This window comes from Pseudorca crassidens, chromosome 7 (genome assembly GCF_039906515.1).
Source record: "Pseudorca crassidens isolate mPseCra1 chromosome 7, mPseCra1.hap1, whole genome shotgun sequence".
Taxonomy (NCBI): Eukaryota; Metazoa; Chordata; class Mammalia; order Artiodactyla; family Delphinidae; genus Pseudorca; species Pseudorca crassidens.
In genome coordinates this window covers 1382148-1504043 of record NC_090302.1, presented here as the reverse complement: position 1 = coordinate 1504043, position 121896 = coordinate 1382148, and the positions used below count along the sequence as shown (strand labels likewise).

Genomic DNA, 121896 nt, shown 5'->3' with positions numbered 1-121896 from the left:
GGGGAGAGGTCGGGCGTCCCCACTCAGCACCCCTGATGACCGACCTGCCAGGCAGTCCTCCCAGGGGCCCTTGGGGCGGGCAGCAGCCTCAGTGTAGGTGAAAGCCCAGCGGCCCGTGGCCGTGAGCCCGTGCCCCCCACTCCCCCGCAGGGCGCAAAGTGTGGTCTGTGGGTGTTTGTACGGCAGGCCTGTTCCAGGCCAGGCGCTCTGCTCAGCCCCTGACGCACACCCTCAGTCCTGGGCGCTGAGGCTGGGGGCGTGGGAATGGGCCTGCCCAGCTCATCCTGGCGAGAGGGGGCAGCCTCTGTGAGACGGGGCTGGCTGAGTGGTCTAGGCAAAAAGCATGTCAGAGCCTCAGAGGTGGGAAGAGCCGGCAGGATGGGCTTCCGGAGGATGGAGTGGCTGGAGAGGAAGGGGTGGGGGTCAGTTCCTTGAGGAGAAACAGGTCCCGAGGCGCAGATAGCTGTGCCTTAGAGTTTCTTCCGTGGCACCTGGGCATCGGGCCCCGGTGTGTGGGGGCCCCTGTCGGGGTGCATCCAGGTGGGTTGCTGGTGTGTGGCCAGGCTGCAGGTGAGGAGAGGGAGGCCCCTCAATGAGGGTGCAGCCAAGGGGCATAAGGCCAACACCACTAGAGCCATCCTGGGCCCCCGGAGGGCCTTGCAGGAGGACGTCCACATCCAGGCCAAGCCCTGAGCCAGCCAGGCTTGGTAAATGTCATCACCATCAGTGGCACTGTAGCCTGAGCATGGCACTGTCCCCTCCAGCGTCTGCAAACATGCCTGGCCCCTAGGAGGTCTCAGAGAACTTTCTGTTTTAAATCACTGAGCCAAGTACTGAGCATATAAGGTGAGTAGCAACAGGGGTGAAGCAGAAAACACAGGAAGATGCCGATCGCATGCGAGCCGCGGGCAAATGTGCGCTGTGTCCTCCTCAGCTGCAGCGAGGCCCTGGAAAACCTGGGAGCCGTCCTTCCCAGAGCAGCACACAGCCGTTTGCTGGGCCCCCGGCACGCACCAGGCACCGGGAGGAGCCGAGGCTGCGGCCGTGGAACAGACAGGCGCGGCTCCTGTCCCTGGGGGAGCAGGACGCTGGGCAGCAGCGGATGTGCCCAGTGCGGCCTGGGTCCCACCTGCTGGGGGGCGGGGACAGGCAGGGATGGGAAAGGAGGAGCACTTGTGGCTGACGCGAAGACAAACTTCTGGAGTGGCAGGGGGTGGACCCCAGAGAGCAGGCAGCGGCCCGGGAGCCGCTGGGCGTGCCCCCATCGCGTGGGGCTCCGTGGGCGCCGAGAGGGGACTTACACTTGACTTTTGGAAGCAAGGAAGCTCTCAGGGGCTTTTCAGCAGCCAGGAGTGATGTCACCGGTTTAGCCTGCCCCGGGCTGTCCGGCAGGGCACTAGCCAGAGTCAGGAGCCCAGGAGGTGGCCCTGGGTCCCCCAGGGGAGTGGCAAGGCTGCTGGGGCCAGGCTGGTGGGGAGAGCCAAGCCCCGGATGACCCCCGAGGGCAGGACGTGGCTCTCTGGCTGCCAGCTGCATCCGCAGCCCCTGGCACGGCACACGCTCCACACACATCAAGGGAACAAACAAGGCGGGAGTCCTGAGCCTCGGTGGTGACCTCAGTTACAGGTGTGGACTTGGGGGCCTGCTGGGACCGCGGACTGGGAATTGGAAAGGGCCTAGGGTGGAGCTTGGAAGAACCCCCACACCTGCAGATTGCCGAGTGGCCGACTGGCTGCAGCGTTAACTCCCGGCAGGGTGACTTTGGCACTTCCGTCCCTGAGCATAGCTTTCCCTGTCTGAATGGTGAGGGGCTGAGCCAGGTAGCGTCTCCAGGCCCTCCGGGTCCTCCCAGGGGAGGTGACCCCTGAGGTGGCTGTAAGGACACTGACAGGGGAGTCGCACGCTCTGGCTCAAGTGGGTGAACTCAGGGAAGTCACCTACCTCTTTGAGCCTCAGCTTCCTCATCTGTAGAAAGGGACAACAGCACTGTCACGGACGATGGACCCAAGCATTAGGTGAGGTGCAGACGTAAACTATAAACAGCGGAGCCTCACCTGGCCTCGCCTGGCCCGCTGGAAGTCCCCACGCGGACCACCCGCTTGCCAAAGGGGACACTGGTGGGGCGCTGCCAGCAGGGGGCGGCAGAGAGCCGCCTCCGTGTAGGCAGCCTGGCCCTGGCAAGCCTCTGCCCTGCTGGCGGCTTCTCCCAGGACCGCTGGGTCTCTGGGCACCGGTGCAGCCAGAGGAAAACCTTTGGCTCCCTGCAGCACCCCCAGACTGCAGCCCTCTCTGGGGGGTTGTTCATTTCCGGACCCCAGAGGGTGGTGGGGTCTGCGGAGCACAGTAGGTGCTCCGTAAATCCTCCCAGAGTCGAGCTTAATGGAAAAACAGAAGATGTGGATTTCCCGAGCGCCGTGCTCAGTGATTTAATCCGCACAGCTACGGGGGCTGGGGGCCTCAGCATCATCCCTCACCCACTAGGTCGCTGGTCGCTGGGGAGGCCCTGAGCCAGGGGTGGCCAGGTGCGGGGGTGGGGGAATGGCGCTTCAGGGCAGTGTCCTCTTTCTTTCATTTTACAGGTAAGGAAATGGCTGGTGAGGAATAAGTAACCTACTTACGGTCACACATTTTTCTTCTTCTTTTTTGTAAATGTTATTTATTTATTTGTTTATTTTTGGCTGCGTTGAGTCGTCGTTGCTGTGCGCGGGCTTCCTCTGGTTGCGGCGAGCGGGGGCTACTTTTTGTTGTGGTGCGCAGGCTTCTCATCGCGGTGGCTTCTCTTGTGCTTCTAGAGCACGGGCTCTAGGCGCTTCAGTAGCTGTGGCACGTGGGCTCAGTAGTTGTGGCGCACGGGCTTAGTTGCTCCGCGGCATGTGGGATCTTCCCGGACCAGGGCTTGAACCCGTGTCCCCTGCATTGGCAGGAGGATTCTCAACCACTGCGCCACCAGGGAAGTCTCAACGTCACCCACTTTTCTGAGGCTCGTTTTGGTTTTGTTCGTTTGTCTTGTTTTTGGTGCAGCCTGCGGGATCTTAGTTCACCGACCAAGGACTGAACCCACGACGTTGGCAGTGAAAGCGTGGAGTCCTAACCACTGGACCACCAGGGAAGTCCCAAGACTTGTTTTTTAAATTGAAGAGATGCCAAAACAGGGTGACAAAAGCTCTGGTACAGGCACACCTCGCTGTATCGTGCTTCACAGATACTGCGTTTTCTTACAAGTTGAAGGTCTGTGGCAACCCTGCGTCAAGCACGTCTATGGGCACCGTTTTTCCAATAGCGTTTCCTCGCTTCCTGTCTCTGTGTCACATTGTGGTAATTCTCGCGATATTTCAAACGTTTTCTTTCTTATTATACTCGTTACAGTGTCTGTGTTCAGTAATCTTTGATGTTATGACTCACTGAAAGCTCAGAGGACGCTTAGCATGCTTTAGCAATAAAGTATTTTTTAATTAAGGTATGTACATTGATTTTTAGACATAAGGCTATTGCACACCTAATAGACTACAGTCTAGCGTAAACATAACTTCTACACGCACTGGGAAACCAAAACATTCCTGTGACTTCCTTCAGTGTGATACTCAGTTCATTGCAGGAGTCTGGAACCGAACCCGCAATGTCTCTGAGGTGTGTCTGTACGGAGATTTACAGTGAATATCGTGAATCCATACACAACTACAGACTCATAATAAGTATTGATGACGCATCACTGTGTGATTCAGGAAGGGCCACACATTCGACGGTGTGTGAAAAAGGAAACAATGTAACTCTGAGGCCCTTCGCACGCAGCATCTGTTGTGTTACACAGAAATAACGTTTCTGGAGATCAGACTGTCACCTCGTCGAGCCTGGGTTTTTCCGTCCTGAACGGGGATGGTCGCGTGTCCCGAAAGAGGCTGCTGCCTGGCTCGAGCGAGCACACGCTTCCCCGGGGCGGCGCAGGGAACGCAGCTGTAGAACTCGGTGCCATTTCTGAGTCCTTACCTCGTGCCAGGAGCTTTACGGCGGCGACCTGACAGGTCCTGGCCCCACCACAAGCCCAGGAGGTTGGCTCAGAGCAGTTCCCACGTTACCCCTGAGACACAGTCTCGGAGACAAGTCACCTGCCTGCGGGTCAACAGCTGCGACCGGGAAGGTGGAGACACAAGGGACACAGATCGGGAAGCGCGGCGGCAACCAGTGTGGCTTCCTGAATCATCCTGAAGATGGAGTCACTAGGAGCAGCATGTCCTGACCCGTGTCCAGCCCGTGTCGCCCCTTCATCTGTGATGGGTGAGTCCGTTTGGGAACCAGTGCGCATACGCTCCCTCCTGGCGATGCACTGTCCACACCATCATTTCAAAGCCTAAGAGGTCCTGCAGGAAAGGATACTCTGATCCAAAACCCGTCAAACACCCTTCGGGACACAGTGCTTCTGGGTCTCCGTTTGCCCTGGGGTCAATCTGGACCACATTGTTTAGGTTTCTGAATGAAATACTTCAACAGAATAATCCTTTGCTCTTATGCCCGGGGCCCCATCACAAGCGGTGAGTGTAGGAAGCTCTCCACCGCCTGCCGCTGACGGCTGTGCCCCACTCCAGCGGTGTGGTTTCTGGATCGGGCTGGCCCACAAAGGACTTGTCGTCGGCCCGCGACGGAATAGGAAGGCGCCGCAGAGTGGACGTCAGCTCCGCGGCTAAGGGCCGTCTCACTGCGGACATTCTCTGGAAGCGAGCCTTTCTTAGCGAAGAGAGCCAGTGCGGCCCAAGGCCCCCAAGCAGCGCGGAGGCCGGAGACGCTCTGCTCACTTCTTGGTGTGGAGGAGCCCTGCCTGTCTGTTTGTCTGTGGGCCCTAATGCTGCCCCTCCTCGCCCACGGGTCCCGTCTCTGCTCTGGCCAGAGGGGTGCAGAGCCTCCTTTGGGGCTCACTCGGGGACAAGGTGGAGCAGACCCCAGGCCAGTGATGGGCCTCGGGCTTTCCTGCAGGGCTGAGAGGTGCCGAGAGGCCGCCGTGACGGTCTAAATCTGTGTCCTCCGACGTGGTGTCCGTGCGCACGTGTGCGGGTCAGGCGCCTGGGGCTGCGGCCAGTCCAAACTGAGGTGCGCTGCAAGCCTGGGACGCACGCGGGCTTTCAAAGACGCAGTCCCCCTCCTACCCCCCAAAAAGCATGAAGACATCCCATTAACTGCTTGTGTCGATGACAGGCTGAGGTGGTAATAGTTTGGATCTACTGGTTAACTAAATTGTATTAAAATAAACTTCACCTGTTTCTTTTCATGTTTCCTGTGGCAGCTAAAGTCTTTGAAGCGCACGTGTGGCTGGCGTTACCTTTCTGTTGGACCGCGCTGCTCTGAACCACCCTGGATGCTTTGAGGAAGGTCCCCCCGCAACGGCCCCTGACCACAAGCAGTCAGGAGGGAAGGAAGCATCAGGAGGTGGATCGGGATTGGCGGCTCTGTGTCAACCTCGTGTGTTTTGCATGTTGAAAAGTGCAAGTCTCCAGGTCCCTGGGGAGTGACGAGCTGAGGAGGGGGAGGGAACCAGGGCGGCACCAGGGCCAGCTGGCTGGGGCTGCTGGGGATGTGGACATGCGCGTGGCACCTGAGAGGTGTGCTCTGTTAGTCAGCTAGGGCTGCCAGGACAAGTACCACAGGGAATTCCCTGGCAGTCCAGGGCTTAGGACTCAGCCCTTTCACTGCCGGGACCAAGGTTCAATCCCTGGTCGGGGAACTAATATCCCGCAAGTGCACAACGGGGTCCAGAACCAGAAAGGTACCACAGGCCAGTGGCTTAACAGAAATTCATCTCTCACGGTTCCGAGGGCTGAAGGCCGAGATCCAGGTGTTGGCGAGGTTGACTTCCTGAGGCCTCTTTCCTGGGCTGGGAGGCGGTCGCCCTCTCCCTGGGTCTTCCATCCTCCCTCTGGGCGTGTCTGTGTCTTGACCGCCTCTTCGTGCGAGGACACCAGTCACAGTGGCTTAGGGCCACCCTAACGACCTCACTTTGCCTTAATTACCGAGGCTTTAAAGACCCACCTCCAAGCACAGCCACGTTCTGAGGTCCGGGGAGCCAGGCCTTCGACATGTGACTTCTGGGAGGACAGAGTTCAGCCCAGGACAGACCCCCAAGCCAGGGGTGTCTTGGGTGAGCTTAGCCCCAAGGGAGGGGCTGTGTCCTCCCTGGGAGGTGCATGGTGGCCAGGCGGGGGTCTTTCAAAGGCGGGGCCGGCAGAGCAGGCCGAGTCGGGCTGTACGTCCAGGATGAGAATGGCGAGTTGGAGGGAGGCGAGTCGGCAGGGCAGCCGGGGCAGCGGGAGCAGGTTCAGGTCCCAGTGGGACAAACGGGTGGGTTGCTCACACCCTCTCAGCATCCGGTGGGCACCCTGGGGCCTGCAGAACCTCCGCCAGTGCCTCCGAGCCTGGGGGCGGCTGAGGGCTGAGCTCCTGAGGGTCAGGGGAGGTTCGGGCGGTGGGGGGGGGAGGGCAGAGCCCTTGCTCTGTGGCTGCAGCTGCCCCTCCCCCCAGGACCTTGCCAGCAAAGCGGTGGGCAGGGCCAGGTTCCAGGCACGGCACCCTGCTCCTTGCTGCTGAGGGCCCCAAAGATTTGGGTAGCAGAGAGGCGCTCCTCATGACCCCTGGGTCCCCTGAGGCCCGTCCTGCTGCATCTGTGGGAATCCCACAGCCCCAGTGAACTTCTTGGGAGTTCAAACACTGCTGGGAGTTCTTTCTTTTAAAAAAATAATTGATTGAGGTATAACTGATAGAACATAAAATTAATCATTTTACAGCAAATTCAATGGCACTTAATACGTTAAAAATGTGCAACCACCACCTCTATCAAGTTCCAAAGCGTCTCATCGCCCAGCGTAACGCCCCAGCCCCACTGGGCAGTCGCTTCCCATCCCCCCCGCCCTCAGCCCTGGGAACCGCTCATCTGCGTGCTGCCCCTGTGGGTTTACCTGGTCTGCACTTTACACACAAATGCAGGCGTACAGTGTGTGACCTCTAGCGTCTGGCTTCTTTTTTTTTGCGCTACGCGGGCCTCTCACTGCTGTGGCCCCTCCCGTAGCGGAGCACAGGCTCTGGACGCGCAGGCTCAGCGGCCATGGCTCACGGGCCCAGCCGCTCCGCGGCATGTGGGATCTTCCCGGACCGGGGCACGAACCCGCGTGCCCTGCATCGGCAGGCGGACTCTCAACCACTGCGCCACCAGGGAAGCCCGCGTCTGGCTTCTTTTGCTTAGCATGATGTTTCTGAGTTTCAGCTGTGCTGTAGCAGGTGTCGGTAGCTTCGTTCTTCTTCATGGCTGAATAATATTCCACCATATGTGTATTTAGTCTGGGTTCTCCAGAGAAACAGAGCCAACAGGATGTATCAATACATAAAGAAATTGATTACAAAGAATTGACTCACACGATTATGGGGGCTCCAAAGTCCCCAGATCTGTGGTCAGCAGCTCGAGACCGGGGTGCTGATGCTTTGGTGCAAATCCAAAGGCAGGAAGAGACTGACGTCCCAGCTCACGTGGTTGGCAGGAGGACGTCCCCCTTACCCAACCTTTTCGTTCTATTCAAGTCTTCACCTGATTGGGTGAGACCCACCCGCATGGGCGGGGGGGTGGTGTCTGCTTTACTCAGCCCACAGATTCCAATGCTAATCTCATCCAGAAACACCCTCACGTTTGGCCAAATGGCCCCCCAGCCAAGCTGACGCATATGATGAACCACCACAGCGCGGGCCACTGCACTTGGCTCATCCACTTGGCAGCAGACGGGCATTTGGGCTGTTCCTACCTCTTGGCTGCTGTGAGCACGTCTGTGGACGCACTTGTGCGAGTCTGCTTTCACTTTTCTCAAGTGTACACCTAGGAGTGTAATTTTGTGGTGTGGGTGTTCTTTGGGCAGAATTCAGGCTGAGTACCGCCCCCCAAAGATGGAAATTCAGCCATTTGCCACATCCCACTTCCCAGAACCTCCTGTCCCAGGAACGAAGCATCCGAACTCAGTGAGGAAATCCTGGTTCACCTTTGTGCCTGAATAGGCCAGGCCCAGGGGCAGGCGGCACTTTGCAGTGGAAGGGGGTCACCGGACTCTCTGTTATTCTGGTTTGGACACGGGTTCGATCCCTGGTCCGGGAAGATCCCACATGCCGCGGAGCAACTGAGCCCGTGCGCCACAACTACTGAGCCTGCGCTCTAGAGCCCGCGAGCCACAACGACTGAAGCCCACGTGCCTAGAGCCCGTGCTCCGCAGCAAGAGAAGCCACCGTGATGAGAAGCCTGCGCACCGCAACGAAGAGTAGCCCCCACTCTCCACAACTAGAGAAAGCCTGCGTGCAGCAACAAAGACCCAACACAGCCAAAAAATAGTTTAAAAAAATTTTTTTTAAATTAAAAAAACAAAATCTGGTTTGAAGCCACTGGCCTGGGGGCAGGGCCAGGTAGAGAAGAGGCAGGCGGGGCCAGGTGAGAGGAGGGGCACAGGCAGGAGGGACGGGGAGAGGCCCACGTGGGCGTCTGGTGGCCCAACTCAGGCTCCCTGAGCCAATGGCTCTGCCCAGCCTGCACCCCTTGGGGTCACCCCCGTGGTGCCCCTGCTCGGATATTCCTGTGGCTTCCTCTGACCTCACACTAGGGTCTGGACTCCTTCCCGTGGCCTCCCGGCCCCTCCCTCTTTCCTGCAGCGGCCCCCGGGCCGTGGTCCCCAGGCTGCTCAGTGGTGCCTCGCCCTCCATGGCCCAGACAGATGCGAGAACCCGGAGCCTGGTGGTGTCAGGCTGTATGTGCCCGGCTCCCTGCGGGGTGTCTGCCTCCCCATGGTAGACAGGGACACTGGACACCTTCCGAGCAGACAGAGTGACGCCGGTGCCCACGGGCCAGGGCTGGGTGGTCTCACCACCGCTCTCCCATCGGGAGGTACTTCGGAGAGGACTGCCCTGCTGTTCCCCGCTCTCAGAAAGCAAGCCAGCACCACAGCCGAGCTTAGCAAAATCTGGACAACCATCAGGATCATTTTTATTGCAAATCAGACAAAAAAGATGAAAAAAAAGACATCATTTTCATCACCTGCAGTTTCGCATGTAGATAACTTTTAAAAAGTTTCCTTTTCATGTAAACTGCACTCTATTTTATGAAACACAGTAAGAAGCAACACCTTAGGAAGTGTCTGGTCATGCCCACTAGGGGTGGCCCAACACTGTGCCCGGCGAGGCCCGAGCAGCTGCCCGAGCGCAGTGGGCGGCAGGACCCTCCCTGGCTTTGCTCTCAGGAGCTACGGTTCAGCAGCTGCAGGTCAGGTCGTGGGGCCTGGGTTCTGACATCCCTTACCAACATGACCCCTGACAGATTTGTTCCATCAGATTTCTTAAACAAACTCCCCCATTTAGAAATGTATTTACAGACATTTACTCTGCCACAGGCTTATACTTGATAATGTAAGAATCTGCTCCCTCCCCCGGGCGCACGCCCCCCCTCCCCAAACCGGGAGGGGTGGCCCGCAAGCAGGCTCCCGGCGTCCCAAGCGCCCCACTGAGCCGCGCCGGGCCCCGGCACGAGGGTCTCTGAGCAGTGAGGCTGCACACAACCATGTTTTTCCGAGTCTCCTATAAAGACAGGGCCCATCAGCGCTCGGGCCCCGGGAGCACCAATCCATCTTCTGCTGAACCTGGGAGACGCAGTTCAAGTTGAGACGCCTCCGACGGGGTGGCCCAGGCAGTGTCTCTCCCCAGAAAGGGGTAGGCCTCCCCAGCGTGGGGTCCCAGGTGGGTACCACACCTCTGACTTCTCACTCCGCACGATGCTTAAGTATCAGTGGGGGCGGGGGTGGTGGTGCCTGGGAGCCTCCAGAAAGAACAAGAACTCACAAGACCAATGAACAACTACGTAATACTGAACCCGAAACAAAGATTCATGATTGGTACCATGAAACGTACCCTTGGTATACCCCAAGAACACGTTTTTAAAAGCGTGTTTTAAAAAAGTCATTTAAAAGAACACCAAAACACATAAACCACATCATTCCACATGCTCCTTCCCTATTTTAGAAGCCAATTAACCCATGTGCGTAAGGAGTAAAGGGTCTGCTTTTCTCTCTCTAGATGCATCTTCTCGCAAAACGCAGGTGGTCCTGGGAGCGGGGGTCGGGGGAGTGGTCCCGCTTTGGAGGAGGGGTGAGGGGGCTGTCTGGGGAAACGGGCAGCAGGCCCGGGCACCCCGGGAGCTTTCTGAACAATGCTGGCTCGAAAACCTCCCTTCTCTGACATTTCTTTTCGGATTAAAAAAAAAAAAAAAAAAAAGGAAATCAATAAATAAATGGCATTTGGAAATCATGAATCTTTGTTTATATTTTACAAACACCTGGGAATCTTCATCCTAAGCAGGGAAATCACGATAGAGAACTAGTTTATTTTCTTGGAGCAGATAGAAGTTGCTACCTGGTGATATACAAAACAGTACATATAAATAAAAAGACAGTGTTTCCAGGTAAAATAAAAGTACATAAATAAATACTAAAAAAAAAAAAAATTAAAAATTCTTGTCCTCTTATTTTGTATAAAGACTCATGTTTTGAAAAAAGCTCCTTTGGTCGGCCCCGACATCCACGGAGCGCACGCGAACGTCCAGCAGGGCTTGGGAAAGGAAGCACGGGTCCCTGGGGGCAGCCGGCTGTTTACTTAAAGGCCTCAGGAACGTGGGCGATCTGGGACGGCACGCTGGTGGGCGGGCTGGAGATGCCCTCGGACCAGTCGGAGATGTTGGAGTGCGGCGACGAGCTGGACCACTGGTCGGGGGACTCCGGGGACGGGGTGAGGAAGGGGTGCTCGGGCACCTGCAGCTGGTGGCTGGGGGTGTTGTCCACGGGGGAGGAGTAGCTGTGCTGGGAGGGGGGCGTCAGGAACTGGGCGGTGGTCATGGGCGGGGCCAGCGCGGCCGGCAGCGACGTGGGCAGGACCTGGCTGTCCTGCGGCAAGACGGTGTGCGCCGCCAGGCTGCCGGGGCCCAGGGGCTGCACGTCCGCCTGGCTCAGCTCCCCCGCCAGGAAGCTCCGGGCCATGTGGCCGCTGGTGGCCGAGCCCACGCCGAGGTGCGGCTGCGGTGCCTGCGGCTGCATGTTCGGCGGCTGCATCTGTAAGTTCTGCTGTTGCGGCTGAGGCTGCACCAGGTGAGGCTGGGCGGCCAGCCGCGCGCTGGGCAGCGCCTGGTAGCTCATCATCTGGGACAGGGCGGTGGCCGACAGGCCGCCGTGCAGCGGGCCCACCATGCCGTGCTGGAGGGCGGGGGCCTGCGTGCTCAGGGTGCCCGGCGCCACGCTCCCTCGCAGCGGGTTGTACTGGTTCGGCACCAGGCCATTCTGCAGCCGGGACAGCCACTCGCACTGGCCGTTCAAGCCTGCGGCCCCACCCACGGTGAAATTCACGGCCCCACCGCAGCTCCCGCTGCCACCAGCACCCAGGACCGTGCTGGTGCCGGAAGCCACGGGAAGGTGGGAGAGGCGTGGCGGCCCCGCCTCGAAGGCCAGCCGGCCACCCCCACTCAGCGCCGCCATCTCGGGCTTGGCCGCCACGCTCAGGTGGCTGACGCCCAGGTGGGCCTCGGGCATCCCGGGCAGGTGGTTGAGGGGCATAGAGGGAGACTGCTGGAAAGGGGAGGGCAGGAGGGGCGGGGAGGCCACATCCGACAGGTAGCCGTGGGGGGACTCCAGGGAGTCCACGGGCGACAGCGCGCTCGAGCTGTCCAGCAAGCAGCCCCTGCCGTCCTGGGACTTCTTCCTCCGCGCCCTGAGGTCCTTGGGCTCCTTGCCGCCGCAGGCCAGGCCCTTGGTGCTGGGCTTGCGGGCCTTCTTGCCCTGCACGGCGGGCTTGAGGTTGCCCAGGTAGCCGCTGGGAGAGCAGAGCGGGGGCGACAGGGTGGGCGCGCCGTGCAGCGGGGGGCTGCGCACCAGGCTGTACTCGTCCAGTAGCCGCACGATGTCGTGGTGCATGCGCTCCTGCGCGATGTCGCGGGGCAGGCGGTCCATGTGGTCCGTGATGTCCCGGTTGGCGAAATGGTCCAGCAGCACCTTGGCCGTCTCGTAGCTGCCCTCCCGGGCGGCCAGGAACAAAGGCGTCTCCTCCTGGGGGAATGGACGGGGGCAGGTGAGGAGGTCACCTGTCACCAGAGGGACCGGCGGTCTGGCCCCTCCTCCCGGACACGGGGCGGGGGGGCAGCTCATCTCGACCCTCCCCAGCATGCTACCTTTAACTGGCCTGTTAAGTGTTAACAAAAAAGGCCTTAAATACATCTTCTGAGACCCACCCAGAGGCGGTCTGTGGGATCCTAAACTCTAAATCAGTAAAGCTTCACCCTTCCGGGGGTCATGGGCCCCGCAGGAAATCTAACAGATTGTGGCCCGTCCTCCCTCCAAACCTGCACAGACGCAAACCCTGCCACAATTTCAGGGGCTTGGGGATGTCTAAAGCGCATCCGTGGGCACCACGCGGTCCCCCAGGGACCCTGACATCTTAGCTCTGTCCCTGGGTCTTGGCTTTCTCATCTGTACGGCGGACATGCCGCATGTGCCCCCGAGGCTGCTGTGCGCGTGTGGGGTGAGGCCTGATGGTGCCGGCCTGGTACACGCAGGCCTCGGCCACGGCCGCCGCCACGCCACGGCAGTCCCTTCGGCCAGCCCCTCCGTCTCCGAGGCTGAGTCTCCCCAACGGGAGGTTGGATCACGTCTCCGCCCCACCGCGGACTCAGGAGCTCCTGGGCCCAACACTGCCCCCTGTGCCCCTCCCCCAGGACAGTCTGAAATGCAACCAGGGGTCAGTGAAGTATGGGGTGGGGCTGGACACACAGAGGAGCCCAGCGACAAGTTCCGGAGACGTGGGGTCAGACTGGGCTGGGGGCTGGGGAGGAAGGAAAGCGCCTCCTTGGCCTCGGGGCCCAGACTGTGGCAACGCTGAGGGAGACGGGGTGGCCCAGACTGTGGCAACGCTGAGGGAGACGAGGCGGCACAGACTGTGGCAACAACGCTGAGGGAGACGGGGGGCGGCCCAGACTGTGGCAACGCTGAGGGAGACGGGGCGGCACAGACTGTGGCAACGCTGAGGGAGACGGGGCGGCCCAGGCGCAGAGCCCCCCACGCCCACCAGCCTCTTGACTCAGCGTGTACCATGTGCGTCCCCCCACCCCGCCCAGGGACAGCCAAGGACAGGGCTGAGGTCCAGGTCACAGTGACAGAGAGCGGAGAGCGGCAGCCGGTTACTCGCTAGCGGGGAACGCACGCCCTGCGCTTGCGAGGGGACCCGTAACTACGGCAGGAAGGAGGGAGGGAGAGCCAACGACACACAGGCACTCGCTGAGGGGTCCCCATCTGTGCGCCAGGGGGTCCTCCTGGGACTTTACAGGTTAGGGAGCTGAGGCCCAGGAGCTGAAGTCACTGGCTTGGGGCCCCCGTCGGAAGAGAGTGGCGTCGGGGCCGTGACCCGCCAGCCGGCGCACCTTGTTGCTCTGCATGTCCTTGTTGGCCCCGTTCTTCAGGAGCACGACGGCCGCCTCCACGTTGTTCACCGCGGCGGCCCAGTGCAGGGCGGACTTGCCTGCGAGGGGAAGCAGAGGGCGGGTTAGGGAGCAGCAGGTGAACGCGGGCACCCCCGCGGGCCGGGCGCAGCCGGCTCACCCAGGTCGTCCACGGCGTTGACGTCGGCGTGGGAGTTGATGAGGTCCTCCAACATGCCCTCGACGGCCAGGCGGGCGGCCAGGATCAGTGGCGTGGTGCCGTCGTGCATGCGGGCGTCCAGGTCCGTGGCTCGGTTCCGGATGAGGATCTAGGCGACAGGGAGGGTCTCAGGCTCGGCCAGTGTGAGCGCCAGGCGCCCACCTGGGACAAATGCTTGGGATCCGATCCCTGACGTGGAAGCAGCCCCTCCTGGGGTCTAAGTGGCCCCATGGAGTTGGGGCATGGGGGAGCCACCGGCCGCCGCTAGAGGGGCCGGGGCCAGAGCACCCGCGAGAAGGACGGTCACTGTTTGCTGGTGGGTTAACGGAGCTGGGGACCACGCCGTGCGCGGGGCGGGCCTAGCTCCTGTGAAACAAGCGCCCATGGGAATTTATGTCTCTAAGCGCCAGAGAGGCTGCCAGAGCGAACTCGCCAGGGCCTGCCTCCAGGAGCTCATTTAAATCGTCCTTGATCTCTTACTTCCGTAGAAAGACAGCACGTCAAAAATTACTAAATTAAAACCCCGGTCTGCGCCCTGTTTACCTGCCCGTCTGTGCAGAGCACCACGGCCCAGGGCCTGGTTGGTCTGCGGCAGGGGGACCGGCCGGCGGCTTTCAAAGCACCCTGTGCCAGGGACACTCCCCAGAGGCCCAGGTACCCAAGTCCCTAATCCACCCCGGTCCCGAGCCCCCGGTTTGCAGGCAGCAAACAGCAGCCTCTAGCCCTTCTCCCCACCACCAGAGGCAACGCCTCCAGCCCAGGCGGGAGGGGCAGACGCAGGGGACGGAGCCTGTCTTGGGTGAAGGCGAGGAGGCCCTGCTTCCTGCGGGTCCCCACGGCCTCCTGCTAGACCGCGGCTAGCCGGGCCCCCCCGCGAGGACGACACGGGGCTTTGATGCCCTCCCCGGCCTCGGGCCCCCTTCAGGGTGCAAAGGCTCGAGGTGGGGAAGCGGGGGAGACGCCAGCTGCCCCTGCTCTGGCCACGCTTGGAATGAGGGCTCCGGGGCCCGGCCACGAGGAGGGAAGGCGGGCGCAAGCTAGCAGAAGGGCGCGGGCACGGCTGCCCACCTGAAAGACACCCTGCGCGTCGGCAGCCACGGCCGCGTGCAGCGGGGTGCGTCCCATGTTGTCTTGGATGTTGGCGTCAGCGCCGGCCTCCAGCAGGCGCTTGGCCGCGTCGGAGCGCGAGTAGCGGGCAGCCAGGTGCAGGGCGGTCTCGCCGGTGCGGTCCGTCTGGCTGTGCAGGCTGGCGCCCTGGTAGATGAAGTCCGAGATGACGGCGGGTGCGTCCTCCTCCTCCTCGCTCTTGCCCGTCTCTAGGCCCCCTCCGCTGCAGGAGGCTATCATGAGGGGCGTGAAGCCGTCTGCAGGGGCGGGACAGGGGCGGGGCAGGGGCGGGGCCTGGTCAGGAAGGCCGGCCCCCAGCAGCCGCTCGGGGACTGCGGACGCGCGGCCCACGGAGGCCATCCTGCCTGGGGCCAACGCAGCCCATGCAAGCTCCCCGAGGGCAGAGGCAAGTCCAGCTCCAACGGGCTGGTGGGCGACAGAGACGCCCGCCGCTCTGCCTCCGGACCTGCCCGAGACCTTCACCAACAGCCCACCCAGGAGAGAGACCACGTAAGAAATGGGTGGTTAGGAAACCAACACCTTGGATGTCTCAAAAGAAGCGTTTCGGATCAAGAAATGAACTCGGAGGGCAGAGTGAGTTTTGAGACCGTCGCCCCGAGCGGGGAGCCGGCGAGGAGGCTGAGCGACTCCCCAGGGTCCCCACCGCCTCCCAGGTCTCATCCCCCCAAGCTGAGCTTCCAGGTACTGACCCCGAGGGTTCAGGGGAGGGGGGCAGGCGGGTCACGAGGTCAGGCAAGAGCAGGCTGCCCGCAGCGGCTAGGTGCCCCAGGGTGGAGCCCCGGAGGGTGGTGCGGGGGGCCGGCGGCACCTACCCGGCCCGCGGACATTGACGTCCATGCAGTCGGTGTCGGCCTCGCCCTGGGGCGGCGTGGGGGCCATGGCGGACACGCGGAGGTCAGCCGCGTCCAGGTGCTGCTGGGTCCACTGCCGGTGGTCTGTCTGGTCATCCAGGTCAGGAAGGACCACGGGCTCCTCGAACTAAGGAACAGGGTCGAACGGAGGGCCACGTCCAAAGGGGCCGGGAGGGGGGAAGGGCGGGGGCTAGGGCCCTGGGGCACCAACTCACCCGGAACTTCTTGGCTTCCAGGCCCTCGTCGCCCCACTCGCTCTGGTTGTCGTCCACGAGGGCGCCGTCCGAGGCGTTCTTCAGGGGCCTGGGGGTGAGGGGGTGGGGAGGCGGGACTGAGCGGGGCTCCCGGGAGACCCCCGGGGCCCCGCCCGCGCCTGGCATCCGAGGTGGGGCCCGTGGGTCCACAGGGGGCGGCCCCGCCTCCCGCCAAGTCCCCCAGATGCCGCGGCCACGTCCACTAACTTGAGGCCCACGGAGTCCTCGCCGAGGGGCTCCCGCCGCTTCTTCTTGCTGGCCTCCGACACCTTGAAGCCCTCGGGGAACCAGAGCTGGCCATGCTGCCGCCGGCGCTTCCGCGACAGCAGCACCCCGCAGCCCACAAAGAAGAGCAGCACGAAGGCCACCACGGCCACGTACATGAAGTGCAGCGGCGCGGGCGGGGGCGGCTCCACCGTCTCACCTGCGGGCATCAGGCTGAGCTACCAGGCAGGCTGGCGGCCGGGGGCAGCGCACTGGCTCCGCGGCCGGGCGCCTCCTCGCCTACTCTCCTCCATCCCGCCCCCCAAAATAAGGTCATTTTCTACGCGATTAATCAGAATTGCAAACTATCGCTAAATTCTCTCCTGCACCAGCCGGCTATCTGGAGACGGCTTTTACTTTTTTCTCCTTTAAGGGAGAAGGATTAGCCAACTTCAAATCACTGCACTTGCATTGAGCTGTTAAGACAAAGGATTTAGGGGGATTTTCGAGATACAAACTTCAACACTTCACATGACACCGATCAATTCTTTTCTCTCTCTCTCCTTTTTTTTTAAAAAAAAACCTGTAATGATTTTGAAATAATACCCAACAAAGAAAAATCAGGAGGAAGGGGTGGGGCGAGAAAAAGGCTCCCACTTTCTGGGATGTGCTGGTTCCCCTGGGCCAGCCTCGCTGACAGCTGTCACTGTGGGGAGGGAGAGCGTGCGGGGCGGAAAACGCCAGCAGACACTCCCGAAACTCTGGATGGCGTGACACCCCCGTGGGTGGCAAATGGCACGAAGAACGTGAGCACCTGGGAGGGGAACTGGGAGACAGCCCCTCCCCGGCGGACCCCTCCCAGTACACGCAAAAGCTCCCGAGGGAGTGTGGCTGGGCGAGCAGGGCGGGCCACTCACTCTGCACGGCCTCGATCTTGTAGGGGATATTGAGGCTGCCCAGCGAGGCGAGCGCGCCCAGGAAGGCGGCCACGTCCGTGGCGCTCTGGAAGCACTGCGAGGACGACTGGACGCACTGCCGGTTGTCGATCTCCAGGTAGACGATGGACCTGGGGGCGCACCGGGGTCGGGGGGCTCGGACGCCAGCCTCCTCCCTGCGCCCACCCAGCCCACTGCTTCCAGGGACCAGCTCTGGCCCCTGTGGCCTCACCCTGATGGGCGGGGGCAGAGGCACTCCCAGAACCCAAGGGGGCAGCCTGGGGCGGCGGGGAGCTGGGTCTGGACAGGAACAACCCTGGAGGTGGCCGGCGCCCCTGCCGGCCCATGTCAGCCCCAGCAGGGCACGCATGGCTGCTGGTCACAGACACTCCTCTGAGAGCTCCCGCCCCACCCCGGCCCCGGGGCTCCCTTGAGTGCCACGAGCATCCCTGTTCCTCATCTTGGAAGGGAAGAGATGTCAAGAAGCTGATCCTCCCCTGGAGCTGACCCCAGGCTCCAGGGCCTGGGCCATGGGGTGAAGAGCCCCCGGGGGAACGCTGTCTCCGCCCCTCACCCCTCACAGGCCCCATAAGTCCTGGGCCTCTTTCACCACGTAGTGGGAAGAGCGCTGACGCTCGGGGGGCGGGGGGGCCCCGCGGGAGCGCACTCACCCGCGGATGTCCATGGGGTCCAGCTCCCTGCGCCGGCGCTCACCCCCGCTGCCCGGGAGCAGCGAGGCCCCGCCGTCCACAGAGCGTCTGATGGGGTGCTTGTGCAGCTCCTCCTCGCGGCCGTAGTAGGGAAAGATCATCTGCTGGCCGCTGGCGTCGCGCTTGAAGACCACGTTCGTGTGCAGCAGGCGGCTGAGCTCGCGCAGGAAGTGCAGCGAGTGGTTGCGCAGCTGCTCAGGCGGCATCAGCACCACCAGCACCAGCGTGCCGGCCGCCAGCCGCTCGGGCACGTGCTCCGCGCAGTCCAGCCCGTCCCACTCGCACTCGGCGCTGTTGCAGCCCTGGTCGCAGTGCCCGTCCCTGAAGTGGTCCTTGCAGTACTGGTCGTACAGGGGGCTGTGGGCACGAGGCACGCTCAGGGCTCCCTCCACGCCGGGCCCCCGGGGACCCTCGGCCGGCACCTGCCCTCCCGCCGCCCTGCCCTCGAGCTCGGGGTCCTTCCTCCGCCCACGGCCCTTGCCCTCTCCTGGCCCGTGAGCGGACGGCTCCCTCGTGCTGCCCCGTGAGCCCCGGGGCCCCCGCGGTGCAGAGCGGCCGTCCCCGTGGGCCTTACTTGCACTGGCCTTCTGCACGCTGGCAGTCGAAGCCGTCGAAGAGGCAGCCGGCCGAGTTGCACTGGCTGTCGCAGCGGCCGTTGCTGAAGTACTTCCAGCACTGCAGGGACTGAGTGCAGTTCTGCCAGGGGTCGTTGAAGTTGAGGGAGCAGTCGCCGCCGTCCCAGCCGCAGGCGTGGTTGTTGCACTGAAGGCTGCAGACCTTGTTGCCGGCCTCCTCGCGGCAGCCGGGGAGCTCGCAGGCCTCCTCAATCTGCGGCGGGGGGATGTCGAGGCCCACGCCGCCGCCGAAGCTGTAGTCCAGGATGTGGCACAGGAGCCCGTTGAACTTGGCGGGGCACAGGCAGCGGTAGAATGGGCTCTCGGACGTGGGCTCGCAGCTGCCCTGGTTGTAGCAGGGGTTGCCACCCATGCAGGGGCTGCTGACAGGGAACTGGCACTCGGGGCCGGTGAAGGGGCCCAGGCACAGGCAGGTGGGGCTGCGCGGGCCCGAGATGCAGGTGCCGCCGTTGAGGCATCGCAGGCTGCCGCAGCTGCGTGCGTCGTTCTCACACGTGGCACCCTCGAAGCCCTGCCGGGAGGGGGCCACACAGGGGGTGTCGGGGTGGGCCGGCTCCCCAGACACCCAGGGACCCGCCCAGGCCTGACCTTGCCTCTGCATCCCCCCATCCCCCTTTCCCCGGGCAGCCGGACCCTTTAAAGAAAGTCAACATAAAACGCTCGGGGGTTCCCAGGGGTTGGGAGTGAGGGAAGAGGGAGCACAGATGGGGGAGCGTGGGGCAGTTTTAGGGCAACGGCAAACCCACGTGACCCTGCAACAGTGGACACGTGACACTACACGTGTGTCAGACCCAAACACCACAGGAGAGCAGACCTGACTTAACGGCGTATCAGTGTTGATCATTTAACAATGTATTAATGCTGGTGGCAAGTGGTAACAATGTTCCACGTGAGGGCAAATTGCCAACAACTGGGAAACTAGGTGTGTAGAGGGAGGGGTGCGTGGGGACCCTCCTTCTGCATGATTTTTCTATAAAAGTGCTCTAAACGTAAAGTTTATTGACACAAAGCACACGGTCTCGAGGGGAACAAGGAGGTTGGGGTCCAGACACTCAAGCCACCCATTGTCCTCCGGCACGTGTGCGGGATGGGGGGAGGCGGGGTTCTCTGGCCACCTCAGTATCCCAGGTGCGCCAAGCGGGCGCGTCCTCCTGTCACCTTCAGACCAGGGAGCCCTCCTGGCCGCGCAGGGCCCTTCCCACCACCTGCCCGGCTGTACCTACCGCTGGGCATTTGCAGATGAACCCGCGGGCGGTGTTGGAGGCCACGGCACAGCTGCCCCCGTTCTTGCAGGGCCTGTCCTTGCAGCCGTTGATGACCGACTCACAGCGGCGCCCTGTGGACGACAGCAGGTGTGAGGGGCTGACCCCCACCCCGGCACCGCTCCCTGCCCCCGGCCGGCGGCACCCACCGGTGTGGCCGGCGCGGCACTCGCAATGGAAGGCGTTGACGCGCTGCACGCAGTTCTGGGTGCCGCGGGCGTCGCAGGGGTTGGACAGGCACTCGTTGACATCACCCTCACAGCGCTCGCCCACGAAGCCGGGCGGGCAGGTGCAGCTGTAGCCGCCCACCTGGTCCACGCAGGTGCCGTTGTTAAAGCACCTGGGGCCCCGGGACACGGGATCGATGGGGGGGTTGCAGTCGTCCACGTTGATCTCGCAGTGCACGCCTGCAGGCCCAGGCACCGTCAAACCCCGTGCGGCAGGTCCTCCCACAGGTGCGCCCCTCGGCCAGCGGTCAGGACCAGGGAGCCTGGACGCCCAGGCAATGGACGCCGGCCGCCGGCCCGCACGCTCCCTCCCCGGGTGTGGCCCTGCCTACCCTGCGTGCCCCGGGGGCAGGAGCATTTGTAGGTGTTGGTGAGGTCGATGCAGGTGCCCCCATTCCGGCACGGCTGGGACAGACACTCGTTGACCTCCTCGGAGCAGTTCACCCCGTGGTAGCCAGCCACGCACTGCAGGGGGACAGCGAAGGGGCGGGCCCGGGCTCAGTGCGCCCCCCACTCCCTGTGCAGGCTGACGGGGCCCATGAGCTGCCCTCTTGCCCAGCGAAGCTGGGGGCTCCCCCCACTTGGCGGACCCAGAGGGAGACCCTGGGAAGGGCCCCAGGAAGCTGCAGTTTACTGGCCAAGGTGGGTGTTAGACCCGGTTCCCTAGCATAGAGGTGGGGGCCTTGGGGCAAATCTGGGGGAGGGGAAACCCCGTCCCATTTCCTCTTCCAGGTGCCCCCCCGCAGAGGACAACTCCTCCAGGCAGTCTTTCCTGATTACCGAGCCCTCCCTTAATAAGACTGAAAGTTGTACACGTCTGTGGGCTTGGTCTTCCCTGCTGCACCGGCTCCCAGCCCAGGGCCCAGCCCTCGCCGACACTCATACCAGACACGCGCACCCTCACCAGGGACGGGTCCCCACCTCGCAGGAGTAGCCACCAGGGTAGTCGGTGCAAGTGGCCCCGTTCTGGCAGGGGCTGGGCGAGCACTCGTCCACCTGGTCCTCGCAGTAGCTGCCCGTGTAGCCCGCCTGGCAGTGGCAGTGGTGCGTGTTGCCCACATTCATGCAGAGCCCTCCGTTCCGGCACAGGTGGGTAACATTGATGCCTGCAGGGGACGAGGTGGACGGAGCGTGAGGCCTGGGCTCTCCTCCGGACAGCAAACCTCCTGACCTCAGAGGACAGACGCCCGGTGGTTGTGGGGAAGCCCGGGCCAGGTCGGGACACGGCCGGTTACCTTGCTGCCATGCGGCCACCTCACAGGAGACGCTGGGCACGTCGCAGTAGAGGCCAGTCCAGCCACTGTGGCACTCGCAGCGGTACAAGGCGTTGGTCTGCCAGCACCTGCCGCCATTCTTGCAGGGCGAGGAGTCACACCAGCGCACGAGGTTCTAGGGACGGCAGTGGGCAGCCTCGCTCACATGCCCCCACCCGTCAACTCCCAAGGGGCCCATCCCACCTGACAGGGGAACACACATGCGCCAGAGAACCTCTCACCCGAGGTGGCTCGTGACCCCATCCTATGGAAATTGACCCCGAGGCCCATGGGCCCCCCTGCTCAGGAACCGCCAGGGGCTGGGGTGCGGGTCTCTCTCTTGTCCTGGGCCCTCGGTGAATCCGGACCACCAGCTGTCTTTCCTTTTTTTGGGGGGGGGAGGCGGCACGCCACGCACCTTACGGGATCTTAGTTCCCCGACCGGGGACTGAACTCGCGCCCTTTGCAGTGAAAGTGCGGAGTCCTAACCACTGGACAGCCAGGGAATTCCCAGCTGCTTTTTCTTGAAGGAAGATTTTTCTTAAAAAGTAAACAGCTCTTTTGCAACTGACGTTTTCTTGTTTGTTTGTTTGTTTGTTTTTGCGGTACGCGGGCCTCTCCCGTGGCGGAGCACAGGCTCGGGACGCACAGGCTCAGCAGCCATGGCTCACGGGCCTAGCCGCTCCGCGGCACGTGGGATCTTCCCGGACCAGGGCACAAACCCGCGTCCCCTGCATCGGCAGGCGGACTCTCAACCACTGCGCCACCAGGGAAGCCCGCAACTGACGTTTTATGTGAAAATCTTCAATGAACGTAAACCTTCAATACCTTTACGTATTTCCTATGGAAACACTGGCTTTTAGCTGTCTTCCCCCAGATCAGTGGTCCTCGTTCTTGCTCCGTAAACCTCTCCTACCTGAGTTCAAGTTCACCTCTGACTCCTTATCTGGCAGCTAAGCCCAGGGCTGGGCCCCAGGCTGGCAGCCCAGATCTCCAGGAGCACCCCCGCCCCCTGAGCCTCGTACCCCAGGGTGGTGAAGCCAGCTGGAGTTGAGGCGAGGGGGACTCAGTGGTGCGGCCGTGACGCTGAGTGGTGGGCACCCCTGCGGCCCTGACTCACCTGGCAGTTGAGGCCAGTGTAGCCCTGCGGGCAGGTGCACTTGTAGGTGCCGTAGCTGTCGTGGCAGGTGCCACCGTGCAGGCAGGGCCGCGAGTCGCACTCATTGACGTCGTGCTGACAGTAGCTGCCCGTGAAGCCTGGCGGACACAGGCAGGTAAACGAGTTGATGCCGTCCACGCAGGTACCGCCGTTGAAGCAGGAACTGGAGGTGGGTGGGCAGCAGGGGGGGGCGGTGGTGAGCGGGGGTGGGGGCAGCGGGACCCTGCCGAAGCAGGTACCTCCACGCTGGCGTCTCCCCCTCGAATCAGTGTGGCCGAAGGGGTCTGAGTGCTGGGACAGGCCAGGAACAGCCTCCCTGAGGTCAGCCAACAGGAGTCCCAGGAGGTCGCCAACTCAGGACCAGGGACCTCAGATTCTCACACCACGTCACACTCCCTTCCTTTGCCTCCTTACAACTCACGCTGAGGAACTTCATTACACACGTGGTATACAGCGGTTAAGATAAAAAAGGCAGGAAACAGAATCGCACAGACAACACGGGAGACAGTTATGTCAGAAACCAGGAATGAGCTTCAACACTGAGCCTCCTGGCAGCCAAGGCAAATAAGGAAACTAGATGGGTTACAAGGTCCTTGGTCTGATAGAAGGAGGAACGCCAGTTCTTCAGGATAAACCACCAGGGCTCCTGCTTCTAAGTCACACGGGCCAATGGGCAATAGCTCCTTTAGGAGGAACAGCACCTGAGTCAACCCGACTGGCACTGTGTGCCCACCTGGCAGACACCTGCTCGGTGCGCAGGTTGCCAGACACTGCGTGGCCCTGCGGCCCATCTGCCTCCCCACGCCAGCCCAAGGCCCGGGACCGCCCTGCACGGCGCCCATGCCGGTGGCCGTGGCCCCCACGCACCTCTCCGTGCAGTCAGGCGTGTTGTTCTCACAGTGGATCCCACTGAAGCCCGCGGGGCAGGTGCAGGTGTAGCTGTCCACGCAGTCGGTGCAGTTGGCGCCATTGCGGCAGGGGTTGCTGGCGCACTCGTTGATGTCCTCCTCGCAGAAGGCGCCCTGGAAGCCGGGCAGGCAGTCGCAGAAGGCCGTGTTGATGCCGTCTGTGCAGGAGCCCCCGTTGTGGCACGGGTCTGGGAGGGGAAGGGAAGGCAGGCCTGATGGGCGGGCACCACCCCCGCTGCCAGGGCAACGGAAGCTGCGGGGACCCCGGCACTGCCCCCACGGTGTCCGGCCAGGAGCCCCTGACCCGGCAGGCTGCATCACGGGCTTGGGGTCTACACCCCTCCCCGTGTTCCCGGTCCCCAGGCCACAAGGGCGGGAAGAACGCCCGGGCTTAACAGTGACACCAAGCAAGGCTGAAGTCAGTCTTCCCTGCTCGCCAGTGACGCCAGATGACATACTCGGCTTCTCCGGACGCCAAGGTCATGTGAACCAGGGGTCTGAGAGCCCCGCTCCTCAGGGCGCCACGCCGGGCCCGGGCAGGCAAGGCCCTGGGGGCGGAGCCCTGGAGTCCGGTGGGGAGATGCTAGGACGGGCTTGAAGCCTGGCAACCTGGCTCCAGAGCCTCCAGAACCACGTGGGAACACCTCGCTGGCCAACGGCGGCCACCCCCCAGCACTTCCTCCAGCCCCTGACCGGGGCACCCTCCTGGAGGGTCCAGCTGGCCAGCGCCAACCCTGCACCGGGTGCTGCCCCGTCCACTCTCCCAGCCGACCCCGACGAGCTCCCTGCCCTGAGCCCCCTGGGGAAACAGGTCTGAGCATCTCGGAGGTGGACGGAGCTGGCCGGCCACTCACTGGGCCGGCAGTCATCGACGTCCGTCTCGCAGTTGCGGCCCGTGTAGCCGGCCTGGCAGTGGCAGCGGTAGCCGCCGTTGGTGTTCTGGCAGGAGGCTCCGGCGCGGCACGGGCTCTTCACGCACTCGTTGATGTCAATCTCGCAGGTCTGCCCTGGGGGAGGGGGAGAGGGAGCCGTTAGCTCAGCCCCTGCCCCCCAGGAGCGGGGCCTCCGCAGCCGCGGGGTGGTCCTCTGGGGGCGTCCCGGGAAGGAGGGGCTCTCCGACTTGCTGTCCCCCAGCGTGGGGCCGAGCCGGATGCAGACGTCCAAGGCTGGGAGGGCTCTGCAGCCCGCTGGCTCCTCTCCAAGGACGGGGAGCTCACTACCTCTTGCTCTACAGATGCCCAAGCTCCCCGGAACCCCCACCCTCCCTGTCCCAGCGCCTCCTGGGCTCGCTGGCTCACCCTGCCAGCCCACGGGGCAGGCGCAGGAGAAGCTCTCGTAGTCCTTGGACTCCTTGCACTCGCCACCGTTTCTGCAGGGCCCGGGGGCACATGGCGCCAGCACCACCTCGCACGTGGCTCCTGAGGGGAAGAGGCGCAGGCGGGGAGCCCCGGCCCGGAGGGTCAACGCCCCACGGCACCGTCGGGCAGAGACCGCTGCGGCCACCACTGCGGGTGGCTCTACCACCAAAGCACGTTTGGCTGCCCCGCAGTGGGGCATACGGTGCGGCACTAGAACCCCCGTGAGCGCCTGGTTGAGTCAGGACCCGAACACGGCCCAGATGACCCCCTGCCCCGCGACAGGCTGTGGGGCACGGCCTGGGCCTCAGCCCACCCAAAGCACCAGCAGCAAGGGCTGGGCTGGGACTGATGCCCCCCCAGCGTCACAGGGGCCCTGGACCTGCTCCCAGCCTCACGCCCCCTCCTCGCCTCCTGGTAGCTGAGGGCCCTGCACTGAGCCGGCGGCCTGGGAGCTAATCCAGGGGCTCTGTGTCAAGGGCAGCGAGTGCCCAACGCAGGAGGCCACTGAACAAAGGCTGTGACAACAGGGGACGAGCCCTCGCTGCCGGGGACGTGCCAGCCCCAGCCCCGAGCACGGGCTACTTATCAGGGGAGCGGTGGGTGAGGTGTCAGGACCCCGGGACGGGGATGGGAGTCTGGCTAGACCCCCCATGCGCACCGGGTGACTTTTCCTCCCTGAAAGCCCTATGCAGGGCTTCCTGTTTACAGCCCACGGGACTGAGTCCTGAGGCCGCGAGGAAGCGTTATCTTCCCCGTGGTCCATTATCTCCCCGGCCCGCGGGTGTGATTGTCCAGGGCCTTTCTTTCTATCGGTTTCCACAGCGACCCGGGCAGGCAGGAAATTAGCTAGAGTTTCCGACAATTGTGCAGAGGGAAGCAGGAAGCGGGCAGACGGGAAGCAGGTCAGCACAGGCCGGCTCCTCCCCGCCGGCCCGCCGGCCCCGATGTCAACGTGTCCGAAAGGGACTCGGGTGCGCCCTGGGCGCGGAAGCCCCTGGGCGGCCACCAGGGGAGAGTTTCCTCACCGGTGCGAGAGAGAAAGTCCAGCTCCCCAGCTTTGGTGAAAGAAAACACTGCTCTGGCCATGGGCCGCCCGATGTCATGAGAACCACAGCCATGGGCCCCACCCCGCCCGCCGGGGCCCTCTCAGGACCGCTGGGGGCCACAACCGTCCCCAGTGGCAGCCCCCTCTGCCCATTCCCCGTGGGGCTGGTGGCCCTAGTCGTTGTGGACTTTTATTTTCTAACACTTGGCAAATCTCTTCTAAGGAGGGGACCATATCTCGCGATCCCCTTGGCCAGGCCAGTGGCGGAGGCTGAGACGCCCGGGGACGCGTCTCCCGCCGCTCTCAGCGGAAACAGAAGGCTCCTTGTTCCCCCACACAAAGAGGGCCCGCCATCAAAGGAATCCCTCAGGCCCGGCCAGCGGATGCGGAGGGCGGCCTGGCCGCCAGGGGCCCAAGGCAGCATGGACATTGGGCCGTGGAGGCCAACAGCCCAGGCCCAGCTCCCAGCTCTGCCACCAAGGGGCCACCTCACCAGATAAAATACTTGGGACCTACTTATACTAAAGCTTCCTCCCAGGCACCCGGTACTTTGTGGGCTCATCTGGCAATGACACCTGCCGGGCGAGGCCCTAATGTGGCCAGGCCCAAGTACAGAGCAGAGCCTTCGAGATGCCCACCGAGCAATGCAGACAAGGCCAGCCCCGGAAGCCACTGCGTACCCCTGGGGCACCGCTCCGTGGGTGGCCCAGGCCCCGCCCCCGCCCCAGGCCCCGCCCTCACCTGCGTAGGGCAGGAGGCAGTTGCACTTGTACCCAGCCACGTCATCGATACACGTGCCCTGGTTCAGACACGGGTTGGACGCACACTCGTTGATGTTGGTCTGGCAGTTGGGGCCTGGAGAGGGAGGGACAGCAGTCAGTGTGGCCATCACCCTGGGTGCTGTGGCCAGGTCCCACCTAGTGTGGAGGAAGGGCCCTGCGCTGAGCCTGGGGCCTGGAGTCAACCCCAGCAGGTCTGCACGCCCACCCCCCCCCACCCTGGGAGGGAGCCGCCACGGGTCGCGGTGGCTGGACCTGTGTCCTGGCTCCGCGCTGCCGTCCTGGGGGGCCCGCTCTGCACCAGGAGCCCCGCCCCACTCACCACTGAAGCCTTCCCGGCACGCGCACACATAGCCGCTGGTCATGTCCTTGCAGGTGCCGCCGTTGACACAGGGGTTCGACTCACACTCGTTGTTGTTGATGTCACAGTTTGCCCCACTCCACCCGGGGTCACAGTCACACTTGTACCTGCAGAGGTGACCACACAGCAGCTCAGGTGTGGCCCAAGAGGGGAGGGCCTAGGCTGGGGGCACTCCCCGCTCTGCCACCTTCCTATGATCTGACTGGACAGAGGCGCTGGTCCGCTCTGACCCTCGGAGTCCTTTAAACACCTTTAAATAGCCCACCTTGCCCAAAAAGGTGGTGAGGGTTTGTTAAACTAGATTGGGGACAGTGCCCAGTTCAGGGCAGTGGTCAGAAAGCCCTCCACCATTCACTCGCTGTGTGGCCCTGAACAGTGTGCTTACCCTCTCTGTGCCAAATGGGGGCATGGGGTCCCTGCCCATGTCAATGGCCCCATCTAGACAGAGCAGTGTCAGGCACATAACGGGTGTCAGAAACTAAAAGTAAGCTTCTCTACACTCTAATATTGACGCCACATACGTAGGGGGTTTCCCACGCCACGCAATCCTCCAGCTCTGGGGACACCAGCTGAGTATCCCACAGTTCACTTCTGGCACTAACTACCTGGGGTCAGCGCAGACCCCACAGACAGGGCTCGGTCCCACAAGACCGGCCCCAAGTCAGACAGTAACCTGAAGCGCCAGGTTGTCACCGGTACTTCTGAGCGAACAGCTACGAATCAGACGCCTTCCTTGTGGCCAGAATGGCTCACAAACTCAGGAAAACAGTTTACTTACAAGATTAGTGGTCTATTATAAAAGGTGAAACTCAGGAACAGCCCGATGGAAGAGGTGCACAGGGCCAGGTACAGGGAGGGGCTCAGAGCTGCGCCCGCCACCCCTGCACCTGTTCACCGACACGGAAGCTCTCTGAACTCCTGCACTTTGCATTTTTATGGAGGGCTCCTCACACAGGCGTGACCCATTTAGATCACTGGCTGTTGGTGATTACACCCTGCAGCCCCTCTCCCCTCCTTGGAGGTCCGGGTGGGATCCAACGCCCTCATCACACAGTTCCCCGGCACCCAGCCTCGTCCTCAGGTGTGCTTGAAAGGGGCTTTGACAAATAACAAGACACTCCTTCCACTTTTATAGATCTGAGTGATCTCAGGAACCAGGACAAAGCCCAGAGCAATCATCTCATCATGCCGCGATGTCACAGAAACCCTGCCTGCGGCCACGGCACATGTGTTTCCCGAGCGCACACGGAGCCCAGGGCAGCGCTGGGCACAGGCCAGGAGCTGAGCGAGTGCCCGATGGCACATTTCCGGGCACCAACGGCAGATCCGTTCTTGAGGGGCACCCACCCACTCAGCCCGGGGCCCACCGCCGGCCAGGCCGGGGCTTCGCGACGGCCCCTCCCTGGCCCGCCAGCCGCCAGTCCCCGAGCAGGCCGCCTCCCTGGGGCAGGGCCCCCGAGGATGCAGAGTGTGGGGCGGCCCCGTACCCGTTGAGGCTGTCCCGGCAGGCCCCATGGATGCAGGGGTTGCTGCTGCACTCGTTGACCTCGGACAGGCAGGTGGGGTCGTGGTAGCCCTCGGGGCAGCGGCAGGTGAAGCCGTTGACGCCGTCCTCGCAGGTGCCGCCGTTGTGACAGGGGTTGTCCGCGCACTCATCGATGTTGATGTGGCACACGCTCCCTGCGGGGGGGGACGGGGCGGCGGCTCAGACACTCACGCCCACCCCCCCGGAGGGAGAGTGGGTCCCAGCCCTCGGGGCCTCAGTCTCCCCCTCCGTGAAACCCCTCCCCAGGTCCTTCCGAGGCACAAACGCCCACCCACACGAACTCCCCTCCCCGGGCCCGGGGCCGAGCTGGCCGGTGAGGCCTGAGGTTCAGGACACCCTGGACACCCTCAGGGCAGAGGGCCGTGGAGGGCAGCACGTGTGCCGGGAGCCGGCTCTGCTCTGGGCCTGCTGGGCCGGCTTTGACCAGGAACGAGAGCCTCAGGGATGCCCGTCCGGTGCCGGCCGGAGCCCCGATCCTTCCGTGGTCTCTGCCACCGTTGCCAAAGCTGGTGGTCTGACAGCTGGGCCCTGGGCGGTGGGCGGCCTACACCATCCTGCCCCCACGGTCCCCAGACCTGGCCCATCCCGGAGACCCTGAGGTGCGAGCACAGCCTGGGCCCCCGAGGCGAGGCCGTGACGAGGGCCGGGGGGACACAGCCCTGCGGGTCCCCGAGCGGCTCACCCGTGTAGCCCGGCTCACACACACACTCGTAGCCGTCAATCTTGTCCAGACATGTGCCCGAGTCACAGGGGTTGCTGGCACAGTCGTCCAGGTTGATCTCACAGTTGGGGCCTGGCGGTGGGAGGCAAGAGGTGGTCAGTTCCTGCCCCGCCCCCAGCCCCCCAGGCACAGCCCCGGCCAGGCACCTGTGGTCCCCTTGAGGCAGAAGCAGAGGTAGGCATTGTCGCGGTCCTGGCAGGTGCCCCCGTGGCGGCAGGGCTGGCTGTGGCATTCATTGATGTTGGTCTCGCAGTGGTGGCCCGTGTAGCCCGGCCGGCACAGGCAGGTGAAGGTGGCAACGCCGTCCTTGCAGGACCCGTAGTGACAGGGGTCGGGGTCGCACTCGTCAATGTCCACCTCACAGTGGGGCCCTGTGTAGCCTGCAGGGCGGGGGCTGAGAAGCTAAGTGGGGCTGCTCCCCGGGCACGCGGCCGTCCCATCCCAGGACGCCACCAGCCAACCCAGGGTCACTTGCGCTCCCGCCGGGGGAGACCGGGGATGTCTGGGGACGTCCCCCACTGCCCGGGTCAAAGCCTCACCTTGCTCTTGGCCCCTGGACCAGAGGCCCCAGAATGAGGGGTCACCTTCCCAGCCTCAGCTCCCGGCTGTTCCCCTTCCCTGGACCCTACACGCCTGCTTTCCCTCCCCCCGCTCAGCCTGGCAGGCGGGCGGCCCCGCACCTTCTGTGCACACGCAGGTGTAGGTGTTGGGCCCGTCCAGGCACTTGGCGCCATTCCTGCAGGGCGTGCTCGCACACTCGTCCACGTCGTACTGACACAGGTGCCCGGTGAAGCCTGCAGCCGGGAGAGGGACGGCGGGCAGACACGACGGGCGCAGCGGCCCCACAGCCAGCCAAGGGCAGGGAGTGCCTGGGAGGGCCCCTTGAGAGTGCTTTGGCCGGGGCTGGGCCAACCCCCCATTCTCTTCTCGGCCCCTTTCAGCTCCTGCCTTTCGGGTCACACGCCTCCCGCTCCCTCATACAGGGGCCTCTGCCCCAGACTGACTCCGGTTGCTATGGCTACAGCCTCGTCGGGCTGAGAATCAGGTTCCCGGCTCGGTGTCTAGAGCAGCTGATTTGCATCTTGGGAGATCCAAGGCTCTGACCCACGACACCTCCCCGGGCCCGGCGTCCCCCAGCCCCCAGCCCTCCCCTGGGACAGACTCGGGCCCCCAAAGGCTCCTTAGGCCCTCCTGGGCATCATGTCCACCGCAGGCTGGTGGAGACGGGTGGCCAGGGCAGGCTAGACCTCCTCCTGTCGAGGTCCCTCAGGGGTCGGCGAGCACACTGCTGCTCCCAGGGACCCGCCAGCAGGAAGGAGGGTCTCTGGGTCCCGGGCTCCGCAGCAAGGTCGGGGGCCAGGACCCCCTGCCCAACCCAGCCTTGCCCATTGGGGGAAGCCTGAAAATACCCCACCCGCTCCCAAGGTGAAAGTCGGCCGTCTCCCACCCAGCCCCTGGGGGACCCAACCCGGCAGCCCTCAGGGACAGCGGGGTGCTCCCGCGCGGAGGGCGCGGCTGGGGCCGGCCTCACCTGTGGGACACTCGCACACGAACTCGTTGATCTTGTCTAGGCAGCGGCCGTTCTGGAGGCAGGGGCTGCTGGCACACTCGTCCGTGTTCACCTCGCAGTGCACGCCCTCGTAGCCTGGGGGAGGGGGCGGTCAAGGGGTGCAGGGGACCGTGACCCACCTGGGCGGCCCTCACCACAGCTGAGGGCTCGGGATGCCCCCCCCACACCTGCTCCCCGGGGCTGACCCAGCTGCCCGGCTCTGGCCTCCTCTCCGCTGTGCCCCACGGGCCTGGCTCGGTCTCCCCAGATACCCGCTGGGGCCGTGGCCTGGGTAAGCAGGGAGGCCGGGGGGGCAGAGGAGATGCGGCCGGGGTGCTCGCTGGGGTCCGTCGGCCTTGACACGGCTTCCCCACCCCCGCCTGTCAGGCGGCGCCCTGACGTTCGGGCGGGAGGCTGGCCGCGTACCGGGCATGCAGATGCACTGGAACTCCCCAATCTGGTCCAGGCAGGTGGCGTCGTTCTGACACGGGTTCGACACGCACTCATTGACGTCGATCTCGCAGCGTGGGCCGGTGTAGCCCTGCAGACACTGGCACTCGAAGGAGCCCAGCGTGTTGATGCACTTGCCCGCGTGCTCACAGGGGTTGGCGCCTGGGGGTGGGCGGGCACGGCGCAGTGAGGGGCTGCTCCGGGAGCCCTGGCCTCCAGAACCTCCCCCATCAGACTATTTCCACCAGGTTCCCAGCGCCCTGGCTGCCCCCTTGGCCGCCCGTACCCAGCGAGCACTCGTCCACGTCCTGGCTGCAGGCCGGCCCCGTGTAGCCCGAGGGGCAGGTGCAGATGGCCTTGCCGTTGACGGGGTTGGTGTCGCAGTTGGAGCCCTCGTTGCAGGGGTTGCTGATGCAGGCGTCGTTGAGGTGGCACAGCAGGCCTGGACACGGGCGGCGGGGGTCAGCCGAGGCGCTGCCCCCGGCCTGGGGACGCGGGCTGCCCACAGCCGCGGTCCACCCCCGCCTAGCTACCCAGGGAGGGCCCCCCCGCACTGTGCCGCTGCTAGTGACCCTGTGGAGCGTCCCATGACGCCCGAGTCACTCCAGGAGGTTCGCTGCCAGCAGCCCTGACGGCAGGCAACGCCCCAGCCCCGCCAGCCCCTTCACCCCAGAAAGGCCCCTTTTGGGGTCACCCTCACGGGCCCCGCAAAGCTGCAATCCGTGTGTCTGCGCAAGGCCACGGACGCGAGCCCTGACCCGAGGGGGCCCACCGCCGGGCGAGGGCAGCGAGAACCCGCCTCGTCGGCGCTCACCCGTGCGGCCGTGGGGACACTCGCAGTAGAAGGAGGCCACGCGGTCGTGGCAGGTGGCACCGTGGAAGCAGGAGGCACTGGCGCAGTCATCGATGTTCTCGCTGCAGTCCTCGCCTGTCCAGCCGTTGACACACACGCAGTTGTAGCCGCCGTGGGCATTGTGGCAGGTCCCGCCGTTCTGGCAGGCGTTAGGCATGAGCTGGCACTCGTCCACATCCTCGGTGCAGTGCTGACCTGCGGGGGCCGGGACTGTCGGGCCAGGCGGCGCCTCCAGACCCTCCCCCTCGGGGCGCAGGGCCCCCTCCACCAGGAAGCCTTCCCTCATGACTCCTCCACCTGCCGCCAGCCTGAATCACTCCTTCCCCTGCACCCCTGGCGCCAGAGGGGGCTCTCATCTGGCTGCTGTGCGGGCACAGGTGCACTGGGGTCCACGCTCATCTGTGGGCGGGGCCGGCGTCCTACCGGCCAGCGTCCCCATGTCCTGCCCAGCAGCTGGGCTCAAACTGGGGACCTGATTCTGGCTCAGGGCTGTCCGGGGCCAGGCTGCAAATGGCCCGCACAGACCAGCTGCTGCCACATCTGTGCTGGCTGCTGGGGCGGAAGCCTGGGAGCCCGGCGGCGGGGCAGCCCCTGGTCACTCCGGAATCCCTGCCGGCCTGGACCAGGTTCTCGGCCCCCCTCTGGCCCGCCACGTGCATGTGCTCCAGCAGTGGTGGTGCCCACCCAGGCCTCCCCGTGCATGCACCTGTCCACTCCGGGGGGCAGCGGCAGTTGTAAGTGTTCACGCCATCCACGCAGGCGCCTCCGTTCTTGCAGTTGTTTCCCGGACAGTCGTCAATGTTTGCCTCGCAGTTCTGGCCGGTGAAGCCTGTGTGGCAGGGGGGAGCCGGGGGCCCGGTCAAGCCTCCCCACGGGGCTGGGCAGCGCGCGTCCCGGCCCTCACCTTCCCTGCCACGCTCAACCTGGCCTCTGGCACCTTCCTGGCTGCACCCACGACACCCTACTCTGGACAGAGAGCTGTCCCTCCATGGCCTACCCTGTGATGCCCGCTGCCTCACAACCCTCGGGGGTCCACGCCCCACCCTTCCCACTCCTGTGACCGGGACAGGCGACACACTCCTCTCTAAGGAATCATTCTGTAAAGAGCCGGCTGAACAGACAGGGACTCGGGATTACAGGGTTCTAGAGGTTCTGCTGTAAAAGACGTTCTGTGTAGTGGCTCCAGCAACTGGGCGCCGTCTGCTGGCTCGCCCCACGCTGGGGGTTCTCTGCAACACCCCCGTGTGTGGCCACAGACACCCCGCCTTGCAGGGGCTGCACTGGGCCCGGGGGCGCCCCAAGCAGGGCCCACATCCTCCCCCAGCCTGGGCCCGCCTCTGCAGCACCAACTCCGTGGCCAGCCAGTTAGCTATTAATCCATTCAACTCCCGCTGGTTCAATAATCAACCCAGAAAGGGGCGTCTGGCAATAGCCCAACCTGCAGCCAGTTACTGATTAATGCTCCTCCCGGGGTGCCTTTGGACTCCCTCCAGCCCCTCCCTCTGAGGCCCCCGCACGGGAGCCCGGAGCCCTCACTCCAGACCCCCTTGTATGCGGTGGGCCGGAAGCGCTGCTTCTCCCTGGCCTTGGAGGGTGAGTTCTAAAGCGGGCTGGGTCTCACCTCACCCCCCCCAGGTGGGGCCACACCTGCCCCAGGTGTGCAGCATCCGCTGGCTGGCCCCCCACTCCGCCCACCTCCACAGCCCTGCTTGACCCACGTGGCTAGACACAAGGTCCCAGGCCTGGGGTCCCACAACCACCAAGAAGGCATTTGAACCCAGAACCGGGAGGCACGCCTGGCCCAGCCCCCTGTGGACAGCTGAGCAGCCCAGCCGGGCGGCCAGCAGCGCCGCGGCAGGCAGGCGGCGAGGGGAGCGCCACTGACACGCAGGAAGTGCATGCGCCCGGCGTCTGCACGCAGAGGCGGCCGCTGCAGTGACAAGGCCCGGGGCTCATGGACGGTGGGCGGGCAGAGCACTTCCTCTTTGCAGGGGCCGAGCTGGGCTGTGGCAGCATGGGGGCTGGGGCGACCCTCGGCTCACCCCTGGGTCCGCCAGACCCCGGGCTCCCCTCCAGCACCCAAACCTCATCCCGCCCCCCTCCTGAAACACCCTTCCCTTCCTCGTTCCTGCCTAACCGCCTAACCGCCAGTGCGCAGACGACAGACGAGAGCTCTTCAAACCTCTTTGTCGTTACCAGTATTTTTAGATCACTGGCAGCAAAACTGACTCAGATGAAAACTACAGTGGCAAGTGTGGGACACACAACAGGGACAGTGGAGCTGCTGGGGGGTGGGGGGCTGTGCCCGCCACTGTCGCTCCACTGGTGGGAGACCAGGGGGGCCAGGAGGAAGGGCCACCACTGGGGCAAGTGACGCGTAAGCCCCAGCCCCACCTCGGGGACACAGGGGAAGCCCGGGGGCCGCACGAGGGAGGGTGCTCCCTGCTGCCGTGGAGAGTTCTATAACGTGCACGTGGTCCCAGGGAGCTCAAGATTCGGGGGTTCCTGAGTGGCCTGGAGAAGGCTGGCGGCAGGGGAGGAGCATCGGGGGTCATGGGCCCAGCCGTCTGGTCACAGCGGACCCGTCCGCGGGCAGAAGTGGGTGGGCAGGTGCCTAATGGGTGGCCCCCATTCCAGCCCCGCCCCTACACCACACCCAAGGCTGCCTTCCAATCGCCCACGCCCAGTGGACGTCCAACCCCAGGCCCAGCCGGCCCCCGCTCCAGCCCTGTGCTCCCTCCGCCCTGGGCACCCCCCGCCCTCCCACCAGGCAGGGGGAGCACGGCCACCCCCAGCAGGGGGCAGCGAGCGGTACCTGGCAGGCAGGCGCATTCGTGGGCGGTGTCCCCCGTGGGGCGGCAGGTGCCCCCGTTCTGGCAGGGGGAGGGGCTGCAGGGCACGTAGGGCAGCTCGCAGTGGGGGCCGGTGTGGGTGGCGCGGCAGGCGCAGCGGTAGGAGCCGACCTCATTGTGGCAGGTGCCACCGTGGTGGCAGAGCCCGGGGTTCTGGCTGCACTCGTTGACGTCCTGCCTGCAGGTGGGGCCGTGGAAGCCGGGTGGGCAGCCGCAGATGTACGAGGCCTCGAAGGGCAGGCACTGGCCCCCGTTAGCACAGGGGTTGGAGGCGCAGGGGTCCGCCTGCTGGCATGTTTTCCCTGGCGGGGGAGGGGCGAAGGGGGTCAGCCGGCCTCTCTGCTCCCCGCGCCAGGCTGTCCCAAGAGCCAGGGGCGGCCTCCAGGCACCACGGAGGTGCCCGCCGGGGATGGGCCCCACGCGTCGGCTCCTGACACCTCAGGACCCCGACAGCTTAGGGGCTGAGTGACCGTCGCAGGATGCACGGCGGCAGGCGCCCCTCCAGAGCCCGTGTTCTTAAACTCTGGTGCCCGCAGTGACGTCACGGCTCCTGAAGGGGGGCCTGCACTCCTGGCAGGAGGGAGGTGGGAGTGTCCCCTTTGCTCACAGAGGCGGGCAGGGGTGGGGCCCTCCAGGGCTGGAGAGGGGCGTGGGGACCCTCCGGGGGGGGGCTCTGCGCCACTTCTGGATCACGGACCCCAACGGCCGAGCAGAGCCCTCCCCAGCCACACAGACGGGCCGGCAACTGCTGTGCGGGCAGCTGGGGGAGGGCCGGGGCCTGCCCACCCCTCGCGAGCGCCACAGCCGCGTCTCCCGCCGGCGTCCTCACCTGACCAGCCCGGGGGGCAGAGGCACTTGTACTCGGTGAGAGTCAGCAAGTCGCAGGTGCCGCCGTTGAGGCAGGGGCTGGCGAGGCAGGCATGGTCGCGGGGCGTCAGGCACAGCGGCCCCGAGAGGCCCAGGCGGCAGCGGCAGGCGTAGTCCACAAGGCCGTCGCGCTCCACCGTGTGGCACGTCCCACCGTTCTTGCAGGGGGCGCTGAGGCAGGGGTTGGGCGCCTGGCATCGCTGGCCCGCAAAGGCTCCGCTGCAGCTGCGGCAGACACACCGGGGCGGTGAGTACCCGCTCCCCAGCCACCGCCCGCCACCAGCCCCGGCGTCGGTGGGGCCCCACCCCGGGCAGCGGGCACAGCCGGGTGAGGCCCCGTGAGGAGAGAGGGGAAGTTCTGGGACCAGAGGGGGCGGGGGTTGCCCAATATCACCAGTGTGCCTAACGCCACTGAACTGTACGCTTTTAAGTGGTTAATTTTATATTAAGTGAATTTCACCTCCATAAAGAAAAGTGATTATGTTAATTGGAGAAACTAGAGACAGAGTGTTCGGTGGGTGCCGGCATAGGTTTCAGAACTCACGGGGGCACCTGTCTGCGCCCTGGCAAGCCACCGAGAAGGGGACCACACGGGCAGACACGGCCATTCTCCGCCGAGGGGAGCAGCGCGCTGTAAGATCTTTAGTTTCGGGGGGCTGTCTGCTTTCTCTCCTCTTTAGCTTTTCGGTAACGAACGTGCGCTATTTGGCTAATAAAAGAGTTCACAGCCTTTTTTCTTTCAACATCAATAGGATAGCAAACGCGGAAACGACTGCCAACACGACGTGGCCTGGCTTCCCGTTTTCTTCGCGACCTGGAGTTCTTTGTCAGGGGTCTGATGCGTTGGGGGCCGTGCTGGTCAGCACCCATCCCCACCCACACATAGCACCCAGACACGGCTTTTCCCTTGTGCGGGGGTCAAGGCTTCACGACAGATGTCCACGCAACGCCAGCCAGGAGCAGAGGCACCTGCTGCCCGGCTGGAGAAGCCGGGGTCCAGGAGGACCACCGCTCTGGCAGGCCGGCACGCTCCCCGGGTACTCACTGCCCAGGCTGTGACTGGGGCAGGGGAGGCAGGTTGCCGCCCTCCTGGTGCCAGGCCTGGGGCCACGCGTTCCCTGCAGGGAAGGGCTCAGCGCCTGCCATCCCCACCCCAGGGCCCCCCTTGGCCCCCTGTCGCCTCGGCTTCTGGGGGCTAGGCCATAAACTGCCCTGCGAGGTCACCTCGCGGCCTTGCACTCGAGGAAAAATCTCAGGAAAGGCTCTGGGACCAGCCAGGCATCACTCTTCCCAGCGGCAACGCCCCCAGCCTGCAGCAGCCTGAGAAGGCGGCCCCAACGCTGGGCCCACAGCTCTGGGCACCTGTGGGCGGAGCCTCCTCCCGCCTGGCGGGGCAGCAGGGGGTGCTGCCAGGAGTCTGGGCTCCCCTGGATGAAGAGAGGGCCCTCCTGAGCCCGGACCGTCCCACTTTCCAGAGCCCACCAGAACCCCTGCCCCCGACAAATGCCAGCCCCCGCCTCCCTCCCCACCTGCCTGCCCCGGGGGCTAAAAGCAAAGTCGCACAGGGAAGAAGGGGAGGGGCGGCCCCTGGAGAGGCCCTTCCCCAGGGCTGGCGGTGGCGGGTTTCGGCGGCCGGGGTCTGTGCGTTTCTCAGCAGCTGGGCTGCTCCCCTGTCCCCGTGGCCTGGGAGGCATCTGTCTCCCTGAAGCCTTTTATCTGTGGCTGTGGCTTGGGTAGGGCCGGCGGGGAGGAGGCGAAATGGCCACTCCGGCCCACCATCTGCTGCCAGAAGCCGAAAGTCCCAAACCAACTGGCTTAAAGAAAACCAGCTGCCCTCTGGGAGGGGTCCGGGGGAGGTAACTCAGGCCCGAGCCAGCCCGCTCAGGCAGCGGGGGGTGGCTGGCTCCTCGCGAGGGGCACAGACCCCAGCACGCGGCCCCCGTGCCGCTGGCGCCCTGGCACCTTGGCTCCTGCAAGGCCACACCCCAGAGCCTGGGGAAGGCGGTGTGACCCCCACTGTGCGTGGATCCAGTTACAGCCCGCCTGGTTCCGGCCCGAGTGGCACTGGGAACCCAGAGCCCCGGGGCTGGGAGGGGGGAGACCCAGGAGGCAGCACCTCCGCCACCTCTCAATGCCCTCCATTGTCAGGCGGGAGCTGGCCGCGGCTCCCACTTGGAGAAAAGGCCCTTTTTTCTTCCCCAGCTACTGACGGAGCAGGCAGGCGGTGGGTGCTGCACTGAGGGTGCCTGGTCATCGAAGCGGGATGGGAGCCAGTCCTGTCCACGCCTCCCTCTCGCCTCTGGGCCCTGCCCCCACCCCGCCAGCTCCAAGGGGAGGGAAGCCCACCCGCACGGGCGAGATGAGGCGGGCCCGCCCCACGGCTTTCAGGGGAATCCACACGAGGCCGCCCGGCACCGTCCTTCTCGTAGGCGAGGCCTCCATCATTGGTCCCGGGGGTGGGGGCGGGCACCCCGGGGCCTGCCACCACTAGAGCAGTGCCCTGCTCAGCCGTGTTCCCAAGTGGACCAGAAGGGCCCACTCGGAGGCACAACCCCACACCCTCCAGCCATGGGGCAGTGTGCCCCCGAACCAGCCCCCCTCCGTCCCAGCCTGAGTGGGGAGCCTAACGTGGAGGACTGTGGGAGAATCCGCCTGGACTGGGGGCATCCCGGCCAGTAAGGCTGTATCATGCTGGGCCGGCAAGAGGGAAAACGCACCCAGTAAATCAGGCGTCGGCAGCGCGGACAAAGGGCGGCTGGGGAGCAGGTGCGCCTGTGGCTGGGTACGCGGGCAGCAGCTGCTGTCGGCCGGGCGCGGCGGCCGCCAACCCAGTGGGCGGGGCAGGAGCCAGGGAGGCCCCTCTGTGGGGGAAGGCGGCAGCTGAGGGGCCCATTGTCCTCCCCACTCCCGCCCAGGCCTGGTGGACGCTGCCGTGAAGGCATGCTGCCCATCCGGGCCGGCTCCGGGGCTGGGCCCAGGCCTGGCCACCGTCCACCAGCACCCCAGCCAGGGGATGGGCAGGGCCAGAGGGAGGGGCAGCCTCCGGGGGTGGGACTGCCGAGGCAGGTGCTTCGTGGGGTGTGAGGTACGACCAGGGTCTGGCCAGGAGCCTCGGCTGGGAGGGAGGAAGCCCTGAGCCAGGCGGGCAGGGTCTGGGCCTGGGGGGTGGTGGGGGGTGGCAGAGCAGCTTTCAGCCAGTCCCGGAGGCCGCTCCCCAGCGCCCTCCCCCCCCCGAGTCCTGTCCCTGCTCTGGCCAGCCTCCAGCCATGCCCCCTCTGTCCCCTGGACCTGTCTGCACCTCTCTCCTACCCTGGCTGCAGTGCTGGGCTTCCTGGGGAGGCCCCCACGGCACCGACCCGTCCCTAAGGAGGCGGAAGGCCCGTGAGGCTGCTCAGACACGGGCGAGGCCACCAGCCCAGCGAGCAAGGCCCTCTCGGCCATTCTGTCCCCGACACCTGTCCTGGCAGGTCAGTGTAAGTGCCCGGCGGGGACAGGTGCCCGGGCTCGGAGAGGGAGGTCACACCCAACACCTGCCGTGCGATTCCAGGCCAGGGGCCGTCGGGGGCCGTGTGGAGAACCTGAGACAGGGGCGGGGGGGGGCACGAGCCTCCTGCAGACGGGATAGGACCCACCCCTGGCAGCCGGGGCCCACGATGGCTCCCCGTTCCTTGCTCCCCTCCGGAAGGAGGTCACCCCAGCACCTGCCCCTCCGCTGGCCTTCTCTCCCACCCACACACAACCTGGCCATCTGGCCGGGGTGACCTGTCCTGGCCCCACCTGGCCAGCGGCAGGTGAGTGACAGGTGGGGCTGAAGCCCCCAGGAGAGGGGCTGCAGAGGGGCCGGCTCCCCCCACAGCGGCTCTGCCCGCACCCACCCCCACCCCCACCCCCGGAGGAGCGCCCAATGGCCGCGGTCCCGCCGGCCTGGAGCTCTGTGTCCACTGTGCTGCTCGGCCCTCCCTGCCACACCCCACCAGCCAGCCCGCTCCATAGAAATGCAACCCCAGAAAGAAACATCCCGACGCAGATGTTGCCTCGACCTTTCACCCTTTCACCCGGGACTAATTCTAAATTGTGCTGTTTTCCTTTCTAAGTTAAGCAGGCCATCTGCTGCCCCCAGGGGACAGATGACAGCTCCCTCCTCCCCTCAGTTCCAAGGGGGAGGGACTCAGTACTGAGGAGGGATTTACTCAGTTCTGCCCTCAAGGAGTTTACGGTCCAGTGGGGCAGAGCCAGGGGTGAGCACGGGCCCTGCACCCTGGCCGGGACGGGAGGTGGGGGGGGGGGGCAGGGGATCAGTGATGTGCCGCTGCCCTCCTTCCTTCTGCAGGAGGGACAGAGGTGCCCCAGGGAGGGCCATCCTGGGGGCTCCCCCAATGGGTGGGTGAGACACAGTTCGGTCAAAGGGACTTTGGGGGCCGAGAAGGGCCTCCTTCCGCTCTGCCAGCCCCGGCTCTGCGGTGTGCCCCGCCTGCCCGGGCCTCGGCTTCCTGTGAGTGCGGGCAGGGGGTCGAGGGGACTGCGTGGGCTCACAGAAGGCCCCACGCAGAGGCAACCTGGCCATGTGGGCAGAGGAGACTCTCGCTCTAGCCAGCACTAATGGATTTGATCTGCACGCAATTCACCGATGTGTCTCTGGGAACATGTTCGCTGCACCAAGGGAGGTGCGCCTGTTTAAGGAAAGCCGTGAGGGACACAAGGGCTCCCCAGGCAGAGAGGGCCCCCCCCCACCCCACGCTGCCTGGGGGCCGGGGTGTGCAGGACAAGCTTGTAACCCCGGCCGGAGGCCACATCTGCAGGGCCCGGAGCCTGCACCCCAAAGGTGGGCAGGGGCCGTGCCACCCAACACAGAAAGGGACAGCTCTGCAGGTCCCTGGGCCCTGGCCCCCCAGGCAGGCAGCCTGCATCCCGAGCCCCAGGGGGAAGGAGCCCCCGGCTGATTGCAGCCATCCTGTTCTCACCTGGCTCCACCTGGCTCTGGAGTAGCAGGGAAGGCAGACTCCCCGTGCCCGCCCCTGGGACAGCCCCTCCACCAGCGTCCGTTCCAGCCCATCTTCCCGCCACCTCCGAAGTCCAAAGTTTCCTCTGGCCGCAGAGGGCAGCGTGGTTACTCACAGCAACAAAGGTGTGTGTGGGGGTGTTACCCTTCCCAAACACCCGCCCCCAAGCTGGGGGCCACCAAGCCGCCTGCTCCCAGGGAGGCCGAGTCAGGACCTGGGGTCCCGTCCCCAAGTTGTGGGTCCCACAGCCGAAGGCCCCTCCCACCCCATAGCCTGGCCCAGCTCTGCCTGCAGGGGGTTCCGGCCGAGAAGCCCTTTCCCCACACCAGCACAGCCTCCTCTCACAGGCTTTCTGCCCAGGAGCCTCCAACCCACAGTGTCACCAGGGCCCCTGATGACGGGGGCCAGGGAGCATGGGTGGCTCATCTTGGTACCCGCACTCCTCCCCAGAGGTGGTCCATGGCACTGAACAAAGAGCACTAAGGCCCTCCACCAGGCAGGCAGGCCCGCTCACCCCCGGGCAGCTTGGCCGGGAGGTTCTGAGACCCCTGTCCCAGCCCAGGCGACTGGGGCCACCTGCAGACTGAACAGGGAGACTGAAGCCAGGAGAGAGCAGGACGGGGGGGGGCTCCAGACTCTGGGTCCCCAGCTCCTCCCCCAGAGGGGGCGGGGCCAAGGAGCCCAACTGTGTTCCTGGCCAAGGTGTGGGGGGGCGGTCCTGGGCTCCTTTGGGCAGAGGCCAGTCCAAGGCCCCCCATATCCCAGTCGAGGGGTCACACCTTCCAGGAGGCACCAGCTGCTAATGGATGACGTGCTCACGGCAGGTGTGGGTGCGTGCTTGGTGACACCTGCTGGCCACCCCCACTGCGCCCACGCGGGGTCCTGGGGTCCTTCCTCACTGGGAAGAGCCAGGACAGCTCAGCTCTGGGGAACAGAGCCCCCCGGGGAGACATGAGAGCCAGGGTGCGAGGGTGCCCGGTGACTCCGACGGCCCCTTGCCCTCAGCTCCCCAAAGCCCCCAGGACGAAGAGCCACAGCAGGCAACGTCCCAGGTTTCTTTCAAGCCTGCAGGGTCCTCTGTCCAGATACCGGTCTGAGGGGCAGGCTGGGTCCCAGCTGTGACTCTGCTGTGCCCGAGGGCCCCCTGGAAGATGGGCCTCTGCACTCCCCTCATCTCTGCCCCCTTCTGCATCAGGGCACGGCTCAGGTGGGGTGTGCCGGGTCCCTGGAAGATGGCCCTCTGCTCTCCCCTCATCTCTGCCCCCTCCTGCATCAGGGCACGGCTCAGGTGGGGTGTGCCGGGTCCCTGGAAGATGACCCTCTGCACTCCCCTCATCTCTGCCCCCTTCTGCATCAGGGCACGGCTCAGGTGGGGTGTGCCGGGTCAGCCCGGAGCGTGGTCGGCCCTCCATGGGTCTGGAGGCTACAGTGTGGGAGTGCTGCCCCCTTGCCCGACCTGCCGCCCCACTGCCCCAGGAAGTGGCTGCAGGGGGGCCCACCAGAGCTGGCAGAGCTGTGGTCTCCCTCCAGCCTGTGCAGCCGCTGGGCTGGGGCAGCTCAGAGCTGCGTGGGGCGGGGTGGGGGGGTCCCTGCCCTGGCTCCCAGGGCGTCGGGAAGGAGGAGAAGGGCAGTCAGGGCTGCAGAGGGATGGGGCACCCTGGAAAGGGACCAGCCAGGTCTGATGCAGACAGACCCCAACCCCGAACAACAGTGGTCCCCAGCCCGGAGTGGCAGCAGCAGCCGAGGAGGAGACCTGGCCCCGGGGTGGGGCGGGGTGTGGAGCGCACTGGGCCCCAGCAGCTGCTCCCAGCACTCTCCGCTCTTTGTCTAGAATCTTTCTCCCAAGTTGCATCTCTGGATGGTTTAAAATACGCTGGAAATAGGAAGTGCTGGAGCACGGGGAAACCCTTTGTGTGTGGGACGGAAGCCACCTTTCCCACTGCAGGGAAAACAATGCCTGCCCGTGGCTCAGGGCCCCCCGCGGCGCTCAGAGCTGCCCCACCCTTGACGTGGGAAGTGGCTTGCCCGTCTGAAGGGACGGAAGGGCCGGTGCAGAGGTCTAGCGGCTTCCCGGAGATGGCCCAGCTGCAGCGGGCAGAGGCAACCCAGACCCACCCATGGGGCAGGGACGGCCGCTGCTTGGCCAGCCCCCCCCCCACCCCAGACACTGTAAAAGGCACAGCCAACGGGGCCAGGGTGTCCCGGGAACGGGCTGTCCCGAGAGAGCCCCGGGGGCTGTTGGGCGTGTGAGAAAAGCCTGCTGCCCCCCACGCCCGCACTCTGCTGGGGGAATTTACCAACCACCCCCAAAAGATGGAGTCTGAAGCTGGAGAAAGGCTGGAATGGGCGTCCTTCCCTGGGCTCACCCCAACGGCCCCGAGACCCACGTGGACGAGCCTGCCGCCCCCACTGCCAGGGATCCCCACAGCTGCCGGGGGCCTCTGCTCCCAAGCAGGACGGAGCCAGACCTGCGTCCCCAGACGCTCGGATGCAATGAAGGGGTGGACGCGCGCACAGCCTGGCGCCACGGGGAGGGCTTAATCCAAAACGCGATGAATTAAGTCAGCAACTGCAGACCGAGCTCCGCACCAAAGCCAGAAACCAGTCTGCAACTTCCCGCCTCTGCTCTCAGGAGCAGATGCCGTCCCAGAGGTTCGGGAAGAGGGAAGGGTGGCCCGGCGGCGCTCCTGTCCTCTCCCACTGACCAGGGCAGACGCTGGGGGCAGCCCCGCTTGTGTCCAGCGTCTGGTCGAGAATGCAGGGGGAGGACACCAAGGACCCCCTGACATGGGTCCCAGAATGAAGACACTGTGGACAGCACCCCCCCGCACTCCCGGACCTACTTGGACTCTGCCAGCTGTATCTCATCTTACTCTTGAAACAGCCCTGCAAGGACACACCGGGCCCATTTTACAGATGAGCAAAGCAGGGCTCAGCCAGCTTATGCCCACGGCACCACCTGGATTTGAATGCAGTTCTTAACCTCTCCTGCCCCCAAGGGTGGCCCGACGCCGGCCACCAGGGCGCAGTCAGAGCACAGCCGCCCCCCTAGAGGCAGCTAAAGGGCCAGAAGGAGATCCCTGGGCAGGGAAGGAATGTGTGGGTCCCCTGCGCCCCAGCTGTCCCCCGCCCCCTGCCCCCAGCAGCCTGGATTTCTTGCCTGACCGCCTGCTCTCCCCAGACCGGGAGGGCCGGAGCAGACAATGCATTCTTACAACCCCACAAGATCAGCTGAAACTCAAAACCCCAGATTGGGGGGGGATGTCTGGGTGAGAAGCCTGGGAATTGGGGAGCTCCCAGCCGGTGGGTGGGACCGCTCTGGGCCCCAGCTCCCCCGCAACCCTTCCAGGCAGCAGGAGGGCCCCACCAGTACCGGACACCTGTCACCACCCTCACCCACAGTGCCTGCGTGGCCTTCCTTCCTGTCTTGTCTGGCTCTGGGGACGGAGGGGACGGAGGCCACAGCCAGCCATCCCCAGGCCAGGCCGAGGGAGAGCCGGCCCCTGACTAAGCCGCAGCACAGGGCGCAGGCTTCCGTGGGATCCCAGGGCCCACGACCAGCGCCCCTCTCTCTGGACCCTCCTCCCAGCTCAGGCAGGCCACCTGCCCACCGCCACCCACCCCACCCAAGGCAGACCACCAGGCTCCCGTGCCCCCTCCCCAGGCTTGCACACGGGTCCATGGTACCCCTGGCCATCCACTTATAGCCCTTGCTCTCACCCCAGGCCCAGCACAGTCCCCAAGGCACCGGGGGGCACAGGAAACACCAGAAGATAGAATCCTGCCAGCTGCACCCAGGCCTGCACTGTCACACCCTGGGGCCACCCGGGCATCCTGGGCCAGTTGGTATGGGTCTAGGGCCGTCTGGGGGGCTCTTCCCCGTGCGGAAAGCAGTAGGTTCTTGGGTGGGGCATGCCCTTCTGCCCAAATCCTGAGCTCGGCTAGTCTCTGGGAGAGCTTTCTGGACGAGGCCTCGGAGTGTTAGGAACGAGCTCCAGTGTGGAGTAAAGCTAAGTCGACGTGTCCCATTGGGATCGATCCACGGGGCCACCACGTGGGGCCGACCTGCGATACTTCTCATAGGGGGGCTCAGAGAGGTGAGTGAGCAGCCCAAGGTCACACAGCCCAGCACAGTTCTCATAGGGGAGCTCAGAGAGGTCAGTGAGCAGCCCAAGGTCACACAGCCCAGCACAGGCCGCGCTACGGACGTGGCCGCACCATCCCAGCCCGGCCAGGCGGGAGCAGCGTGCTGAGACGGGGGAAGCCCAGTGCTGGGCAACCGGCTCAGACTGAGCCTCCCTGTGTCTTGCAAGCCGGGCCTTCCCGAAACCTGGATCTGCCCACCTGCCTCCACTCCCTGCTCCGCGCCCACGGCTCCAGCCCTCAACCAGGCGCGCACACCACATACCTGCCGAGTGCCCATGCTGGAGGCACTTGGACCCAAGTGCCCTGGGCCCTGGACCACCCGGGGGGAGGCCACCATGACCTGGGCCCCTGCCATGGTGGGTGCCGGGACACACAGCCCTGCCAGACATCCTGACCCCGGAGGAGGAAGTGAGGGGAGCCCCGCCCTTTGGGGCCGCCCCTTAGGAGCCGGTACCGGCCTGGGGAGCGGGGTAATGAGACCCTCGGCTGACCCAGAAGGCCCAGAGGTAGTCACCTCCCCCAGCCCTCTGGATGGACGGGAGACGGAGGCCCCAAGGGGCGGAAGTGTGGCCAGGCCCCCGCCTGTCCCCGCCTTAGCCCGGCCTTTAGCTCAGCATCGCTCTTACTGAAAAGCTCTCAGGGAAAAACACGCATACTCAAAACTCTGGCTTCTCCCCCAAACCTCTCATTTCCAGTAACCGTGCAGTTTCCGCTTATCAACAACCGAAACAGAGAGGAAATGGTGGGAGGCAGGTCCCCGTGCCCCAGGCCCTGCTGCTGGGGTGCTGACAGATCTTCCCAGAGGCTGCCGCCCACCTCCTCGCACACGCGTTCCCCGTGGGCCCTCGACGATCTGCCGGGGCGGCCAGGGTCCAGGGCAGCGCCACGACCTCCCGGCAGCTTCTGGGGCCCAGCAGGCTGGCCGATGCTGAAACGGGGCCGGGGGCCTCCCCGGGGCTCGGCAGAGGGGCCGCCCTCGGCTGTGACGCGTGCTGGCCCATGATCTTGGGGTGAAGGAGGCGGGAGGCCGGGAGGGATCCCCGGAGAAGGGGACGGCCCCGGGCCCGAGCGGCACCTTGGCACCAGGCCCAGAGCCGGGGCTCTTCCCAGCCTCCAGCTGTCTGTCCCCCATCCAGCGTGTATCAGACCCTCAGCCCCTCTCCCAGGCCCACCGCCCTCACACTAAGGGCCATGTGACGACGCGGGACCCGCCTGCACGAGCCCTCGGCTGGGCTGGGTGAGGCTGGCCTTTCGTGCCACCTGTGCGGCGAGAGTTTGTTCAGCAAATCACAGTGTCAACAGAGGGACGAGGGACCGTTTACCCAGCTGAGAAGAGCAACCAATTCAAGCCCTTCAGAGACACACGACTGACACCCAGCCCGGTGACAGACGGAGCAGGCGGGACGAGCGGGGACGAGGCTCCCACCTCACGGAGCCAGGCCAGGCTGCGCGCGGCGGGGTCACAACGCGGCCGTTTCTTTGGCGAAAGTCCCGACAACAGAGCTGGGCCTGGGCCTGGCCTACTGCCGCTGAAAGCGGCTCCCACCCGGCACCCACCTGTCCCCGGGCAGCCGTGGGGTGAGAGTGGGCTCTGTGCACCCGGCACCCGCCCCGCAAGGACTCCCAGGTGAAGGCTAGCGGGGGCTGGCCGCCCGAGCGACTCTCAGGGCTGGGAACCGCCGTGTAGGCGTTGGAGGTGAGGCCTCCCCAGGGCATCCCCCGCCCCCATCGAGGCTCGCTGGGAGCCAGGACCCCAGGCACTCCTTCCAGGAAACCGTGAGGGCCCCAGAGGGCCGCCGCCATCGCTCAGGCGGAGAGAGGCTCCAGGTCAGACCTCCGAAGACGGCCCCCAGCCCCAGCCCAGGAGAGCCCAAGACCCCCCAGTGCAGCACGTGGCAGGGAGTCCCGGGAGGCCTGAGCCGCAGAGTGGGGCGCGCTGCCTGGAAGGAGAGGCCGGGCCCTCTGGAGGTGTCCACACCCCACCTGATGGGTGCCCACTCAAGGCAGCAGCTCGGTGTCAGGAAGGGAGCGGGGAGCAGGCAGTGCTTGACCTCATACACTCCACAGTGTGGACGACGGGATGATGACCCCTGCCCCCAAGCCTGGGGGAGTGGACGGCGAGGTCGAGGGCCCCCTTTCCCAGAATGCTCCCATCGCAGGGGCAGAGGGTGCGGGGCGGGAGGAGACCCTCAGAAGAAGGGACCACTCAGTGGTGAAACCCTGGGCAGGGGTCCTGTTCCCGTAGCTCCATGCGTCCCAGAGATGCACAGAGAGCTACCCCCACCTGTGACGCGGGGACCAGCTCGACCCTCCCCACTGGGATGATGCCAACACCGTAGGAGGGCCACTTTCTCAAGGGCCTGCGGGCCCCTCTGGTGCCCTGGAGGAAACACGGAGCCTCCCTGAGCCCCGAGGGCCACTTGGAGGGGACCCATCTGTGGCTAAGAGCGAAGGGCCAGACCCCTGGCCCTCTCTCCTCTCACACAAGGCTGAGTGCCTCCTGCTAGGGGTACACCCAGTAACTCTGAGCGGACCCTGAGGGTCCAGGAAAGGATGTGCTCCCACCCCAGGGAGAGGCCGCGAAGCAGGCAGATGACGTGGGCAGGGGCCGAGGGTCTCACATCCAAAGCCTTACTGCCCGCCGCTGCCCCTAGCTGCTTCTCCTGCCTGCGGCTGCACTGCCTGCTGACCTGTCCCAGCCCATCTGCCCGCTGTCTCCGCGGTGGGCTCACTCCAAGGCCGCGGCAGGCCTGGGGCACCCGGGTGGGCTGTGCCCACAGCACTGGCCTCGCACCACAGGCAGTTAAGGCGTCTGCCCGGAAGTCTGGCTCCGAAACAACGAGCCTCCTTCTCCTGCAGAGGCCGGGCCTGCGTCTGCCTTGCCCGCCCAGCCCCAGCCCCAGCACCTAGTATGTGCTCAATAAAAGTCCGCTTTCCCCTCGCATTCCTGACGCTGATGCCGGGCAGGTGGGGCGCTGGCCCTGGAGCCCTGGTGCCCCTCCTCTGGGCCCGCTGGTGCTCAGCCGGCGCCAGCCAAGGCCCAGCGGCAGAAGCCGAGGCCGCAAGCTGACGTGGAGCCCTGAGCAGGCTGGCACCGCGGGCACGCTGGGCCATCCTAACGAATACACCCAATACGTGCCGGGCCCCACTCGAGGGGCTCCGCGGCTGCCAGGCGGGCGGCCACACAGGCACGGAAATGAGCACCAACTCCTCCAAGAAGCCTTCCGCACGTCCACCACCCCCAACACCCACCCCCTCTGGACTTCTGTCCAAGACCACATACGGACTAGGATGCTGGTGCCACCGCCAGCCAGTCCCTGACAGTCTCAGGCAGGTCAAGTCCAGCGCCCAGAGGAGCGAGGCATGGACATGCACACTGAGTGAACGAAGACAGGTAAGAGAGAGGAGAGGCATGGTTCCACGCGTGTGAAACGTCCAGAACAGGTAACGCCAGAGACAGACAGCAGACGAGTGCCCGCCAGGGGCTGGCGGGGAGGAGAAGGGCGAGTGCCTGTTTAATGGGCAAGGGATTTTGTGCCGGGTGACGAAAAAGCTCTGGAACTAGATACGGGCGATGGGTCCACAACCTTGTGAATGTACTGAACGCCACTGAAATGTACACTTTAACCAGCTAAAATCACAAAACTTAGGATGTGTGCAACTGACCACCTAAAAGCAAATATCGATCCCCCCAATCTAGTCGTCAGCTCCCCGTGCTCTCAGAGAGCAGAGTCGGGGAGGGCGGCAAGGCCTTGGAAGGAGATGCCGGGGGAGAAGCCAACAGAAGCCACTCTGGCAAAGGGCCTTCCTCTGCCCGCCAGCCCCTCCTCTGCAGTACCTGTCAATCACTGCTCCCTCTCTAGTGGGTGTGTCCCCAGCCCAGCGGGCCAGGCGGTAAGGACACCAGGGCCCAGAGCTGGCCCCAGACCAGCAGAAGCTGCCCAGCTGCACAGCCAGGTCTGACTCCTGGGCACCTCTCCACGCCACCTCTCCACCTCTCTCCCACCACGCTGCTGCCCACTGCCACCATCCGGGCATCTACAGGCACATCCCAGGGTCCTGCGGGGATGCAGTTGGAAGGGAGCTCCAGGGGCCACCTAACCCCACACCCTCACGTACAGAGGAGGAACCTGGGGCCCAGAAAGGAGACGCGAGTCCGAAGGGGCACAGCAAACCAGAGCCAGCTGGCTCTGTATCTGCTAGGTCGTCTGCGGCGGGGCACGAGGCGGGGCCCACCAGAGACAGCCCCGCCGGGAGCTTCGGGACCGTCAAACACATCCTGACCCACAGTCATGATGCCCCGGAGCCAGCCACTCATTAAAGCCTCCGGAAAGAGTCTGAAAAGTTCTGGATATGCCCGTACACGAAGGCAGAAGCTGATGCAAGCTGGCCTCACATCCCCACCCCCTTTCCCAGCCTCTCCATCTCTCAGCCTCAGCTTTCCCCACCTGGGGAAACTGGGGGTTTAGAGGAAAGCAGAGCTGGCCACCACCCCAAGGGGGCACGAGCCTGGAGAGGAAAAGTCTGCCGGGGGTTTTCTGGGGCCGGATAAAAGCAGCTGCCTGTGTGTGGAGGCCTCGTCATTACATTCTTGAGGAAAGCGATCAGGACGCTCAATCCGCTCTGCAGAGCCACATCCTTTCACTATTTATAGACAAGATACGAAGCAGGAAAGGTGCCCTCCCCACCCCAGGAGGGTGCAGCCCTCAGCCCAGCCCGGCACTGCCCAGTGGACCCCACCTGCCAGCGACAGCCATGGCCACCCATCAGGGTCACAGTCAATGAGGAAGACAGCCAGTCCCAGCTCTCCTGGGACCTCCGGACCGCCACCCAGCACTCGGGGAGTGGAGCCGTGACGCCCTCCGGACCTGCCCCCCCGGCCCTCCACTCCAGCTTCCCGGGGTCCCAGCACGCAGCCCACGCCCCCCGCCAGCCAGACCCCACTCAGCTGTCCTGATGAAGAGCTTCTCCATCAGCTATCTGCCCTGCCCCACTCTCTTCCAGCCGAGGGCACAGTTTTCCTTTTTTCTCTTTGTTAAAACACGTCACTATTATTTTCTCAATGGGAAAAACGTTGGCTGCTGTACAGAGGCAGGGCCAGGCCCCAGAAGGCACCTTCCTGCAGAGATCGCGTGTCCCTGGATGTCCCTGTGCAGTCAGAGGCAGGAGGTGAAGCTTTCTAGCTGACGCTGTGCGTTTACCGTGTGTTTTTCTAACCCTGCGTCCTTGGAGCCCGGGCTCTGCCTCCTACAGAGGAAGTCCTGTACAGACCTTGTTTGCTCTCAGCCTAGGAGCGAGGATGAGAATTAACCTGTTCCCCCCACCCCCACCCCACGCCTCGCCCAAGGCTCGCAGGTGACTCACTGGAAACAGACGGACCAGGTGACAGAGACGCAGAACGTTCCATCCCTCTGCAGCCGGGCAGCCGAGTCACTTCCACCCGACCCTCTGAACCTCCTCTTTTAAGGGAAGTTGCCGTCCCCGCCCTGCTTCCTCACAGAAGGGCCAGCGAGGGCCCGGGGCAGTGCAGGCAGGATGCGGCAGTGGTTAGGAACACACGCTCTGGAGAAAGAGCTAGGGCTGGGCTCCACTCTGCACTGTGTGATGCTGGGGCCGAGGGCCACCTGCTCTGTGCTCCGTTACATGCCTGATCCCACGGTTACGGGGTTGCTCCGAGCCCCACCCACCGTGCTCGCCTCCACCTGACACGTCACGTGTCATGCTGCCTCTCCTGCCCCCACACCGGAAAGTGGACTCCATGAGGGCAGGGGCCGTGTCTGCCCTGAGCCCATGGCGCCCAAGTCCAGAACAGAGCCCAGCACGCGACAGGCGCGCAGAACCGCAGAAGCGAACGAGGAAGAGACGCTGATAGGAGCCATCGCAGGCGAGGAAGTCTCCGCATTGGCCAGCGCCTCCCAGGCAGCACGCCGCTCGCGCCCAGCAGGCCGCACCTCTCGGGCTCTCTGAGTTAACTCGCTAGCCAACTAAACACCCTCAAATGAGGATCCTGAAACCAGCAGCATCAACTCAAAAGGAGAAGACAGGGAGGAAACGGACCCTGGCCCGGTGCCTGCTGCGTGCCCCTCTTACGCAACCTTATGCATCACTGAGAGATCAATCGTGGGTCAGCCCTGAATGACAGACTGGGCGGGGGAGGGGGGGGAGATCTGGATTCAGGGACCCGATGACCTGAGGTCACGAAGCCACTGGGCGGCAAAGCCAGGCCTCAAATACAGGATCGGCCAAAGCTGAGGGCCGCCACACGCTGGCTGGCCGGACTTCCCTCCCAGGTACTCTGGGTGCGACGACGGTGCACCCCACTTCTGCAATCACCTGGAAGACGTCCCGGTAAAATTCTGACTTTCTCGCAGGCAGGGGGAGCATCTGAGCCATCCTGGGGCCTCAGCTCCCAGCCCAGCACCGGGCAGCACCCCCCCACCAACAAGCCTTTCAGACGGAAAACGCACGCTCACCCCACAGATGGCAGCCCCCAGAGGCCTTCCCACACTGCCACCCCAATCAAAAGGAAAGAGGGGGAGCCCACTTCGGTATCTCCTCAGCACTGATGGGGCGGCACGGAGGCTGGAGATGCACAGGGGGTCGCAAAGACCCGCCTCAGCCTGCCCCCCGGGCCACCAGCCTCCCCCGGCGGCCCCCGGGCCACCACACACAGCCAACGTCCAGAGACAGCACTCCGCCCATGGGGACACGCAGCCTTCCCGCCGCGGCCACTGGCCAGCCGGGCATGGGCTCTCTGTGACCTCCCGGAGGGCCTTCACACCAACACGAACCTCTTTTTCCCACCCTGAGCCCTGCAGACACCTGACTGGCAGCTTCGGGGGAAGGTTCCTTCTCTTTGGGGTGGAAACAGATGAGTCACCTGCTATTAACGCGCCTGGCACAATGACACCACCGTTTCCCACGCCCTGGCCATGCGGGAGCCAGCAAGTCAACAAGAAAGTCTAGGAACTTTCTGAGGGTCCTGCTGGATGCCGCCAAGCTGGAACTCACAGCCAGGTCAGCAGGGCCCCAGAAGCCTGCACCCGGACACCTCTGAGGAGACAAAGTGGCTCCTCCTCGGCTAGGAGAGCAGGGCCTCCCCCATGAGCAGACCTCCCGGGGCCTCCGCGCAACGGTGGGTGATGGGCAAGAGCGGGAAGGCACAGGCCCCGGGGTGGCCGCAGCGCCCCCCAAACTGCCCAGTGAGCCTGGACCCATGCCTCTGCAGAGCCGGGACCGGCCAGCCGGTCGCAGCTCTGATACCCTTGCCTCCCACCCGGGATGCCCAGTGGTGCGGCCTCCGAGGACGGCGCTTCCGTTCATCTTCCAAGTGGCTCTGTGGGGTGTGCACAATGGGGTCTCTGTGTGCCGAGCCCGGCCGGGTGCCAGGCCAGACAGGCAGGCTTCCCGCCAAGGGGGGGGCGGGGCGCCGGGCCCAAGGGAGGAGAAAGGCCGGTACCACAGCCCTGGTCCCTGGCCGTCTTGGGGGGCAGGACTCCCAAAGTGCCCAGGCTTGGAGAGTGGGAGAGCACACCCCCATCCCCTGAGGCCAGCGAGTAAGCCGCCGCAGCACGTACCCCAAGGCACCCCCTTCCCCGCCCAGGCAACACGCGGCTGGAGCTTTGGCCCCGGGAGGCCCCGGGCTGTCCGGGCTCCCCGATCAGACAAGAAGAGACTGCTCCCACTTTCCTCAGCACAGCACTGCCCCCCACCCTCCCAAAGCCCTCTGCAGAGACGCGGAGGCTGCCCCCCGCCCCTACACAGGAGCTCGAGCTCGAGGGGCGGCAGGGAAGGAGTCTGCATTCTGGGAAGCCACGCATAATTAATCACCCAGCATTAATCCACCTCCCCAACAATAGGCACTGCACTTCCACTGAATCCCAGCTGTCGGTCTCTGAATGAAAGGAAACAAGATTTAGGGCATCAAGCGTCGGTGAGGCTTCTGCAGGAGAAAAAGGCCCCAAAAAGCAAAAAAAAAAAAAAAAAGTAGTGTGCATTCATTAGCGTCTGACAAAGACACAATGCACTTTGTCCATTAAACTGCTCACAGACCTGCTTAATTGGCTTCAGTCTGGGGAGGGTAGGAGGCAGTGGAAGGAGGGGCTGCTTGCCCACTGGCTGGGCAGCAGCGAGCCCGGGCTGGGGGTTGTCAAGGGAATGGGTCCTCAGCAGTTGGAATGAGGGCGCGCCACTTCGGCAGCCTGGGGAGGGGGGCGTTTCTCCAGCCAGCAAGCACCTCCTCATTATTCCCATCAGGGACGAACTCAAGTTGAAGGGCATCAGCCACAGCAGAAAAACTTCCCTAAGGCTGACTGGTACTCAGAGGCAGGCGGCCAGGCAGGAGATTCTAACCAGATTACCCGACCACAGACCTCAGTTCACAGCTGAGGACCCAAGGCTGGGAAGGTGAAGGGCCAGCCGGTTAGGAGGCCAGAGCTGCAGATGCCAGGACAGAAACCAAGTTTCTGGCAGACACTCCCACCCCCACCCCCAACGGAGGGGGGCACAGCCAACCAGACGAGTTCCAACTTCCCTTCCCCAACCCCACCTGAGGCCAGAGAGAAGAGGCCGGGAAGGCAGAGGGCTGGGAAGGTGGGTTTGGCTTTGAAATTGTCAGTTTCTTGCTGAGGCATCACCTGCCCAGGAGGCGCTCACCTGCCCAGAAGAGGTACCCCCCGGTTGGCAGGGCGGTTGGCAGGGCGGTGAGGGCTGGGCCTCTCTACAGATGCTCCAGCGCCTCCCCGGCAGGTCAAATTATTTCTCAGGGACTCCGGAAAGAAATGGGGTACCAGCGATCCCCACCTAGCTCCCCGGGAGCCTGAGGTGGCCCAAAAGGGAGCGCTCCAGCCTCTACGGGCCGGGCCAGCTCCACACGCAGCATAATTGCTGGTGATTAGGTAATTGCCAGACTTTGTCCAATAAAACTAGCACGTGACCGCGCCCAGCCTCTGGGCCGCCTCCAGAAGACAATGGCCCAGTGTTCTGTCCCTGCTGGCCCGCTGCAGGAGGCCGGGGCTCTGCTCCCAACAAAGCAACAGGTCCCTGCAGGGGCGCATACTCACACACAGGCCTCGGTGCCGTTGGGGAACACTTCACACTTCCCGCCATTCAAGCAGGTCTCGCTGGGCTGGGAACATCGCAGGCCTGGGGGAGGCAAAGGGAGACGTCAGCCTGGCCAGCACCCCAAGGGGCACTGCCCACCCCTCATCTCCTGTCATGCGGTTGCTGGGGGCCCCAGGAAGCCTGGCGTGAACCCCAAGGGGATTTAACATTCCGCCCAGAGTTCTGGGGTCAGCGATGGAGGGAGGGGGAGCCCATTGATGGGGGGCAGGTGGCTAGGTCATGCTCAAAGTGGAGGCGGGGTGGCCTGAGACGCCTCGGGGACAGCAGTGGAGGAAAGCTGGGATGACCCCGGGCCACGCTCCCGAAGTTCTCACTCCCCACCCCATCTTCACTGGGGACCCTGGCTGGGCTGAGGCCCCCATCCAACCACCAGGATTGTCTTGCTGTTCAAACAAGTTCTTCGAGGGGGCGGCGCTGAGTGGGGGGTGGGCAGCCCTGGCCACACTCAGCTCCTCCGCTCGTGGGAAAATGCGACAGCTGCAAGGCCCGCTGCCCCTCCCGCCAACAAAGCGCCGGCCGGAGGAATCAGAGCGGCCCATTGTCGCGCCAGGGCCGCCTCCTGGGGCACCGGGACTGCACCCCAGGGACCGGGCCGCGCCTCCACGCCTCCACCGACACCCAATACCAGCTCCCCAGGGCGGGCATCTTCAGTGGCAGCCCCCCCACACACACCCCCAGGGGAGGGGGATGAAGATGCTCCATTTGGAAGGAACTCGACCCCATTCCCTGGAAGGGGTCAACCAGTCAAGCTCCCGCCTCTTCCTCTTCCCAGGGCTACGTAATGAAGCCCCCCACGGGGGCCGGGGCGGGGTGTGACACCGAACCCTAACTTCAGGAACCGGGGAGCTAATGCTCCCTCCAACTTTTAGCGGAAGAGAAGAATTAATCACCATCCGATTCCTCGGAGATCCTCTTGACGTGAAGTGGAGAGAGGAATGACCGCCCCCCCCCACACGCCGCCCCCCCCCCCGCAAGGTTTCCAAACTTGAACTCCACAAAGTGAAAGTCCCATCAGTAGCAGCTGTCTTCCGCACACACGCCCCCCTCCCCAAACTGTGAGCCGGGATGGGGGCAGCGACCCGGCGTGGGGAGGGGACACCGCGGGCGGGGCGGCCAGGAGCCCGGGGTCGCCTGGGTCCGCGCCCCTCGCCCCGGCCCTGCGCAAACTCTCTTACTCGGGAAGGAGGCCGGGCCCGCCGGGCCCGCCCAACTCCCCTCTGCCCACCACGCCCGGCGGCCGGGTCCGGCAGTGCGGCTCCGTAAAGACCAGCGCGGCGCCCCGGACCCCACGCTCCACGCTCCACGCCCCAACATCCGCCCCCGGCGCCGGCAAGAGGCGAAGAAAAAAGATAAATGGCCCCAAGGCAACAGGAAACCAAAACCGACTCGATTCAAACCGAAAAGTAGTAGGCAGCTCGTCCGCCCGCCCCGGCGGCGAGCCCCACGCGCGGCTGGCGAAGGACGAGCCCAGGACTGGGTCTCCCGGGCCCCCAGAGGCCCACGCCCGGCTTCAAACCCAGCCCCAAACTCGGTTCCAGGAGCAAGCCGCGTGAGTCCGCCCCGATGGGGCAGGCGGAGCAGGGGAGGGTCAGTCCTTCTCCCCGAGCCCGGGACTCCGGCCCCTACCCTGCCCCAGGTCGCCCGGTCCCCCCTCCCCACCCTGGCCGCCCGCTCCCAGCCACCCGGGGCGCGCGCCTAGGGCGCTGCCAAAAGTTTCCGAAGGCGCGGAAAGTTGCGGGCTCGCGGCGGGCGGTCGCCTACCTCGTGCGGCGAGCGCGGGCAGCAGCGCCAGGCAGAGCAGGGGCGCCAGGAGAGGCGGCATGCCTGCCCGCCGGCTGCCCGCTGCGCCCGGTGGCGGCCTCCTGCGCCCGGCCGGCGGGTCTCGGGCGCACACGCGCGCTCCGGACTGTCCCACGGGCGGAGGCGGTCCGCTACTGCCCTCTCCTTCCTGGCTGGAGGGCGACGCTGCGCTCTCGCGACCTCGCCGGCCCGTCTCCGCGCCCGCGATCGTTCCTCCGCTGTGCCCGCGCCCCGCGCCCCGCACCCCGCACCCCTGCGCTCCCTCCCACGGCCGAGGCACTAGTGAGGCGCTGGGCCGCCGTGCGCTCCGCCCCCGCCCCGCCGGCCCCGCCCCCGGGTCCCGCCCCCGCCGATCCCTCCGCAGCCGTCGCCCCCTCGCTGGCCGCGCCCCTCCGCGCGCCTGGACCAGCCCTGCACCTCCTTGGGGTGGGGCGCGCGTCCCGAACCCGGGTCCTCCGGGGTTGGGGGCCGCGGCGGTGCGGAGCGGGGTTGGGGCCCGGCCCTAGGGACTACTTCTCGTTCGAAAGTTTTCGGAGGCCAAAAGTTTGGTCCGTGGCTGCGGAAGGATCCGCTCTGTCCTCAGCCGTGCTCGGCGACAATTGACAACGATTTACATCTCAATAGCGGAGGAGGCGCGGGGCGAGTGGGGAAAGGGGAGCCTGCGGGAGGCCTTGCCCCGCGAGGAGCTGGGCCCCGGCAGGTGGGGAGGAGCTGCCGAAGCCCCGTTTGGGGGACTCTGGGAGGCGAGCTCTGGGAGAAGTCGCGCCCTGGGCAGTCCTGGGTGCACCCCTGGCCCGGGGCTCCAATCTTAGGAGCCCGTGGTCGCAACTTTAAGCCTCTGAGAGATCGAGCCCAGACACCCGTGGCTGTGAAGGTCGGGGCACTTGACCCTGAGGGATGGTGGTACCAGGGCCGCAGCCTCTGCAAAGGGGGCTCTGGGTGCCCCCAAGGAGGCATCCTGGGGCCAATGCCTGACGCCTGGCCAGACGGATTGCGCACCAGCTCCCCCAGGAGGGACCCACCTCTAGACGCCCCTTGGTCACTGTCCTACCCCTTCTTGGGCGCCTCCAGCCTAAGGAGCCCGGCAAAGCACCCGTGGGCCGAGCAGACCTGGTGCTAGCGCTCACGCAGCCCTGGGCCCCTCCCACATGCTCCTTCCAGATGATGTATTCCTGCACCACGATGCCAGATTTGGACATCCTGTGCCAGCCCGGGTTAAGTGCTGGGCGTCCAAAATGCCTACCATAGACCCTACTAAACCAAAGTTTACAGCCTCGCACTGGGTACGGGCACCACCCTGTGGTGGGGGTGGGGGTGGGGGCTTCCTGGAGTAGGTGATACCAAAGGGGAGCCTTAAAGGCTGAGAGGGACCTAGCAAGGCAAAGGGTCCGGGGCAGGAGAGCCCTCAGGAATGCAGAAATCCCAGAGGCTGGCTGAGGAGCAGCCCTTGCCAGGGAGGCCCAGAGAGGTGGGCAGAGTGGGGTTGCCAGGTCGTGGGCAGATCGCACACCTGACCCCAGCCCGCCTTTCTCGGCACACCTGTTGCGGGGCACTGGTGGCAGCTGGGCTGCTGCTGGGAGCACAGGAGGGACAGCCGGTCCAGGCCCCCGGGCAGCTGCCACTGGAGCCACCCTGGCCTGCCGCCTCCCAGAAGCTGGGCGCTTCTCAGAGCCTGGGGTAACTTCTCTTGGGGTCAGTGCCCAGGAGAGGAGGCGTCTGGAGACAGCAGAGATGTTTATAGAATGGCAGCCAGGAAGCCTGGAGGAGCAGATTTTCCGTAGAAGGAAGAGGGGGGTTGCGAAGTCCCTCCATACCTCCCTCCAGCTCGCAGTCTCAGGGCTCTGCACACCACAGCCCCTTCGTCTCCCGGGGATGGACTGAGGACCTCCGGCCAGGCACTCCCCCGGGGCCATTGCCTGTGTGCCCTCCATCAGAGCTAGCATCTCTGCTGATAGGCCCCAGGCCGAAAGTGAAGGCCCACCAGCCCTGGCTTGGGAGCAAGTTCTCAGCTTTCCATCAAGGGACAGCCCTGGCGGAGGGCGCTGGGGAGGCGGGGAGTATTACCTGGGTCTGCCTGGCTGTGCCCAGTACCCTGGGCCTCTGCCCAGGAGCTGGGTGCTCTCATTAGCCCGTGGTACAGACAGCGCAGCTAGGCCCCCCAAGCTTCTAAGCCCTGTGCCACCTGCTTCCTGGGATATCCCATGGGCGACTCGGGCCCCCGAGGAGACCCTGGGAAAGCCAGAAGTGCCTGGGGCTGGGGAGGGGCTTGTGTGAGGCCAAGGACAGGGCCTGGGCTGGGCGTCCCTCCCCTCCAGGCCCTGGCAGGTGGGCACGGAGCTTTTTCATTCACAAATTCACCAATCAGGCCGGGGATTTCTGGCCTCCCCTTCTCCTCTCTTTATCAAGCTTCCCAGGCCAGGGGGTTTGAGGGAGGAGAGGACTGGGGCGTCCCCACGGCCTAGATCCTGGAGACCTTCTCTCAGGATGGGCAGCCTAGGGGCAGCCCTGGTTGGGGTATGTTGGGGAAGATAAGGAGAAACAGGGAGGGGAGGGGAATTTGGGGTGCTGGCCGGTTCCAGAGCCCAGTGCAAGGGTGGGGCCTGGGATGGGCAGAAGTTGAATCAGGGTACGGCAATGGGACACCACTTTGGGCTTCCTGGCTGGCTTATGTTGGGCGCTGGGGCCAGGTTCTCAGGGAAGTCCCTTGCACAGGCGCTGAAGGAAGAGCCCCCAAGCGGTCTGAAGAACCTGGGACCAGTGGCGGTGAGGCTGCAGGCCCGGCTCCCAGAGGTGAGTGTCCAGCGGCCACGTTCTTCTCCAGGGTCCAGCTTGCCGGCCCCGAGGGGGAGAAGGCCCTCACGCGCTACACCCGAGGCTGAGCTGGGTCAGTTCCCCTGTCTCTTGCCTCCAGAGATGCCATCGTCAGGATGGGCTGAGCTGACGGTGGCCCATTCCTGCCCCGCAGAGAAAACCCACCCAAGCCCCCTCCTGCAGGGGGTCCAGCATGACTCGGCCTGCTTGGTGGGTGGGGGGAGCATGTTTAAAGCCGCCCCCGATTCTGAGGCACAGCCGGGCTGAGACTCCTGGTCCTGGGGCCCCAGCTCCTCTCTTTCCTACAATGGCTGTTCCTAGCACTTCAGATGCGCCCCTGTGACCCCCGCAGCCCGGGGGTCAGGGTAGCGTCATGCACGTGACTTTTCCGAGACGCTGTGACAGGACTGGTTCTGGGTCACCCAGGTCCCCGCCTGGCTCTGCAGCAGGCAGATGGGCTCCGGAAGCCTGTGGTGTGGCAGGCTGTCTGTGACCACGACAGGGCCGCTCCCGCCCTGCCCTCATGTGCTGCTAACAGCTTGGTGTGGGTGATGGCGGCCCTGAGGCAGAGGAGACAGGGTGTCGGGAGGCGGGGTGAGGGCTCGGGGGCGGGCCTGAGAGTGGGGGGCCTGTGACGGGCACACCGGCCTGACCGGATGGGGGTCATACCAGCCAGGGCAGCTGTGGGGCGATTCCAGAACACCAGGGGTAGGGCTTGTCCACCTTTGGAAGTTAATTGTCAAACGTATCTGAACTGCTTGCAAAGAGAGAGCCCGGGGGCCTGAGACGTGTCCAGCCTCCTACCCCACCACAGCCAGGCCCAGGCCCGGCACCGGACTCTGTGACCAGCAGGCCCACTGAGGGACCATCCCTGCTCCCTGGGCTCAGTCTCCTCCACTATCAAGAGATTTCCGAAGTCCTGTCTACGTTTTTCTACTTGAAACCAAGCCAGAACACTTCCAGAGGTTTGAGCGTTTTTCCCGGACATGGTTTCAGTGGCTGTGTGGCGTGGCTTCAGGTGGACGGGCCAGGGCTGGCTCCCCAGCCCCCTGTGCTGGACCCCGGGCTGGGCGCCCCTGTGTGCTTGCGTGTGGAAGCTCCGCTGGTTCCTGGACCTTCTTTCCCAAGGTTGGATTCAGGCCGACATTGGAGGACTTCCCTTTATCCTGAGAAGGGAAGGGGCGGGCTGGGGTCTACAGTTTGCTTCCTGCCCGCCCTCGCCCCCCCAAGCAGGGATCCACTGTCGCCCAGGCCCGGATGTGCACCCACCTGTCTGTGTTGGGAGTGGGCCGGTTGGGGCCACTGCAGGTGCTGGCGTTTCCCCTGGGCCAGCTTTGCCAGGCCTGATGGGGGAGGCCCCCTGCAGTGGGTCAGTGCCCCGCTCTGCTGTCTGCGTGTCGTGTCCTCTGCTGAAATGACCCCACCCTCATCGGCCTTCACCTCCTCCAGGAAGGTGTCACAGAGCCCCTGGGCCTCCCAACTACTGCACCATCGTACGGTATTCCTTGGGGGGTGCGGTCCCGGATGTAAGGACTTGTCACTGTGTGTCCTGCCCCTTCCAACAGATGCAGACGGACCAAGACAGCTCCATAACGCGGGACCCTGCACCAGGCCCTGCCCTGCTGAGGGTCCTGTCCACCTGCCGCCCACAGGGGTCACTCCTTGGAAGCCCCAAGGCCTCTCGGCAGCTCAGGGCCAGGAAGCAGGTTGGCCGTGAGCCGCCCTGCTGCCCACGAAGCCCAGGAAGGAAGGTCAGCATCTCAGAGGCAGGCACAGAGCCTGGGAGCGTGTTGCCCGGGCAAGTCCCCTGACAGGTAGCTGCCGCCCTGAGCAGGTGAGCCGATGCGGCCCAGCTGGTGTGGGCTCCGAGGGCCGCGGGACTGGCCCTGGTCCTTGTCATTTGAGGAATGGGCTGTGGGGCAGCCAGAGGAGCACAGGCCCTGGCAGAGACCACCTGCTTCTCCCCAGGAGCCCCTGGACTAACTGCTCAGGGCACTGGCCCCAACGGCAGGGGGCCCTGGGCCTGGTCTCCCAAGCTCTGAGAAGGAGGGGCCTGCCTGGACCTCTCCAGGCCCCCCGACCCCCTCCGCTGCCCACAGAGCCTGGGCGGAACTGGGCCTGGGGTTGGATCACTCAGGGTTCGGTGGCCCACCTCTGGGTGCCCCTGGGGGACAGCCGGCCTCAGAGGAGGAGGAGCCTGCCCAGACTCCAGGGCACTCCAGGCTGGGCCTGCTGAAACCAAGGAGGGACCCCAGTGGGGCGGGGCTGGGCTTGAGCTGACCTCTCCTGGCAGGGGCTGGCAGAGGGGCTGCGGCAGGGACGCTGTCACCCTGCCCACTTTATGCACACTGATGCTCTGGGGGGACTGTGGAGCCCAGCCCGGTCTAGGTCTCCCCCTCCCACCCCCGGGGATCCTGGGACCCCTGCAGAGCCGGCTGGGAGTGGGGCTGGCCCTGCTGGCTGCAGCTCAGAACTTTCTCCAAAGAGAAAGGGCCCCGAGGGGGGCAGTGGGGGGGGGGGGCGGTGGGAACTGCTTGGCCCCATCCCTCAAGCTTCAGTAGGAGCCTCTGCAGACCTGAGTCACTCACCCAGGGAAGAGCCGGCCAGGCTCCTTCCTCCCCCCACTTCCCTCTCCCCTTCCTTCCTTCTTTCTTTCCTTTTCCTTCCTTCCGTCTGTCATCCCTCCCTCCCTCCTCCCTCCCTCCCTCCCTCCTTCCCTTTCTTCCTTTCCGGGGTTAAAAATAGCTGGAAATTACCTTCTAAAAAAAGTCCATTTTTATTTTTACAGGGAAGGTATAGGCTTCTCACAGCAAACTCTTTCTGCCCCAGCGGGAATTGCTGGAAGGAAGCCAGGAGTCCCCTCAGACCGTTTGTCCCCCGCACTCTCTGCACCACGCCCCCATCCCCACCGGCTGCCCTGTCCCCCAGGCGGGCCTTCGAGGGGACCCTCAGCCCCTCAGCAAGTTTCTCAGGGCCGCCTGGGTTTCCTCCCATTTGCTCCAGACACATTTAAACATGTCTAGGGCTTCCCCCTCCCCCATACTCCCCCCAGCGGCCCCTGTTACAAAGAAAATGGGCCTGGAAATCAGGGTTTGGGTTACAGGGAGCACGGGGAATCGCGTTCCCGAGGTAAACGGAGCACAGGCATTAGCAGGTACGGCACATCTGTGAGTTATTTTCACGTCTCCAGGGGGAAGGGAAAAAACCCCAACAATCCTTAAGTAAGACCAGAATTCTTCTATATTTCTGCCTTGACAGCTAAGGAAAAAATTGCCAAAAACCAGAGGCGCTGCAGAGTGTTGGCGTGGGAATGTTGGTTTAGTCAGACTTGCTCTGGGCCCTTGAAGTGAAAACAGGCACTTTGGTGGCAAACGCCAGCGGCCGAGCCTGCGACTGGCGCTTCTGCCGTCCAGGGGGGCTTCTGCAACCCCCTCTCGCGCCCCTTTTTCCTCGGCCTTTCCAGCCTCCTTATCTTCACAATCAGCATCTCGTGGGTAAACATCCATTGCAATAATTCTCAAAAATCAGCAAGGAGAGCCGTCTTTCACGTGGCCCCGGCTGGAGAGGGGACCGCTCAGCCGTCGGAGCCCGCCCCAGGGGCCTGCAGCCGCTGGAGGGTCTTCGCACAGCGTAAATCAGACCGACTATCGCTCAGGCACAGGGAGGATAAACACGCTTCAGCACTGTGGGAACCAGCAGGCCGTGATGGGATTAGCTTGCAGGTTCCCAGGGGCGCGCGGCCTTTGGGGGGGCCGCCGCCCCTCCTCACCTCCATGCGGGACCTGCCGGGGTGTCTGCTGTGCGCTGAGCATCTGCGTGGGCACCCATGAGGCCGGGGTGAGGGGCCTCATGGGTTTTTTCCCTCTTTGGTTCCCACGCACCTCGTGGAAGGAAAGCTGGTTCCCATGCCTGTGGGCAGGGCTGAGAAGGGGCGACAGGGGCCCAGGGCTCTGCTAGTGCCGGGGGAGTGTGGGGGAAGTTCTCCCTCGGCCACCCCCCTGCTGTGCAGGGCACTGGGGGAGAGGGGCGCCTCCCCCCCTCCCTGGGGACCCTGACTCGCGGGCGGGTCCGTCCTCCCTTCCCCAGAGCTGGGGGTCCTGAGTATGCTTGGACTAACGTCTGTTCCTCACTTAGAACAGCAAGGCTTGGGGTAAATTCAAGCGGAGAAACGTGCCGCAAAGCAGACGCCATCTGTGTGGAGACCCCCGTGCTCTGCCCCCCGCAGCCTGGGAGCCTGGCAAAGCTGGGGGCGGGGAGAGGCCTTATCACTCCGACGCCCGACCCCGGCGACTGCAGGGGGCCGGCGGGTCCCAGAGGACCTGAGGCGGTGTGCCGTCCATCCATCCGTCCATCTGTCTGTCCCTGTGCCTGGGCCCCTCACCGGGCCGGGGCTGCAACCCCCAGGCAGCAGTTACGCACCGGTGTCAGTGCTAGGAGGCCACCTGAGCCCCGACCTCTTCCACGGGCTGGGCCTGGCCCGCGGCCCAGCTGACCCCCAGCTGAGAAATGGACTGGCGCCCGGACCACAGGGGTGCCATGGCAGGGGGTTAAGCCGGGGTGTGAGAAGATCTCTGGCTCTGCGTCGAGCAGGACGGGTGCCCCGGCCAGGGAGGCGAGAGGGCCTTTCGTGGACTCAGAGGACATCGCTCCTTCCCGGTTGTGTGACGGGGCTGGCGGGAGGCGAGCGCTGGGTGCCGCTGGGCGAGGTCCGCTCAGGAGGCTTCTCTGAGGAGGCGACGGGGGGGTGGGTGGAGGCAGAGACCCCAGGAAGTGAGGGACGTCTGGGCAGAGTGGCCCCAGCACACCCAGCTCTGCTCCCACGGGGACCGGCCACGGGGGCCAAGGGCTCGCTTGTGCCTTTAGCCTGGCGGCCCACGGTGGGCCTTTGGAATAAAATCGGACAAGTCCGACATCGTCCACCGGCCCAGTCTCCCTCACTGTGCCCGGCTCTGCCCGCTGGGAGCAGCTCCTCGTTTGTCACTTGCCACTCGTGGGTGTTATGAGCTGAACTGTGTCCCCCAAAGATGCATCGGGTAGTTTCCTCCTGGAACCCATGGATGTGACCTTACTTGGAAATAGGGTTTTTGCAGATGTGATCAAGTTAAAATGAGGTCCGACTGGAGTATGGTGGGCTCCCATCCAGTGACTGGGGTCCTGAGAAGAGGGAATTTTGGACCTGGGCGCAGGCGCCGTGAAGACAGACGCAGAGGTCAGGGTGATGCAGCCACAAGCCCAGGAACACCAAGGACTGCCAGCCTCCGGCAGGAGCTGGAGAGGCAGGAAGGACCCTCTCCTAGAGCCTCCGACACCTCGATCTCGGACTTCTGGCCAGGAGACTAACACGAGGGGGTTTAACTCAGAGAAAAATGGTTTTTGAACTTCACAACCTTTGCGCTAGGCTGTGTGAAGTTGGCAAAAGGGGGGATGGCGGCGAGGTGAGTGGGGGCGTCTCGGGGTCCCGCTTCCTCGGGAAGGAGCGTGGGAGGTTTGCCGCACCTGCCTCCACGCCCACTGGCGGCACATGGGTACATCGGGTCCCTCTTTAGCTGAAACAACATGATGAGAGGCCTTGCTGTCTGTTAGACTGTGGAGTGGGACTCCGCTTGTCACAGCTGGCGGGGAGAGCACCGCTCTGGTGCCCCCCACCCCGGCTTTCTGGTGGCTAAAGGGCTCTGCTCTGTGCCCACTGGTCCACGGCGCCGGGCCTATCCCTCCTCAGGCCGGGAGATGACCCGCCGCCTCCGCAGGGTGCGAACACTCTGCTAAAATGCGACAACGACGCTGAGACCTGAACTTGCTCTGGCCCCAGACGCAGACTCCGACTGGCAAACTGTGCTGTGTTTGCACCACTGCGTACATCCAAGCCCGTGGGCTCAGCGTTTCCGAGGAGAGGACAAAACAACCCACAGGGATTAGTGTGGGTTACAAACATCCCAAGTTGGCTTTAAAGTGGAAACTAAATCAGGGTGGGTTCACGTTCCCCGTGACTCAGGTGAAAAGTGAGGACGGAGCATTTCTCTCGGCCCCTCTGAGGCCTTTCTTCTGGGCGTTTCTTCCCAAGGGAGCCGGCTGAGGGGTCCTCAAGGGAGCCGTGCTTCCTGTTTCTGCAGAACGAGGAAAACGGTTGCTTCTCAAATCTTCTGGGCCTTGCTTGGGTCCCCGTGCGGCTGACATCGGTCCCTGCGTGCGACTCCTCCATTTAACTGAAGGTGCGGTAAGGGAGCCGGGTGCGCGGGGCACACAGCCTGCTCTCCTGAGACCCAGTGTCCCAGCCCGACGAGCGGGGACTGACACCACATCTTGGCCTTTTCTCAGTCAGTTCATCTTCTCGTGCAAAAGTGGGCGATTTTGGTTCCAAAGGAGACTCTAGACCGCAAGGAGGCAGCCCCCGTGGAGTGGCCCAGCCCCTGCTCGCAGACCCCGCAGGGGGGCAGGGGTGGCTCGTCTGGGAGGTTCTGGAAGAAGGGGCCCTCCTCCCCTGCCACGCACGGCCCAGAAAGGCACCAGCTCCAAGGACATGTGCAGGACTCCAGGAGACAGAGGGACAGGTCTGAGATTTGGACCAGCGTCCCACTGGGAGGTTGTAGGGACCAGTGCCCGTCTCCCCGAGGCCTTTGTCAACGCCCCACACCACTGATTTCCGCCCTCCACCCCCTCACATGCTGCTCAGTCCTGAACTGGGCCCTGGGGTGATGGACACCCCTGGCCTGTGTCCCGAGAGGTCCCCCAAGAAGGGAGGTGCTGTGAGATTCGGGGAGGCCAGTCTCTGCTGGAGCTGCACCCGGGGGGGGGGGCAGCTTTCCCATCCCACGCCCAGCGGGAGGCCCCATTTCCTTGGAGCCCAGAGCCAGAAAACGGCTTCGCTCCGTGGACCCCTTCCAACGGGACCGACCCAGCCCCCTGGGGACCCTCGTCCAGACACGGCAGGGTCAGGAGGGCGGTGACCCTGAGAGCCACACAGGCCGGGGCCGGGCACCCAGGGACCTGGAGGGGCACAGCCGGGGGGAGGCCCAGGGAGGGCCAGGTCTTCTGACCCGGCACCCTCCTCTTGGTCACAGCTGAGCCGGCGGCCTCTGAGCTTCCCAAGAGGGGAAACCAAGGCAGAGAAGCCGGGGGCTGGGGCCACTGTTGTAGGCGGGTCGCGGGTGGCCTGGGCCTCTCTGCCTCCGTGGCAAAGCAACATTTTTTTTTTCACTTCGAGGCCAATGGGGGAAAAGCAAAATATTTGTGTTTACTGGTTATATCTTTTCACACAAGTGAAAATGCCTCATCCCCCACCCCGTCACAAAAATTCAGACATTGCGGGCAGCCCCAGCAGAGGTCGCGGGTTTGTTTTGTTTTTGTTTTGTTTTGTTTCTTTAATTTGGACTGAAGTATAGCTGATTTACGATGTTGGAAGCCGTGTTTTAAATGCGTCTGGCGGCTTCTTTCCGCCTTCGTTGGAGTCCACAGCGTGGACTGTTTTGGGGTGGAGGCCCCTCCACTCTTGGGGTTCCCCTCCTGGGAGCCTCTGCAGCCCTGCACCCCGACCTCTGGGCCCGCCCTTATGGTTAGGCGTCGTGGTTATTTTCACGAGTCTTCACCCACTGGATCGGGATCTGCTCCTGAGGACAGGGCTTGGGTGGGACCGTTTGCCTGGGGTCCACAGAGCCTGACGCAGTGTAGTCACCCGGAGCGCCAGTCCTATGAGCGCGTATAAACTGGGGACTTCTGAGCCAGCGCAGGGCAGTCCCCACCTCCCACCCCGTGGTCCGCTCTCTGGCACCTTACCTGTGGTCACACCCCTGTAGCCCAGGTCCTCTGCATCTCAAGGTCAGGAAAGCTCTGGGTTCTGGGCGGGCTGGATGGAACAGGGAACTAAAAACCACGACGAGCTGTGTCCCAAAGTCCTTGAGTCTCTTGGGGACATCCTGTGACCCAGCTGTGGGGGAGGGCCCTGTGGCCTGGCTGTGGCCATGGTCAGAGTCCCTATGGCCAGGGTGAGTGAGGGCACACGTTGGGGAGCGGTGCTGTTTTCCTTGGACGGTGGAGCTCATCTGAGACACCATGCCCTCGGGGGCTGGCCCAAGACACATTGCTTCCTTCCTCAGTGGAGGCTATCGTGGGCTGGAGGGGACCCCGAGGCCCATGTTCCCCAGGCCCTTCCCTGGACCTTGGGTGTTCTATTCCAGCATCTCCCGGGCAACCTGGCATCCCAGGAGCTGAGGGAAGACTCCTGAGAGCCTCCCCCGAGGTGCCGTGGGGTGCCGGGAGCAGAGGCAGTGGGGCATTCTCCAGGCCAAAGCCCACTGTAGCTGTGCTGTTGCACGAGTGTGTGTGTTCATATTTAAAAAGTGAGTTTAGGGACTTTCCTGGTGGCGCAGAGCAACTAAGCCCATGCACCTCAACTACTGAGCCTGCGCTCTAGAGCCCACGAGCCACAACTACCGAAGCCCGCCCGCCTAGAGCCTGTGCTCCGCAACAAGAGAAGCCACCGCGATGAGAAGCCCGCGCACTGCAACGAAGAGTAGCGCCCGCTCGCTGCAACTAGAGAAAGCCCGCACGCAGCAACGAAGACCCAACGCAGCCAAATTAATAAATAAATTTGAAAAATAATAAAAGTAATTGAGCGTACGTTTGTTTTAGAATTCAGGCGCGCCTCGTTTTATCGCGCTTCTCAGATGTTGCATTTTTTACACGTTGAATGTTTGTGGCTGCCCTGCATTGAGCAGGTCTATCTGAGCCATTTTTCCGACAGCATTTGCTCACTTCCTGCCTCTGTGTCACATCTTGGTAATTCTCGAAATATTCAAGCTTTTTCTTTTATTTATTTATTTTGGCTGCGTTTGGTCTCCGTTGCTGCGCGCGGGCTTTCTCTAGTTGCAGCGACTCTTGGTTGCGGTGCGCGGGCTTCTCATTGCGGTGGCTTCTCTTGTTGCGGAGCACAGGCCCTAGGCGCCCGGGCTCCGTAGTTGTGGCGCACAGGCTTAGCTGCTCCGTGACATGTGGGATCTTCCCGGACCAGGGCTCGAACCCGTGTCCCCTGCACTGGCAGGCGGATTCTTAACCACTGCGCCATCAGGGAAGCCCTCAAACTTTTTCATCATTATTGCATTTGTTATAGTGACTGTGGTCAGTGATCTTTGATGTTACTACTACAACTCCTGCGTTTTTTAGCAATAAAGTATTTTTTAATTAAGTTCTGTACATGGTTTATTTTTAGGCATAATGCTAGTACGCGCTTAATAGACTACATTATAGTGTAAACATGACTTTTAGTTGCACCGGGACCAAAAAATCCGTGTGACTGGCTTTACCGCGGTCCTTCTTTTATTGTGATACTCGCTTTATTGCCGGATCTGGAACTGAACCCACAGCCTCACCAATACGTTCCCGTTGCCCCTAAGTGAGACCCTGCTCAGAATAAAAAGGCTGGGTTTTGTCCCGTGGGTTTTGGCTCTTCTTGTGCCCGACAAGTGCCCCAGTTCAAGAAGCGTCACCTCAAACGTCAGCCCCCAATAGGAGGAACACGGGGTGGGCGGGCCCTGGCACCGGGGTGATGACTGACTTCTGTACTCCCAAGGGTTCCAGGATCGCTCCTAAAGCCCGCGGGAGAGCTTGCGGGTTGCATCTTAGACTTTGGGGTCAGGACCCCCGATCCACATCTCTTGGCCACAGTCTAGCAAGCTAGGCAGGCTTACGCAGGTGGCTTTCCTGCTCTGAGCCCCTCCTCATCTGGAGGATGGACTCACCTCTGGCCTTGTGAGGGCACGAAGTGGGCTAAGTGGACGCTCAGTGCTTCTGGGTCTGGCTCATGGTCAGCACTTTCGGTGGACAGCTGTGGTTTGGAAACCTACTGTTCCCCTAAACATCGGCCTGTGTGCTTGGACTTCTGGGTCCACGGGTGGGCACACGCAGAGTCCCTCTTCCACAGGAGGTGCTGAGCAGGGGGCACCTGAGCCACCTCTGCCACTCTGTGGGGAGTGGAACCCCAGGAGCCCAGAGACAGACAGAGACAAAGTCTAGATGGCACTGCTGGAGCCCCTGGATCCAGCCATACCTGAAGCTGTTGGGGGTTTTTGCTTGTTTGTTTGTTTTTGTTTTTTGGCCGTGCTGCGCGGCTTGTGGGATCTTACTTCCGTGACCAGGGGTTGAACCTGGGCCCGTGGCAGTGAGAGCGCAGAGTCCTAACCACTGGACCGCCAGGGAATTCCCTACCTGAAGCTGTTCTTAATAACCCCGTTTATCCTTCCAGGGCTTTACTGTCCAAAAAGCAACTAAATATTCATCTTTGCCTTTTACCTCCAGCGACCCTGCTGGAGGCTGGGCAAGGCTATCCTGCCCGCAAGACCGTTGGGACACTGAGGTCTGCAAGAAAAGGCCAGCATTCAGGATGGCACAAGGCTTTGGAAGCAGAACCAGGATGAGAGTCCAGGCCTGTCTCCCTCCTCAGACCCCTCCAGGAGCCCCCTGGCTGGGCAAGCTCTGCCTGCCTGTGGGGCTGCTGTGAGAATGACCATCAGGGCTTCCTGAGCTGACCTGGTACCCTGCCAGAGCTGGGAGGCCTGGATGTCAAACTACAGCCAGAAACCCTCCCAAGGCCCACCCAGCGCCGCCCACCGCCCTCACCCCCGTCCCCTCCGGTCTCTGGACCACGGCCAAGTCAGCCTGAGAGGCCCCTGTGGTCAGCGACCTCAGGGCTTGGAGCAGACCCCTTGGCTCGCCGCCTGTCACAGCAGACAGTGAATCCACCCACTTCCTTCCCAGGTCGCCCGGGCCGGCCGGGGCTGCACCCTCCCTTCAGTCCTGGCTGCCAGAGCCCCCTTCCCTCCCGGGCCCAGCAGTGGGCACCCTCCCTTCAGCCCGGGCCCTTCATCCGCCCCTGTGCCCACTTCCCTCTTCAACCCTGGCCCGGCAGCTTGTGGAGGGGAGGGTGTTGGCTGCACTCGGGAAGCGTCCTGACCCTGATGTCTTCCCTCATGCCGAGCTGTGCCCGCTGCCGCCTTCATCCCAGGGCCGAGCAGGTGTTTCCGCACCCAGGCGCTCAGAGAACCTCCGAGCCTCGCGGCGGGAATTAGAGGCCCCCAGAGGCCCCACGGCTTGGCCACGGTTTCTGTTGACTCTTAGGAGAAGTTCCCATCCTCCTCGGCAGGAGCTGGTCCCCCAGCAACCAGCCAGCCCAGCCTGGCCCTCGCTGGGCAAGTCTCATTTCTGTCCTAAGATCACGAGGGGCCCGTGTCCAGGTGGGAGCCGTGGGGCTGGGTTCTCCCCTGGCTCATGGGTCCTGACTCTTCCTCAGGCAGGTCCCGCTCTCCTGCATCAACTTTCCCATCTGTAAAGTGGGGCCAACAACCCCCCCCAGAGAGAGCCACAGTGAGACATGGGGAGGGGGGGTGTAGCGGGGTGGCCAGCGGCTCAGACGCAGTGCCAAAGATGCCAGACCGAGAAGGTGGGGCGTCTTCTGGGCCTCACCTGGGAGGGGTGCCCTGCTCCTGGGCCCCAGCCCCACCTGGCACTCGGATCTTCAGCCAGCTGTCCACAGGGGGTCTTTTGGGCCCCTGACCCCAGCGTCCTGGCCTGCCCCAGGAAGGCCAGACCACCGGGGACAGGAAATGTTCCCCTGGGGACTGTCCCCTCCCTCACCTGATGGTAGCAGGCCAGGTTTGTGAGCATGGACAAGTCACCTCACTTTTCTGAGCCTTAGTTTTCTCCTCTGGAAAATGGGAATATTTCTACTTACCCTATTCACCCCATGGGATTGGCCAAAGGTTGGAAAAGGTAAAACGGGGGGCGAAAATGCTGGAAGAATTGGGTAGAGTTTGGACTCCTCCAGCCAGGTCACCTGCCTGGCCCTGGACCACATGCCACCTTGGGATGCATCAGTCCGAAAGTGTGTCGGGCGTTTGACCATCCACAAAGCGAGGCTGACACTTCACAGTTTGTCTACACTATCGCATGGGACCCTTCCCCGTGGCACCCTGGTCTCTCCAACACTAGGGCCCCCTCCCCCCAACACCGTCCCCCAGGCTGGGCTCTTCTTGGAGTTTAGAAGGTGGGGGTCGCCGCCCTGCTCCCAACCAAACTGACCACTTGGAAGTGTGTTTGTTGGGATGGGGTGGGCCTGAGGCTCTGAGGCTCTGGGTTGGGTTCACACTTGGAGAACCTACTTCAGCAAGCCCCCCACGGCCCCGGCGCTGGGTTTGGGCCTTCAGGGGTCACAGCCTCGCAGGCCATGGGCAGCCAGACGGCCCATCACAGCTCCAGGGCCCTGAGCCTGCAGCAGGGCCCTCCTCTGCTGGGTGGGACAGTGTGGCCTGGTATCAGCCTGGCTGCCCGGGACCTGGGGGCCTGAGGCCGAAAATGGAATTGAAAAGTCCTTTCGGGAACCAGCCCCAGAGGAGAGGGGCTGGGTCAAGGACAGTCTCTGGGGTGCAGGAAACAAGAATATCCATGGGGGCTGGAAGCCCGGCGAGAAAGGGAAGGGCTGGGTCATAGGGCTTCACAAAATATTTGAAATAGGCAGGAAGTGATGACTTCTTAATGTCTACACCCCTCACTCCCACCGCCAGCTGCCGAGCCAGCTCTGAGGCCACCAGGGTCCCCAGTCGGAATTTCAGGGAGCCCACAGCGTGGGCTGAGCTTGGTGCCCACCCGACGCCCATGATGAAGCCCAGGCTCCTCTCCCAGCCCTCCGGGATGTGCAGCTGAGCGGACGGTTCCGGGGGCGACCCGGCCCCAGAGGATGGCTCAGCACAGGGTCCCGTCTCAGTGCCAGACGGAGTCCCGGATTTATTCTGATGTCAGTGTGCAGCGACAGGCATCAAATGTTCATATTTTTGACCCAGTAATTCTCCATCTGGGAATTTAACCTGAGGAATAATGTGAAACCCAGAAAACTGGCTGCTTGGAGACTTCTCTGGCTACAGCCAGAGCCTGGAAGCAGCCCAGACGTGCGGGGAGGCTGACCAAGAAACCCATCCATGTCTGTCTAATCGAATAATGTGCAGCCGTTAGAAGTCATGCCTGTGGAAAGTTCCAGCAACGTGGGAAATGCTTCCTGTGCGATGGGGGGTGGAAGAGGCGGTAGGCAGCATCTCCGGGCCATGCGGAGCGAAGCCTTGAATTTCAAGTGTCCTCCGTATCCGCCCTGGTTCCGCGTGGTGGGAAACAGTGGTTTAGGTGCCTGCCATGTTCTGCTCTGGTCCGTGGTCCACGGTGAGGACCTTCTTACAAAACCCTGGACTCGGAGACCTTCCACCTGGGCCCCCAGGGGCTGGGATCCCAGGGTCTGCCTTCAGGTCAGGAGGTGCAGGGAGGTCTCCAGAGGGGACTTGAGACGGAGGGTGCACGTGGCCTCCTTACGGGGGTTGGGGCGACAAGGACGTGAGCCCTGAGGGCTAGTGGGTCCCAGGGAGCACAGGACCCCGCGGCTGGGCCTGCCAGGGTCAGGAGGCGGCCCTCGGCAACTCTGGCCTTGGTACAGTGAGCACCGCTCTCCTCTCGCCTCCGCAGGCGGCTGGCATGGGCCCAGGGGCTGGGCTCCGGGGCCGGCCGGGGTTAGGTTGGGGGCTCTTGCTTGGAAGACCATGGACAGCAGCAGCCCACGTTCATCCCAGCGGGCACCACTTTTACTTTCTCTAATGTGTTACCCGACCGTCCTCTGAGGAAGGCCCATGTAAAAGTGGGGAAACTGAGTCACGTGGTTGGGGGTGGGGGAAGGCAGGGTGGGATTGGGTCCGATCACCCTGGCAGTGGCCACAGCATTTCTCCGCGGTTCCCAGGACACCCTGGAGTCTGATGCATGACTTTGAGCTTCTGGTTTTCCTGGGGGAGAGGGTCTGAGCCTTCACCAAGCTCCCCAAGTCCCCATGCCGTGCAGAGGGGAAAAGCCAGGGAGCTGGTCCGGGCTGGCCAGGGAGGAGCCTGCCACAGTCTCCCGCCATCTGGCTGGCGCTGGGCCGCACAGCTCTCCCCAGAATACTTTCCGTTCTTTCTACTTAAGACCTAATTTCAGGGGTGACCCAGGAGAAAAACGGGGAGGCCAGCAGGCTGGGAAAGGCCACGCACCCATGGTGACCGAGGCACCCCTGCGTGGCACGGCAGCTTTCTCACCATTAATCATCTCGGTGCTCACACAAGACACAAGTAATTACCAGGCTGAGTGAGGGTGTCGATCTCTCTCGCTGCCGCTGCGGGGAGCGCGGGGCTGGGCTGGGCCCAGGCTGGCCTCCCGTGGGCACCCGGGGCTCCCTCATTCCCTCCAACCCCCGATGGGGAGCCAGCCCCAGGGACGTGCAGGGAAGCCCCGGCCTGACTTCAGACCGTCCTGCTCTCGCCTCCTGGCCTTTGCCCCCGGCTCCCTCTGCCAGCGCACCCTCCCCACCCCCTCCCTGTTCCTACAAGCACAGCCCAGGGCCTAGCCTCTGGGAGCAACACCAGCCCGCTAACCTCCCCGGGCTCAGTCTTCTCACCTGGAAATAGGGGCAGCGCTACCTTCCTCCTGGGCCGTGAGGTGACAGGAGCGGCTCCGTGGGCTTTCTGGGGACCTCGTGGGGACAGGCTGAGCTTTGCCCTCGGCACGAATGAAGGAAGGAGGGGAACGCAGTCCTGACACGTCTACACGCGATGTGCTCAGTGAGGAAAACAAGACAGGAAGGGCACGTGCTACAGGCCACCGTTGATGCGAAGTGCTCACGAGAGGTAACTGCAGCAGGTAGAGAGAGCAGCGGCCTCCAGGGCTGCAGGCCGGCACGGGGGTGACCGCCGACAGGGAGGGACCTCCTCTGGGGGTGCCGAGGAGGCTCTGGAGCTGGACAGTGGTGACGGTTGCTCACCACAGAGGATGTATGAAATGCCACTGAACGGGTCACCTTAAAGTGGCTCCTTCTACGTTATGTGAATTTCATCTCAAGAGAAAAAACCAAAGCATGAACGGGTGCAGGTGCCCTCCCCAGGGAGCCGCCTACCCTCCCCAGGTAGCCGCCTACCCCCGCATGACTCTGGCCCTGGAGGTGAGCGCTGGCACTGTCCCCTCCCAGGTGATTAAGCTGAGCCCAAGGAGGGAGGTGACTTGGTCAAGGGCACACGTGGTGGGTGGGGTTGGACCCAGCTCCCTAGCTGCAGAGTGGACACACAGGAGGCCCTCCGACCCGGTTTCCCCCTCTTAAGCCCAGGCCTCGGGTGAGGGGCAAGGTGAGGTCTGGTTCTGGGGCCGAGAGTCTGTATTCCCCAAGGGCGTCCTTGGAGTCAGGAAAAGGCTGGACCAGGCTTGGGGGGCAGGCGGGCGGCCCTTTTGTGGGCCACACTCTCGACTCCGTCTGGTCCGCCGTCCCGCCCACATCCGGGGCCACTGGCCGGAGTCTGGGCCTGACCCTGCGTGTAAACAGCTCCCGCCCCTGCCCTTCCTGTCCCTCCGGCCCCTCGCCCCAAGCCAGGCCTCCCCTTCAGCCAGGGCCCAGGGGCTGAACCCGGGCCCCATGCCAGGGCCCAGAGCCGGGATCGCTGCCTGGCAGGCCCGCCTGGCACTCGGACCCTACGTGAAACGGGGTGACAGGCCCCCCAGCACCGCTGCCCAGGGTGGGGCCCACCTTAGCCCCTGGGAAGGGATGGTGGTGCCCTCTCCCTGCCCTCACCCGGTGTCCCGGCCACTCGCTGGAGGCCGGGTGGATCTGTTGATTACAACCCCCGAGATGCAGGCGGGGGGCCCTTCCCTCCTCCGCGTGCACCCCCACCCTGACTCTGCCTCTCACAGCCTGTCCTCAAGGCTCCCGCTCAGACTCCGGGCCGCCTCTTCAAGGGACCCCCGCCCAACCCCTGGCCCTTCCTCCCCAAGGCGCATCTTCCTCCTCCCACCTGTCAGGGCAGCCCCACCGCCACTGTGTCCTCTGGGCTCCCGCTTCACGGCAGGCAGGGGCTCCTAGGGCAGGGAGGAGTTGACTTGCACTCTCCAGGTACCCAGCTAGGTCTCCGTGACTGTCCCAAGCTCTGCGTGTGTGTGTTTGCACATGAGTGTGTGCATGCGTGCACGGGTGTGTATGCGTGTGTGCACGCACGTGCCGGGGTGGGGCCCGGTACAGGTTCTCAGCCTCGCTGGGCCGCTGACGTCTGCTGCTGGGGAGATCCCCGGGCCGGGAAGGAGGAGAGGCCTTTCTCCCGCAGCGAGGCCCGGCTTCCCGAGTGTTGGCAGTGGGCACGCAGGCTCACCTGGGCCCCTGGCCGGGGTCAGGACCCCTGTATGGCCGGGAGAGGCTCTTCCGATGAGGCGGTTTCTCGGGTCTGCAGGTGGACAGGCTCGCTCCTTGCTGCCGGCCGTCAGCCCAGCCCCTCCAGCCCTAGCTCGCTGATGCATGCCCCAGGTTTGGCCCGCACCGCGAGCCCCCCAGATGCCCCTAGACTGCCCAGACCTTCAGACCCCCGTTTCCATTCCTGGCCTCGTTGTCCCTCCTCTTCTCTGTCCTCTGTCCTCCCCCAGAAGTTCCTGAGCCCACCCTGCCCATCGCTCCCTCCCTCCATCCACGTCCCTGGCAAGCCTCTGCCACTCCCAGAGCCTTTTCCTCAGCCTCACGGTGAGAACTTGGCCCTACCAGCATTGGGGACGCCGGCCCACTTGCCTTTGGCCATGTTCCCACTCCCAGTGCTGCCTCCACCAGGGAGCCCTCCTGGCTTGTTCCAATGCCAACAGGAGCCCCCTCAGCCAACTCCATGGAGCCAGTCAGAGCCGCAGTGAGCCCTGGCCGGTGAGGTCAGTGGCCATCCCCATTTGACAGACGGGAAACTGCGGCTGGGAGCAGGGAGCAGCTGGCCAAAGACCACACAGCACATGTGTGGCTGAGCGGGGCCACGTCCCCTTGGAACAGGTGAGAATGTCCGTCCCTCCCTGTCAAGTCCCCAGGGGAGCCATGGGACGGCAGTGCCTCCCACTGAAAAGGGACGGAGGGGCTGCCCTTCCCCAAGCTTTGGCCTCCCAGGAGCCCAGCCTGATCCGTCTCCTGCCCCAGCTGGCCTGCTGCCTGTCGGCGTCCCTTGCCAGGGCCGTGGATGCCAGGACAGGGCTGGCAGGGCCCTGCCACACCCCAGGCTCTCTATGGCATCCACTGACCACCTGCTTCCGGGGTGGCACGTCCCTCGGCTGGGGCAGAGAGGGGACAGGCCGCCACACGCTGGGCCTCCCGCTGCCCCTCTGGCCTCATTTCCCCTCAAGGCAGCCCCCCTTCCCTCGTCCTCCTCAGCTCCCCTGCCCCCCGTGACCCACCTGATCACCGATGTCACCGACAGCCCTCCCCGCACCTGGTCACACCCCAGGCCTGTTCCCACCTCCTGGCCTTTGCCCTTGGCTCCCTTTGCCAGGTGCACCCTCCCCTGTCCCCCGCTCCCCCTTCTCCAGAGGGCACAGCACAGGACCTCTGTCTCTGGGAGCGACGCCAATCAGACCTGCCATGATTTCTGGGGAGCTGATACTGGGCAACCTCTCTGATACTTACCAACCCACTCACTTCCCGCTCCCTGGGAGACACCATCCCTACTGCCTCCCCCATTTCACAGAGAGCGGGCAGGGGTAACTTCTGAGCTGCTGGCCATCACCCCAGATCTGCAGGGGGCACTCCACCGCAGCATCCGGGACCCCACACGGCCCACAGCAGCCCCTCATGCTCCTGCATGGCCCAGAGCCTGTCAGAAAAGGGCCCTCTCCCTTCTCACAGACTCAGCGGATTTCCTTCCCTCTTTCCTTCCCTTCCGCCCCATCTCCCCTTCCCACCTTGGGCTGAGACCATTTTACTGCTGAGACCACTAAGGTCAACAGGGAGGCTGCAGGGTTGCTGGTAGTTGTGGCTGCCCAGGTGAATGGCGTACCCTGGTGTTGTGCAGTGCACAACCTGAACCACCGTGCTTGGCAGCCCGTGGTCACTCCCACCTGGTGCCTCAACCTGGCCAATCTCTCCCTGTCCACCCTCTGCCTGACAGGCATGAGTGACAGGAAGACTCGGAAGCTTGACAAGGACGTGCCTGGCTGCCGAGTGCTGGGACCGCGGCCTCTTGGTGGCTCAGGGAGCATTCCTGGGATGCTTGTGCCCCATTCAGCAGCCAAGGCACTTGCTATGCAAACACTCAGGGCCCCACACACAATGGTTCCCGCCAGCCTGGCTGGCCAGCCAGACCCCCTGCTCCACCTCCTCCCTACACCATTGTCCTTCCCTCTGGAGAGGGGCGGTGTGGCGAGCGCTGGAAGGGGGACCTGGGCCCGGTCCCTTTCTCCAAGGCCGGAAGGGGCTTCTGGGGTGGCTGGGAATGCAGGGGAGGATGAATGGCCATGCAAATGAGATGCTGATGAACCTGGGCCAGGATTCCCCAGCAATTGAGTCCTGGGAGCTGCCCCACCCCAGCCCGAGGGAAGGGCTCACCCGCCCCGCCCCTGCCCCATCTGTGGGCTCAACTTCCAGCCCCTCCACTGGAAATTCCTTGGGTGGAGAGGGCGGCTCATCGGCCTCCCGCCTTGGCCTTACACATTCTCTTCCTTCTGTCTGGGACCCCAGCCTGGTGGGCGCCCCTCCTCGGGGTCTGGCCTTCCACAGCGCGGCCCATGCCACAGGGGGTTGTCACTGCCCACCTGCAGTGGCGCTCCGGCACCCCGGCTGAGGTCTGAGTTGCAGAGGAAAGGGCCTGCTTGGTCAGGACTGAGTTCTGGGGCCAGCAGCCATGTTTGATGAATGAATGAGCAACCTAGTCAGCCTTCCACACCTCCTCTCACGCACCCGGAGTCCCGACCCAGACCTGGAAGAGGGGGCCAGGCTTTGACAGGGCCCCAGCTCCTCATTCACTCCTCATGCCCTGCTGTTGCCGACACTTCCCTCTGCACTCGCGTTCCCAACGGGAACCCATTCGCCTGCTTCTGAAATCAACAAGGATCCAAAGAGCGCACTGAGGATAGATTTCCACACCCATCCCGGCTCTCAGCCCATCCTGAGCAGCAGGTGTCGTGCCTGCGGGTCCTTCCTTAGACCAGATTCTGCAGGCACGTCGAGCGCACATCCCTCTGCCAGCCTGCTCTGTTCCTTGACACAGTTGGGAACCCATTCCGCACACCGCTGGGCAGCACTGTTCACATACGACACGCAGAAATGGCCCCTTATTAAAACTTGAAGGCCTTCTTCCTTACTCTTTTCTTTGTCCATCGAATATTCTGCCATATGGTTTCTACAGTCCACGGATGGGCATTTAGGGTTTAATTCTGGACAGCTCAGGAACCATGACCTTGTACCTGACTGAGATCACTGAGAGCAGGATGCCTTCCTAGAGGTGGGACCACTGGGTCAAAGGATGTGCGTTCGTAATTCTGAGAGAGTTTGCCAAACGGCCCCCTGCTGTGATTGTAGCCATTTCCAATAATTTACAGTAATATGTGCGAGTCCCTGTATCCTCACTGCACTGCCAACAGTGTGTCATCAGAGGCTCTGCCAGTCTGATAGGTACACATGCCATCGGTGCATCTGTAATTTGCATTTCTCTCACCAAGAGTGAGGCCAAGCACCTTTCATCTGTTCATGAGCCATTTGCTTTTCCTTTCATGGGAACTCTCTGTTCATATCCTTTGCTTTTTCATTTTTTTCCCATACTGCATTGGTGACCGTTTTATTGATTTGTTGGAGAACTTTACATATAAGATAAATGATCCCTTTGTGTGACAGAGCTTGCAGGTCTTTTCCCCACGTGGCTCTGGGTGGTTTTTGCTATGTAGAAATTTTATTTCATGTATTTGAATTGATCAAAACACTTCTTTGTGTAAATTTGGTTTTTGTATTTTATGTCATGCTTAGGAAGTTCTCACCTCAAATTTATAAAGAAATTTCTACTGTTTCTTTCTAGGCCTTTGTGGTTTTATTTTTCACCTTGAAATCTCTGACCCATCTGGAATTTATTTTGGTACGAGGTGTGAGATATAGCTCCAACCTTATTCTCTCTTTAGTCTTTCCAGATGGCTTCCCAGGTATGGGTGGGTCTTTGAACCATCCATCTTTCCTCACTGATTTGAAATTCTGTCTTTGTCACATGCTAAATTCTTTTACGTGTTTGACTCTGCTTTGGGGCTCTATTCTGTTCCATTAATCTACCTGTTTATTCTTGCACTAGTATCACACTGTTTTAATTATTGTAGCTCTAGAACTGTTTTGATACTTGGTGGGGCGAGTTTCCTCTTCTTACACTGACAGAGATTACAAGAGCCCACACCAACATCCATGACCTTCTCCCTTCCTCCTTTGTAACCTGGTTTTATCTGAGGCAGAAAAGCACTAAGAACCTGCGTCTGCCAGCTTCAATGCAGAGAAGTGTGGCTACACGACTAGGTTCTAGACAGTGAGAGGGAAGTAGAAGTGAGGTTTAGTGCTTCCAAGGACTTTCCCTGTAAAGGAGGGTGTGAATGCTTCTCCTCCCTTTCTCCTCCCAGCTGCCTGGAATATGAGGTGATGGCTGGAACTCCAGCAGCCATCTTGCACCACTGGGCTAACTTGGAAAGGAAATCACACAACAGAAGGGCAGGGTGGAGAGATGGAAGGCTCCTGAGTCCTGAATACCATGGAGCCACCGCAGCCCTGTACTGCTTGCCTCACTCAAGGCTCCTTTTACGGGAGAGAGAAATAAACACTCATCAGAATAAGCCTCTGAATTTGGGTCTCTGTCATAGTAACCAAACCTAATTCTTATTGAAACATATTTGTTCTTTTTCAGAATTTTCTTGGCTGTTTTTGCTTGTTTGGTTTTCTACATGAACCTTAGAATTAGTTTGTTTAATTTAAAAATAAATCTTACTGGTTTTTAAAAAGAGAAATATCATTATATTTATGGATTTATTAAGGAGAATTGATGTCTTTATGGTATTTTTATATTTTAAAAGTTAGGCCTTTCCATTAGTTTAAATATTCCTTTACATCCCTCAGTTGCATTTAAAATCTTTCTTAATATGGATCTGGAATATTTCTTATTGATTTCCAAATACTTTCTAATTTTACAACAATCATATAGGGGATCCTTCTTTCATATATTGCCCAGTGGGTTAGTATTTGTACATATGAAGGGTACTGAGAGTCCTGTATTTATTTTGCTCCCAGCCACCATAAGGAATTCTTTTATTGTTTGAAACCTTTCCGTTTTTTAGATATTTAATAAAATTGTCTGCAAACAATGATACTTTTATTTCCTCTTTTTCCTGTAGTTAAAACTTTATTTCTTTCTCTTATCTAACTGCACTGGCCAGAACAGTGTTAGCTACTGGTGGACCCCATTGTCCTATTCCTGACTTTAATAGATATGCTTCTAGAATTTTCACGTTAAGCAAGATGTTGGTTTGGGGTTAAGACAGATATTTTATCAAGTTAAGAAAATATTTATCTAGTCATATTTTATTATGATTGTTTAAGAATCTAGATATTGTTGAATTTTGTCAACTGCCTTTTTGGACATCAGTGGAGATGAATTTCTTTTTTCTTTTGAGCTATTCAAAGGTAAAGTACAATCATATAATGTGGAGTGCAAAAAGCAAATAGATGGTGTGCTCAAATGAGGTAATTTCAGGAGATTTAGTAAAGGGACTATTTACAGAGGTGGGGGCAATGATTAGGGAAACAGCAAGGGGTCCTGCAGCCTGAGGGCCATATGAGCTCCAGCTTTTAGGGCAGGGACAGGTGAGTACGGGAACCTGCAGAGAGGTAGCCTGGCAGGCACCGTGACCCTCGGTGGAGGGATGAGCCACCGCAGAGGGGGAGACAGCAAAGCCGAGATCCTCACCCACCCTCGTCCCTCTCCCAGGCCCGCCTGTGGCCTCAGTGGGCGACTCCTGCAGGGGTGCCGGCCAGAGTCTTGCATCCCAGGGCCAGCCAGGGGTGGAGAAGCGGGGGCTTCATCTTTTTAGGACAGCTGGGTTCTGCCAGCTGATAGCTGCCTAGGAGTTTTGCACTGATTTCCAAAGGTGAAATTTGTCTACTGTTTTTCATATATTTTAGTGCAATTTTAGTTGAGTTTGATATTAATATTATACCGGTTCCATAAAATAAAATTGGAAGTGTTTTTTTTTTTTTTTTCCTTCTCTGTCGCTGAAGGAACTTAAACAGCATCAGAACTGTCTCCTTCCTGACGGTTCGCCGGAATCCTGCTTGCAACCGGGGCTTTGGTGGGAAGCGGGTGGGTCACGCTAATTGCTTTCTTCTCTGGCACTGGTGTGTTCACATTTTCTAAATATTCTAGTGTAAGGTTTGGTTAAAACTACCCATTTCTGGACTTCCCTGGTGGCTCAGCAGTTAAGAATCTGCCTGCCAATACAGGGGACACGGGTTCGAGCCCTGGTCCGGGAAGATCCCACATGCCGCGGAGCAACTAAGCCCATGAGCCACAACTACTGAGCCTGCACTCTAGAGCCCGCGAGCCACAACTACTGAGCCCACGTGCCACAACTACTGAAGCCTGTGTGCCTAGAGCCCGCGCACCGCAACGAAGAGAAGCCCCCGCTCGCCGCAACTAGAGAAAGCCTGCGCGCAGCGATGAAGACCCAACGCAGCCAAAAATAAAAATAAATAAATAAAGTTGCCCATTTCATCCAAGTTTTAAAAATCCATTTGCATATAATTGGGCAAAGCGGACACTTAAGGGCCCCTTGGCGTTCGTGCTTGGTCCCCACATCTCACTGTTTATTTGGGGTTGTTCCACCTTCACCCTTTTTAAAAAAAACCCAGTCAACAAGTGTGCTGTGCTTTGCAGGAGGACGTCAAGATCAGGCTGCTACATGTCAGCATCTCGTACATATTTGCTGCTCCAGAAAGATCTTAGCAATATTCGGTCCTGCCTCCACTGGTGCAGATGGGGAACCAAGGCCCAGAGGGACCTGTCGGCCGCAGAGAGACAGGAGAGGCGGGGCACAGCCGCCATCAGCACCAGCATTTACTGGGTGCTTACTGGGTGCCAGGTGTGGGCAGGGGACTTTCCACCCGCCGTGTCATCTCACCTCCGGCGGTGAAGCTGGGTGAGGCCCCCAGTCCTGGTGAGGGCAGTGAGGCTCAAGAGGTGCTTCTGCAGGAGGGGGATGGCGACCAGGTGCGGAGCAAGGTGGGCTGCAGACACCGAGGCCGGGCCCTGCCCTGCATTCCCTGGGCAGGGCTGGCCTGGCAGAGGCAGGCGAGCCCCGAGGGGAGGAGGGGGGAGACGCAGAGGCCCAGGTGTCGCCCTTCTGGAGAGCTCTGCCCTCGGTCTTCGGAGAGTCAGTGGAGGCCAGGGCGGGGCCCCAGACCCACCTGAGCAACTGCCCAGGCCCCTGGTAGGGGGCCCTTTGTCTGCACAGCCCTGTGGAGCCCGTCTGGGCCTGGCCCACGTGGCCGGGGTCATCCCAACACGATGTGTGCCTAGAGGCTGCACCCACCCCTCCTCACCCTGGAGGGCTTTCTGTATTTTTACGCAACACGTGATTTTTGTTTGTTTTGGTTTGGTTTTCTCTCTCTCAATTTTAATTTCCTGCACTTTTTTCTTAAATTTTATTTATTTATTTTTGGCCGTGTTGGGTCTTCGTTGCTGCGCACAGGCTTTCTCCAGTTGCTGCGAGCGGGAGCTACTCTTCGTTGCGGTGCGCGGGCTTCTCAGTGCGGTGGCTTCTCTTGTTGCGGAGCACGGGCTCTAGGCACACGGGCTTCAGGGGTTGTGGTGCGCGCGCTTCAGTAGTTGTGGCTCGCGGGCTCTAGAGCGCAGGCTCAGTAGTTGTGGCGCATGGGCTTAGTTGCTCCGCGGCATGTGGGATCATCCCGGACCAGGGCTCGAACTGTGTCCCCTGCATTGGCCGGCGGATTCTTAACCTCTGTGCCACCAGGAAGCCCCCTTCCCTGGACTTTACCCGGTAGCTCTTCCACAGCAGGAGCCGTGCCAGGCAGGGGCTCACAGCGGGAGGTCAGTCACATTTGGGGAAGCATTTGGGGGTGGAATCAAAGAGGAGGGGGCCTGGTGGGGCTGCCCGGACGGGTCACGACCCTCGTCCTTTCCTCAGTGCCCCGTCGCCCACTCTGCGGGACACAGCGATCCTCACCTCTGGCCTTCCTGCCCTCAGGTGGCGGGGCTGCCCTGGGGCTCGCCTCTGCTCCCGAGGAACTGAGGGAACCTTCGTTCACTGGTGCAGTGAACTGAACGGTGGCCAGCACAGGCCCACCTCCTGACGCATGGAACCTGAGAATGGAACCTTATTTGGAAAAAGGATCTTTGCAGAGGTATTGGGTTGGCCAAAAAGTTCGTTCGGGGTTTTCCTGTACCATCTTATGGAGAAACCCGAACGAACTTTGGGCCAACCCAATAATTAGTTAAGGACCTTGAGACGAGGTCCTCCTGGATGAGGGTGGCCCTAAATCCAGGGACCGCTGTCCTTATAGAAGAGGAGAGACAGACACAGAGGAGAAGCCGCGTGAGGACGGAGCAGAGACTGGGGTGACACGGCCACAAGCCGGGGGTGCCTGGGCCCCCAGCAGCTGGAAGAGGCAGGAGGGACCCTCCCTGGACGCTCGGGAGGGAGCGCGGCCCTGCCACGCCTGGATTTTGGACCCTGGCTTTGTTCGGCCGCCCTGGGCCATTCCTGCTCCAGCCTCCAGGACGCCGTCCTGGCTGCTGCCGCTTCTGCGCCCGCTTCCACCTCCCTGGTGGGGCCTCTGCTGAGGCTCCTCTCTCCCCGCTGCCTCGGGCAAGACCCGACCTCAGGCTCCACAGGTCACATGGCGGCCAGGCTTCTCCAGCGGAATTCCCTGTCGTAGTGAGTGTGGCAGGTGAGCGCCTGGACCCCACAGCTCCGAGACTGAGCCCCGTCTCCCCCGACCCAGGGCTCCGGCAGTTTTCTGGGTCCTCAGCTAGTGGCAGCTCTGGCCTCCCAGGTCCTGGAAACCCTGACCCCCTCCGTCCCCACACCACACTGTGGGTTTGTTAGCAAATCCCATCAACTGGGGCTTCAGAATGAAGCCGGGATGCACCCACTGCCCGCCCCTCCCCCTGGATTATTCCGGGACGTCTTACTGGACCCTCCCAGCCCTCGCCCTGCAGACTATTTTCAATGCTGCCAGCCAGAGCAGACTTTCAGAATGCAGGTGGGAACAAGCCATCCCTCTGCCTCAAACCCGTGGGCGGCCTCGTCGCAGCCTGAAGGGCCACCGAGTGGCCTCCAAGGCTGGCAGACGCTCCCCCCGGCCTCACCCGCACTCCACCGCCAGCCCGCCTCACCCGCACTCCACCGCCAGCCCGGCCTCACCCGCACTCCACCGCCAGCCCGGCCTCACCCGCACTCCACCGCCAGCCCGGCCTCACCCGCACTCCACCTCCAGCCCGGCCTCACCCGCACTCCACCGCCAGCCCGGCCTCACCCGCACTCCACCGCCAGCCCGGCCTCACCCGCACTCCACCGCCAGCCCGGCCCTCGCCCTCACCCGCACTCCACCGCCAGCCCGCCTCCACACCTGCGCCAGCTGTTCCCTCTGCCTGGAACACCCTTCCCCGCACGCACGCCCGCCGGCCCCGCATGGCCTTCACCTGCCAAGCGCGTCACAAGCCCCTGCTTTACTACGAGCACCCCCTGCCCGCGCTGCCCGCACTCCACCGCCCTGCCGCCCCCTCGAGGTGGGCTCCGCGCAGGCAGAGATTTTGTCCTCTTTCTCTCGCACTGCAGCACCCCCGGCACCCCGACGGGGCCTGTCGGGCCGTGGGCTCTCTCCTCACAGACATCTGCAGGACGATGAATGCACAGAGGGGTGAGATTAAAACACAGAAACTGAGTGAGCAAAACCCGGGTGGAGGGCCGCCGACCGCCGGTGGTGAGGCTGCGGAAAGCCAGGGACGCGCTGGCGGCATCGGCAACGGGCCCGTTCGGCTACAAGACCCATACAACTGTCCACGGTCTTCCAGAGACAGCTGGCCCTGTTCAGCGCACACCTAGAGAAACAGTCCAGGACCCTGAGGGGAACCTGGTAGGAGCAAAGGGCCTCTGCGAGGGGGCTGAGGACAGCACGACGGTCTGGCCCTCGGGTGGCAACACTGAGCAGGGCCGAGGGCACCAGGTGTCCCGGGGGTGTCAGTGCCGGAAGGGATCCTTTCTCCCTACGTGTGATAGTACGAGTTACGCTGTGTGTTAGCACAGCGGCCCAGTACCAAGCGCCTTCCGCGGGGATCCCTGCTGGCCTGGGGACACTGAACCTCAGAGGGCGGCCCCGGGGCCAAGGGCACTGTGTCAGGCTCCCAGCCCTCGGCCCGCCCCACCTCCAGGGCCGGCTGACTCTGTCCTTAGGTGATGCGGTGAGGATGTTCTCTGAAAAGCCACCTCCACGGAGGCCACAGCCCGGGCACCCACAGGGCTGAGGCCTGGCCCCATGGGAACCGTTATTTCCTAGGGGGCGGGGGCTAAGTTTTGTGTGAAGACTGTTTTCCCAACCAATAAAATAAAGATTCTAAATGGCTTGGCAAACGGCCTAAATGACAAAAGTCATTTTCCCTGGTAGAAGTGGACAGCATCAAAGGATAAAAAAATGTAGCAAGGCTGCCCCCGCTCTGCCCCAGAGGCTCCTGGCATCAACCCCACTTTTACACCCCCAGACACAGGCTGCTTATGAATAAACCCAGCCTGGGTATTTTTGTTAGAGAAAGATTCTCCAAATACAGCTGCCAGAGGCCTGGTGTTCAGAGACCCGTCCTGGGCCGGAGCTTGTGTGTGAGGTCCCCTCGGGCGGGGGGCTCAGAGAGAGGCAGCCAGTGACTGTCATTCCCAATGAAGTTATTTTTATGCTCAGAAATGTTTGTGGGAAAGTCAGGGAGAGGTGGGAGGAAAGGAAACAGAAAGACCCCGATCACAGGCGGGAAGGGGACCGTTCATTCCAGCGAGGCAGCATCCTGCCCCCTAGGCCTTGGGGGGGGACGTGGGGGCCAGAGGAGACCAGGCTGGACTTCCCTCGGCCTGGCCAAGCTCCAGGGGCTCGGGCCAGGGGGCAGAGGGCCGGGGGCTCTGTACGGCACAAACTCTGTTCCTTCCGGGGCCCACCTCCAACTAGGGGCTAATTATAGCTGCTGAGGGTGCGGGGGCCCTGCACCCCCCGCCCCGGGCACTGAAATAAGCCTGTCCAGACAGGGCCCACTGGTGGTCTAGCCCGTTCCCAGCCCAACGGAGCTGTCAGGACGACTTTCTGTGGCCAGGCAGCCCCGCAAGGCGTCTGGGGGTGTATGAGGAGGGCGTCTGCCGAGGACCCACCCTCACCGGGCAAGGAAACTCCCCCACCCCCAGCCTCAAACCCGCCGTCAGAAGGGATGTGTTCCTGCTGGGAGCGCCCTCTCCCTTCCCCCATCCTGCAGCCCCGAGGGGGTGGCCAGCCACAGCACCCCCCTTGGTCTTCCGGAAAGGCCGGCCAGCTTCTGGGTCTGATGAGAGAACTTCCTGCTGGATACACCCCGGGTTCCTGGGCTGGTGGGCCTGCCTGTTTCCTCTCATTTTCTCTCTGTCTCTCACTCACTCACTGATTCACTCATTCATTCATTCATTCATTCAATGGATGTTTTCTGAGCCCCAGACACAGAGATGAGGGAGAGAGGGCGCAGGCTGGGAGGGGCCGAATGCCCATGTCCGCGTCCAGTGCCCCGCAGGCCGCCGCGATGTCTCCCGCCTATCAGGTGTGGGGAGCAGGCCGGCTTCCATCCCCGTCCTTCTCCACTGGGGTCTCTCCTGGTGGCCCCACCCCCGAGGAGGGCTGAGGTGGGTCCTGAGCCAGCAGGGCAGGGTGGCTGCGGCTCCCTGGAGCCCTTTGGGTCACTGTACACACATGTGGGGAAATGGAGGCCGAGGCAACAGCAAGTCCCAAGTTGGCCAGAGACACGAGGCAGAAACACGAGGCAGAATGAGGTGACCCGACCTCATGACTCCTCCAGGCCACACTCCAGCTGGCCTCTGAGCTCCCTGGGACACTGGGGGGCTGGCTTGGCCAGGTGCCGGGGACCCCTGAAGGACACACTTCCTGGATCTGCCCTGGACGCGACCAGGGTCGGGGTTTCGTCTGCAGAGGGACCCAGGCATGGGACAGGGAGCAGCCTCTGACCCACTGGCACCTGCCACATAGGGAGGCACCCACCCTCATCCCAGACCAGCCTGTGCCCACCTGTGTATGTCTGCCTGCTGTGCCTGCCTGTCTACCTGGGCCTTATCTGATGGGCCAGCTATGCCCCTCGTGAGCCCGTGCAGGCCCCTGGTAGCAGGAGGCAGTCCCAGCTCACCTCCTATCCCCCAGACCCTTCCGGCAGCCCTGCCCTGCCCCTCCTGGTTGGGGCCCCATCCAGGCTGGCCGGCTGGGTGTCCCATCTCACCGCACCTGAGATAAGGGCCCGGCTCAAAGCTGCTTTGTTCGGCCAACAAAAGGACATTTCTGCGGCGCCCTGGGAGTCGGGCCACAGGCTGGCCCGTGCTGGGGAGGCCCCGGCCCAGCCTCGGCACCAGCTCGGGAAACCTTAGCCTGGCCCGGCTGGGCCTCGGGGGCTGGGGACGCACCTGCCGCAGGCTTCCCAGGCCCTCGGGCCCACAGGAGGTGTCCCCTTTCTGCTCCCCGGCCTGGCCCAGCTCCCGGCTGCAGGGCCCACGGCCTCCCAGCTCCACAGCCAGGAGAGCAGCCGCCGGCGGGCAGAGGGGCAGACGCGCTGCCAGGAAGCCGAGCCCAGCGGACGGCCACCAGAGGGCAGGGAGAGCCCCCAGCACCCCACTGCGCCTGGCCTTGGCCCACGCTGCTCCCCCTGCCGGGAGCATTGTCCCCGGCCCTCCCCCAGCTAGCTCTGACTCAAGGGCCCTGCGACTGAAGATAGCATCTGGGGAGGGACTGCTTGGATGTCCGGTGCTGGACTGAGGGTCCACGGTGTTTGCAGTGGGTAGTATTGCGGCCCCCAAATGATATGTCCGCTTGGAACCTCCGGAGGTGAATGTATTTGGACTCGGGGTCTGTGCCGAGTAATGCAGTAAAGAGCTCGAGATGAGACCCTCCTGGGTTAGGGCCGCCCCACAGCCAATGACAGGCGTTCTCATAAGAGGAGAAGAGAGACACAGACACGCAGAGGGAAAGGCCGTGTGAAGAGAGAGGCAGGGGTCACAGTGATGGACCCACAAGCCCAGGAGCCCCAAGGGTCACCAGCGGATCTCCAGTCCCTGGGAAAGGCAGGGAGCGGACCCTCCCCGAGAGCCTCTGAGGGAGCGCGGCCCTGCAACGCTGTGATTTCAGACTCTGGCCTCTGGAACTGGGAGAAAATAAATTTCTGTTGTTTTAAGCTGCCCAGCTTGGGACACTAATAGTGTCACCAGATGCCCCACCCCCAGGCACGGCCGGCTGGAGCCTCCTGTGCCCCCAACATCTTCAGGGCCCCCCGCACCCCGGGTCTGCAGGGTTCCCGGCTGGGACTCTCCTGCAGCGGGACGGGTGTGTCCCCTCCTCTCTGACTGCAGTGCCTGCCTCCCAGCCGGGTGGACAGCAGGGACTCAGCAGCTGCCACTGTCCCCGGGCTGCAGCCGGGGAGGTGCTGGTCTCCAGGGGGTGGCCTGGGTGGCTGGAGAGCCTGGCATTGGCCCCACCAGCTCCCGCCCCTCCCTCTCCCTGCTTGGGGTTTGCGGGGCCCCCCCAACTTCCTCCCTCCTTCCCCCACAGCCCTGGTCACAATGAGCGGCTCCCTGGGCGTCCCTGCTTTCTCCCTCCCCCAGGCTGGCTGGAGCCGGCCTTCCTTCCACCTCACCCCGCTGCTTCCTACAGGCAGGCGGGCAGGCGAGCTGCTCACCAGGCCCAACCTGCATGCCTTGGGTCCCAGGGTCCCGGGCAAGTGCTGCAGGGACAGCCCAGGAGCCAGGGCCCCCTCACCTACTCACAGCCTGATGGGGCTGACGCTCAGCCGGTTAGAGGAGGGAAAAGTGAGGCAGGCCCAGAGAGGGCAAGCAACCTGCTAAACGCCACACAGCCCGTGAGTGACGGGCTGGGCCTGGACACCGGGGGTCTGACTCACTTCCCTGTGACTCAGCCTCTGCCCCTTCCCCGCAGTCCCTCCTGGGACCAGCGAACGCGACGCGAGTGCCTCATGAGGGGACACCCCACTGCCCGCACCCTCGTAGTCAAAGATCTGGGCTCGAGTGACTTTGGCTGAGTACTTCCAATTCTCTGAGGCTTGGTCTTTGCGTGTGCAGGGTGGGGAGACAGGCCAACCACAGGACAGGGCGGCACTTGGACGTGGTGCCGAGGAAGGCCTTTCTGTGCGGGGTGGGGAGAGAGGCTGGGCAGGGCCCCTCCTGGGCCCCGAACTGTCTTCCCTGCTTCCTCAGGCTCATCCCAGCCAAGCAGAGATGCGTTCGTTCATCCGTCCATCCACGCCTCCATCCCTGGCGTATCTGCGGAGCACTCACGGTCAGTCGGGCCTGTGGGGCCTCTGGGAGCTCAGCCTCAGGAGGGGCCGCCCTGTGGGCCGCCAGGGGTCCACAGAGACACCGGAGGTGGGGGCTGGGGCCAGGAGGATGAGCGGGGTCACATAAACCAACGGCGGGCACAGGTGGTACTCCCGGGGACAAACACGGGCAAAGATCCGGAGGCGAGGCCCAGGGCGCTTCGGGAAGGGGCAGACCCCGGAGTGGCAGAGCCCAGGCGCCAGGAGGACAGTGGGGAGCAGGGCAGGGCCACAGGGCCCGAGCCCCACACCCAAGGGGGTGGCCAGGGCCTGCCCCCCCCAGACCAGGACGAGGGGCCGGTGCAGGCCGCGGCTCCCCCCACGGCCATAGGGGCCGGCCCCCCAGCACAGGTGCACACACACGCCGCCACACACACCTTCCCACACGGCCTGGCCTGCACACACTCACCACCCCCCTCACACTGATGGCGGAGTCATGCACTTAGGCCTGGGGCCGGGCAGGAAATATCCAATAAATGTTTATCCGGTGACACATGGGGCTGAGTCAAGAGCCTGGGGTGGGCTGAGTGCCGGGACGTGAGGGTCCTGTTCTCGGGGCTCTGGATGGCAGGAGGTCCCCAAGGTGGCGGGTGCGGCGCCCCGTGCAGGGAGCCGTCCTGGTTCTGGCCGCTCAGGGGCCCTCCGGGCAGGTGCCCTGTTCTCCTGGAGAGCATCCCTCCGCTTCCCCGCGGGGCGCCACAGCTGCCTTGTCGCCCCGGCCCCGTCCCCACCTGCCCCTCTCCCGGGGCCCAGAGCCTTGCAGACGCCGGCCTGGTGATGAGCGGGCACCAGGAGGGGAGCCAGCTGTACCCGGGGCGTGCGTGCACGTGTGCGTGTGCAGGCAGGTGTGCCCCGTCCGTGTGCAAGTGCGTCACCACGTGCACGAGGACACGACGTTACGAGCGCATGCTGTGTGCGTTCTGCATGTGCACGTGTGTGTACACACGTGCGTGCAAGTGTGAGCTGAGCTCGTTTGCCTGGGCGACCCACTTACATGTGTGCACACGTGAGCGTGTGCTTGTCTTCAGGCGCGCGTGCTGGGCGGGTGCCCTTGAGTGTGCAAGTGCATGTGCGCACACACGTGTGTGTGTGGATGAACGTGTGCACGTAAATGTTTGGATGTGCGTGTGCGCACGTGTGTGCACGGTGTGGCCCAGAGTGGGGAAGGCGCGGGCAGGTGGACAGCAGCAGGGGAGGCGCCAGGCTGGTGGTGGCCCAGGGCGGAGGCGGGGGCACCCACGCGGGTCACAGGGGCCTGCGGGCACGGAGCCTCCGCAGCCCCCACTCCCCAGTGCCCGCGGGGCTCGCGCCCAGCGAGGCTCAGGGCGGCCGAGGCACAGCAAGGCAGAGACGCCAACGGAGGCCTGAGTGCCCTGGCCCGGACGGCTCAGCCCTGGGCCTTCTGGGTCCTCAGTGCCGCCATCTGGTTAATGGGGGCAGTGGGAGCTCTTGCCCTGTCTCTCTGACAGCGCCGGCGCGTGTCCCCAAGCCCCAGCACAGGCTTGAGTCCTGCCAGGCCCTGCTTGCACTCCAGGCCAACAGTCCCCAACCACTTCCTCTCCCCGCCCCCCGCCCCCCGGGCCACAGTCCCAACATCTGGTTGGCGTTTCCAGCAAGCTGGGGGGCGGGGGCTGGGAGCCAGGAGGGGCCCGTCTGCGGGACAGTGTGGGAGTGTCACCACTGGGACTGTGAGAACCGGCGTGTCCGGGGGCGGAGTCTAGCCTGGCTGGTGGGAGGTGGGGGGATCAGAAACGGGAGGCCGCCAGGCCGAAGCCTGGGGGGGGGCCTGAGGCAGGTGGGCGGGAGACCACTCTGCAGGCTCTCCCAGGGAGGGGTCCTGGCCTGCAAACTCCCCCCTCAAGACAGGGTGAGGTGAGGGGCGAGGTCCATCCCAGGCCTTCCCCGGGGGCTGGCCCCGCTCCCTTTGGAGCTTCCCACAGCCTCAGTTTCCTCTCCTGTAGGGTGGGCATGACCCTCCTGGCACGGCCTCCAGGCTGTAGACAAGGCTGGGTGGTCAGGCGGCCCCTGCCGGGCCCAGAGTGGCCTTCCTTGCAGCGGGGCCACCTGCATCCCGGGCGTGGATCCCATCCCTGCCTGTGGGTTCATCCCTCGGCCTTTATCAGTTTCTGTATCCGAGCCTGCAGGGTGAACTGCGCAGGGGAGGGAGGACGTGGGTCTGGTCCTCCCTGCAGGGTCTGCCCCCCAAGCTGGCCTGCTGTCTGGCAGGTGGGTGCCAGGGCAGTGGGGGGCAGGGACCCCAGGCACACTGGGTCTGCTCCTACTCCAGGCTCAACGCCACCCTGGCCAAAGAAGACGCCGGCCTGACAGCGGCTCCAGGGGGGCGGCTCGCCCCCTCCGGCTCAGCCCTTCCGGGTGAGGTAATGGGAAAAACTTGCCGCAGAGGGGCCCCCAGCTCAGGATCCCCGAAGACGCCCACAGGTTTAGCGTGGCGCCTCCCAGCTCCAGGGCCAGCCCAGCCCCGGGCTCCTGGTCAGGTGCCCCAGGTCCCCAGGCCCCCAAGCCCCGGTTATGGGGGCCGACCTGGGGGCGTTTCCGGGTTCTCAGCCTCCACAGGCCCGGGGTTATTTATTGCTGAGGCTTGATTTGTGTGTGTTTTCTCAGTCCCTCCCCTCCCCCTTGGAGTCGGCTTCAGGAAAGCGGTTCCCCAGGCTCTGGGAGTCTCGGAGGAGCCCAGGCCGGAAGGGGGGACAATTAAATCCAGAGGAGAAAGAGTTAATCCCAGCACCCGCCCCCAGCCCTCCGGCCTGCTCACAATTCACCAGGAAATAAACAAGAAGCGGTTTGTTTCCATTTGTCCTCAAAAAATACAAGGATTTCCTCTCAGGCTGGTCTGGTCTGCCCCCGAAGGCCCCTCTGAACCCCAGGGGGGCAGGGCAAGAAGGGGGTCCTGCCATGGGGAGCCCCTCATTGGGCCCCCGGCCACCCTGTCCCCCTCAGAACCTGCAGTCCGGCAGGGGTGTCCCAGGACCCCTGGGCCGTGGCGGGTGAGCCAGCGCCTCCCCGAGGGTGGGGAACGTGGGTCCTGCGCTCTCTCCCTGCCTTGTTCACTCGTTCGTAGAGGACCTACTGTGTGAGGGCACAGCTCTGCTCTCAGGAGCTCACCGCACAGGCTGCAGAGCAGCCTTGTGTGTCCTCGTGTGTCAGGCCCCTCTGGAGAAGAGCGAGGGCTGAGCGGCCTGGCCAGGTAGCAGCTTGTGCAAAGGCCCTGTGGTAGGCAGGCACTTGGCACCTCCAAGAAACAGGACGGAGGGGACTGAGGCTGCAGGGAGCAGGGGCAGGAAAGGCATCAGGGCAGTGACAGGGCCCCTCCCGCAGGATCTCCCAGGCCACCCGGAGGCATTTGGAGTTCGATCTGGCTACAGTAGGGAGTCTCGAGGGGATTAGTCCAGGGCTGCTGTGGTTCACGATTACTTTTTAGAAGCTCACGCTGGTGGATGGTGACGTGGGGCAGGAGAGGGGCCAGCAGGACCTGCAGTTTCTGGGGCACCACTGAAGTTAAGGGGCAGGTGTGGGCATCCAGTGTGAGAGGCCTGCTTTCTCCCCAGTGGAAAGGCGGAGGGAGGTGGGCGGAAGCGCAGCTCCGGGACTTGGGGTACAGGTGTCCTTCAAAGCCGGGAACGTGGCATGGCCTCCCAGGAGCTCGTACTGGAGGAAGGTTCAGTCTGAACACTGGGCCCTGCAGCCAGTCCTCCAGGAGAGGGGACCCTGTGGGCACAGGGAATTCGCTGCCTGGGAGGCTGGAGGAGGGGAAGGAGGAGGCTGTGGGCAGCCCCTGTGGTGCCCCCGGCCACCCTGGGCTAGTTTTCCTCACCCAGGGAGTGGGGGTGGTGATAGCACCTCCCCCATGAAGTTGTACCCTTGAATGAGGTAACAATGGGCTCATTCAATGGGAGCTGGGCCCCAAAGGCCCTGTGGCCTCTTCAGTAGAGGAGCCTCCCGGGTGAAGCCTGTGTTGGCCACCTCCAGGAAGCCCTCCTCGATTGCCTCAACTACTGACTCACCACTGGTCCGCACACTGGCTGTTCACTCTGCCTGTCACTCCTTTCCTCTCCCACCCCAATCCATGGGTCCTCTGCCCGTGTCCCCTCCCTTCCAGCGGCTGGCGCCTGTATCCTTATCCACTTTCCCCAGGGGTGACAGCACTGGGGGGCTGGGAGTCCTGGGGCGTGTTTTGTTTTGTTTGTTTGTTTAATTTATTTTATTTATTCTTTGTTTTGGCTGTGTTGGGTCTTCGTTGCTGCACGCGGGCTTTCTCTAGTTGCGGTGAGCGGGGGCTGCTCTTCGTTGCGGTGCGCGGGCCTCTCCTTGCAGTGGCTTCTCTTGTTGCAGAGCAGGGCTCTAGGCACGCAGGCTTCAGTAGTTGCGGCACACGGGCTCAGTAGTTGCGGTACACGGGCTTAGTTTCTCCGCGGCATGTGGGATCTTCCCGGACCGGCGCTTGAACCCGTGTCCCCTGCATCGGCAGGCGAATTCTTAACTCCTGCGCCACCAGGGAAGCCCCCTGGGGCATGCTTTGTGTGGTCCCCCAGCTCCCCCGAAGATTGAGCTGGGCTGGTCATCAGGTGCTCCTGGGAGAGCCACACTAGGTCTGCTGGGACCGGAGAGGCTCCAGGAGGGGGAGGCTCAGGATGGGACTCTGCAACCCGAGCGCCGTCCAGCCGGGTGACTGAAGAGCCCGGCAGAGATTCAGGGGCTTCTCCACCAGAAACGTTTTAGAGGTTTGGTGGGCTGGACCCAACAGCAGAGGCCACGTCGCCCTCTGAGACTGGAAGGGACCACTGGTCTCCGAGGGCGGGGCCGACGGTGCCCTTGCCCCTACTGTGCAGGAGACAGCACGGCCCCGGCTGCCACTGTGGATCCGAGAGGCGCTCCAGAGGCCCCTGGGCGCTGCCCCACCCCCTTTGGTTGGGGGAGGCAGAACACAGTCCGTTTTGAGTGGGGTCCAGAGCAAGAGAGTGTCTGCAGCCAGTTTGAGCTATGAGGCAGGCCTCCCTGCCCCATGGGCCAGGACCGGGAGACCCCAGGAAGCCAGAGGCAGCGTGTATAAAAGGACTGGATGAGCCCGGCCGGAGGGCTACGGCCAGACATCTGCTAGCAGCGGGCCTCACTGCTGCGGGAGGAGCAGCCCCTGGTGTGCCGGGCCTGGAGAAGCTGAGAGCCTGCAGGGGCCAAGCAGCCCCCCCGCCCACTCCATGTCCACCAGGAACCTCAGAAAGTGACCTTATTTGGAAATAGGGTCTTTGCAGATGTAATTAGTGAAGGATCTTGAGATGAAATCATCCTGGATTGGGGAGAGCCCTAAATCCACTGACAAGTGCCCTTGAAAGAGAAAAGGAAACAGGCACAGACACAGAGGACGCCATGGGAAGCCGAGGCAGAGGCTGGAGCAAGGTGGCTATACGCCGAGGAGCCCCGGAGCCGCCAGCAGCTGGACGAGGCAGGAAGGACCCTCAACTTCTACTGTTTGCAGCCCCCCGGTTTATGGTCCTTTGTTATGGCGGCTCCAGGAGACTCACACAGCGCCGGCCACAAGACAAGAAGTGACTGTGATCGGGGCTACCCATCCTGGCCACCAAGCCCTAAGTTTGGGCAATAATGTGCCATGGTGTCAATGGCCCTGGGGCAGCCCCTGGGCAATGACTGACCGGAAGCCAGCCTCCAGCCAGCTTCGGTTTCCTCGTCTGTAATGGGAGCTCTTGGGAGGAAGCATGTGGCTGGGCCCCTGCCGGTGGGCACCCAGCTGGGGGCCTGTGCTGCCCCGGTGCTTCACTTCCCCTCCTTGAGTTTCCCTGGGGCTGACACCCCCATCCCGGGGTAGGGGGCGGGTTAATAGTGTACCCCAGCAGCGACCCGCCTCTAGTTGCATCTCCCGCTGCCCAGCACTGTCTCTGTCTCGGGTGTGCCCCGGGGAGAACCTCAGGGAAGGACCACCCACCCCAGGATGTCCCGGGAGAATGCAGTTTCCAGTTGTCGTTGGAGAGGCAGCCCATGGAATCATATACGTGATAACAAGTTAACACCCAGAATTCATAAGGAACGCCTGCAACTGAACAACAACAAACAGCCCGATTCCAAAATGGGCAAAGAGCACGAATACACGTTTCTCCAAAGAAAACACATGGTTTGCCGACAAGCACGTGAAAAGATGCGAAACATCACTAATCATTAGGGACATGCAAGTCGATACCACAGTGAGGTACCACCTCACATCCATTTATCATGGTGTAAAAACAAAGCCACCAGCAGATAAGTGTTGGTGAGCATGTGGGAAAATTGGAAACTGTGTGCACTGCTGGTGGAATGCAAACGGTGTGACGGTTCCTCAAAAAATTAAACGTAAGAGTTACCATAAGGGGACTTCCCTGGTGGTCCAGTGGTTAGGACTCAGTGCTTTCACTGCCGGGGCCCGGGTTCCAGCCCTGGTCGGGGAACTAAGATCCCGCTAGCCGCATGGTGCGGCCATCAATAAATAAATGAACAAATAAAAATAAAATTTAAAAGAATTACCATACAATGCAGCAATCCCACTTCTGGGTGTTTACTCAGAAGAACTGAAAACAGGGACTTGAACAGGTATGTGCTCACCCATGTTCACAGCTGCATTAGTCACCATAGCTAAAATGTGGAAGCAACCCAAGCGTGCCCTAACAGATGAAGAGATAAACCAAACATGGGCAATGCAAACCTTGGAATACCATGCAGCCCTGAAAAGGAAGGGAATCCCGACACAGGTGGTAACAATGTGTGAACCACGAGGACCTTGTGCTGAGTGAAATAAGCCGGTCACAGCAGGACGAATGCTGCATGATTCTCGTTCGATGAGGTCCCGGTGGTCCCGTTCGCGGAAACAGTCCAAAGACGACTCAGACTCCTCTGCTGGAGATCCCAGCAGTGGGACCGAGGAGCGGACAGTTCAGCCCGGTGCTTCTTTTCGGGGAGCCAGGACCACCCCCTCCGTGAGGGCAAGGGTGCTGCCAGCCCCAGCCGGGCCACCTGAGCTAGGGTTTCCTCCTCTATCTGATGGTCAGTGGTCGATGGTCACGGCGAGCCCTCCCGGGTGTGGGAGTCTCCTGAGATGATGTGATGGTAGCAGAGAAAGTGCCCTGCCTGGTCCCACAGTCTCACTCTGCCACGGCACCTGCTTAGGCCGCCAAGAGCCTGGTGGGGGAGAGTTGTCCCAGATAAGGCTGATTCTGCCCAGGGACAGAGAGGTCCCTCCACGGGAGGCTGGGAGGGAGTGCTGGCTGCCAAGTCACATAGACCCCTGCTCTCATTGGTGGGCACAGCAGGGTGTCTCTCTGGCTCTCAGTCTCTTCATCTGCATGGCAGGGTTCATCGTCGCACCTGATCCGCGGGGCCTCTGAAACCATACTCACCAAGCGCCTGGCACACAAACGGCAGCTTTAAAATTAAGCTGCCCTGAAAGCATGTTTGATAAACCATGGAACAATGCCTTCCGTGAGACCCGGTGCCGCTAGTAAAGAGGGAGTTGCAGAAACATGTCTAATGGTCCAGGCAAGTGCTCACCATCTATTGTCAGATGAGAAAGAGTGATTACGATCCAGTGTGTTTGCTAATGACTGTCCCACCTTCTGGAGCATAAGGTAGGGCCCCCGCGCTGCTCATCTGCAACAGCACTTCTGTTGGGGCGAAGCTCTGGGCCCTGAGCTGTTGGATAATTACTTGTGGAATGAATGAATGGATGGATGAATGAATGGATGGATGGATGGATGGATGGATGGATGGATGGATGAATGGATGGAAGAATGAATGAATGGATGGATGGATGGATGAATGGATGGAAGAATGAATGAATGGATGGATGGATGGAAGAATGGATGGATGGATGGATGGATGCATGGATGGATGGATGGATGGATCCTAAGGAGGGACTGTCCGGTGGAAGCCCCAGGGCTTCAGGCACTGAGGAATGTGTTTATTTCAACCCCTCCCCACCCAGGGGAGGACCAAGGGGAAGGGGCACGCTGCCGCCCCTCCCCTCCCCTCCCCTCCCCTCTTCCAGGCCCCTTGCTCTAGCTCAGGATGCAGGGCCTTTTGCAAGGGATGAGAAGGAAAACCCAGGGCCCTCCCTGCTGCCGTGTGCTGGCCTCTGCAACAAAAGTGATTCTGTACTTGAGAAAAGGAGAGGGTTATGAGAAAAACTTCCCGTTACAGGGTTTTACATTCGGAGGGAAAATGCTGGGCCTTGCTGGGTCGTACCAGGGGGGCCTTCACAAAAGCCCCTTTGTTCCCCCCCACCCTCCGTGCCCGACAATGGTACAGAAAGAAATTATCTTTTCAGCAAAAGATTAAGCAGGAGTCCGAGCCCAGACTGGCTTGTTTCCATGTGGCTGGGAGGGGTGGGGGCGGGGGGTGGACTCCTCTCCAGACCCAGTCCTGGTGGGCCTCTTGGAGGAGGCAGCAGCCTTCCCGGGAGCTGACAGTTTAGCTGGGAGAGAGGAGGGGGGACCATCCACAGCCTTGCTGGATCAGACGCTGTTGCCCCGAGTTACAGATAAGGAAGCTGAGGCAGCCGGGCAGCTGCCCCACCCCTGCTGAATCTCACTCTCTCAGGGTCCCAGGCGGGCCTTCCCTGCCCTGGAAAAGGGATGACATCAGAGAAAGGGGGCTCGGGCCACCCAGGCCGGCATCAGGGGATAAACCTCGAGGGGGAATTAGGAAACCAGTCTGCAACACTCACCTGCCTGCCTGGCTCACCTGCCCACCTGGCTCATCTGCCCACCTGGCCCTCCCCCAGCCTCATACCTGAAACTCCTAGTTTCAGTCTTCACTTTGTCCAAGACTGTGGCCCCTCCCAGCATCAGCCTCCCCTCCCCCATCGCTCCTGACAAAGCTCCCAGGGAAGGGGGTGCCAGAGGCCAGGCTCCTGGGTCTGCAGGGCTGCTGGGGACACGTGCATTTCCAGGAATGGAGGCAAGTCTGGACGGGCCTGGACCACATTCAGCCCAAAGCCCTCAGTCCAGACGGGGGCCCAGGGAGGCAGGGGGCATCTGCGGGGGAGGGGCCCCCTCGGGCCGGTAGTGCCGGTGAAAGTGAGAAGCAGGTCTAAGTGTGGAGGAACCTGCCCCCCTCAACCCCTCTCTGCCGGAGGGATATCTGTCCAGGCTGGGAACCCGGGGCCGTCTGAGGGTCTTCGTGGGCGCACGGTGGCCCTGAGCTGGGAGGGTGGGCCCCCGAGGGCAGCACTCCTGCCCTGGGAAGGGAAGGGGTGGAGGCCCAGGTGGCAGGAGATTGGGGCCCTAAAGGCTCCCGGTTGTGGAGGTGAGCCCAGAGGGGAGGGGTGGAGCTGGCGGGAGAGCGTGAACCCTCCGCTGGGCCTGGGGCTGCCCACCTGGGCTTTCCTGGGTCACCACCTGCCCTCCCCTGCTGCCCGGGCCTCACTTCTAGGCCCAGAAACTTCCAAGCAGAATCTCAGGCCATTTGAGCTGGAGGCAGCCTGGGCGCTGAGACCCCGCTGCTGCCTCATTACAGATGGCGAGGCCGGAGTGGAGCTGGCCCAGTGAGATGGGCGGTGAGGGAGGGTTCCCACCGCCAGCCCCCAGCGCGGCCACAGCAGCCGGCGGGGCAAGGAGCAGCCCCAAGCTCCCATCTTCTTCCTGCTCGTAACTCGGACCAAGCCTGTGTCTAGGGCGTTTGCACAGCTTTGGTTTCACGCTGTTGGTCAGCGTGGCTCCCGGCAGCTGTGCAGGGCCTGTCTGTCCGCTGCCCTGAGCGCCCAGGGCAGGGCCTGTGGGTGCCCTCACCTGGAGCTCACACCGCAACGTTTTGGGCGCATGGATGGACCCCCCCCATCGTCCAAGTGCTCAGAGCAGAGACAGCGCGTGTGTGCGTGTGCGTGTTTATGGGTGCAAAGGCCTGCGGGCCTGGGGCGGGGGTGTGGGATGGGTAGACGCCACACAGGCAAGCAGGGCCCCCTGGGGAGGAGGGGCTGTCCCTGGGGTGTGAACAAGCTGGCGGCTTCCTGGACCTGGAAGGTTCTCCAGATCCCGTGTCCTGCCCTCCCCTTTTCTCCCCAGGTGCTGGACACCTGTGGGCGGGGCCACCTCAGGAATCTGGGTCAGGCCTCCTGGCAGGATGAGCTGATGAAGGACTGAGGCCGAAGCCGTCACCCCATCCCCATCGTGCACCCCCAGACCCCCCACCGTGTTGTGAGTCTCTTCCTGGGGGCACAAAGCATCCTGGGCTTCCTCCAGCTTGGCCCTGACCCTGCTCAGTGGCCCTTGTCTTATAGCTGGACTCACAGGGCTTGAGGGCCCTGCAGTGGCTGCAAAACTGGTGGGTCGGGGCCCAGCCGGGCTGCAGGGGGTCTCCACTGACCACCGACCTTCGGGGCCTGCTGGTGTCCCCGCTGTGCTCAGCCACTCGGGGTCCCCCCACCCTGCTCGGACCTGGGAACTGGGGTGGGCGAGTCTCCTCCCTGACTGTGGAGGGCTGTGCTGAGTCTTCATGACCCTGGGGCTCCTCGTGAGGCCCCAGGGGCTGGAGGAGGCCTGCCTTGAAGGCCTCTGGGAGTCTCTGAGGGGCAGCCCCGGCCCCTGCTCTCTTGTCTCCGGGGCCGGGACCGTCTCCCCACTTTCCTGGATGGCTGTGAGCGGCCGGGGACGTCCAGGCCGGGTTGAAACTGGGCAGAGGGGACAGAGGACAAGTTCCTTCCTCTGCCTACAGCTGCGCACCTGCAGCTTCCCTCCCGCCCAGCCCTGCTCTGCCCAGCTTTACTCTCCACACCCGCTTCAGTGCACACGTCCAGAGTCCTGGCCGGGCAGCCCTCGCTGGGCCCTCGGAGGGGCGTCTGTCTCAGTGACCAGGCAGGACGCAGAGTGTCCTTGATGAGTCCTTGCTGTGCCTGGGGGCAGTGACATCGTGACCCCACTGAGCAGAGAGGGGCCCCGGGCCCCAGCACGGTGCGATTTGGACCCTGAGTGAGAGGCGGGGCTGGGGATCCAGCCCCCTCTGCCCCTCCCCGCAGGTGCCCACGCCAGAGGTGCCTGAGGTGCGTGGGGGCCACGGATGAGCCCTGATGGACAGGCTGGGCCTGAGTGCTGACCACAGAGTGACTGCTGCCCAGAACATTCCCCTCCAGGCAGCTCCCGCCTCCCTGTTGACCCCCAGACGCAGCCTGCCCCATCCTGTCCTGAGGGGTCAGCCGGAGGGCTCCAGTGGGCTGCGGCAGCCTGGCCCTGCCGCCTCCAGGCAAGAAGCCAAGGAGCGGGCAGGGGCAGGGGGAGGGGAGTCACGGAGGGCAGACCAAGGGGTGTCTCACACCCACCGCCCTCGCCTCGCCCAGCCTAGAAGGTCACCGCAGGGGGGCCGGGGTGAGCCTGGGAGATAGGGCCTCCCCAACGCCCCACAGTTTCTCTCCTCCCACTTCCCCCGCCTCCCCCTGTGCAAGCCCACTGCCGCGGGAGCCTGCCCATCTCAGCAGGGGCACGGCAAGAGCCCTGGGGGAGGTGGCCTGACCTCCTGGGACCGTTCCATGGGACGGCCGGCTCCCCAGAGACCTGACCTCCTGGGACCCTCGGGCTCTGGCACTGGCTCTACTGGTGGGGGGCTGTGCACTGGGAGGCGGGGGAGTCAGGAGAGGTGAGAGCCCCGCGTGGTTTGGGGGCCTTGGCTGCGAGACCCCAGGGTCTGGCACCGCCCGCCATTGCCAGCCACCTTTCGGGCTCAGGATGGCTGGGGGGTGGGGGGCTGCCCCCAGGGGGCTCGCTCAGCTACCGTAGCCCTGGCAGGAGGACAGGCAGTGGGGGCATAGAGGGCCCTTTGCCCGGCCACCGAGCCTCTGACCCTGTCCAGGGCCCACACTTGCTCTCCTCTCACAGGCTTGCCCTCCACACCCTGTGTCCTGCCAGCTCAGGGGCCTGCTGGAGGCCACACCCCATGGGCCTCAGTTTCCTCCTCCGGGACACAGCCCCTCAAAGCGCTCTCAGGGCAGTGCCCAGACCCCGGGGGTCAGAGCCACAGCCCAGGGAGCGCCAGGCCTCTGGCTAAGGGGGCAGGCCAGAGCCCAGGGCGGGCAGGGACTGTGTGTGCAGGTGCGTGTGTGCGCCCACAGAGGAGTGTGTGCGTGTCCGGAATGTGTCTGACGCTCTGTGCGGAGACCCCTGCCCGGCGCCCCTCCCCCGCGCCCCTCCCCCGCGCCCCTTCCCGCATGCTCCGCAGCCGGCTCCTCCCGTCCTGGCGTCCTGTGTTGGTTCGAACACTTCCTGGGCACATTCCCTCCTCTCCCACCCTGGACCTCAAGCCCCTTGGGGTGCCCTGGTCAGTAGGGAACCTCAGCTGCAGCTTGGCCCCTCCCAGGGACTCCTGAGACCCTCAGTCATCCCCCAAGTTGAGGACCAGGGGAGGTGGCAGGGAGAGGCCTGCTCTTGCCAGGTGTCCTGGACCCACCGCCAGGCTGGGGGCTTCAGGGCATCTCGCCTAGGGTTGACCCTAGGATGGGCACTGGGGGAGTGGGGACAGAGCCTCTCCCGGAAGCCGGCATGAGGATGGACCCAAAGGGCCCAGGAGTCGCCTTGGATGGGGAGGCCCCAGGAACCCCCCAGCGGTCCTCCCAGGCCCCCTTGGGCTCAGGTGGACTTTAGTGGCTGGTGACCGGGGCCAGGGGCCCTGGAGGGCCCTCTTGTCCTCTGTCAGCTCACTCTGAGTGCCGGCAGTGGTGGCAGTGCACCGGCGCCGGGCCTGCAGCGTCTTGTGTCTCTGGGCAGTGATTTTTGGGGCGTGGGTGGGACGGGGAGGGGGGCTGTCCCCAGGGCCCTGGGGGAGGCGGGCAGGGAGGGGCGGTGCAGGTGGAAAAGAACACCTGCCACTGGAGCCTGGGAACGTGGGAACCGAGCTCGCCTGGGCGTCTGATCCTGCAGGAGGAGGTGGGGGCAGGGCAGGGGGGGCGGGGGGAGGGAGCATCTGCGGCCAGGGGTCCCTCAGGCCTCCAGGTGGGCTTGCTACCTCCTGAGCTCCAGCCTCTGGCCTTCTCAGCTGGACCCCTATGCTCCCCCCTGAATCTGTCCTGGGGAAAGGGTGGTGACCATAGACTCAGCCCCTTCGCAGCCCCTGGTGGACCAGGGGAGGGGGCGCTCTGCCCCAGTTTCCGCCATCCCTCCCCAAGGCCCTGCCTGCACGCTTTCTGCACTCCCACTTCAGCAAACATGTTCGGCTTCCTCCCACCCCTGCCAGGGGCCTGATACGCCCCCGCTGCCCCCCCTAAATTCCTGGCACACTCGAAGTGCCCAGAACCACTCATCTGTGGCCCGCTTCCCATCAGTGACCCCCTCACCCAGCAAGCCCTTGGGCCTTCTGGCTGAGGGTCACAGGCCACGGAGAGCGTGGGAAAGGGGATTCGGGGATGGCCGGCTGCCCCCTTACAGAGCGCTGACCGCTTTGTACAGGAGTCCCTCCAGCCCTCACGAACTCGAAAAGCCTGCGTTCTATCCCCACGTCATAGCCGGACGCTGAGGCTTGGGCAGCCACCTGACAAGAGGCAGAGGTGGGGTCTGCACCAGAGGGCCGGGCTCCAGGGTGTGTGCTTGGGGCTGTCACTCAGTGTCCCCAGTAAAATCGCCTGGAACCAGGGCTCCGGCAGGTACTTGGGGTTGGGTCTTGTGAGTCGGGGAACTGAGGCCAAGGGACACCACACATGACCCCAGTCTCTTCTGACAACCGGGGATCGCAGCTGGGATTTGGGTCCCAGAGCCAGGCTCTTACCCACGCTGGGCACGCTGGCAGGGGCCGGGCAGGGGAGGGGAAGCCCGCCCTCAGGCTGGGGAAGCCTGAGCTCCAGCTTCTTGGGCTCTGGAAAGCCCGCCAGCTGGAGGCTGCCCTCTCCAGGCCCAGTGGTGTGGTTGTACAAGTCCAGCCTCTGAGCAGCCTGGGGACCCCACCTGGCTGGCCGGGGGAGGGGGGGGTAGCCGTGGGGAACATCTGTGCTTCCAGCCCCTCTTGAAGGCTCTCTCCCTCTGCCAGCGGGCCGCGGCCCAGCCAGCCCAGCTGTGCACACCCCTGGGACACCCTTCATGTCTCCATCCCTCCCCGCCCCCCGGCCTCAGTTTCCCCACCTGTCGGGTGGGAGGGCCACCTCCTTCCCTGATGAGGGCTTAGCCTGAGGCCCACGCACTCCTCAGGTCTGAGTTTGAGCTTCCCGGGGTCTGTAATCCTCCGACTCTGAAAACTGGGCATGAAATTCTGTGCAGTTGTGCATTTCCCCAGGGAGGGGCTCAGATTCTGAGGTGTCTCAGGCCCCTACGAGGTAGCAGCAGCTGGGGGAGTTGTCCCAGAGGCAGTGCAGAGGTGTGCGCAGGGGGTGTGGCTCGGGGGCCCTGGGGGGACCTCAGGGCGGGAGTCGCTCCATGGTGGGGGGCACGGTGCAGATGAGAGGCACCTGCGGCGAGGATGGAGGGTCAGGAGGGTGGTGGGCAGATGCGGGCCATGCGGTGTGGGCGGCAGGGGGGCTGTGGTGCGCTGGATGGAGGACCACTGGACGTTTCCTCACAGGGGCATCCCTCGGGGCTCCGACCTCCCTGAGCTGAGGGCCGCCCCGGAGCCAGGATTTCCTGAGGGAGTGTGTGTCAGAGCCAGGGCCTGGCTGGGGCCCTCGACAGGGTGGCTCCTGGACAGGAAATCTGTGTCCCTGCGGCCCCTATCCCATCACTTAGGACTCTCCTGAGCCCCCGGATCAGCTGCTGGGTGGGTCCTGGGAAGAGAGAGAGCAAGCCATGCCCACAGGGCCTTATCAGCCTCACACCCCAGGCCCTCCCTGCTCAGGAGCCGTCCACGGCTTCCCTTGGCTCCTGAGACCCAGGCACCCCTGCCTGAAGGTCAGCCCCCGCCCCGAGTCTGGCCTCCCCCAACTCCACACCTACAACCACCTCCTCTGTCATCTTGAAGGGCCGGGGAAATGCCTCCCCCTGCAGGAAGATGGCACTGATTGACCATCCCCCCGTGGGCGTGGCCAGGCCCTTCTTCCCATTTTCGGTTCTGAGGGTCTCCCAGCAAGTCAGACCCCATACCGAGCCCCTGGACCGAGCCTGGCACACCCTGCTGCCCCAGACAGGCTCAGAGAGAGGCCTGGGGCTGGAGGGACCTGGGTGTCCAGCACGGTTGGGAAGCTCCGCCTGCCCTGCCCTCCCCTCCCGGGTCCCCCCAGGCTCCATCTCTAGGTCTGGCTGCCCTGACCCCGGGGCACACTTACAAGTTCCTTCCCCTGCCTGCTGCCTGCCCGGGGGCCTTCCCAGGCCCAGGGACCTGCCCTTCGGGCACAGCCCCACCCCTTGGATGACGCGGCTCAGGCTGGAGGGCTCTGCAGGGCGCACGAGTCCCAGGGACACACAGCGCTTTACTGTCCCTGCTGACCCAGGGCGTGGGGTGGGGGCTGGCGGCTGCAGCACCCTTAGGTGAAGTGCCAGGTGCCCAGTGTGAAGTGGGCTCAGGGCCCCCCGCCTCCAGGCTGCTCTGAGACCCCCCCCAACCCCCCTCAGTTAACGGTGACTGCGGCCCTGGCTTCGAGTGCCTCTGGGGCTGGCCGGCTGCCCTGGGGGCCTGAGAGGGCATCAGGGACGGGGAGAGGCTGCAGCAACCTGGTCAGACCAGGGCCAGCAGGGCCACAAGGGCCTCGAGGTGCCCCATACCTTGTCCGGATGTGAGCCAGGGCACCCAGCAAGCTTGCGGCTCCCAGCGGTCCCCGGCCCCGGGCGCCCGCCAGCTGAGTGGTTCCGGGGGATTGACCCCAGGCCGTCTTAGCGCAAACTGTTCACGTCTATCTCCATGTCTCGGTTCTGCATTCGTTCATTTAACGAATATTTCTTTATTAAGCTCTACTGTATGCAGGTGCTGACCCCTGCCAGCATCGGCCCCCGGGGGGAACCCCCGCTGGGCGATCTCGGGGATGCGAGTCTGGGGGTGGGAGTATCTGCCCACAGACCGGTGTGGCTGGAGTCATGGCGTGGGGGCCCGTGGGGGAGCCGAGGTCAGCGAGGGGATCACGCGCCACGCCCCTCGCCTGCACATCTGCTCTTGGAAATCAGAGCCGGGCCCCAGGCAGGACCTCTGGCTGTTGACGGCTGCCCAGAGGCACAGAGGGCCCTTGGTGGCCGGCTGCGCGGGTGGCTGATGCAGACACTTTGGGGGCCAGGCCCGGGGACAGTGTGCTGCTCCAACCTCCGGGGACCCAGCTCTCCCAGTGGCCCACAGCGGGCCTCGGTCCCCCCGTCCACCCGCCCGAGGGGAGGTCCTCACGCTGAGCTGCCCTGTCCCCTTCCTCCCCCTGTCCCTGCCCCAGCTCACCTGACAAATTTCTGTCCCTCTTTAGACCTCAGCTGAGACAGGCCCCACCAAAGCCTTCCGGACACCTTCTCCACCCCCTTCCCAGGGAGGCCACTAAGTGGGGGCCCCGTGCCACACACCCTCTGTCCGGCCCTGCTCCATCTGCTCCACGCTGGACCCTGAGCCTGGAGGCCCTCACTGCCGTCCGGCGAGCCCCCGGCCCCCGGCCTGCAAGAATGAGCTGATTAATACCGGGCTGCTGTCCTAGTGCAAGGCGGTAGAAGCCACACAGGTCCTGGGTGGGGTCCCTTCCCCTTCCCCTCCCCCGCCCGCTAGGGGCCTGAGGCTGGAGGGCTGCTGCGGGAGCTGTGGGCAAGGGGTTTCTGGACACTCGACGTGCCCGTGCTCTGGCCAGCGCAGTGCCCGCTACTCCTGGCAGCACTGCTGGGACAGGCTGGAAGGGCCAGGAAGTAAGGTACTGTCAGAGGAAGGGGGACCGCCTGGTGACTTGCCCCTTGCAGCCATCGGGGGGAGTTGGGGCTTCCTCAAGGGAACAGGAGCCCCAGCCCTGGCCCTCACGCTGCCCCTGCGCTGATCTGAAGGGCCCAGTCCCCAGCTGCGGGGTTAGACGCCTCCCCAAAGCTACGGACACTCAGTTCTGGGTGCTGGCCTTGGGTCTGGGAGGGAGGGGGCGCAAGAAATTAGGAGTGTGTGCGTGTGTGTGTGTGTGCGCGCGCGCGCACTTCCCCTCCCACGCCCATAACTAGGTCATTCCCTGAAATGGTGTACTGCAGGTGACCTCACATTCTGTGCTGGCAGGCCCCGTTCTCCCTGGAACAATGGCCCAGGCCCGGCATTCCAGACCGCGGCCGCTGGGACAGGCGGGAACCTCACCCCAGCCCTTTCTCCAGTCCCAGCCTCAGCATAAGGGTTGCCGCCGAAGGCCCCTGCGAGCATCTCTCCCACAGTGCTGTCTCATTCTCTCCTCTGTATCTCTTCCCCGGAGCGGAGCCTGGCCGAGAGTAGATGTCCCATGAGCCTGCGCTGAGTGCGTGGAAGAGTGGGTGAGTGGATACATGAGGCGTGGATGGGTGGGGCAGTGTGAATGGATGCATGCGTGGAAAGTCCCAGGGGTCCCCCCGCCAAGCTTTCTTCTAGAAACAGGATCCGGGCACCCAGGTGCTAGGATGCTGAGAGATGGAGGAAGCCCCCCACCGCCGACCCCAGCAGCAGGGATAGAAGCTCTGCGGGGAGCCACCCCTCCCCCTCTGCCTGGTCCCTTCCTGCTCAACGATGGGACAGGTAGGTGGTCCTCAGGGGAGCAGGTCCCACCACCTGCCCTCTTGGGGATGGAAGCCAGGTGGCCACGGAGCTGGGAGACCGTCCTGGGGATCGGCGGCTGGTTTTCCTCCCCGTGTGGGAGAGTGAAACCTCCGTCTCTAATTATGCACTGGCCCCTCTCCTCCTCCCTGCCCCAAACATCCCCACTTCAAAGGCCGTTGGCCCCTAGGCAGGGAGGGAAAGCTTCTGGGCATCCTCATGGCCTCCCCTCCTCCTGGGGGTGGCGTCCCGCAGGAGCGTCAGTCCCAGCGTGGAGGTCGGGGTGCAGCCAGGGAGCCTCATCCTTCTGCGAGCCCTGGAGGCTCTGACCCAGAGCCCAGCTCACTGGGCTGCCAGGCCATGCTGATGGGGTGGTCGCTCACCCCAGGAGCCCAGCCCAGCCTGTCTGCCCAGCTCCTCTGGCTCTAGCGGGGTGGAATGTTCCAGCCCAGACAGGTGAGGGGGGAGCCTGGCCTGCTCCCCAACCCCGCTACTGCTGTTTTTCCAGCAGCGCCCACTACCAAGCAGCCCTACCCCACGCACAGGCCCTAGAAGCTCTGCTCTCGGGAGTCTGCCCCCCAGCCCCATGCAGCGGGCCCCCCACTGCCTGTGGCTCTTCCAAGTTCTGGTCCATCCTGAGTTTGCTTTAGGCGCTGCCCCGGGCGGCCCCTTACCCAGGCCCTGCCGTCAGGGCCCTCTCGCTGCAGACACACACGCAGCCACCTTGAGCTGGTGGTGGGGAGTCGGGGGGAGTGCTGCCCCAGGCCGGAGCCACTCCAGAGAGGGGGGCAGGATGCCCAGAGCTGCCCAGCGGGTGGGGAAGGCAGAGCCCGCGCTCCCAGGAGAGGGAGAAAGGCAGGTGGAGTGGGTGGCCGATGAGAGAGGATGCCAGTGTGTGCCCAGAGGGGCTCTGTGGGCAGGGCTGGGACGTTGACGTTGCCACCCTGGGGGAGGCGGGCCAGTCCCCTGTGGACCATGCAGCTGGATGGTTCCCAGGGGGCCAGAAGGGGGAGATGCCAGTGCTGGCCCAGCCAGCTTGCTGGGGCTGGGATGCCAAGCAGAGGTGGCTGCGGGCCGGGAATGCCAGGGAGGGAGGGCCTGCCCTGGGCGTTCAGAACGAGGGAAGTGATTTCCTCTCTGCGTTGCACTGATGGGGCCTCCGGGCCAAACAGCACCTGTGCTCCGGCTCCACCCTGGCCCGGGAGCCCTCCCCCAAGCCCTGCGCCATCACCCCACGTGCAGTTTCCGAGTTGCTGCTCCCAACACATTCCTGCCCAGCCGAGAGTTGCCTGCTGGCCTCGCCCTGTGTGTGGAAGCACCACCTCCCTCCAGCCTGGCGCCCCCCCGCCCCGGGGCCAGGGACGGGTCTGCAGAAGTCCTCCCAGGATCCTTCAGGCCTCTGAAGTGGATCTCCAGAGGCAGTTCCAGCCTCAACTGTCCCCCCGCCCCGCCACCATTATACAGTGAGGCCCCGAAATCCGCTGCCTCTCCCAGGATCTCAGATGAAACTCTGAGCGTTTGATCTCCATTGCAAAGGGGTCTCTGTCCCTTGCCCACTGGCAAGTAGGCGGGGCCACTCCTGACTCACCTGGCCCCTCCCCTCCGCGGGCAGCCTTGTCCTGGGGTGGGGGGCGGGGGGCGGCCGGCCGGCCCCCTCCTGTTCCACTCGGTCTCCGTCCACCAGCCTCTCTCTCATCCTCCCCTCCCCGCACAGCCTGCTCCCTGGGAAACCAGAAGCCACAGGGTCTCTTCGGTTGGTCGGGGCACAAATGCCAAATGGGCCGAGGCTGTCTTCTCTGCAGGGGGGGTGAGGCCCGACAGCTGGGCAGCAGCCTCAGCAAATGGTGTGTGTGGTTAGGCCTCCCCGTCCCCCGCCCCACACAAGCTCCTCCTGGGGGGCCAGAAGGGCGTGGTGCAGGCTCCCCCTTGGGCCGCAGCGGGCTGCGGGCACAGAGACGGGGTCAGGCCGGTGCCAGGCAGGCCCGATGGTGCCCACGCCCCGAGGGGGGGTCCTGCGGGGTCGCCACGCCTGGATGGAGCCCACTCCCTGCCCCACTGCGGGAAGCCCGAGGCCCCTTCCAGCAGCTGGCCTCTCCCCCCACCCGGGCTGGCCTCGCCCCAGCCCCCGCTCCCAGCTCCCCTTCCCCTCAGGGCAGCACACGCCCACCCCTTCTGGGAGCCTTCTCCCCTCTGAGGGGGGCTTTCTTCGCGGGGCCTCTTGCCACCAACTGCCCGGGGTCCCTGAACCATGAGCTGGCCCTGGGCTTGGGGGTGACGGCATGGGGACCAGCTCCACCGCAGGGGAGCTACCCTTGGGGACACAGCAGGGCTCTGGGGCCTGGACACCAGGAGGTTGCCCTTCACTCAGCAAGTGTCTTCTGAGCATCCGCTCTGTCGGGCCTCTCGTGAGATGCGGGCGAGCCAAGGTGACTGGGCACTCTGTCCCCACGGGGCTCTGAGTCGGGGTGGTGGCCACCCTGACAGGCCTGGAAGCACACAGGGTGCAGGGGGTGATGAACGGCGGTCAGAACCACCAGAAGTCTGCTGTCCCCCGCGTGGGGTCCCGGGGTCTCCGCTCTCTGCCTTGGGAGGAGCAGATGGCATTTGGGGTTTGCACCTCTCCCCCGCACCCCGAGCCGTGGCCTCAGCTGCGGATGCCTCCTCACAAGGCTTCACCCGGGGAACTGTCGAAACCTGACCCCACGGACAGCTGAGGGGCAGGGTGCCGTTCCGCCCCCGAGCCCGCCAGAAGGCTCAGCTGGTGCGGGCGACTCCACCAGCCCTCGGAGGTTTCTGGGGACCCAGAGGCCAGGGTGCCTGGCATGTCCCTCTGGCCGTTTACCACCTCCCTGGAGACCACCTGGGGCAGGGACGGCGGTTTCTAGGAAGCGAGTGGGCAGACGGTGCTGCCTGAAGGGTCACCGGCGCTTCCTGCGGGGGGGGGGCACAGCTCAGCCCAGCCAGGGCAGGGAGGCGAGGGTCCCTCCCCGTGAGCGCGGCGTCCGGGCCTGGGCGCCCCAATCCCGGCGCCCCCGGCACCCGCCAGCCTCATCCAGGGGGCGGCAAGCGGACCGAGTGTGGGCCACCAGGGGTCAGGGCGGGCAGGGGGCTCCCGCAGGACCAGAGAGGTCAGGCAGAAAGGAAGCAGGAGCGGGAGGAGGGGCCGCACCCTGTGCGCGTCCACAGGAGCCTGGGGGGGAGGGGGCTGTGGATCACAGCCGGGCGGCCACTCACAGGCTGGCCACGGTGACGCGGGGAGCTCTGGGGGCCACGAGGGCCCTCCAGTACCTCGTGCCTGAATGTGCTTTGGTCCCGGGCTCTCTGGCTTCGGGCCCAATGGCCGGCTCGAGCCCGGGGCAGGTGAAGCGTGGGGCTCGGGGCCGGGGTGAGTGGTGGGGGAACAAGTGCTCCCCGAACTGTGCTCCTGCCTCGCCCAGAAGCCTGGAGAACGCTGCCTAGCGAGGGGCGGGCCAGGCGGCCTGCGCCCCCGTGCCAGGGGCCCCCACTCAAGGCGGGTCATATTTCCCAGCCCGTGCGCTCCTGCGAAATGGGGACCCGGCCTTCCTGCCTCCCAGGGCTGACCCTCCTCGGACCAGTCTCACGGGCGTCGAGTGACCGCCGGTGCGTGTGCGTGTCGGGCCCTCGCGCTCACACCAACCACCAGCTGGGCTGCCCACGGAAGGAGGGCAGCCCAGACTGTCCAGGGAAGGCTGGCGAGCGTGTGGAGAAATCAGAACCACAGACACTAATGCTGGGAGTGTGACATGGGGCAGCTGCTCGGAAATCAGGTGGCAGCTCCTCGGGGGATTAAACACAGAGCTGCCAGATGGCCTGGCAGGTCCGCTCCTGGGTGGATACATACCGGGAGAGATGACAGCATGTCCACACGACACCTGGACACATACGTTCACAGCGGCCAGAAGCCAAGTGTCCGTCAGCAGATAAACACGTGGTCCCTCCAGACTGTGGAACATCACTTAGCCATAAAGAGGAGTGAGTACAGACGCGGGCTTAGCACGGATGAGGCTGGAGACGTCATGCTGAGCGAGAGGCCAGCCTCAAAGACCATGTCATGTACGATTCCACTCGTGGGAAACACCCAGGACTGAGGAGTCCACGGAAGCAGAAAGGGGCTTCCTTAGGGCGGAGGGTGACTTGGCTGGGGGGCGGGGGGGGTGTAAATGATGAGGGGTTTCTCCCGAAGGTGATGAAAATGTTCTAAAATTGATTGTGGTCACGGCCGCCTGTACTTGTGAACGCACTGAAAACCTTTGAATCATACACTTTATTTTTTAATTTTATTTTATTTTAATTATTTTTTTATATATATATTTTTTTAACATCTTTATTGGGGTATAATTGCTTTACAATGGTGTGTTAGTTTCTGCTTTGTAACAAAGTGAATCAGTTATACATATACACATGTTCCCATATCTCCTCCCTCTTGCGTCTCCCTCCCTCCCACCCTCCCTATCCCACCCCTCCAGGCGGTCACAAAGCACCGAGCCGATATCCCTGTGCCATGCGGCTGCTTCCCACTAGAGAATCATACACTTTAAATGGGTAGAGTGGATGGCACGTGAACTCTAACCCAAGCACGCCGTTAAAACAAAGACTTGCCCAGGGTCCCCAGCTGGGCAGGGAGCCAGCCCGGACTCCACACAAAGGAGCAGTGGCCGAGCCTTCTGCCACTGCTGTGTCCCCTGCAGCAGACGAGGGCGGGTAGCCACGGGGGCCAAATGGGATGGGGAAGCGGAGGCTCAGGCCTGGCTCCGGGCTGCCGTGGGTCGAGAGCTGTTTGTTCAGGAGGCCTGGGCCCTGCTCCTGACCTGCCCAGAGCCCTCCTCCCCTCCCGCCCCGTCGGACCTTCCCAGAAGGATGTTTGTCCAGGGACCCGCCGAGCAAATGGCATCTAGTCTCTGGCCTGGAAGCCTCATGGGGACGGATCTCCTACCCCACCCCCGCCAGCAGCCGCCTGTTTCCTCCGGACAGCCCGGACCTGGCCAGAGGCTGCTCTGCTGCTTCTCAGCCTCCCTGAGCCGGGGGATCCCAGGGGTGCTAGCCTCATCGGCTGTCCAGGGCCTGACGTCTCCCACCCCAAGTGTGTGTGGTCTTTTTTATTTTTTATTTTTTTATCATTAGGATAAAAATGGCTGGGGAGGCCCGGGCAGCCCAGCCTCAGCCTGGCAGCTCGGGGAGCACAGCCCAGTTGCCTCGGAGGGTGGGAGGCGTCCCAACAAGCATCTCATCCCTGTCCCGGGCCCAGTTCCCTTCCCCCAGACCCCGGCCCCTAATCACAGCTACATTTCCCACAGCTGGCCCCCACGCGGCCAAGCCCTGCGCCATCAGATCTGGTGGGGGGGGTAGTTTTCCCAGAAACAGGACTGTGAGTCACCAGCCAGCCCAGGAAGTGGCTGCCTCCTGTCCAGCCCCAGCAGCTGACCACTGGGCCTCAGTTTGAACCACAGAGCAGGCCGTTCACGCATGACCTCAGTGGTGACCGAGCGCCTTCCGCGCCCTGACCTGAGAGGCTCAGGCTCGGTGGGCGGGGCCCCCCTCAGCCGCACCCTCACTGAACCGGGGTGGGGGGGGGGTGACAGGCGCTCTGGGGAGGAGGGGGTCGCTGGGCCTGGGGCAGGAGGAGGCAGGCCCCTCGGGGACGTGTGTGGCAGGAAGGGCCTTCCCAGAGGGAGCAGCTGGTGGGGAGCCCTGAGGTCAGAGCAGACAGACAAGCCTGGAAAGGAGGCTGGGCGGCTGAGCTAGCAGGAGGGGCCAGGCCGGGCCTCGGAGGTCAGGGTGGCCACAGGACTGAGAGCAGGGGCTTCCCAGGTGCCAAGGGTGTACCCCAGGAAGCCAAGAGGAGGCCGGGGAGAAGCAGCTTGTAATCCCCTAAACACCCAGCAGGTCCCCCACTACGGCGTTGGACGGGAGTGCCGAAGGGACCAGAGAGGGGAAGCAGGTGGCTCAAGGCCACACAACAACCTAGGATCAGGCCCCATGAACCTAAATCCCATCCAGCAGCTTCCAGGCCCCTCTCCTGCCAACGTGCTGGAATCTTCCGGGGAGCAGAAGATGCCAGTTGAGGGGTATTTTCAGGAGAGGCAAAAGCAGGAAAGCCCAGGTCCTCGAAAAATGAGGCTCCTCGGCCTTCTGGGGCTTGGCCCAGGCTGTGAGCAGTGCCCGAGCACTGCGCTAAGCAGGCCGGATGACACTGGCCCTGCTGGTCCCTGTAATGGCTGGGGGGTCTGGGGAAGGGGCCTTGGGGACGAGGCTGGGCCTGGCAGGCTTCGTCCTGAGTGGGGAGGGGTGTACCCTGGGTCCAGCACTCTCACCCTCTGGCACCAGCTCCCCAGCCTGAGACGCAGGGGCCCCCAGGGCGGAGCCTGGCACCCCTCCCCTGCCAGCAGCTGCTCTTGGCGGACGCAGGGTGTGAGGGGAGCTGAGTGCGCTTCGTGGGCTCAGGAGTCGAGCAGCGCATAGGCCCTGATTTGCCGGCGTTCCCGCCACTCCTGCCGCCCAGTCCCACCTCCGAGCCTTGGTCCCGCCACCCCTCCCTGGGAGCACATCCGTCCTGCAGGCCAGCGCCCACCGGCTCCACCTCAGCCCTGGCTTCCTTCTACCTCTCTGTGTCCGCCTCCGCTCTGGGATCCAGGACCGTCTGGGAAGTCGGCCACTGCGGGCTGTGGGACCTCGGAGAAGTTACCCAACCTCTCTGAGCTGAGACGTCCTGGGGTAGGGTGGAGCTGTTTGCCTCGAAAGGCCACTTAGAGGATGAACAGGGCACGGGCAGCGCCTGCCACGGTGGGAGCATTACTGTCACCCCCCAGCTCCCGCCGGCCCGGCCACAGCAGGGGCTCAGGAAGTGCAGCCACTGGACTGTCAGAGCCGGAGGGACCCCAGAGGCTCTTGGAACAAAGGTCCCGTCGAGCCAGGAGGGGCTGGGGCCAGCGGGGGCCGGGGTGCCAGCTTGGCTACCTCCCTCGCCTGCCCCCGTGGACGCCCTCCCTGGCAGAGACCCCGCCACCTCAGCCTACTCCGATCCCACCCACCCCACCTCCTCCGAGGGCCTGTCCTGCCCCTGCCCAGCCCAGGGAACCTGGCCACCACCATGGCCCCCGCCTCCTCTTGGGAAGACACATCAAGTCGCCCGTCAGCCCGGCCGTGAGCCCGTCAGGACCGTCCCTGCCCTGAGAAGACGGCGGCCGCTTGCGCCGTGTGCCCCGCGGGCTGTGTCTCGTCTGGGGCAGTGGGGGGTGCCGGCTTCGGGGTCGCCCCCGGTCAGGGCAGAAGTCCTGCCTGGCCTGCATCGTGCTCAAGGGTGGGCTGCTTGGGCCTCGTCACCAGGCCAGGAGACAGAGGTCACAGTGCTTACCGTCTCCCCACGGGGACCTGGCCCCACGGGGGCAAGGTGAGCCCTGAGCACACACAGACATCTCGAGCCTGCGGGGAACTCTGTGTGCCCAGGGGAAACCGAGGCACAGCAGGTCAGCGTGGTTGTCACACCGTGAACACCCTCCAGCCCTATCGGGCTGACCCCTGCCAGCCTCACCAGCGCAGGCGCAGGCGGGTGCTGGGTCCTGGCTGGGGGGAGGGGGTGCAGGGTCCTTCACATCTTGCCCTGAGCATCCCTACCCTCTGCTGCTTTGCAGAGCCCCGGCCTTGGGAAGCGGGGGACCCAGGAGCCCCTCTATCTGCCCACAGCCCAGGGCCAAGAGCAGGAGTTTCTCAGCCACACGGCTGTTTACGTGTGTCCATCCTGGCTCTCCTGCCGGGGGGCGGGCGGTGGGGAAGATTGGGGGGGAGCGTTCGTTCTTGGGTCACGGAAACGTTGCCCCCTGCCAGCATCTTCCTGAGGAGGGAGTTCTCCTGGATCCTGGCTGACAGCCAGCCCCAGAGCTTTCTCCGGAACCCCCCCTCCCCCCCAACCCCACCGCGGCCGGGGTGAGGGTCCTCCTCCTCCAGCTGAGTTCTTCTTCCCTCACGGAGGTGACTTCCTTTGCTCGTCATCCTCCCATGTTCGCTTCCAAAAAGGCTAATTGAAAATGCAACGGGGCCAGGTCGCAGGCTGGCTCTGGCCCTCCCAGCTGTCTAAACCCCCCGTGCCTACAGGGTGACCTGCGGGGGAGGCCGCTTGACCCAGCTCCCGAACGGGGGCTCAGGGACCCGTCCTGCCCAGGAGCCCCCGCCAGCCCTGGTGTTTCAGGGGTTTGTCACCCTTGTTGGACTTTAAGAGGTAGCCGGAGAGGGTGGTCTGGGGAGACCCTCAGGGGTGCAAGGGGAGGCGGACGCTGAGAGACATTAGCGAGCTGTGGGCCACCACGGGGGTGCGGGGGAAGGGGAAGGATGGGAGGGTTTGGGAGTGAGTCTCAGCCTTGAGGTCCAACAGGCCCTGAGGGTGGGGACCTAGCCGAGCCCTGGGTCTGGGCCCAGACAGGTCCAGGAGACACAACCGCTCCCCAGAGCGGGGAGGCCGAGGTGCTGGGGGGTGTGTGGCTCTGAGCTCAGGACGGTCCGAGGTGGAGAGTGCACATGGCCCGGGGCCGTGGATCTGGGGGGGAAATGGAGTCCTCACCAAGGCGAGTTGGTACAGAAGTATGTCAGCAGGCACCTGGGCCAGAGGGCTTGTCCTGTCTGGGAGGGGTAGGCTTGGGGCAAGGAGTGGGCGAACCCAAGGTGCCAGGACAGGAGGTTCCTGAGGCAAAGGCTAGGGAGGGGACAGGGCCGCTGAGATGTTCGGGGGTGGGGTGGCAGGGAGAGGTCGCCCCAGGCAGCCCGGCTGGCCAGGTTCCCAGCCCGTGGCATCGGGCCCCGCTGCAGGCCTGTTGTGGGATGGCCCTGCGCCCGACGGCCCAGATGCAAGGGGCGAGCCCAAGGGCCCAGGGCCGGCTGTCAAGGTGCTTTTCGGGGAGGTGGGGACCCCGTTGGACCGTAGGACTTTGGTGTGAGTCCCAGTGCAGAGGCGCTGGGTGGGGAGGGCTCCTGAGAGAAGGCAGCCCCGCCCAGCCAGGGGGTCTCAGGCAAGTCTCTGCCTCGCTGGGCCTGAGAGCCTCGCCTGTGAACTGGGAACAGAACGCTGAGTTGCTGGAAAGGAAAGGAGATTGTGGGTGAGAAGAGGCACCTTGGGAGCAGCTGTGAGGGAGTTGCCAGGTTTGGGGCGATCAGGAGCCTGGGCCCCGGCATTCACCTGCTCCGGGGGTGCCCCGGATGGGGAGGGCTCGCAGAGGCCTCCTGGACAGGTGCAGAGACAGGCAGGCCAGGGCTAGAACCTGTATTTCAGGGCAATAAACTCCCCACCAGCCGAAACCGGGAGAAAGGATGTGAGAAAGGAGATGCGATGCCCAGGCCTGCTTGGCCCCAAGCGTTGCTATTATGGGGCAGCCCCGCCCACCCTGGAGCCCACGGGCAGCGTGCGGAGAAGCTGCTTGGGCGGGGCGGGGGGGCGACGCGTTACTGTCAGGGCTCGCAGGTAGGACAGGGCAGGCGGGAGGGCAGAGAGCATGGGGGCACTGGAAGAGGTGCTGACCTGGCACTGGGGGGTGCTGCCTGGCCAATTACTCCGGGGAGAAGCCTGAGTAGGGCCCGGTTTGAACGAGGATTCAACCTTCTAAAGGACAAGACGACGTGAACCCAGTTTAATTGTCAGGCAAGATGTGCAGGGCCTGCCGTAGGACGGGGAAACGGCAGCGGGCTGTGAAGTGTCCCTTCCAGCGTGGCTCTGGTTCTGTGAGAACCGTCTGGGTTGGGGGGAGGAGGGGGCCCGAGCAGCCGTCGGTGCCCACAGCGCGGAGCTCCAGGCCCGCCCGCCCGCCCGCCCGCGGTCTTTCCTTCCTTCCCTACCGCGCACTGAGCGGTACAGCCTGGCCGTTTTGTAAACAAGACACCCTTTGGTGGAGGGCGGGCCGAGCCTCACACAGTGCTACCTGTCCTGCTTCCGCCGCAGGCTGGCGCCAGCCGCCCCTCCCCTCAAGGGCTCAGGGCACAGTGCTCGGCGACAACAAGGCTTGGCTCCTGGACCACAGCCTGGCTGGGGCCTGGCCTCATTGGGTGCCCATGGCTCACAGATGGGCATAGCCCTCGAGGGAAGCCATCACCCCTTCCACAGGTAAAGCAACTGAGGCAATCAGCAAACATTTAGGGACCACTTAACGTGTGCTGAATCCAGTGGAGGAAAAAGAGAAAGAACTGGATAGACACACTGTCCCTGAGCAGCCCGAAAGGGGCCACTGCTGGACATGGGAGGGCCCAGGGGTGGATGTGAGCTGGGGGGGGGGGGGTAGTAGCAGGTAGGGCAGGACTCCCTGTTGCCTAAGGAGGCTGAGACCCCTTCTAGGTGGAGTAGTCCAGGAAGACTTCCTGGAGGAGGAAGAAGAATTTCAGGGGCTCTTGGAGGCTAGTCACTTCTCTTCACCGCTTGGTGAAATGGAGAGAAGATGCTTGTCTCGCTGGCTGAACAGATTTTTGTTTGTTTGTTTTTCTCAGAAAAGAGCAGATGAGCTCACGGACAAGAAGGTATTAGGGCTTCTGCTCTCTCTGTGTGCCTCTATTTCCCGTTTGCACAATGGGCCCAAGAGTTGTCGTGTTCCAGGGTTCACTGGTAAGCCCTGGCGACCTGGAGGCTGAGCCCTGGGCAGACCGAGGCCGGTCCATGCTCTGCACGCCCCCCCCCCAACACACTCCCATCTCAGGAGCCCAGGAAGCAGCTTCTGGGACCTGCCAAGGGCTCGGAGGTCCACACCCTCCCGGCCGGGAGAGCTGCTGACCCTCTGGGAGGCCGTCAACAGAGCAAAGAGGAAGCCAGGCTGGGAACCTAGTGGTGCAACCCGGTCCGTGGTGCCGACGACCTCGTGAGCTTGTGCAATGAACCTGGGGTCCGGAAAGCAGCTGCCTGTGGCCGCACGCAACGGGCAGGCTGACGGGTCACCCAGGAGGCCGCCCTCTAGCCCAGGTGGCCTGGGCGAGCCACGGCCACACGTCACCCCCACCTGAGCTGGCCAATGGGACCCCAGCCGCCACTACCCTTCCGAACACTGAGGCCCACGCTCACCATCCCCCACCCAGCTCCAGTGCCTCCTCCCTGGGGTCTCCCAGGGGCTAGGCCACCCTCCCCACCCACGCACAAGTGGCCACTGTCCTCCCTCCAAGGGTGCCTGTCCAAGCCCAGCCCCTATCATGTTGCCCTTTGGGCCCTTGATCCCCCAGGATAGAGCAGGAAGCCTGGCCCTCAGTCGGAGCCTGGCTCTGGTCTCTGAGCGCCCTGGGCTGGAGTCCTGGTCAGCACCTCTTCCAAGTGCACCCTGCAGCAAAACCCTTCCCCCCTCTGTACACGGAGGTCACAAAGGGCTCCGCTCACCAGCCCGGGACTGCCCTAGGGGCTGCGTTGGGAGAGGAGGGCTGGGAGGGCGTCAGGCGTGTCTCTGGGTGGACCGTGCATGGGAGGAGCCGCAGAGACCACTGCAGGCCAAGGGGGCCATGGGCAAAGGCCAGGGCAACAGGAGTTGGGCCCAGGTGAGGAATCAGCCTGCCTCGGCACAGGTCTGCCAGGGAAGGCCGGGCTGCGGGAGGCACAGGGGTAGCGATGTGGGGATAACAGGACGGCTCTTCCCACAGCTCCTGGCGGCAGCCCACCCCCCAGGACACCCAGGCCCAGGCCAGCTCGGATCTGGGGTTGGGAGGGGCTGGTCGGACCCTGGTTATCTCGGCTCCCCTGGCAGGGCACTGGATACAGAGCCCAGAGCCCCCAGCCAGGCTGGTTATCAGGGGCCACTGAGCCCTGACCTCAGCAGGCCCAGGCTGGGCACGGGGCGGGGGTGCCTGAGGCGTTCCCAGCCCGCCCCCGCACCCAGTATCTGGAGCTGCCCCGCCCGGCCTGAGATAGTTGCCCAGAGAGGAGATAGATGCTGGGAACACACCGCAGGGCCGGCTCCCAGTGGCCACGGAGAAGGGAGCGGGGAGGTGGCCCTGGACTTGGTGGACAGGCTCAGCCCAGCGGGCGCTGTCGGGGTGAGTCTGGGGGTCCCGCTGGAGAGGAAACTTAGAGCGTGGACTGCCTGACACCCACGTGTGTCTGAGCAGAGCCTAGACTGGGGCTTGGGCTCCGGCCTCCTGCCCACAGATGGCCTCTGCCATGCAGGCCGCACGGTCTGCAGGCCTGGCTGCCTGCTCTCCACTCCGGAGGGAGCTGAAGGATGGCGGGGATGTGCTTGCCGCCACGGGCGCGCCCCTGCACAGGGCTCCCAGGGCTGCACGGCCCTGCCAGGGACCTGCCGGCCCGAGCCCGTGCCCCAGGCAGGGGCTCCCCTGTGCCAGGCCCAGCGCATGACTTGTGGCCTGGGGCGGGGGGCGGAAGGAGACACCTGTTCACGCCCACCTGGAGCCCCGTGAGGGCAGAGGGGTTCCTGAGAGAATGGGATCCCAGAAAGCCCCTCTTCCCACGTGAAGGGCCTTCCAGGGCCCCCACCCCAGGCCCACCCAGAGCCCGCGGCCAGCCTTCCTGCCAGCTCTTGCAACACTGCGTGAGGGCTGCGCAGAAACCCGATCTCGGGCTCAGGCCCTGACGTGCCCCTGCCGCCCGTCCCACTAAGCTCTTCTCCGTGGTGGGGCCGCCGGTCCCAGACCCCGTGGAGACCCATGGCTCGTGCCTGCAGGTTCTCAGGAGGGCAGCCATGGGCACTGCCCTGGCCCTGCCTCCCACGTAAGGGGGCTCCGAGACGGGACCCTCTGCACGGAGCCGTCCAGCAAAAGCCTCTGTCCCACCAGCCGGCCAGGGCTGTGGAAGAAACCAGCCCCTGACCCTCTGGCAGCTGGGCAAGTCCACCCAGTCCCTGCACCTCAGAGTCCCCATCCGGGAATGGGACGCCTGCCCAAGACCCTCGTCAGATGCCTGGGGCGCCTCCTGCAGGAGAATGGGTGCCACGCTGCTCCCCAGGTGAGAGGGCCGAGCTGTCCTGACTCTGCCAGGAGCCCAGGGCTGCCCCGGGGCCGGGCGGCTGTTCGGGTCCTGCCTCTCCAGTGCCGGCCCCACTCTTGTCTCCTGGGAGGAGGGGTTCCGTGAGGTCTGTGGGAAGGGTACCCTGGGTGCCACGGGGAGATGGTGGGTCCTGCTCAGGCATGTCCAAGCCTTAGGAAGCTTCCTCAGGACTGGCGTGATCAGAGCTGGGAGGAAGCAGCAGGTCTGGGTGGGTGAGTGGGCACTGGGGGCCCCTAGATTCTAGCTGGACACCCCAGGACCCGTCCAGCCTCAGGCCCAGCCTTCCTCCCCCCCTGCTCCTCTTGGGCGCTGGGGGGGTGGGCAGGCCGAGGGCAGGTGGGCAGGTGGCCTGATACCCTTGGCTTCCTGTTCCCAGCACAGGCCACCGCAGGTGGGGGCTTCCTTCCTCTGCAGCAGATGGTGAAGGAGCAGTGGTGACGGGGAATAAACAAGCCACGGGCCTCGTCCCTGTCAGAGCAGGGTCCTCACAGGTGGGCTCAGCGGAGGAGGGGGCTGGCCCTGCGGCCAGAAGCCTCCTGAAGGCAGGCAATCTCCTCTCTGCACCAGGCCCAGGCCCCTCTGGCTGCTCTCTGCTCTGAAGCGGGCAGGGCCGCCCTGCACGTGTGTGCAGGTTGGGCACTGCTCAAGGGACAGTGAGTCGTCAGGGCAGTGGTCCTGCTACACGAGGCATCTTCCCAAAGCTCGAAGTGGAGCCCCTCCTCAAGTGCTGGCTTAAACCTGGAGCAACGCACCCTCTCATGCCCCCCCACCCCAAGGGATGAAGCTTGACTCCTCTGCCCCCCGCCCCCGCCATGGCTCTCAGCTTGGGTCTCACTTTCCCTGTGAGCTCTGTGTTCCTGCTGCCTCTGCCCTCCCCATCGGCACCCTGGTCACACCATGCTGCCACTTCCTGGTCCCTGGGACACCTTTCTCTCCACCATCCCGGCCCGTTGGTCTGTGGGCTCTGCCAGGGCCGGAATCAAACCACTTTGGAATCCCACCGAGGTCTGTAGAAGGCAGGGGGGCGGGAGGGGCCTGGGGCTGTGGGAGATAGGCTTTGCTGGTAAGGCACCCAGGACTGGGGCAGAGAATAAGCTGGCGGTGGAGGGAGCAGGTGGGCGCAGGGGAGCCTCTGGTCAGGGGCTCAGGGCCAGGGCCAGCAAACTGACGGCACCGTGTCCCTCTGCCAGCCCCCAGGACCCTTGCAGCCCCCAGTTGCCCCACAGCCCTGAACCCCCACCTCCCTGCCTCACACAAAGCCCAGGTTTTCCGGGCCTTACCTCTCCCTCTGTACAGGAGCCCAAGCCCCTCCACGTGCCCCCGCCCGGGTAGCACCCCCAGCCGCTGGTGCAGCCGTGCCCCATCCCTCAGGTGCGTCTCTGCTCCCGCGGCAGCTCAGCCCCCTTTGAAAGTCGTGCTGACGTTCAAGGGCCACCCCCCAGAGGTCCTGGGAAGATGGGAAGAGCCCGCATCTCCCTACTGCCTTGAGGGAGCCCTGAGGGGCCTTTGTGGGGCCCGGCTGGACCCTCGGGACATTGGAAACCCAGGACGCTCAGGAGGCCTGTTAGGGGGTCCCACGCTCGCCGACCCCGCTGGGCATCTGGGTCTCTCCCCCCTCCGTTCCCACCAGGCAGCTCAAGGTGCTGAGAGGCGGCACATGCCCGGGCAGGGCCCACTGCAGCTGGCAGCTCAGAGGATGGCACTCCTGCTCTGCCGCTGGCTCATGCCCCCTTGGGAGTCAGGGTCAGGGAGGTGCCCACCCACAGGTCACACCCTCCTGGTTCTGGGCCCCCGCTTCCTTCCTCCCTCCTTCTCTCCGGCAAACTAGAGACCCAGAAACCAGACCTCCATGAGCCGGGGCCCCAAGGGACTGCTGGGAGCCTGGTGACTCTCTGTCCTCCCCTGTGCCGGGGATCAATAGTCTCTCGAAGGGCCTCTGGGCATCTCTCAGGCCTGTCCCCAAGGGCCGGCGCGGCTCGGGCTTCGGTGAGCCTGAGGCAAGTGTCCCAGCAGCTCTCCTCTCCGCAGACCCCCACTGGCCACATGGCCAAGCTGCCCAGCTGAGGCTCCTGCTAGAGACAACCGATGGGGTAGGAGGGAGCGGCTGCCAGTGGCCAGCCCTGGAGGGGCCAGCGGTGGGCGTGGTCTCCAGGCCAGTCCCGGGAGGGGCCAGGGAAGGGGCCGGAGGTGGCCTGGCCTCCTCTCGGGCAGCAGAAGGGTGGACACCAGCTGACACCCACACCCCGCTGCCTGCCACACCTTCCTCCTCGGCCCAGCGTTTTCTCACGCTCGGAGCTGGCATGGCGAACCCTGCGTGCTGGGACTTGTCACCCCATCCCGGGAAGGTGGGCGAGGCTTTTCCTCTGGGCCTGGGGGCAGGGGCCACCGCAAGTCAAGACACGGCCTGGAGTGGTAGAGCCGGGTTGCGACACCGGCTGA

General features: G+C 63.7%; 1 protein-coding gene and 2 long non-coding RNA genes across 4 annotated transcripts in view; 2 read left to right on the top strand and 1 right to left on the bottom strand.

Moving 5' to 3' along the window:
* Positions 1–8959: 8959 nt before the first annotated feature.
* On the bottom strand, positions 8960–55877 carry NOTCH1 (notch receptor 1). Of its 2 annotated transcripts, XM_067742644.1 has the most exons (34): positions 55611–55876; positions 53789–53870; positions 35543–35805; positions 34677–35015; positions 32568–32690; positions 31823–32056; positions 31295–31450; positions 30985–31170; positions 30541–30654; positions 29690–29803; positions 29156–29389; positions 28971–29081; positions 28230–28422; positions 26704–26849; positions 26344–26457; positions 24498–24617; positions 24054–24206; positions 23159–23387; positions 22253–22454; positions 21115–21268; positions 20801–20985; positions 20212–20344; positions 19802–20059; positions 19614–19726; positions 18330–18901; positions 17717–18112; positions 17028–17176; positions 16114–16330; positions 15868–15955; positions 15614–15779; positions 14742–15037; positions 13635–13782; positions 13457–13554; positions 8960–12089 (listed from the first exon to the last, which is right to left on the bottom strand). In XM_067742644.1, the coding sequence occupies exons 1-34, from the start codon at positions 55669–55671 to the stop codon at positions 10647–10649; spliced, it is 7590 nt and encodes a 2529-aa protein (XP_067598745.1). In that variant the 5' UTR covers positions 55672–55876; the 3' UTR covers positions 8960–10646. The 2 variants fall into 2 exon arrangements, with proteins under 2 accessions (XP_067598745.1, XP_067598746.1); XM_067742645.1 differs by lacking the exons at positions 8960–12089; positions 13457–13554; positions 13635–13782; ... (4 more) ...; positions 17028–17176; positions 17717–18112 and having other exon boundaries at positions 18445–18623; positions 55611–55877.
* LOC137227225 (uncharacterized) lies at positions 54876–67614 on the top strand. The gene is made up of 4 exons (XR_010944744.1): positions 54876–55398; positions 58362–60294; positions 61249–64669; positions 64776–67614. It is a non-coding gene; the product is annotated as an uncharacterized lncRNA (long non-coding RNA).
* A 51258-nt stretch (positions 67615–118872) lies between these two features.
* The window catches only part of LOC137227223 (uncharacterized), a 5097-nt gene continuing 2073 nt past the window's right edge, over positions 118873–121896 (top strand). Inside the window, exons 1-2 of the long non-coding RNA XR_010944743.1 lie at positions 118873–119415; positions 119834–121896. The exon at positions 119834–121896 is cut by the window's right edge and continues 531 nt beyond it. This is a non-coding gene — a long non-coding RNA (uncharacterized lncRNA). The remainder of the gene's footprint in view (positions 119416–119833) is intronic.

Bases quoted from the DNA above. Each gene is read 5' to 3' on its own strand.
- NOTCH1 (XM_067742644.1), bottom strand. From the start codon at position 55,671: ATGCCGCCTCTCCTGGCGCCCCTGCTCTGCCTGGCGCTGCTGCCCGCG. The intron at 28,423-28,970 runs GTGAGCCGCTCG...CCCCCCCCGCAG, and splicing joins GTGTGAGCCGGGCTACACGG to GGAGCGTGTGCCACATCAAC. The intron at 24,618-26,343 runs GTGAGGGCGGGG...TCTTCCCCTCAG, and splicing joins CTGCCTCCTGCCCTACGCAG to GAGCCACGTGCGAGGTGGTG.